Consider the following 127,819-nt stretch of genomic DNA (forward strand, 5'->3'; position numbering starts at 1 on the left):
AGAGCTCTGACTCTTAGGATGGCAGTATAAGCTTCTAAGAGCCTGGGATGTAAGGAAGGTAAAGGTTCATGAATCCCAGTACTTTGATACTTTTGGGAGATTGCAGCCAACCCATGAAAGACAAATCTTCCTCCTAAGACTTTGTGTAATGCCATGTTTCCCAAACTTTTTGGTCTGCCACCCCCTTGGCTCCCAGGACACATTCCTAGTTCCACACCCCCCAACAAACGTATATGAACACACACCTCTTTCTAGCTATTAGATCTACTGCAATTTCAAAACAACTGCTAACACTGTAAACATGCGCATGCATATCACAAATAAAACATGATCTAGGCTGATTCTGCACGGGCAAACAAACACGTTTGTAGGACACTATAAAACCTGTTTTTTGGGGGTAGACTTTGCTCAGGTCCCACCCCCCAAATGAGTCTGCCCCGTTTTATATCCTCCAACCCAGGTTTCTTTTAAACTGCTAAACTAGCAATTATTTTGAAAAATCATGGGTTGGAGCTACTTTTAAGTCACAGGTGTCAAACTCGCAGCCCTCCAGATGTTATGGACTACAGTTCCCATCATCCCCTGCCAGTTGGCAGGGGATGATGGGAACTGTAGTCCATAACATCTGGAGGACCACGAGTTTGACACCCTTGTTCTAAGTGAACAGCCAGGCAGGAGGCACTTTATTTCCCTTCCTTCCACTGTGCCCTCTATGGTGAAGGAGAGGCTGCCTGCCGTTGCCTGGCCATTCCACGGAGGACCCTTTTCCCTTTTCTATTTTGTGGGTTGCATCTGCCAGTCGGATCGTGGGACAATTCGCATGGCTTGGGGGTTCGTCACTGCATGCCTGCGTTTTTACGCATGCGCACCAGGACATTTTTTAAAAAGAGAGAGAAGTGTCTCCATGCGAAGCACAAAAGCAACCTGGATTGTTTCCGTGGGCTCCAATCGCTGCCTGCATGGAATGCATGTGAACAGCCAACAGGAAAACGGGTTCTTTTATTATGACTGCAACCCGTTCTACGTTTGCTGTGTGGAGCCAGCCCTAAAGGAAGTAAATCAATTTATTGAGCTGTTTTAGCAATATGTTTGCATCTCACCTGTTATGTCTTCACAATTTTAATGGGGCAGATGTGCCCGGTGCAGTGATATTAGCTTCTCAACCTCTAAGAAAAATTCTTATATTGCCACATTCAATAATTTTCACCCTGGCTCATTCCGCACATGCAGAATAACGCACTTTCAAACTGCTTTCAGTGCTCTTTGAAGCTGTGCGGAATAGCAAAATCCACTTGCAAACAGTTGTGAAAGTGGTTTGAAAACGCATTATTTTGTGTGTGCGGAAGGGGCCCCTGTTTCTCTGCCTGGAAAGACGCTGAGTGACTACACTGAAGCCCCTCTGCACTAAACATGGTGTTGGGAAGGCAATAAAGTACATCTTGACTTTGTCTCACAGTGCAGGGTCTTTTCAAGAGAACTATGTAAATGGGGCACAAAAATTAGGTAATAAAGATGCCTTTGCTGGCTCTTCGTGGGCTCTTAGCCTTGACCCCCCCCCTCCCATTCAGGGGTATAGCTTCTTAAAACAGAACCCAGGGCTCACCCTAGGTGCCACACTCCACCCCACCCCACCCCCCAAGCTGTGCCCCCATTCCAAAGTCCCGATAGAGTTTGGGGCTGGGGTCCAGTTGAAAGCCAGTGAATAAGCCTCACCCCACCCCCCAATCTCCATGTGGAGGTTGGAGCGGCAAGGGCCTAAATTTCCAAAGGCCAATACTTTTTTAAACGATTGACTGTCAGATGTTCCTTTCTTCAGTACAAGGCTAGCCTGTTTAGAGCTCTTTTCAGCTCTATCCCCCACCCCACCCGAGCATCTCCATCAAAACATGGGAGAAACGACCCTTATTAACAGAAACCTTAATCTTGAGTAATACCTATTAAAAAGCAGAAAAGGGAAAGTATGGCATTCATTTCCGCAAAACCCTACACCGGCGAAGTCTTTTCGGCAGGCTAATTAAAGAAAGCAGTGCGGCCAAACCTCAGGTATCAAACCTGTGTTTATCGTGCAATCTATGAGCATGGTGAGGTCAAGTGCTCAACAATTACTGGACCACATGATTCCCCTGCTAGAAACCAAGATGCTGGGTAGCAAAAGAGTATCTGGGAGAATCCTTGTTCTCATGTTTTGTTTGTATTTTGTTTTGTATTTGTAGGACTTTCTTCAAGGTGAAAGAGAACAGCTCTCAAGATACCCCCTAGACGCTGTGGGCCTCATTGATTATCTGCTGGCTCAGAAGTTTCCATCTGTGCGCAAGGAATCTTCCATTTATGCCATTCTATTCACTCCATTCAGATTCAGCCCATTATCTGTAAACCATAAAAACAGAGTGGCAATTACCACAAGTAGTAGTAATAAGTTTATTGTCTTGGCCATGGGCCTTCAGAATTTCCTCATACGCAGCATTATAAAATGAAAGCATGCACAAAAAACATCCAGTGTATACCGACATCGCTAAAATAGACTCAATTAGTACTAATATAGATATCCCTATCAAATAATACAACACATAATTATACCATACTAAGCCTGACTTTTCTTGCAGCATGAGCAAAAAGTGCTACTCGATTGGGAATGTATGGATCACCATCGGATGATAGACAAATCATTTTCCCAGTGTTATCAGTCTCCCCCGCAACTGGAAGACGACCTTTACTATATTTGGTCCTTATGTTACCATAAAGAGGACACTCCAGAACATAGTGCAGAATGTCCTCATCTGCATCACTCCCACAGATACATCTGTAGATAGGTACCAGCCCATTACTACATTGTGCACTATAAACTGCTGTTTGTATGGCCTGGAATCTCAGGTTAGTATAGAACCTTTGGTACTCCAGATGTTATGGACTACAATTCCCATCAGCCCCTGCCAACATGGCCAATTGGCTATGCTGGCAGGGGCTGATGGGAATTGTAGTCCACAATATCTGGAGTGCCAAAGGTTCGCCACCCCGGGAAGATATAAGTTGACAAATTCTCTAAATATGGCAATCTAATGTGATCCTTCTTAAAAAGTTTAAAGAAGGGGGCAATTTTGGATTGATTGGTTCAATCTCTATTTATTAATGCATCCATATGAAAGATCCAGCCCCTCAGGTCCGTTCCCTGACTACCACTATTGAGAACATCATCTGGTATGGAATAGTGTGTTTGAATAGAAATAAGATATTCTGAACGAGATTTCTCTTGGACCAGATTCAACCTCAAACTTTGATGACACAAAGAGACTTTTCATATTTAAAAACTATTACATCAAGGAGAATACTACATAAAAGTTTTTCCACTGACACACCCATTTTCGTTGTATAAAGAATTGTCGACGACTTTCACGGCCGGAATCACTGGGGTGTTGTGTGGTTTCCAGACTGTATGGCCGTGTTCTAGTAGCATTTTCTCCTGACGTTTCATCTGCATCTGTGGCTGGCAGGTCCTCTGAAGATGCCAGCCACAGACACAGGTGAAATGTCAGGAGAAAATGCTACTAGAACAGTGATGGCGAACCTATGGCACGCGTGCCAGAGGTGGCACTCAGAGCTCTCTCTGTGGGCATACACGCACAGAGTTTGTCATGTGGGGGGGGCAGAAAATCACCGTGCGTGCACCGCAGCAAGCAGGTAGGACTCGGCTGGGAGGGCTGGTGCCTGTGCTTACTCCTTTACCTGGAAGTAAGCTCGGTTGCTGGCAATGCGGCTTGCTTCTGAGTAAACCCTCCTAGGGTCGTGATTCACCCGTTCAAAGCATTGCACAGTTGCTTCAAAGCAAAGCGCCAACTACCACCAAGCTTACTCCTGGGTAATGCGCGTCTTGGAGCCAACCATTTTTTCTAAACTAAAACCTCAGTATTCAGGTTAAATTGCCATGTTGGCACTTTGCGATAAATAAGTGGGTTTTGGGTTGCAGTTTGGGCACTTGCTCTCGAAAAGGTTCGCCATCACTGTACTAGAAGATGGCTATACAGCCCAGAAACCATGCATCACCCCATTGTACAAAGAATTTGTTTACATGTAACACGGGGCGACAGTTGGTCTTGCAAACCCCATTTGAAGTATGAAGTGGTACAGTCTAAGACGATAGTACTGTGTGACCTCCTGTTTGCCTAGTTTAGCTCACAGACAAAATAACCACTGTGACAAATGGGAAGCAACAAATAGACCACAACATATGGAAAATTTAAATCAAGCATATGTTGGACACCAAGTTCAGGAAAAGACAAAAACAAGGGAGAGTTCAGAGGGTATGGACCAACCATATAGGATACCTAAAAGCTTTCCCATGAAAGGAAGTAAAATCCTTGTGGTTTTGTGTGCTATAATTACATCTCTAATTTATCTAAATATATGAGTTTTGCATGTAGTGGGTCAGGAAGTAATGCCGCACGCCACTTCAAAGCTTGGGAAAGCTGTGCATCTAAAGTCAACAACTTTCCCAAACGCCTTCGCTTGGGCTTGGTATGACGCAGTTAAGTTTGTGCTTCCATCTCGGCATTGAAATATTTTATTGCAGTAATTCTGTAAACATCAGAAAATTGTAGCTCAGGCATTTATAAAAATTACACATGTGCAGAAGTGCAGCATTTTGATGGCGTTTGGCCTGGAAAAGTGCACCACTGTGGTGATAAAGAGGGGAAAGATCACTGAGAATGACAGCATAGAAATGCCTGATGACCAACTAATCAAGTTCAACCAAAAGGAAGCCTATAAATATCTGGACATTTTGCAGCTGGGTAGCATCAAGCATTTCCAAGTGATGACTATGGTCAGCAGTATACAGGACGGTCTCATCACCTTGGGGGTCTTTGATATCCCTTTCTCTCCCTCTTACTCACCAAGTCATTACAGGCACTGCAGAACAGGATGGGGAAGTGATGGCAGAAACTGCAAATGTGTAACTTGAGGGCAAAAATGTTGATCCCTATTGCCACTCAAAATTACCTTCCAGAACACTGCTTTAAGCTAGAATCAAGTTCATACAAACAACAGGGTAAGGTGCCTTGAACAGATCACAGGACTGATATTCTTCCATATAAAAATTCCCTGCTTATAAAAAAAAATGGATGTAAGGCAGTGGTGGGATCCAAAAATTTTAGTAACAGGTTCCCATGGTGGTGGGATTCAAATTGTGAGAATTGTAAGCGCCAATGGGGCTGGGTGGGACACAACGGGGGCGTGGCTGGGCATTCCGGGGGCGGGGCATTCCTGGGTGGGGCTGTGGCAAGGACGCAGCTGCTGCACCAGTCCTTGGGCGGGATACAAGTGCACGCAGGCGCAGGCTGCCACGCACGCCAGTGCACCTCCTGCTAGACTGCTTCAAGTTCTGCACGCTACTACTGAGAGGAGGGGCGCAACTAAGGCAAAAATCACGTGGCAAAATCACCAATTAGTAACCCCCACTCGGCACACACAAATAATTAGTAACCTACTCTCGGGAACCTGTGACAACCTGCTGGATCCCACCTCTGATGTAAGGGTTACAATCCTAGCCTAATTTTCACCTTGATAAGCTAGTTTTCCATATCAGTGCACCTTTTTTTTTTGATGGCAGAACATTCTAACTATACAATCCTCCACTTGCAATCTGAAACTCCAAGTCTAGAGATTGTTTTGCCACCTCAGCTAGCCTTGATACAAACTAGGCCACGGTGGCTAAGCAAAGAAAGGGTGAAAAGCTGAAGACAATAAGTTGTTTTATAAAGTTACCTTTTTGGCATTCATCAGAGTCGAAGAAGGTGTGTAGTCTAAATAACTGTATTCGTTCCTAGTCATTATCTGTCTGGGAAAACAGTATTCTTGTGGGAAGAGCCTATATGCATGTCTGCCTTTAAATAGATAAACCACAGTATATTAAACACAAAAGGAGAAGTTTCTTCTAAAGATCCTATAGGAAATGACACACAACAGCCTTAACCACAGAGGAATTTTTGCGTTTTTTAAAAAGCAGTTTATTAGAAGACAATTCCAGAGAGATTGAACCCATTTCTAGATGCAAAACTGCGTCAGCAACACAGCAAGGAATAGCAAGATTGGCACTCAAAAATTTGATCTGTAGGTCTTATGACAGATTTCATTCCAACAAATTTGATCTGTACGATCTCAAAATATCAGTGCAGTGTTCCCAGCCCTCCGGTTCTGCCCTCTGGCCTCACAAGTTCTTGAGGGACCCAACTTGTATAATTTCATAGCAAAGTGTGGCCCCATCTGAGGATACTTAAATCCAGTGATTGTAGCAGTGAATGGACAAAATAGATCTATCTTGGAAAAATACTTCAAGTTTACAGAAAAATCTGAAATTAAAAAAAAACCCATCAGACTAGGACAGGGGTCTGCAACCTGTGGCTCTCCAGATATTCATGGACTACAAATCCCATCAGCCCCTGCCAGCCCCTGCCAATTGGCCATGCTGGCAGGGGCTGATGGGATTTGTCGTCCATGAACATCTGGAGAGCCGCAGGTTGCAGACCCCTAGACTAGGATAAGGGAGACCAAGGTCTAAATGCCTACGATGCTGTGGAAACTCATTAGATGACCTTTGTAATAAATGAGAAATGTGTTTTCTTCTAGGAAGGAGGAGATGAATCATAAGGGAGGATGCTTGTGGCAGGACAAGATAAGACTGCAGGATGACTAGGCTGAAGGGCAAGGTTTGTATCAGATTGTACGTATTGAGCATGCTTAATAGGCTAATACATATTAACTTCTCCTCCTGCTCTGACGACAAACTGTATTATAATGAACATACAGGAAGAATATGGGAGAAATATGTAAATAGGCGGACTGGAAAGTTGTGACTCTAAGTACCCTTAGCCAATGGGGGAGCAGAGAGGGTATGGTGAATTCAGGAGAAGGGAATAAACTTGCCATGGATATACTGTTTTGAAGGAGTCTGCCCATGTGAGGACAGCTCTCCTTTCTTTGCAAATAAAGCTACTTACAGCTCTCTTCTGTTGGCTTGATGGTAAAGAAATATTGGGCACCACACCTTGAGCCTTTCACACTCACTTAACATACCGTGTTTCCCCGAAAATAAGACAGTGTCTTATATTAATTTTTGCTCCCAAAGATGCGCTATGTCTTATTTTCAGGGGATGTCTTATTTTTCTGTGTTCTGTTCGTCGGGCATGCTTCCAAACAAAAACTTTGCTACATCTTACTTTTGGGGGATGCCTTATATTTCGCACTTCAGCAAAACCTCTACTACGTGTTATTTTCAGGGGATGTCTGATATTCAGGGAAACAGGGTAACTTGTGAGAATAAAATGGAGGCGAGGAGAATGATATAAGCTGCTCTGGATCCCCAGTGTAGAGAAACACAGGGTGTAAATGAAGTTAATAAATCGGAATTATAGGTGAAGATGTGTGGGGGAGGTAAAGGTGGGTGGGTGGGTGTGAAGAGAGATAGAAGCAGGGAAGGGTGAGGATATAGAATTGTTAGGAGGAGGGAAAGAACAAATAGTGTAGGAAGGGAATGCAGGAGAAAGTAAGGTCCTCCCCAGTGCAAATAGACCCATCTCAGCAGGCAACTGGGCCACAGTTTTCCTGGGGAGACGCTACCAGAGAGTAGAGAAGGAGGGGAAACTAAACACAGGAGGCCAGATGCTGGAGAACAAAACTGTGCCAAGACTATCTCTTGTCTGAGTCCTCATTTAAACAAAGTGCCTCAACTCTGTATTGTCGAAGGCTTTCACGGCCAGAATCATTGGGGTGCTGTGTGGTATGTATGGCCATGTCAGGAAAGAATGCTGCTAGAACACGGCCATGCAGCCCAGAAACCACACAGCACCCCAATGCCTCAACTCTGTTTTTCTGGAAAAAAACAACCTCCCTTCAGAATCAAACTTTCTCCTCTCTTATGGAAATAAGAAAAGTGCCGCACACCTTTCACTGTGCTTGCAAGTCTGTGAGCCACCTTTTGTAAGCTGCTCGAGCTGTCTGTACCAGGCTTGAAAGTAATTACACCCTACTGATTGTGGTTGTCTTTAAGGAAATTGAGTAAATACCACTGTCTTTGGAGACATGCCTGATGCAGTCATTAGCTCCATATAAGGGCTTCCTGTCTTAACCTGGGTTTCCTTGCTCCAGTAATAAAAACCAACATCACTCACAGGACTGAAAAGTAAGAAATGGGGTAAAAAAACCCACTCTCATGTGATGCATTCATACACATTTGTCTGTGATGTACGCCATGTGTATTCACTTCATGGGTCAAAATTGGCCCTGAGGTAGGATTGCCAGTTCTGGGTCGAGAAATATTTGGAGATTTGTGTGTGTGGAGGGGGGGGGTCCTGGGAAGGGTGGAGTTTGGGAAGGGGAGAGACTTCAACAGGGTATAAAGCTGTAAATTCCTCCCTCCAAAACAGCTATTTTCTCCAGGAGAACTGATCTTGTATTGTCGAAAGCTTTCACGGCCGGAATCACTTGGGTGCTGTGTGGTTTCCGGGCTGTATGGCCGTGTTCTAGCAGCATTCTCTCCTGACATTTCGCCTGCATCTGTGGCTGGCATCTTCAGAGGATCCTCTGAAGATGCCAGCCACAGATGCAGGCGAAATGTCAGGAGAGAATGCTGCTAGAACACGGCCATACAGCCCGGAAACCACACAGCACCCAAGAACTGATCTTGGTCACCTGACCAATTGTAATAGCAGGAGGTCTCCAAGTGTTACCTGGGGGGTTGGCAACCATATCCTAAAATAATGTCTGTGAAGCCATTTGCGATCATAGTTTTTCTGGAAACAACCTGTGTGAATATTACCAGGAGCATCAGAAAAAGACTTCCGATAGTTATTTGTTTATTTAAAACACTAATAGGCCACCTTTCTACCCAAACAGGGCTGCCCAAGGGGGGCAAATATCAAGGTATTAAAACATTTAAAACATCATTTAACATACATATATAAATGTTTAGCAATATGGTAAAAATATATTGACTTTCCAACTTACACAACCCAAGGAAGAAGACCTGAAAGAGTTTTCTGGGGGTTCCTCAAACAAAGCCAAAAAGTTCCTTGCCCTTCATGCAAGTTTTGGACTTTGAAGTTGGTCTGTGGCAAGCAGCCCTGAGAGAAGCATCCAAAGAAATCAAAGTCAAAAAAATAATAATGAAAACCTCTGTACAAGCACATCTTGCTTAGTATTGCGCTTTGGACTATTGCGCAATGGACTATTGCGAATTGGACTATTGCGAATTGGACTATATTGCGCTTCTCATTAGCACAATATCCAGCAGGATAAGCCATCCATTGTCAAGGATGGGAGCTGGTTTTTCTGTCATCACAGCCCTGCCCTACTTTTCCCCCATAGAATGAAAATAAACCATTCAATCATTTAGAGAGGAGAAAGTACAACAGTATCAATTAGAGTGGGTATCAATTAGGGGGCATCACTTAGAGTGGAGGCAAAATTTGCTTCCTAACAAAGGTAAACACAGCCATCAATGACATGATAAGCTGGGAGCTCCATCTATGGAGAATGTCATGGTTATTCAAAACACAGGACCAACTGCATGATCAGTCTAGCCAGTGGTGGGATCCAAAAATTTTAGTAACAGGTTCCCATGGGAGTGGGATTCAAACAGTGGCGTAGCGCCAATGGGGCTGGGCGGGGCACTATGGGGGCGTGGCTGGGCATTCCGGGGGCGGGGCATTCCGGGGCAGGGCTGTGGCAAGGACGCAGCTGCCGCGCCGGTCCTTGGGCGGGAAACAAATGCACGCAGGCGCAGGCTGCCACGCACGCCGGTGCACCTCCTGCTAGACTGCTTCAAGTTCTGCGCGCTACTGCTGAGAAGAGGGGCGTAACTGAGGCAAAAATCACGTGGCAAAATCACCAATTAGTAACCCCCTCTCGGCACACACAAATAATTAGTAACCTACTCTCGGGAACCTGTGAGAACCTGCTGGATCCCGCCTCTGAGTCTAGCCCATAATGGTTGGGATTTGCATTAGTGGGTGACCCACAGACAGATGGAGATTGGAACAATTTGCCTGGAAAAGTGTTGTTTGCTTGGAACTCTGAGAAAGTGCTGAAATGGGGGGGATTACTATTTCCCTCCCACCCTGTTTTCAAGAGTGGAAAGGGCAGTGGAGCCGTATTCTTGCCCCTTTTTTTTCTGGAAACAACCTGTTTTCAGAACGTAAGGGGAACAGAGAACTCATGCAGAACTACATGGAGGAAATGTTTTATTTCCTGCCTTAAAATATTTCATTTTGGTTCTGCGGAAAGGGGCCATGTTGCACAGCAAGACCGCCACTGGACTGGCCTATGCCCCAAGATGGCCGCCTGGCGTGCCTGGATTCGTAAGCGCAGTCTTGTCCATGCATTCAACACAATAATAATGGAAGTGCCATCTGGGAAGAGGTGTTTTGTTTTTCCTAACTCAACTATCCCCTCATTTTCCCTGCAAAAGAAGTTCAATGTCTGAGGAAGATATATGAACTGAACAGAGCAACAGAGCAATGAATTAATTGTTCCAGCAAGTTCTCTGACTGGGAGTGGAAGAAACTTCTGTGAGCTGTATTATTTTGATACAAGTCACAAGCACGCAGAATTCACAATGATAATAAACAGCCTCCAGATACAAAGGCAGAATATCTGGAGCAGAATATCACTGTTTGAACAGCAACACCAGAGAAGTTCTACTGCTTTCACTGCTTCCTGGAGGCATTTGATTGGCCACCATGAGAAAGCAGGATATTCGACTAGATAACCCTTGGCTGTCTTTTGATGGGGCTCTTGTGTTCCTAATTTCCATCTACATGTAGAGATATTTTTAGCAAAGCCTAGTTAACAGGTGGGTGAGTTTGGTGCGGCTTCAAACAGCGCGATGAGCTTTCAGCACAGACATCCTGTTGACACAGCCGAGAGATCCTTTCTTTAAGCGTGTCATATTTATATTAGGTCGGGATTTGCAGGCAGCAGACCCTAAACATCTAATTTTCTGTGCAAAAGGAAAATAATGCTCACGCCTTTCCCAGAGCTATGCTTATGCAGCAAGTTCTTTTTTGGGTACGTTCTTCCTTCAGGGCATATAGATATGAAAAGCATAAACCATGCAAGATGAAGGGGGGAGGGGGGAAGCATATCTTTCCATAAGCTGGTTCCTGTTCCCACCACCACATTCCATAGTAAAACTATAATTTGGTCCTTTTCCTCTCCCCGCAGCTATTTTTTAAGGCAGCAACCAGAAGTGTGGACATCAATTTGGGTCTTCTCAGGAACAGAACGTTCTGTCTAATATGGATGATTCACTCCCCGCCTCCCGCCACCCCTCATTTTTATTTGTTCGCAATACACTTTACATTATCCCAAGATAGCGAACTGAGACAACTCCTGTCCTGCTCTCAGTTTAATTACCCTGTCCCAAATTCTTAGGCTGGGCTTTTTTTTCCATGAAAAAGTGCTACTACTCAGATATAAAGATGTGTTAATGTCCACCAGTTAAGAACATAAGAACATAAGAACATAAGAACAAGCCAGCTGGATCAGACCAAAGTCCATCTAGTCCAGCTCTCTGCTACTCGCAGTGGCCCACCAGGTGCCTTTGGGAGCTCACATGTAGGATGTGAACACAATGGCCTTCTGCGGCTGTTGCTCCCGATCACCTGGTCTGTTAAGGCATTTGCAATTCAGATCAAAGAGGATCAAGATTGGTAGCCATAAATCGACTTCTCCTCCATAAATCTGTCCAAGCCCCTTTTAAAGCTATCCAGGTTAGTGGCCATCACCACCTCCTGTGGCAGCATATTCCAAACACCAATCACACGTTGCGTGAAGAAGTGTTTCCTTTTATTAGTCCTAATTCTTCCCCCCAGCATTTTCAATGAATGCCCCCAGTTCTCCCTTCCCTCTGCACATCTCTGCTGCTAGGTGGTTCCTGAGAGTCCCCTCTCTCTGGGAATTTGGGGCAGGCTACACACAAAGATCAGTACTCGGGAGAACCCTAAAATATGGTGCCATTTCGCAGTACCAGTGGGCAGTGGTGGGATCCAAAATTTTTAGTAACAGGTTCCTATGGTGGTGGGATTCAAACAGTGGCGTAGTGCCGATGGGGCTGGGCGGGGCACGACGGAGGCGTGGCCAGACTTTTGGGGGCGGGGCATTCCTGGGCGGGGCTGTGGCAAGGATGCAGCCACTGCGCCGGTCCTTGGGCGGGAAACGAATGCACGCAGGCGCAGGCTGCCACGCACGCCGGTGCACCTCCTGCTAGACTGCTAGGGGCCTAACTAAGGCAAAAATCACGTGGCAGAATCACCAATTAGTAACCCCCTCTCGGCACACACAAATAATGAGTAACCTACTCTCGGGAACCTGTGAGAACCTGCTGGATCCCACCTCTGCCAGTGGGCACTGACACTCTAAAAAAAAGTCCTCCTTGCAGATACATCAGTAGAGCTGGACCTTTTAAATTCTCAGGAAATTTGACTTTGCTGCCAACTTGCAGCCAAACAATATGTACATTTTTTCTGGGCATGCGCAGCTCCAAAATTTACCCAGGCACTGAATTTCACCAGAGAATCTCCAGAGCTCATCTGTTTGACAGGAACTGGGTTGGACAAGGTGGAAAATGTAATCTCCTTGGTCCTTGCTCTCCATGTGGAAGATCCCAGTTTCTTCCTCTAGCCCTCCCAGTGAACGAATCTCCAGAAATAACTAATGTAGAAGCAACATCGCCCTATGCCTTGTTGTTGGACCTTCAGAGGAACTGGTTGGTCACTGTGTGAGACGGGCTGCTGGGCTGGATGGGCTGCTGGTGTGATCTAACAGGGCTCTTCCTGTGTTCTTAAGCTTTTCTCTGCTTGAATGACTGCCACCATTACAGATAGAGAGCAGAGAGCAGGATGAACCAGGAGCTCAGCTGAAGACTCTTTCATCTCTTTCATCTCTTGAGCAGTTCATCTCTTTCATCTCTTTCATCTCTTGACTCCAAATCAGTTCAAGATACTGAACAGATTACTTCTAAGAACATAACAGGGAATGCCTTTTTGTCTTGTCTCCATTTCTGGAAGGTTTGTTGTGAATATTCGGAAGGACCTTCTGCAAATGGCGGCACAGAGAATCCCAAAGCAGCAGAAAATGGCTGGTGCAAGTTGCGGCGATAATGAAAACAAGAGCTCTGACGGAGGGTGGGAGGGGGGTATAAGATCCATTTTGGTGTGAAAAGCTTTATTTTCCCAACTCTGTGTGGGAGAAAAAAGCCCAAACGGTTCTTTTTAAAATGTCTGCATGACGTTTTATTTGTGTTGTGCGGAATGGGACGTTGTGTGTAATCCGCCTTGAGTCCAATTGAGAAAGGTGGACTGTAAATAACACAAATAAATACAATCCTAAGCCTCTCCAGTGGAAAGGGTTACATTGGGCGATTTCCCACTGGTGATTAATCCTGGGATAGTCACGCAAAATATCCAAGTTTCCTCACAATCTCCTCACTGCCAAACATAGATTAGTCCTGTTTCTGGCACCCCCCCACCCCTTATCACAGGATTTTCCTGGACCTGCTTGTATACGCAACTTTTTGAAAAAACACTCCAATGGGAGCTAATAAGAAATGGGGGCTACACATTTGAGGGTCCATAACTTTGGCCCCCATGAACCAAATTTCACCAAACCTGGGTGGTATCATCGGGAGGGTCTCCTAAAGATACTCTGAAATTTTGGTGCTGCTAGCTCAGGGGTAGGGAACCTGCGGCTCTCCAGATGTTCAGGAACTACAATTCCCATCAGCCTCTGTCAGCATGGCCAATTGGCCATGCTGGTAGGGGCTGATGGGAATTGTAGTTCCTGAACATCTGGAGAGCCGCAGGTTCCCTACCCCTGTGCTAGCTTAACAGTTGCACCCCTGATAGCAGGCACTCCCCGCCCCCAAGGGGCAGGCCTAGATGTCTTCACTAGAAATATGCTACAGTGAGGATGTTGGAACCTGGATAAAAAGGTGCTGATTCTTTTGAAATTTGGTTGTATCTAGATTAAATTTTCAGTGGGAATTCGGCCATTGACTCAAGTAGGAGGTGATAAGAAAGCCCTGTGTTTGAGACCTTGGAGAGCAGCTACCAGCCTGTGTAGACAGTTCCAAGCTTGATGCACCAATGATCTGAGTCAATATAAGGCAGCTTCATATGTTTTTGAAGTCACTTCAGCCTAGACTTGTATCATGAGAGCCAGCGTGGTGTAGTGGTTAAGAGCAGGTGGATTCTAATCTGGAGAACCAGATTTCATTCCCCACCCCTCCACCTAAGTGGCAGAGGCTTATCTGGTGAACCAGATGTATTTCTGCACTCCTACATTCCTGCTGGGTGACCTTGGGCTAGTCACAGTTCTTTGGAACTCTCTCTGCCCCACCTACCTCCTAAGGTGTCTGTTGTGGGGAGAGGAAGGGAAAGGAGCTTGTAAGCCACCTTGAGTCTCCTTACAGGAAAGAAGGGTGGGGTATAAAATCCAAACTCTTCTTCTTCTTCCCTCCACATATATCCACTGTCTGAGGACCAAGAAAGGATGCCAGCTGATCGAGAGCTTTGGTGAACCCAGCCCACTTGAAAATCAAAGGAAAACTCTATCTTCTATCCCTTTGTTAAGTCTGGATGTCTCCAAGTAAGATATAATATAATTTTCCAAATTATAACCCACAAGTACACTCTACGATTAACATTTTTTCAGAGATTCTTTGAAGACAAATACAGCATATTTTGAAGTGTGTGTGCAAAGATACACAAAAATGTACTCAGAAAAAACAGTGGTCCTTATTAAGAAACTCGGCAATTTACAGCATAAATGGGTAAGCCCGATGATATTCATATTTGGGAGAGATGACTTCTTTCTTTATAAGTACAAATCTTAACTTTATGTCCATAATCAAATTAAGTGCTATATTGTGTTTGTTCAAATTATATAAACGCAACAGGGAGCTATAAAGTCAGAAACTGAAGACATCGGTAAAGCTTAAAATGTTAAACTGTGTGTTGGTCTGGCTCTGTACTTCCCTCTAGTGGTTATATGTTGTGTGACATTATTCAATAGCATTAAGAGGTTTCATTAGTCAGGACTGTGTGGGTGAGTTTAATGTAGTAATATCAGCTTAGGACCAGAAAGACTCAGGCTCATTCCGCACACGCAGAATAATGCACTTTCAAGCTGCTTTCAGGGCTCTTTGAAGCTGTGCGGAATGGCAAAAACAGTTGTGAAAGCAGCTTGAAAGTGCATTATTTTGCGTGTGCGGAATGAGCCTCAGATGGATTCAAACCAGCATTCTGTTGAAAGAAACAAAATTCCCTGTAACAGAATATGAAGAATTGGATGTTCAGCTAATTTAGATTAGTCAGAGTTGTACAGACCAAGTGGAAGTGTATTTGTATACATTTTGTCAGCAAAGGACTAAATCAAACAATGCATTGTTCTCCTGCGCACAGAGGGAAACAGGGTAAAACCAAGATATGCCCACCTACCCAGTGTATCTGCCCAATGTCTACTAACACCAGATGTCCACGCAGGATACAGTATTCAAATAGGCGCAGTCTATGAGCAATCTGATGTGCATAGTCCCATAGCTAATTTCCTACGTCTGATCTAGGAATAGATCACATGCCATTTTGATAAATTGAAATGTTACACCCCACACAGATTTATAATGAAATCAGAGTTGGGGCAGCTGTTTCAAGTACATTGGTTGACAAAATACTCTCTCAGAATTGCTCCCATTTCCCCAGTGATATAAAGGGGAATTCATCCATGGATGCATTTATTGTCATGGCATATTGAGCTGCAGCAGGCAAGCTGAGGGCAAAGCAGTGAAGAGGCATTCTGAGGGCAAGGCAGTGAAGAGGCATTCTGAGGGCAAGGCAGTGAAGAGGCATTCTGAGGGCAAGGCAGTGAAGAGGCATTCTGAGGGCAAGGCAATGAAGAGGCATTCTGAGGGCAAGGCAGTGAAGAGGCATTCTGAGGGCAAGGCACTGAAGAGGCATTCTGAGGGCAAGGCAATGAAGAGGCATTCTGAGGGCAAGGCACTGAAGAGGCATTTTGAGGGCAAGGCAGTGAAGAGGCATTCTGAGGGCAAGGCAGTGAAGAGGCATTCTGAGGGCAAGGCACTGAAGAGGCATTCTGAGGGCAAGGCAATGAAGAGGCATTCTGAGGGCAAGGCAGTGAAGAGGCATTTTGAGGGCAAGGCAATGAAGAGGCATTCTGAGGGCAAGGCAGTGAAGAGGCATTCTGAGGGCAAGGCACTGAAGAGGCATTCTGAGGGCAAGGCAATGAAGAGGCATTCTGAGGGCAAGGCAGTGAAGAGGCATTCTGAGGGCAAGGCACTGAAGAGGCATTCTGAGGGCAAGGCAATGAAGAGGCATTCTGAGGGCAAGGCAGTGAAGAGGCATTCTGAGGGCAAGGCACTGAAGAGGCATTTTGAGGGCAAGGCAGTGAAGAGGCATTTTGAGGGCAAGGCAGTGAAGAGGCATTTTGAGGGCAAGGCACTGAAGAGGCATTCTGCTTCCCAGAGTGCTTCCTCGAGGGCTAAAGTCCCTGGCCACCTTCTAAATATGCTGCACCACTGCCTTAAGTGCCTGGCACCGCCCTTCCTCTTGGGCCCAATGCCCTCCACACAGTTGGTTCTAACTGGCCTCAGCCATGATGGGACTCCTTCCCCTTTGCAGAACTGTGGTATGTATCAGCCAGCCATGCCCGGCCCATGGCACCCCCAACCACATTGTCTACAGCAGAACTGGGCATTATACGGCCCGCGGGCCTTATCCGGCCCGCCGGATGACCCTGACTGGCCCCCCTGCCTTGCTGTGGAGCGAGGCGCCTTTGAAAGCCCCGCAGAAGCCGATTGCCTTGGCTGCCGGCTTCTGCGGGCTCGCCCTTCATGCTACAGGGGCTGGCGTTTTTTAACCCGCAAGAAGCCGATTGCCTTGGCTGCCTGCTTCTGCAGAGCTTTCAAAAGCGCCTCACCCCTGCTGGGGGTAGGCGTCTTTGAAAGACCCGCCAGAAGCCCGGTTGCCTTGGCTGCGGCTTCTCTTGAACTCGCGCCTCACCTGCCTTGCTGGGGGAGGCGAGTCTTTGAAAGCCCGCGAATTGGCGCTGCCTTGGCTGCGCCGCTTCGGGCTTTCAAAAGCGCCTCACCCCCCTGCCTTGCTGGGGAGCGAGGCGCCTTTGAAAGCCCTGCAGAAGCCGGTTGCCTTGGCTGCCGGCTTCTGCGGGGCTTTCAAAAGCGCCTCGCCCCCCTGCCTTTTGGCCCGGCCCTCCACAATATTTTCTGTTTCTTATGTGGCCCCATGGAAAAAATAATTGCCCACCCCTGGTCTACAGGAATCTTTCCTGCTGCAGCATCAAATTTTCTCCTCATGTCCACCTATTCCCATTGTCCAAGTCTGGCCCCTCAGCCTTCCAGTTGGATCCAGGTCTTCTTGGATTGCCACACATATCCAATTTGGCCTACAAATGGAAAATACTTCAATACCATGGAACAGGGGGTCCCAGGAGTCCCCAGTGTAGTTGCTCATGGGTGCCCACTGACACCTTTCCTGGTGGCCACCAGGTGTTTTTGGAAGGTGGGTTGGGCCAGGTGGGGCTTTTGCCCAGGAAGACTGACCATTGGAGATTTCATTGGCTGTGCAGATTTTTAAAAACACTATTTTGACAGCAGCTGCCACTGCAGCACAAAGATCTTTACTATGTGACTGAAGGTAAGCCACAGCAGCCATTTTGTGTATGGCTCTGCCTCCCGTGGCAGCTATTTTGGCCGCCATTTTGTGGCTGTGCCTACCATGTTGAGTCAGAATTCCACCAGTGCCCACAGTCTCCAAAAGTTTGGAAACCCCGGCAATGGAGTGTGTAGACCAATAGTGACATATGTTGTACCTTCAGTGATCTATGAAGAGGCCCCAAAGAAAACAATGGATGAAAATGTTGGGTATAACTTCCACACATGCTGAATAATGTATTTTTAATCCACTCTCTTTTGTAAATTATGTTTTATTGTTAAGACCTTTTAAAGGCAAACAAATAAAAATCATGCCGAATAATGCACTTTCAATCCATTTCAGATGCACTTTAGTGATTGTTAGCAAATGGCTTTTGCTGTTTCACACAGTAAAATCCAGCTGTAATGTTATTCAGCATGTGTGAAAGTGCCCAAAGGGCAAATCTCCCTGTACCCCATCCAAACAGTGGAAGTTTGCTGCAAAAATTAATTAGTTCAATTTTGCTGAAGTGGAAATAATCATGCAAAACTCTGAATGCTTGCTTCAGACCCTGGATGACAGGCTAGAGGAATTTCAGCTTCAATGGGCTTGAATCAGTTTCCAGCCAAAGAAGCAGAGATAAAGGAGAAAAGGGTTTAAAAAGCTGGGCTTGGGAGTCTGTCAAACTTTCCTTCTCTGGCAGTTCCTGCAAGAAAAAGATCAGCGATGAGTTTGGACTCGGACGTTCTGTAAGTCGCATTGCTCAGGCATATCTTCCAGACTCAGACAAATAAATCCAGGTAAATCTATGGCTATTTAACAATTACTCTTCCTTGTGACTGTGGTTTGTGATGATGTGTTAGATCTTCCAGCATGCAAATATATCCAGAAGAGCAGAGATCTTCCTTCCTTTTTTTTAAAAAAAAGTGTTCCTTTCTTATATCTTTCTTTGTTTTTTACATATGTACTTTCATTTTACATTTTTTCCCAAAACCGTGCTCAGTCGATGCCTGTAAAAATGTCCATAAAACGATAAACTAGTGAACAGTACACCTGCCAGGTTCACAATCTTTTCAAAGCTATAAACTAGGTGGTATTGGACAAGCTATTCTCCTTCTGACTCACAGATATTGATACACATGTGTTAGATAAATGGTTTGGGCTAGGAGACTTGAATTGCTCCATTATGCATGTGATAAAAGCCTATAAATAAAAAGATGTTGACAGCATCTGGTTCACACAAACTGCCAATTGTGAGATTTTCAAATGCTGTGGCAAATGGGTTGTTTTCAGGGTTTTATATATCTGGAGAAAGAAACCTTGACTCTTAAAAGCTCACACCCCAAAAAATCTTGTTTGTCTCTAAGGTACCACTGAGTTAAGTTCTAGTTCTACTACAGATTAGCATGGGTATGCTCTGAAACTATTTATTAATCTGCCATTATAGTTTAGCTATGAAATGAACTGGATCTCTTTAAACAAGCCTGTACACTGATTTATGCGCGACTTTTTAAATGCAATATGATGCTCCATTTTATCTTCTCGTTGGTATTTAGCATGTCTTTTTCAGGGAGGACAAAGGTTGCTTGTGCATATTCTACCAGCTGCTGTTTAGTAGCTTAGGATGCCATGCCTCCAAACTTCTTCGTATATAAATATATATATCATATCTTTGCTCATAAAACTTTCGAAATTCTGAAAATGTTAGTGGAATGGAAGTGGAATGTTTGAGGGCTGTTTGAGGGGATTTGGACTTTTTGGTGATAGTACGCGAAAATACTGAATTGAATTTCACATTTTAAAAATGATCTAGGGCAGCAATACCCTGAGATCACATGGAAGTTATATGTTATAAGTGATATGTTCATTTGGACTGCAAATTATAATTAATATATTGTTGAAGACTTTCATAGCCAGAATCACCTGAGTGTTGCGGGTTTTCTGGGTTGTGGCGTAGGAGGTTAAGAGCTCATGTATCTAATCTGGAGGAATCAGGTTTGATTCCCAGCTCTGCCGCCTGAGCTGTGGAGGTTTATCTGGGGGATTCAGATTAGCCCGTACACTCCCACACATGCCAGCTGGGTGACCTTGGGCTAGTCACAGCTTCTCGGAGCTCTCTCAGCCCCACCTACCTCACAGGGTGTTTGTTGTGAGGGGGGAAGGGCAAGGAGATTGTAAGCCCCTTTGAGTCTCCTGCAGGAGAGAAAGGGGGGATAGAAATCCAAACTCTTCTTCTTCTTCTTCTTGTGTGACTGTGCCATGGTGTTACCCACGATGGAGATGCAGTCTCTCAATAACGTAGGGAAAATTAGCTCAGAGCAGACTGCTTATTAATGTTGCAGGGAATCTTTAATACCAATGTATACTAAGATTAGCTCTTGGACGAAATTCCACAGGGAGAAATATAATGCAAATTTGTCAATCTTTATGATAAGGATAAGAAGTTTACAAGCACTTGATTCAATGCAATAAACACCCACACACAGAGTTCCTAAGATATAAATAGGTTGGAAAATAGGTTTGGATTCGAACGGGGTATGGGATATATGTAGCTTAGGATGCCATGTCTATATATAATGTGTGTGTGTGTGTGTGTGTGTATGTGTGTGTGTGTGTGTGTGTGTGTGTGTAATGTATGTATATGTGTGTGTGTGTGTGTGTGTATATAACGTGTGTGTGTGTGTGTGTGTGTGTGTGTGTGTGTGTGTGTGTGTTTGTAAACTTGGGTATATATGGGTAATACAACTTGATCGCGACATGAAGAAGATCCAGGGTTCAGGGGTAAGCTCCGCCTCCAAGCCCTGTGTGTGTGGCGATTGGCTGGAAGTGAGTCACCATCACTATGGCTAGCCTTTTATATAATAGAATATTGGTTCTCTTACTGGAGAAGCCCTCATTAAAATAAATACTCCCTGCCAGAAGAAAAGTAATGCTTTAGAGGAGGGGGGGGCGGGGGAGAGGAACCATCTAGTGTTCTATCCCCTCATCCTGCGGAATGTGTGAATTAGGTCTGCCAACTGCAAGATGGGAAATTCCTGGAGTTTTGAGAGTGGAATCTTGGGAGGAAGGTGTTTAGGAGGGAAGAGACGTTAACGGGGTATAATGCCATTGAGTCCATTCTACAAAGCAGTCATTTTCTCCTGGACAACTGATATCCGGAGTCTGGAGTTCTGCTGTAATTGCAGCAAATCTTGAGGTCCTACCTGGAGGCTGGCAACCCTATTGAATGTGAACCAATTGTCCATTCGTTGGTAAGATCATTCAAATATGTTAGGATTGTTGTGGATCCAGGCACTCCTCTGCCATGCGATGTTTGCTATGAAGTATATAATATTCGTGGCACATCTTTTGTCCATTTCCCGTTGCAGGAGACTGGCACGATCATTTCTTTTTTGTGAGAAAAGTCTCGATGGAAACTGAGGTGGAATTTTCTGTCCTCTTCAGAATTCAAACTAGGTCATGCCGGCCTGCTTCCCCCTTTCTTGACCAGCGGAGGTTGCCATTTTCTCTCTGTACCCTTTTGTCCCTAGTGCTTAGCATTTCAATGCGAGGCAAGGCAGTTCTCTCAGCCCGCTTTGGGATGGCAGATAGGACAAGGAATGGACAAAAAAAAGAGGCTTACCAAGCAACAGACTATGAGGAAGCAGGAGCAAAATCCATTTAGACAGATTCTGACCCATGTTCAAACGTTCCATAGCCTCATTAAAAATGTTCAGCTCTCTAATTACGAGTGGATGAAAACTGCAAAAGCAGATACAAGATGAATAGACTGAAACACCTCACAAGCCAGCTCAATGGACAGTTCCTTTCCTTGTTATAATGTGTTGTTTTGTGAGTGCTGTGTATTTAGGGGCTTCAGGGCTCTGGCAATTACATGAGTTGAATAGCACAAAATGCGGTGATTAATCCGCGACGGCTGACTTGTACGTGCGAGTTATCACATTATGCTGCAGTCGCCATGTGGCGAAAAATGCTTGTGTGAACAGGAGTGAGTGCATACGATCCCCCTCATGGGACCCACCGAGCACAGGACCATAGAATTCCAACAGCATGACAGGAAGTGACATAGCAGGAAGAGGAAGAGTCCCCCTTTCCTTAAAAAAAAGAATCCCTCCCATACAGACTTGCATGACTTTTCTGGTCTCCAGAATTTTCCCACATCTAATGCAATGAAATGTAAGATCCTTTTAGGAACCCTGTAAGGCTGGCCAGAATCATCACTACCACTATCACCCCACTCCCCATTGCAAGCGAGTGACTGCAGAATCACCATAACTAAGGCCCCACTGGAAGCTTATAGCCCAGATCAGGATTGTATCACAACATACTATATGATTTCAGTACCCCAAAAAGCCACTTGGATTGCATGGGATCCGTTCCCCCGGGGGGAAATCACCTTCTCCAGGTTCTGGTGTATGTTTCTAAAAAGCTATGAGGAGACCATCCCATAACAATAACAAGGTGAGGGGATGGGCTCTGGCTCACCAGTAGAGCGTCTGCTTGGCATGCAGAAGTTCCCAGGTTCAATACCTGGCATCTCCAGTTGAAACTATCAGGTGGTAGGTGGGGTGAAAGCAGAGGTGGGATCCAGCAGTTCTCACAGGTTCCCGAGAGTAGGTTACTAATTATTTGTGTGTGCCGAGAGGGGTTTACTAATGGGTGATTTTGCCATGTGATTTTTGCCTTAGTTACGCCCCTCCTCTCAGCAGTAGCACGTAGAACTTGAAGAAGTCTAGCAAGCGGTGCACCGGCGTGCGTGGCAGCCTGTGCCTGCATGCGTCCGTTCGTTTCCCGCCCAAGAACCGGCGCAGCGGCTGCGTCCTTGCCACAGCCCCACCCAGGAATGCCCCGCCCCAGGAATGCCCAGCCACAGCCCCGGCGTGCCCCGCCCAGCCCCATTGGTTCTACGCCACAGTTTGAATCCCACCACCATGGGAACCTGTTACTAAAATTTTTGGATCCCACCACTGGGTGAAAGACCTCCGCTTGGGAGCCTGGAGATCCACTGCCGGTCTGAGTAGACAGTGCTGACTATGATAGGCCAATGGTTTGATTCAGCCTTAGGCCACTGCATGTGCCCAGTTCCCACCCACTGAGATATTAATGTTCTTTAGCACTGACCTGTTATTCCTGTCTCCTTAGGCTAAAGCGATACGCCTATTTGTACTAATCAGACAGGTATTGCACAACAGCCTTGTTGATGGCAGGGCAGGTACTCAACCATGCTCAAAATTTGAGCATTAGTGTCTAATCCAGTGGGACCATGACGTCAGAGGGATGTTTCCCCGTGGTTTTCGCTGGCTTGACATAAGACATTTAATACACGCAGCTTAAAATCACTCCTCCTTTAGGCCAGTGTTGTGACTCTGCTGTCTGGAGTGCAAAAAAAAAGAGGTTGCATAACATCGCTGACCTGAACTGCCCTCTCTGGCCAACAGTGCGAATCAGTCATTCCCAGCAGAACCTTTGTTTGTCGCTGTTGAAGAGTGTCAGGCAAAAGACTCAACAAGCAATTTATTGCTGATAACTTCTATTTTAGAGGGAAATTCCCTGTTTAAAAATGGCCATGAAGGCTCGATCAGGATTTGGGGAGGCTCCAGGTGAGCTGCGGTGCCACAAATATATGCATATTGCAGCTTTTCTAAAATTCATACATTCTGTAGACACTCTGCTTCACAGACATGACCCTCAAAACAGAAAAAGGAAAAACAACATGCACATGGGATTATTAGTCAAAGCAAACTTTATTCATCTACTTTTTACAGCGAAATTGCGTGCAGACGAGATGCAAGCAGAGGAAACCTCCGTGGGGAACCTTCATGGAGAATCTCTGCTGCAGCACACAAAATGGCTGACACAAGCGGGGAGAGTGAAAGTAAAGGGTTTGGGAGGGAGAAATAAAGCATTTCCTGCCTTCTTTTGTTTGCTCAGCAGGCAGGAAACATCTTCATCCTGGGTTAAGGGAAAAGATCCCTGGCTTAGCGATTTTTGAAAAACCTGGGTTGAGAGAAACAAAATGGGCTGAAGTCATTTTGGGGGAGAGAGCTGTGCAAAGTTCTCCCCCAAAATGCTTTTTCTAACATCCTCAGAATGTCATAAGAACATAAGAACTAGCCTGCTGGATCAGACCAGAGTCCATCTAGTCCAGCACTCTGCTACTCGCAGTGGCCCACCAGGTGCCTTTGGGAGCTCACATGCAGGATGTGAAAGCAAGGGCCTTCTGCTGCTGTTGCTCCCGAGCACCTGGACTGTTAAGGCATTTGCAATCTCAGATCAAAGAGGATCAAGACTGGTAGCCATAAATCGACTACTCCTCCATAAATCTGTCCAAGCCCCTTTTAAAATTATCCAGTGGCAGCATATTAACCTCCTGTGGCAGCATATTCCAAACACCAATCACATGTTGTGTGAAGAAGTGTTTCCTTTTATTAGTCCCAATTCTTCCCCCCAGCATTTTCAATGTATGCCCCCTGGTTTTAGTATTGTGAGAGAGAGAAATTTCTCTGTGTCAACATTTCTACCTCAGGCATAATTTTATAGACTTCAACCATATCCCCTCTCAGACGTTCCTCTCCAAACTAAAGAGTCCCAAACGCTGCAGCCTCTCCTCATAAGGAATCATCCTCATTGCCCTTCTCTGCCATATTTATGCTGTGTCATATTTATGCTGTGTGGAATTCACCCCTTGGAGAGTTTTGGTATTCCAGGGATGGTGCCTGAGTCAGTCTGCTGTTTCCAAGGGCATGATGGCCTGGCAGGTCAGGATGTGTGTGCACCAAAAGAAAGAAATCACAGGCTATAGATATTTGTCACAGCCCACAGATGTGACAATGGCCAGCCCAAGAATCAAGCCACAAGAATCAAGCCATCCAGTATTTTCATTTGTTTATTTAGGGATATCCTGCTTTTTTTTCCCTCTGGGGACTAAAAATGGTTTACAAAAAACGCCCCAGAAAAATATAATGTAGACAAACAAATGAAGTACCACAGCAACTCCTAGGTGGTCCTGGTTCCAATGAGTTACGATTTGAGAGCCACAGACTAAGAGCCATGAGCCAGCAACCTCTGGCCATGGCTAGACCGAAAACATGCATCAGAGGAGGAACACCCTAAGTTGGGTCGAAGATATTTCCAACTTCCTCCCCTGGCAGACTGGGCGAATTCAAAAGTATGTATGTTTCAGATAGAGGCTTGAGATCTTTTGCGTGCGTTGGAAATTTTTTGAAGTGTAAATAGAAGCTTTATGTCATCTTTAGGATGGACCACGGGGAGGGGGATGTTAAAATTGGTGATTTTGGGGGTAAGGGAACTTTGTAACCTTTGTCATTAAAGAACGTGAGAATGACAGAAATCTTTCTTACAGGCCCAATCAGAATGAAGACTGTGATCTTCTTCCTTTATTTCATGGGGTCAACAGTTGCCATCCCGGTGAGCTCTCTTCAGTTTATCATTACTATACATTGTGACTGGGGTGGCTTCCATTACAGGGGTAGTTCCCCATTTTGCTCTGATTGCTATTCACAGCAACAAATGAAGTTTCCTCAGGGCATTTCCCTAGACCAGTGGTGGCGAACCTATGGCACGGGTGCCAGAGGTGGCACTCAGAGCCCTCTCTGTGGGCACTCACAGATTCCCCCCCCCCCCACACACACACATCTAGGCTGGCCTGGGCCGCTGGGCTCGATTATTAGCATTAAACCTAAGACCTAGTTTTGGGGAAGGAGTGTAGGTAACCCTGTTAAGTGCTGTTAAACCCCACAGATTTTCATGTGAAGAACTAAAGCGCAATCCTTTACCTTGGAGTAAGCTTGGTTGCTGGCAATGGGGCCTGCTTCTGAGTAAACCCTCCTAGGGTCATGATTCACCCATTGGAAGAGTTGCACAGTTGCTTCAAAGCAAAGCCACCCACTACCACCAAGCTTACACCTGAGTAACGCATGCCTTGGAGCCAACCTTTTTTCTAAACTGAAACCTCAGTATTCAGCTTAAATTGCTGTGTTGGCACTTTGCGATAAATAAATGGGTTTTGGGTTGCAATTTGGGCACTCAGTCTCGAAAAGATTTGCCATCACTGCCCTAGACATATAATTTGCCAGTTGGCAACTGGAAGTCCCCTGCCTCAATCTCCCACCCATGATAATTTGAGAAGAAAATGGGGGGATGGTGATATCCTAGGAATTTCCCCTGGTCTCTATGGTCTTTAAGAGAAAGATGAGTCTTTACGAGAAAGATGGTCTTTACGAGAAAGATCCCATAACGTCTTCTTGAAACTCCACTCTCTCGAAGCACTGCCCCGCCCCCCAATCTCCTATACTGGTAACTGGGTTATGGTGGTAATTGGTGGAAGGAGATTAAAGGGAAGAGATTTTCACATTAAAGAGTGATTTGGTAGCTTCATTCTGAGTAAAGGCTAAAATCAAATTCATGGCCTTTTTAGTAAGATGGTTGAAACCTCTGCTGTAGAATTTGTTGATGTGCAAATTAATCCCTTTTTTTTTCCCCTTGCAGTCCTATTCTTTAATGTACAAGCTTGGAATCCGAGGACTAAAAAATTCAGAAAAGGTATTTGTAGTAAACTTCTTCCAAGTAGAAATGTCATATAAAGCACCTTGTAGGAATATTAAATAGAATAATATTTTTTGCATATGTAATGGGTTTTTTCACATCATCCTAAATAGTAATGGGGTAGAAAAGGATAACAGGAAGTCTCTAAGAGAAACAGAGGTCCGTTCTGCATATCACAAATAAGGCATCCCAAGAACCTAAAAAAGGCGTCTTGGGAAGGAATTCCACACAGCTTTTTCCCCAAGACATCCTCAGGACACTTTATTTAAGATCAAGGCACCTTTTTAAAAAAAACAACCCTTTTTTGAAAACCGTATTTTTCCTTAAGGTGCCTGCAAGATGTCCCTGCCTGGCTGAGTGGAATGCAGAGCTCGGGAGGCATCATATATTTCCCATCATATATTTCCCACTTTTTTTTCAGTTTCAGCTGGTACTCGACATTTTGGTGGATTCCGCAGGGCCAAAAACAACAGTGTGAAAACAGTGTGGAAATGGTGTAAACCCTTTTACAACGTTTTAAACTATTTTACACCGTTTTCACACCACCATTTTTGGTCCATTCAGAATCCACCTTTGTGTGCTGGAGAAGGGATTCCCCCACAGTCATTTGCTGAAGTTTGCCCCAGGACGTTTGCTCTGCAGGCTCTGATCCTGGGTGCCTTTTCAGCCTGAAAAGTACAAAGTTGAGCTCAGCTGGTCCTGCCAATTCTGCAATATATAGTTTTTCTTTAAAAAAAAAATTGAGACCTATCTTTGTAGGCTACACAGACACACATAAGAGAATCTTAACCACTCGGATGACTGCTTTAGCTCCCATTGAGAAGCACGGGTAGACCTGCCCTCCACAGACAGTGTTTCCTTACAGCTCAGAAAACTTACGACTGTCTGTGTAGGGCAGGTCTACCCAGTGCTTCTCAATGGGAGGTGAAGCAGTCCTCTGAGTGGTTAAGATTCTCTTATGTGTGTCTGTGTAGCTATGAAGATAGGTCCTCAAAAATAAATAATAAAACTGTATACTGCTGGAAACGGCCGGATGAGCTGAATACAACTTTGTACTTTTCTGATCCAATCTAATCCAAAAACCTTTATTAGGCATAAACCAAAAGTACCATACATTCCAAATACAAAAAAGGATCATTGTTACATATCATGTAGAACATGGATTAAAAATGTAGCAACTGCTTCAGAAATTTCTACATTAGGGCTGTTCAATAGCTTAGACATTTTTTGTTTGTCTGAGAAAAACATAAATTCTAGAGGTAGTAAAGCTCCCAGATCGGTTCTAATATCATTATACCTCGAACAGTAAAGCAGGCTATGAGGGATTGAGTCTACAGCATTGGGACAGTACCGACAGCAACGCTCACTTTGTGGGATGTTAAGGAAACGACCTTGAAGATAGACAGAGGGGAATGACTTTTCTGGCTGAAAAGGCACCCAGGATCAGAGCCTGCAGAGCAAACATCCTGGGGCAATCTTCAGCAAATGGCGATGGGGAGAATCCCTTCAGCTGCACACAAAATGTCAGGCATAAGCTGAGGGTGAAACTGACCAGAGGGCAAAACAGTCAGGTGAGAAAGAGCCTCTTTCCCCCTTTGAGGCCTTTGCAGTCCAGAACCAAATCAGCTGCTGCCTCTTTTTAAGTCGTCCCCCAGAGATCTTATTTGTGGGGTGTGGACTGAAAAGAAGCAGGAGGCCGGTATCCTTAGTTCACAATCCTGATCAGTGGCTGAACTGATACACACACACACCTGTATCAATACATTCCCCTGGAGAAAATAGCTTCAGAAGGGGACTGTGGTATCACATCCTGCCTGAACTTCCCTCCCGAGGCACAATCTCCAAATCTCCAGAGATTCCCCAAGCTGGAGTTGGCAACGAAAAATTCTTTTCTGTTCCTTCCCCAACAATCAAAAGTCATGATATCTGTCCACATGGTTTTGTTACTGCTTCATTTCCCCTAGCAGTATCATCACATAACCAAATCATAGTGGCTTTGGCGCAGCATAAAGCTTTGCAAAAGGGAAGATTTGCAAAGGGAAAAAAACGGTGCCAACACAGAGGGTTTTGCACAGAGTGCCGCTGCCACCCAAGAGGATGGGATTGCTGCCACTGCCAGGGGAAAAAGAACTGGGAACAAAATAGGGTTTGCAGGGTGGGGAGGGAGGAAACTTGCATAGCTACCAAAAAAATATGTCAGGAGTGCTTTGATTGTGTATTCCTGCATGGCAGGGGGTTGGACTTGATGGCCCTTGATGTCTCTTCCAACTCTATGAGTCTATGAACTGGGGAATATGTAAACTTTTTTGGGCCCCTCACAAGCTTCCCTTCTGTACAAATGCTCACCAAAAAGTGTGTGCAATTCTCAGGGAGTTAGGCTTTTTGCACTGGAGGACACTAAGAAGAAGAAGAAGAGTTTGGATTTATATCCCCCCTTTCTCTCCTGCAGGAGACTCAAAGGGGCTGACAATCTCCTTGCCCTTCCCCCCTCACGACAAACACCCTGTGAGGTAGGTGGGGATGAGAGAGCTCCGAGAAGCTGGGACTAGCCCAAGGTCACCCAGCTGGTGTGTGTGGGAGTGCACAGGCTAATCTGAATTCCCCAGATAAGCCTCCACAGCTCAGGCGGCAGAGCTAGGAATCAAACCCGGTTCCTCCAGATTAGATACACGAGCTCTTAACCTCCTACGCCATTGCTGCTCCTAGCAACTAGCAAGTTGCCATGTTTCTGGATGGCTGCCATTCCGTCCCCTGGGAGATACTGCTGTGCTTTGAGTATTGCATATGCTGGGGATTCAATGTGGGGCTCTCTACATGCAAAGTGCACACTCTGCCCACTGAGCCACACTCCCCTCCCTCCTGATGCTCCACCCCAGCTGAATAATAGTCAGGCTCAGATCTGCTGAGCTTTAGAGGGGGAACCACATCAGGCGCTTTCAGACCATTATCTGGGATTTGTTGGCATGCCCAGCAGACCAGAAAAATACAGGGACAGTACAAATAATACAGGGTGAATTTTGCTGCAGCGACCACAATGGCTGCAATAACAGAAAAGCAACATTTGAGATGGGTGTTTTGTTTCTGGTGTTTTCAGTTGAGTGCTAGCATGCTTCTCCGGCAGTTATGAGGATGTACCTCACTTCTCTGGGAACACAGTGACAATAATCTTCCATAGGCACACTTCACTGGGAGTCTGGCTTTCATACACAAGAACTGTGAAATAGCTCAGATGCACACAGCTTTAAAAGGAGCTTGGACAGATTTATGGAGGAGAAGTCGATTTATGGCTACTAATCTTGATCCTCTTTGATCTGAGATTGCAAATGCCTTAACAGACCAGGTGCTCGGGAGCAACAGCCGCAGAAGGCCATTGCTTTCACATCCTGCATGTGAGCTCCCAAAGGCACCTGGTGGGCCACTGCGAGTAGCAGAGAGCTGGACTAGATGGATTCTGGTCTGATCCAGCTGGCTTGTTCTTATGTTCTTATGTTCACACACAGATGCCCACTTGCATACGTTTGGTTCATTTCTGAAATGCTACACTGGAGGTTCTCAATCGGTGGTGTTATATCAGTGCAAATGAAATGTATCTCTGTACCAATCTTTCTCTCTCAAGCAAGATACATTCCATTCTGTCCAGAGGCGTAGCAAGGGGGGAAAGCACCCAGTGCACTGTGGTGTCCTCTGCCCGTGCCACACCCCCGTCCGCCCCCACCCTGCCCCGGAACTCCCCCACCCCAGAACGCCCCTGCCATGCCCCCGGAATGCCCTCGCCACGCCCCCATAGGGGCGCGTGCTCACCATCCCCTTGGAGCTACACCTCTGATTCTGTCCAAAGATGAACGATTCTTCCTAACTCTGATAGCAGTAAAAGTATTCTTCTTTGTAATACACAAGAGATAGCAAAGAGTGTTTATCTTCATCAGTCAAATTTCAGGTTCCTGCAAGACCATTCCCAGCCGACAGCTATTCCCAGCCGGATTCAACATACTGAGAAGACGTGGACGGAGAAGCTAAACAAGACTTCCAAACTGAGGGATGGAACACAGCTTCCAAAAACGACAGGCAGCTCTTCAGAAGGCCGGTTGGAGCCCATCCATAGCCAACTGCAGGTAAATCATTGGCGTAGGAGGTTAAGAGCTCATGTATCTAATCTGGAGGAACTGAGTTTGATTCCCTGCTCTGCCACCTGAGCTGTGGAGGCTTATCTGGGGAATTCAGATTAGCCTGTACGCTCCCACACACGCCAGCTGGGTGACCTTGGGCAAGTCACAGCTTCTCGGAACTCTCTCAGCCCCACTCACCTCACAGGGTGTTTGTTGTGAGGGGGGAAGGGCAAGGAGATTGTCAGCCCCTTTGAGTCTCCTGCAGGAGAGAAAGGGGGGATATAAATCCAAACTCTTCTTCTTCTATCCCAGAGCCATCAAACTGAAACAGAATTCTGGTCCATGTACTTCTCATTCCCTCCATATCTCTCTAAAAATGCTGCATAATTAAGTTTTCAGTTTGCCTGTTGGTGGCAGGTCAGCCCCAGTCTTTGGCCACTATCCTCTGCCCTTCAGAAATGGGAGAAAAATGCCCCGAAAATAGTCTCCGTGGTGATGATCGAGGTCTTTGCCACAGAGATTAGGGGAAATACCAAGAGCATCACTCAGAAGGGCCATCACACACACCCAAACTCAACCCTCCTCAGGCATAGGCCTCAAAATTTTCTGGATAACTCTGATAGAGGTTGAGTAGGGCCTTCCACTCTTTTGCAAGTAGTCTTTTGGATTATAGAAACTGTTTGCAGCCACGGGCTGGTAGCCACAAAATTAGAAGACTTTTTTGAAAAGGATTCAACTGCTTCATGGGGAGGAGGGTATTTCTTATCAATAACCATGATAGCTAAGATTGAGAAATGTTCAGTATGTCTCTGTATACCAGGTACTTAAGAATGTTCAAGGTGCTGGTCTTAGCCTTTAAGGCTTTAAGGCTATAAATGGCCTTGGGCCTGTAGGCTTGAGGGACCGCATCTCCCTATATCGCCCCATTAGGACCCTCCTTTCTTCGGAGGAGTACCTATTAGTGGTCCCTGGCCCAAAATATGTCTGGCTGGCCAGTCCTGCCCCCCCCCCTCTGGTGGACAGGCTCCCTAGAGAGACCAGGGCCCTGTGGGACTTATCGAGCTTCCACGGGGCCTGCAGAACGGACCTGTTCCACCAGGCATTTGGCCAGCTGGGCTGAGTGTGGTTAAATCGTCCCGGCCTCTGGTGGGCTTGGGGTGGGGGTGGGGGCGGGATTTTATCGCCATCTCAATTGCTTTGGATTTTACTCTGGTTTTTAGACAGTATACTGTGTTGATTTTAAATAATGTTTATTTTATGTAATATATGGATTGTTGTGTTTTATCGTGTTGTAAGCTGCCCTGAGCCCTTTGGGGGCGACCGGGCAATGAATGAATGAATGAATGAATGAATGAATGAATGAATGAATGAATGAATGAATGAATGAATGAATGAATGAATGAATGAATGAATGAATGAATGAATGAATGAATGAATGAATGAATGGCCATCATCTTTATCAAGCTCTACTTGTAAATTTCCCAGAAATCTATGTGACTGTCCACTACTGGGGAAGTAAGGTTGATGAAATCCCTAGTAATATTCTGTTGGTGTCCCTGCCATCACTATGTCTTAAAAGTATGCCTTGTTCTTTACAAAGGGGCACAATACTTCCTTGGGACATCTCAGGGTAGAAAATGCTGGCATTGAGGACCTAAACCATCAAGAGGAGCCTGTTAAGGCGTTGAGGGGTGATGAGCTCCAAGAAGTACTTCAAGAAGTCAATTCTGTTACCAGTTCAAAAGTAAACATCAGGGATCGCTTGAGAAACAGAAGTTGGGAAAGCGGCAATGTTTTGATTCAGCACAAGGGTCCAGCTATGGCATCGAGCAGCATGGAAACCAGTGCTGGAGGTGACACGAGCCCCCGTCGCACTAATCGTGGGCACTATCAGGTTAAGAGAAGAGACATAGTTGGCTATTACCAAGACAATCAGGAAGCTCCAGATATGGAATTGCATAAGGGATGGGAAGAAGATGGGTGGAAATACAACAAAAATGCTGTGGAGATGTTTGCGAGAAGTAAAATGATGGAACAGATTGTGATGGAGGAGGAGGAGGAAGAGGAGGAGGAGGAGGAAGAAGAAGATGGGGATGAGACAAAAATATGGGGTGGGATTAACTACCGTGACAGGAGACAAACGGCCCAGTTTAACATGCCAGAAGATCTCCGCACCGGTGACCACAAGGAGAGCAGATATGGTGACGCTCCAAGGCACACCAATCAGCCCCTCCACCTAAGCACAAGACAGGACAAGGATGATGAACCACCAGAAGAGAATAGTAAAAGCACTCCAGCAGAACTCCTTAAAGGAGAGCAGCTGAATAATTCGAGAAGGCTGAATGAAAATGACCCAGATGCTGAATGGCTGAGAGAGGGTGATGAAGGCGGTTTCCAAAACAGTTACCAGAATTCTAGCTACCACGAGGAAGCCGTGACAAGCGAAAGCCCACAAGAAGCTACTTATTTGGCGGCCACTGAAACTGGGGGCCAAATTCACATGCCGGATGAGTCGAAAAACGATTTTCAGGCGGGCAGCGAGGAACATGACGACTCCTATAGACCTCAGCAGGAAGAGATGTACCAAGAGGGTGAAAGGATCCAAAGTAATGGACAAGGAAGTATAAACCAGGAGGAACAACAAGACGAGAGTCAAAGAGGTGGAAATGTTGCTCCGAGTGGGACTATGGACCCAAAAATAGATATTCCCCTGGAGCCTGATTATAATAATGATGGTGAGCTGGATAGTTCTGATGCCAAAGAGCAGAACGGGTCAGCAAGCCTTAAGCACGACATTGTGAAGATGGCTGAATTAGAAAACAGTGTAAGTGCTTCCAAAATCACGGGAATGGTGAATGAGCCCTATTGATTTGCATTGTAGTCGCTATACCAGTGATGGCGAACTATGGCACGGGTGCCAGAGGTGGCACTCAGAGCCCTCTCTGTGGGCACGTGCACACAGAGTGCATCATGTGGGGGGGGGGGGGAAGCACTGTTAAACCCCACTGATTTTCATGGGAAGAACTAAAGCATGATCTTTTACCTGAGAGTAAGCTCAGTTGCTGGCAACGGGGCTTGTTTCTGAGTAAACCCTTATAGGGTCGTGATTCACCCATTGGAAGAGTTGCAAAGCAAAGCCACTGACTACCACCAAGCTTACTTCTGAGGAATGCACGCCTCGGAGCCAACCGTTTTTTCTAAACTAAAACCTCAGTATTCAGGTTAAATTGCCGTGTTGGCACTTTGCGATAAATAAGTGGGTTTGGGGTTGCAATTTGGGCACTCGGTCTCGAAAAGGTTCGCCATCACTGCGCTATACCGTCTGTGGTGTTTTGTGTGCTCTGTGTTTTACAAACAAGAAAACATAGAACTGTTTTACGGAGCCATCCCAAAATCCAAGACTGTGCAAATTTGGGACACTTGCATGAGATTTTTGTTTTTGCATGATTTATTCCGCCTCTGCTAGTGATGCAGAGAAGGGGCTAGAGTGCCACTTCCTGGCCAGTGGAAACCCTACTAAGGTTTCCCAGCCCACCTTTATTTATATCACTTTTAGTTTTATCCTTGTATTCATAAGGACTTGAAATCTGCTTTAACCCCCCCCCCCCCTTGAGATTCTTGGAATACTGGAATCTGCAATGAATACTGAATTCTGTGCTTTCACTGTGTTTACATCGCCCCACACAACCCACCTCCTTCCCCCTGGTCCATACACAGACTTTAAGACCTGGTGCAAAAAACCATTGCTTGGTCATGGTGGGGGAGGGCCCATACTGTGGGGGGTGGGGTCAGATTTTGCACCGGGCTACATTTTCCCTAGATCAGTGATGGCGAACCTATGGCACGGGTGCCAGAGGTAGCACTCAGAGCCCTCTCTGTGGGCACGCACAAACAGAGTTCATCATGTAGGGGGGAAATTGCCCCCTCCCCCCGTCCAGGCTGGCCTGGACCACTGGGCTCAATTATTAGCATTAAACCTAAGACCTAGTTTTGGGGAAGCAGTATAGGTAACCCTATTAAGCGCTGTTAAACCCCACTGATTTTCATGCAAAGAACTAACGTGCGATCCTTTACCTGGGAGTAAGCTCGGTTGCTGGCAATGGGGCTTGCTTCTGAGCAAACCCTCCTAGGGTCGTGATTCACCCATTGGAAAAGTTGCATGGTTGCTTCAAAGCAAAGCCAACGACTACCACCAAGCTTACTCCCAAGCAACGCATGTCTCAGAGCCAACCATTTTTCCTAAACTAAAACCTCAGTATTTGGGTTAAATTGCCGTGTTGGCACTTTGAATAAATAAGTGGGTGGCAGTTTAGGCACTCGGTCTCAAAAAGGTTCACCATCACTGCCCTAGATACACCTCTGATTGTGAGATCCCTCTCTTCCCCAGACTCCACCTCGAAATCTCCAGGAGTCTCCCAAAACAGAGTTGTCAATCATACCCTGGAGATCGGTTTTAATTCTGGGAGAACTCCAGGCCCCATCTGAAGTTTGACAGCTCTAAATCGCACTCTTCTAGGTCTGTTGACTTCCATGGACTTAAAAGGGTGCAATTGATGGATGATGTCAGCTGTTCAGGGGCCAACTTCTGCCCTTCTAGTGAACTGTCAAAGTGACTCTGAGTGGGCTCAGCTATACAAGCTCCTTCTTTAATTGTCTTCTTACCTGCTTCTTTTTACTTATGCTTTGGAAGATAAAAACGACAGGCAAGCCCCACCGTGATGGGAAATCATATGAAGGAAGTACGAAAGCCCCTGTTCCAGGTGAGTCGAATAAAAAGCTTGGGAATTATGACAGAATGAGAATTGTACTCATACCTAATTTCCGTGGTTCTAACTTTGGCTCAGATGCTGTCCATTCTATTTGAAAAAAAAATTAATTGTATTTCCTCTCCTAGATCCTTGTAGAGATTTCTATTGTAAGACTGGGAAGGTCTGCCAGGCAGACGAAGAGGGGAAACTCAGTTGCGTTTGCCAAGATCCGGAGACTTGTCCTTCCACAAAAAGTTATGTAAGTAATGCAGGAATTTAAACTGCCAGTCTTTTTAAGCAGAGTGCTTAATTTAACAATAACATGTGCTATTTGCACAGTGGTTTACTATGTCCAAAGCACTTCACATTAATTAACAGAAGAAATGTAGACAGGATATTAGTATTCTGCTTCAGTGATGCATTTCCTTTCCAGGAGTTCATGGCAGCCTACATGAATCTCCCATCCCCTAATTCTCCCATCAGCCTTGGAAGCAGTACATGACCATTTTACACAAGCTGCCTGTGGGGACTGGCAGTCATATCACAACAGCGAGTCACTATTCGTCACTCCCACTGTATACACCACCCAGCACCATCAAGGAATACTGTGCATGTGGTGTGAGAGAAGTAGAAGATGGATGCATAGGAAGCTGTTGGGAGAGGGGCTGATTGGCAGAGACAGGGATGAAGGTAGGAATGCAGCAGCACAGATGAGATGGAACCTCAGGCATTCTGTGCCCGTGGTTCTCTCCAAACCTGAAACTGCCCCATCGCTCACACTTTAAGAGCCAGTGTGGTGTAGTGGTTAAGAGCAGGTGGATTCTAATCTGGAGAACCGGGTTTGATTCCCCACTCCTCCACCTGAGTGGTGGAGGTTTATCTGGTGAACCAGATGTGTTTCTGCACTCCTACATTCCTGCTGAGTGACCTTGGGCTAGTCACAGTTCTTCGGAACTCTCTCTGCCCCACCTACCTCCCGAGGTGTCTGTTGTGGGGAGAGGAAGGGAAAGGAGCTTGTAAGCCACCTTGGCTCATTCCGCACATGCAGAATAATGCACTTTCAAACTGCTTTCAGTGCTCTTTGAAGCTGTGCGGAATAGCAAAATCCACTTGCAAACAGTTGTGAAAGTGGTTTGAAAACACATTATTTTGTGTGTGCAGAAGGGGCCCTTGAGTCTCCTTACAAGAGGGAAAGATGGGGTATAAATCCAAACTCTTCTTCTTTAAAATGCTGTCACCGGGGCTGGTTGAAAAGTCAACATCTGGGCACATTGTTCAGAGTCATCCTCTCTATTACTGTGTTTCTTTCTTTATGTGACAATCCAACGGACCAGCAATCTTGGACAGAATTGACCTACCAAATGCCACCCTTCTCTTCTCATTCGCACATAGAAGTCACTGCTTCCAGAAATTTAGCCACAGTAAACAGCTCAGTATCAATGAGCAGGAATCACATAGAAACTAGGGGAACCTTGGAAATGTTAAGAACATAAGAACAAGCCAGCTGGATCAGACCAGAGTCCATCTAGTCCAGCACTCTGCTACTCACAGTGGCCCACCAGGTGCCTTTGGGAGCTCACATGCAGGAGGTGAAAGCAATGGCCTTCTGCTGCTGCTGCTCCTGAGCACCTGGTCTGCTAAGGCATTTGCAATCAGAGATCAAGGAGGATCAAGATTGGTAGCCAGAGATCGACTTCTCCTCCATAAATCTGTCCAAGTCCTTTTTAATGCTATCCAGGTTAGTGGCCATCACCACCTCCTGTGGCAGCATATTTCAAACACCAATCACACGTTGCGTGAAGAAGTGTTTCCTTTTATTAGTCCTAATTCTCCCCCCCAGCATTTTCAATGAATGCCCTCTGGTTCTAGTATTGTGAGAAAGAGAGAACAAATTCTTTCTGTCAACATTTTCTATCCCATGCATAATTTTATAGACTTCAATCATATCCCCCCTCAGATGTCTCCTCTCCAAACTAAAGAGTCCCAAACGCTGCAGCCTCTCCTCATAAGGAAGGTGCTCCAGTCCCTCAATCATCCTTGTTGCCCTTCTCTGCACTTTTTCTATCTCTTCAATATCCTTTTTGAGATGTGACGACCAGAACTGAACACAGTACTCCAAGTGCGGTCGCACCACTGCTTTATATAAGGGCATGACAATCTTTGCAGTTTTATTCTCAATTCCTTTCCTAATGATCCCCAGCATAGAGTTTGCCTTTTTCACAGCTGCCATGCATTGAGTTGACATTCCCATGGAACTATCAACTAAGACACCCAAATCCCTTTCCTGGTCTGTGACTGATAGCACTGACCCCTGTAGCGTGTATGTGAAGTTTGGATTTTTTGCCCCTATGTTCCTCAGCTGTATCTCAAATGGGCAGTCAACCCACAGTTAAAGAAAATATGGAATAAAGTTTCAGTTTCCCATGTGCACATAATCTATCAGAGCAAGGTTCACCTTGGAATCTACCCACCAAAACAGCCCAGGGAAAAGCATTTTGTCTCACCAAAAGAAAAAACCCTCTGATATTTGAGGACAATCGGTTGTTCCGTGACAGTACATTCTTTGCAACAGTACAGTATTTGAAAGTTCCTCACAAGTAACAAGTTGTGTTTTTGCTTTGCTAGAGAGTACTGTTCCACTCTGCCAGTGTGCTTTTTCATGCATTGTTTTTATAATTTTTTTGGTAAGGTTTGCGGGACGGATAATAAGACATATGAGGACACGTGTCAGCTGTTCGGCACAAAGTGTAATCTTGAAGGGACCAAAGTGGGACACCAGCTGCACCTGGATTATATGGGATCCTGCAAATGTAAGGGTATCATTTAAAGTAGTTCACCTTATGAATTCACCTTATGAAGCTGCATGTATGCAAAAATCAAATATGTAAGAATTTTTAGTGGTGGGTTTTCCAGCCTGTGTGGCCGGATATCGAAAACACGGTCTTCAGCGCGCAGGCATTCTGCTGTCCACTCACTGCTGTGCGGTTTGCCGCACTTAAAGGTTTTTTATATCCTTCGCATATTGCGGATTGGTATCTTTTTGACTATGGATTTCATCTAAAGCACTTTGCCTACATATATGGATGGTCTTTTGTTCCTATTAGGACTTTGATATAAATGGCATTATACTTATGAATGATGTTTTTTGTATTATGAATTGGCACACGTATACTTAGATAGATGTTTAGCACTGCAATATTTGTTCACTTTTATAATATATACGTGTTGACCAGACTTATATTTCCTTGTCCTTTGTTGGCGAATTGTCTTGGCCGGACTGCCGCATTTTTTGTCATTCTCTCTTCGCCACCTTTCTTTCTGGTAGATCTTATTCCTAACATTTCACCTGCATCTGTGGCTGGCATCTTCAGAGATGTAGTTTGTTACACACTGTGTCTAATGAGAAGAGAATGTTTAGTGGGGTATATATTGTCCATGTCCCAGGGTGGGGAACCAATCAGTAAGTGTTTGTGTGGAACTTGCTATGCAAAGGTGCGGTTGAGGGCATTGTATTGCAGGTGGGGGTATCAGTCCATTTACATTTGTAGCCACATTTGCATTCCCTGCAGCAGCAGCAGCAGTATCAGTGAATGCAAATGCTGTGTCTGGGTTGTGTCCACTGTCCATGAATTTAGCATGCCCTTGGCCTTTGATTCTGGTGTTTTTAAGTTCTGGTAGCCAAGCTTTGGTAATTCTCAGAGTCTCTTCTTTCTTGTTGAAGTTGTCTTGGCGTTTGTGAATTTCAATGGCCTCCTTATGCAGTCCGACATAGCAACCTTCCGAATTGTCCAGAACTAGCAGAATGTTAGTATGGGTTAGTATGTTAGTAATTTGTTATTATGTTTAACCATTGTAGCCAGAAATTCAATAATCAATGCAAGTCTGAATTTACACTCAATCTGTAGGTTGCTATCTGCTGCTTACCAACAAGAAATGGCCTTCTGGGCTGAGAATTTGACCCTAAATAAGTTTAATGCCTTTATTTTGGAATATCATTTTGTGCTTTGGAACAGACATTCCTCCTTGTACTGATTATGAAGTGGAACGGTTCCCTGTCCGGATGAGAGACTGGCTAAAGAATGTCCTCATGCAGTTCTACAAACAGGATCTAGACAAAGGTGGATTTCTCACAGACAAGCAGAGGAACAAAGTGAGCCATTGTTAACCAGAAAAAAAAATCCTTGTTATGAATAGAAGAAGGCCAGCGGTGTGTGTATGTGTGCATATAACTGATGGTTGTGAAAGGGCACATCTATGCTTTTATCAGTTTTGTACCCTAAGAATCCTGGTAATTGTACCTTGATGGAGAGTTCTCTCTTGGGGATCTTTAACCCATTCGAGAAATGATCGCAAAATTAGTTGGGTTCATGGGCAGACACCAACAACACTCAGCAGTGGCGTAGGAGGTTAAGAGCTCGTGTATCTAATCTGGAGGAACCGGGTTTGATTCCCCGCTCTGCCGCCTGAGCTGTGGAGGCTTATCTGGGGAATTCAGATTAGCCTGTACACTCCCACACACGCCAGCTGGGTGACCTTTATTTATTTATTTATTTATATTTCAAACTTATAGGCCGCCTCTTCCCCAAGGGGCTCGAGGCGGCTTCCAACATGGCTGTTCTACGACAGCAACTCCAACAACATGAATCAACACATTTAAAATCCAGCAGCAATCATATACAATTTAAACAATAACAGTAAACCAATAGAACGGTAAAAACGGGTGCCCGATCCCAAGGCTAAAAGGGAGAAATAAGTAATAGAAAAAGGAAAGGGGGGGGAACGGCGGGCCCCAGGTGGAATCAACAGTGGGCCCGACCGAAATAACAAGGGATGGAGAATGGCAGCCTCAGTTTTAATTCCGATGTTTCAGTGGGGGCTAGTCTGGGGAATTCAGATTAGCCTGTACACTCCCACACACGCCAGCTGGGTGACCTTGGGCTAGTCACAGCTTCTCAGAGCTCTCTCAGCCCCACCTACCTCACAGGGTGTTTGTTGTGAGAGGGGAAGGGCAAGGAGATTGTAAGCCCCTTTGAGTCTCCTGCAGGAGAGAAAGGGGGATATAAATCCAAACTCCTCCTCCTCCTCCTCCTCCTCCTCCTCTTCTTCTTCTTCTTCTTCTTCTTCTTCTTCTTCTTCAATTCAAAAATCTCAAACCAATTTTTAAAAATCTGCACACCTTTTAACATTGGAGGCAAGGAAAACAAGTCATGGAGAGGGTGTGATACAAAGATACACTGTGATCATGCAAGAAAGCAATATAATAATCATGTGAACAACACATCCAAAATTATTTGGATTCACCCCAACAGCTCAATGAACAATTGACTCCCTGCTCGCCACTGGCAAGCAGAATGTTAGCCAAACCAGCAGCTGCTTGAGCATGCCTACATTTTATTGGTCATCTTACCATTAGAAAAGCCTTGTTGCAATATGGGTCGCATTATCCCTACGGCTATTTAATATCAACCCTTATTAATTGCCCAGTGATATGACTTTCTGTATTGAGTTGGTGCTTCATGGAATCAAAATTAAGGTTATGTTTAGATGTCGGACAGAATTGCTATTGGCTGTTATGGGTTTTCCAGGCTGTGTGGCCATGGTCTGGTAGCTTTTACTCCCAACATTTCACCCGCATCTATGGCTGGATCTTCAGAGGTAAGTCATGGTAAGATGGGCTTCTCTCTGTGGCACAGGAATGACAAGCTTCTGAAGATGCCAGCCACAGATGCAGGCGAAACGCTGGGAGCAAAAACTACCAGACCAGGCTGTCGGCTGCCTCCTTGCGTGTAAACAGAGAAATGCAAGGAGACCCCCCCCCGCCCATTGCACAGTGAAGAGCCCCGAGGTAAGTGTCCCATGTATAATGGGGCCTTATGACAGCCCCTATTATACACACACATAAAGCTTCATTATTCTGAACCAGACCACCAATGCACTCAGAATGGCTGCAGCTCTCCAGGGTCCTGGGCAAAAGTCTTTCACATTACTTACGGCCTGGTTCTTTAAACTGCAGATGCCAGTGATTGAACCTGTGACCTTCTACATGGCAAGCAGACGGTGTTCTACTGACCCACAGCCCCTCTGCAAGCTCTTGGATGCAGCTTTTGTCCATGCAATCCTATGATACGCAACACAGACTTTTGTGTTCAAAGGGGACCCCCCCTCTTCACCTTTTAACCAGAAGATGATTGGATTCAATCCACAACAGGGTTGAATGGTATCGCTACTACAGAGCAGGAATGTTTCCCATGCAACTGCAATGAAGGAAATTCTTTTTTTTTACAATAGATTTTTATTAAATTTTTAATCACAGTATACAATAAGCAGAAAAAAATACAAAAAAATACAATTTCAGGTTGTGTTTACATAATAGAAAACATTTTTTAAAAAAGACATAAAGAAAAAAAATTTTCCTCACAGAAAAAGAAAAAATATAGTGCATTGAAATGGACTTCCAGCTAGTAAAACATAGGATACACAATCTAATATCGAAATACATTGGTACATCTCAAGTTTTTAATTATATATCATTTAAGGTTATAATTACATTAATTCTGACCTACTAACTATATCAACAATTAATTAATCAGTTATATTTAATACTTAATCCAGTGTTGTATCAAAGAGAATGTCCTCGATTATCTACTTATAAGCTAGCCATTATGATCTAAAAAGAAGGGGGAAAAGGGAAGAAGAGAAAGAGTACAGTAAAACATCGGTATATAATCAAAATATAGTACTGTACAATTTTTACTTATTCACTTATCAGAAATCATAGATCATATTTCATACATTTGTATTCTAACTGGAAATAATCAATTAAAGGCTTCCAATTCCTCCCAAATATCTCTAAATTCTGCTGTCTCATAATTGTCGATAATTTATCAATATTCAAAAAACTTAATATTTTAGAGAGCCAATCTTTCCCATTTGGTATATCTGGTGCTTTCCATAATTTAGCATATACCATTCTGGCTACAGTTATAATATACAGCAGGATTTTTTCATGTTCTTTATGTACACTTTTTGGTAAGATATCTTACTAAATATCTTATCTTGTAATGAAGGAAATTGCTTGAAATGCCACCTGCGATTATTTTCTGTCCACTAATTCTCATTTCGCTCATGCATGTGTCTAGGTGAAAAAAATTTACTTAGATGAAAAGCGGCTGCCGGCCGGCGATCATACCACTGAAATTCTGCTGCGAGATTTTAAGAAAAACTACCGCACATACACATACCCTGTTCACTGGCACTTCAACCGGCTGGATCAGCATCCCACTGACAGGTAAGAGCAAGTTTTGTTTTCAAAGGGTGTTATTTCTGAATTGTTTTTTGTGTTTATTTTCTCCTGCTCAGGAGATAAGTGATGAACCTGATGCCCAAATAAATAGATCTTGGATGAGGTCTTCTAGGCACCAACCAAAAACCTTTCTAACTCAGGGGCTGATCTTTTTAACATTACTAGCCTGAGAATTTTTAAGACCCATTTTAAACTGCTTCTGGTGTTATGATGTTTTGTGCTCTACTGAATAGGTGTCCAACTCGCAGCCCTCCAGATGTTATGGACTACAGTTCCCATCATCCCCTGCCAGCATCATGCAGGGGATGATGGGAACTGTAGTCCATAACATCTGGAGGGCTGCGAGTTTGACACCTGTGCTCTACTGTGTTTAGAATGATGGGTTTTTATAACTTTTATGATGCTTTCTGTTTTTATTACATTTTATTTTGTAAACTGGGCATCAGATTTAGGCTGTCTTCTAAACAGACTTAAGTGATTGCTGAGGGCACTGGGGCAGAAGAGTATTGCAAAGGCATGGGGCAGGAAGGTCCCAGTTGGGGCCAGAGTTAAGACTGGTGGACTCTTAATTTGAAGAACCCACTTAGTGGACTCAGGTTAAGACTGGTGGACTCTCATCTGAAGAACCCAGTTGGTGGACTCAGGTTAAGACTGGTGGACTCTCATCTGAAGAACCCAGTTGGTGGACTCAGGTTAAGACTGGTGGACTCTCATCTGAAGAACCGTGTTCAATTCCCCACCCCTGTACTTCTTTTTAACTTTTATGGCTGCCATGGATTGCATGATGAATTACAAACCGTTTGTGAATGACACTCCAGCTAATTTCAGCAATAACACCTAACTCCAGAGACTGTGTAATGACCATGGTGGTTATGTGGATTAAGCTGCTAGTACAGGAGTAAGTTTCTGAATCTTTCCCTCCTAGGAGTTTGTCATAGTTGTGGCTTCGGCCAAACCTCTTATCATCTCCTTGCCCTTCTGGGTGAAACACAGGTCAACCGTACAGGAACTGTATCAGCATTTTATTGTTTTTGTGTTAAGTGTCGTCAAGTCGCCTTTTGAATCAATGTCCTCCAGAACGTCTTATCATTCACTGCCCTGCTCAGGTCTTGCAAATTGAGGCCCCTTCCACACATGCAGAATAATGCACTTTCAATCCACTTTCACAATCGGGGTGCTGTGTGGTTTCCGGGCTGTATGGCCGTGTTCTAGCCCGGAAACCACACAGCACCCCAGTGATTCCGTCCGTGAAAGCCTTCGACAATCCACTTTCACAATTGTTTGCAAGCGGATTTTGCTATTCCACACAGCTTCAAAGCGCATAGAAAGTGGATTGAAAGTGCGTTATTCTGCATGTGCGGAAGGGGCCTGAGGCTCGTGGCTTCCTTGATTGAGCCAATCAGAGGTGGGATCCAGCAGGTTCTCACAGGTTCCCAAGAGTAGGTTACTAATTATTTGTATGTGCCGAGAGGGGGTTACTAATTGGTGATTTTGCCACGTGATTTTTGCCTTAGTTACACCCCTCCTCTCAGCAGTAGCGCGCAGAACTTGAAGCAGTCTAGCAGGAGGTACACCGGCATGCATGGCAGCCTGCGCCTGCGTGCATTTGTTTCCCGCCCAAGGACCGGCGCAGTGGCTGTGTCCTTGCCACAGCCCCGCCCAGGAATGCCTCGCCCCCGGAATGCCCGACCACGCCCCCGTCGTGCCCCGCCCAGCCCCATTGGCGCTACGCCATAGTTTGAATCCCACCACCATGGGAACCTGTTACTAAAATTTTTGGATGCCACCACTGGAGTCAATCCATGTCATGTTGGACCTTCCTCTTCTCCTGCTGCCTTCAACTTTTCCTGACATTATTGTCCTTTCCAGTGACTCTTGCCTTGTCACGATGAGGCCGAAATACAACAGCCTGTAATCATTTTAGCTTCTAGGGACCGTTCTATACAATTTTTTTAAGGAGAGGAGAGGAGATTAAAAAGACAGCCTGTGTTGCGTTCTTTGTAGACAGCAGGCATTTGAACTCCTTTCTGTTTTGTGCATATGAAGACCAAACCAGATGCACACGGGAAGTTCTGCATCTGGAGAGGACAGCAGCTATTTTAACTGAGTTTTCAGGTACACGAAGATCCCATGTGCATGAGAACTGAGTGTGTAAACATCACTGGGGCTCTAGATGTGGGATTTTCAGCACATGTCTGGTTTGGCACTAAAACAGTGGTGGCAAACCTTTGGCACTCCAGATGTTATGGACTACAATTCCCATCAGCCCCTGCCAGCATGGCCAATTGGCAGGGGCTGATGGGAATTGTAGTCCATGACATCTGGAGTGCCAAAGGTTCGCCACCACAGCACTAAAAGGTCAGTGCTACAAGAAGTAACTTTAATAACTACCATTGTATAATTATCCAGTTGGTATCAATGGGCCAGAATAAGTAGCAGACTGTTTTGAGTATGTCTGGTGTAACTGGGATGGTATAAGGAAAGGAACTGGATAGCTAGATTGTGTATGTGTTGAGTGTTGTCAAGTCGCTCCTGACCTAAAGCGACCCTATGAATTGTATGTGAGAGTAAAGTGGTGTTGTATGACGTGGTGGGGCATGACGTGGGGTACAATGAAAGGGTTTGGGCTTTTAACCTTTAGTTCTGGCAACAGAACTCATCACAGATGAAGAAGGGAAAAATCAACAGGAGATGCCATTTGAGGTAGGAACCCCTTATTTTCCATAACATGTAAATCTGTCCTTTACAATTGCAGAAAGCTAACACACTCCGAGCTTGCTCCTTTGCGCGCTTCTCTTGTTCCCATGGAGCACTGCGTAACTCGCTTCTTCCAAGGGTGTGACAACGACAAAGACAAGCATATCTCTTTGCAGGAATGGTGCCGTTGCTTTGGAATTAAAGAAGGTAAATCTCTACACCCTGATGGAGAATTTCTCACAAACTATCTCAGCAGAGGATTGGAGAGGAAAATATATATTTAGGAAAGAGCTCATGGTTACAAAAAAAAATCTTCATAGTGGCCAGGATTTAAAGAGGTGCACAACTGGTCCCATGTGCTCAGTAGGATCGGGAACTGTAGTTTTCACTGATTTATTGTTGCAATTCCTAAATATGCTATTGCTCAAAAAGTAATGTTTCCCTGTTTATAACAGAAAGTTATAACAGCAGCATTCTCATTTGTTGTTGTAACTGAGAGCCAGCGTGGTGTAGTGGTTAAGAGCAGGTGTATTCTAATCTAGAGAACCGGGTTTGATTCCCCACTCCTCCACCTGAGTGGCGGAGGCATAACAGGTGAACCAGATGTGTTTCCGCACTCCCACACTCCTGCTGGGTGACCTTGAGCTAGTCACAGTTCTTTGGAACTCTTTCAGCCCCACCTGCCTCACAAGGTGTTTGTTGTGGGGATAGGAAGGGAAAGGAGCTTGTAGGCCACCTTGAGTCTCCTTACAGGAGCAAAAGGTGGGATATAAATCCAAAATTAGTATTATTATTCATGAAAACTCCAATGTTACCTGCTATCCTTATAACAGCAGCATTCTTATGAAAACCTCAAAGCTGCCTGCTTTTTGCATGGTGTTTCATAGCTTCCCTAGGATCTTTGTACTTGTTACCAGCTTTGGTAATAAATGCTTCCTGTGTATTGCTTGTACTCCTGGCTAGCAAAATAAAATGCAATAATGATACCAGGCCTTTCAAAACAGCAGAGTGTGCTAACTATGGAGACTATTTAGAAAGCCCTACATTGCAAAATGCTCTCAGACAAATGTGGTCATGACCATCTGTGGGTTTCCCGTGCAAACAGCCTGAATTTTCACGTCTGTTTAATTTTAACTATTTATTTATTTTATCTATACCCTGCCTTTTTCATAAGGGGCAGCAAGGTGGTTAACAAATTAAAAAGTGAAAGAAAAATTGGGCTAACTTAGCAGTGTGCCAGCAAATCAATAAAGGAAAGAAGATGCCAGGTGACAGGTGGCATCTTTATTGTTTTATAAAGCTCCTGTAAATTTTACTGTTCAAGTTTCATCAGGGGGATTAGAGTTCCTTTGTGTCGACTCACTCCACTCCACAGCACTATAACTCAATTGCTGTGGAGAGTGTCAGCACAAAAGGATGAAGCTTGTACGGAAATGGTCAGGGGCTTCATAAAACAGTAAAGCTGTCGGCCCTCACCAGTTCTCTCTTTTTTCTTTTTCTGGTTGGCTGACAAAGCATACATTCTAAAATCGCATTTTGAAAACACCAAAAAATAGCATCACTAAAACAATAAAAACTAGAGCTGGAATACATACAAAAACACAAACAACACTAACCCAACACAAACACAAACAACAATGAAAATGCTAGGTAAGAAGGAGAGATCACTGAGGGAATGCCAAATAGAGCAATAAAGAATTTAGAAGAAGAAGAAGAGTTCGGATTTATATCCCGCCTTTCTCTCCTGTAGGAGACTCCAATAGGCATACAATCTCCTTTCCCTCCCCCCCCTCACAACAAACACCCTGGGAGGTAGGCGGGGCTGAGAGAGCTCCGAGAAGCTGTGACTAGCCCAAGGTCCCCCAGCTGGCGTGTGTGGGAGTGTACAGGCTAATCTGAATTCCCCAGATAAGCCTCCACAGCTCAGGCGGCAGAGCGGGGAATCAAACCCGGTTCCTCCAGATTAGATACACAAGCTCTTAACCTCCTACGCCACTGCTGCTCCTTTTACTTGATGTATACAATGCCCTATAGTCAACTTTTCCTTCTGTTCTCACTGAACGCTATTGTAATCTCTGTAGTGTACTGGCATACCAATGCTGTAGAGCCCCCCCCCCCCCTTGGGATCTTTTCCTGTTTGTTCTACTCTGGCACACAGATGTATTGGGTGCTGGTGCCATGTGTGACTGATGAGAAAGATCCCAGATTGGGGCAAAGCTAGCACACTCTGTCCCAATTCTCCTCTATTGTTGCCCCAAGTCCACCACATCCTGTGCAGCAGATCTGGACTCTAGCTTTGAGATAAATTTAACCATTCTGCCAACTGTTGGCCTCTGATTTGGAGCTGTCCAGCAGTTGATACCAAAATAAAGGTATTTGGCAGCCAAGACAATATATTTAGACAACATTTTACTCCTCCCTCCCTCCCCACTCCAGCAAGAAAATTCTCCTCAGTGTGCTACCCAGCCTTACAATTTGTTCTTTGAGCTTTCTTCTCTCTCTCCCTCCCTCACAGCTGCTGAACATATTGAAAGCTTTTGACAACTATTTGGATGACACAGCAACTAAACAGCCACAATTCCTCTCAGAGAGATAAGGAAGACTGAACGGGAAATATAATTAGCAGTAGTCTATGGTACTACTGACAATTTACTGCAGGTTTTTGTGTTCAAGCACAAAGATTGAGGAATGCTAGAGAATAAAATATTTAAAAATTTTAAAAAGTGATGTAACGTTGGCTGAGTGATTCATAACCACTAGTTGGTTAGGTGTGGAGGAATCCAGAATGAAATCAGAACTGGCTGTGGATTGCTTCCAGAAGATGGAAGTCTGAACTTTGTACCACAGCTAACAGATCCTGGGGATGAGTGAGCCCTTCACAGGACTGTTGAAAATATGGTACTTCTCCTTGAAGGTGAAAGAAGAAGAAGAAGAAGAAGAAGAAGAAGAAGAAGAAGAAGAAGAAGAAGAAGAAGAAGAAGAAGAAGAAGAAGAAGAAGAAGAAGAAGAAGACGAAGAAGACGAAGAAGAAGAAGAAGGAGGAGGAGAAGGAGAAGAAGGAGAAGAAGAAGAAGAAGAAGAAGAAGAAGAAGAAGAAGAAGAAGAAGAAGAAGAAGAAGAAGAAGAAGAAGAAGAAGAAGAAGAAGAAGAAGAAGAAGAAGAAGAAGAAGAAAAAGAAGAAGAGGAGTTTGGATTTATATCCCCCCTTTCTCTCCTGCAGGAGACTCAAAAGGGCTTACAATCTCCTTGCCCTTCCCCCCTCACAACAAACACCCTGTGAGGTAGGTGGGGCTGAGTGAGCTCCAAGAAGCTGTGACTAGCCCAAGGTCCCCCAGCTGGCGTGTGTGGGAGTGTACAGGCTAATCTGAATTCCCCAGATAAGCCTCCACAGCTCAGGCGGCAGAGCTGGGAATCAAACCCGGTTCCTCCAGATTAGATACATGAGCTCATAACCTCCTACGCCACTGCTGCCCCTTCTCTCCCTTCCAGATTTGCATTTAGCCTTGCTGCCACTGATTTTCATGATAAAAGAAAGTTAAAAGGCAAAACAACCATGTGACATGTAGTCCAACCCCAAGTCACAACTAACTCTGGGACGGGGCCTAAAACTTGATTCATTGGGACTGAGACCTAACATTATTTGGCAATTTGTCAGCAATATGACTTCATCCATTGGGAAAATAATTAGACTGCGAGGGCTTCGCCATTCCAACACTGGGTTACACCACAAACCTTGTTATTTTCTTTTAGTTCTTGGATTATAACACCTTTTCTCCTCTCTCTTGCAGAAGACATCGATGAAAATCTTCTGTTCTGAACGAGCTGAAGCACAGAGCAACACCCTGCCGCAGCATTCATGAAGGCACCGTCTGATCAGGATAGCAGTAGTTCAAACGTTATTTTAGTTCATGGAGGAACAGCACCATCTTAAACAGAGTTTAATGGATTTAGAAGGGAGTAACTCTGTTTAGGATAGTACTGCAAATATATTAAATGCAGGGGATGGGGAATAACAGTAGTAAAATCAGAACATTTCTGAAGTGTTATCTATAAAAAGAAAGTTGCTATTCTGTTTTTTTTTCTTTATGTTTGTCCAGGAATCTATTTGACAGAATCTTGGCATCTTCCAAATCTAAAGCTTTCTTCACAATGCATGCACATTGTATGTGTTACTTGCTAACTGTGCGCTTAGTATCTCACTGTTAAGTGTACCGGCTGCTTCCCTTGAATGAGTATAGTGGTGTTAAGAAATGGCATGGAATGTTGCTTTGTGGTATTTGATCTCCAATGAATCATTTGTGCAGACAAGTTATTGAGCAGCAACCGTCCCTGGATGAATTTGTCCCAAGAAGAACCATTTTCATCAAACCATTCTGGGGCTCATTCCGCACATGCAGAATAATGCACTTTCAAACTGCTTTCAGTGCTCTTTGAAGCTGTGCGATAATGCACTTTCAAACTGCTTTCAGTGCTCTTTGAAGCTGTGTGGAATAGCAAAATCCACTTGCAAGCAGTTGTGAAAGTGGTTTGAAAATGCATTATTTTGCGTGTGCGGAAGGGGCCTGAGATAATTTTAAATCACTGGAAAATGGTGCTTAATGGTTCCACATTTTATGGCAAACGGTTCCAAATGTTAGGTTTTGGAAACAATTTCAATGTTCCTTAACCACTGTGCTTAAGGAACATTGAAGCTGACATTTGAAACTGTTTGGTTTGTTAGCTGCAGAAATTCAAGAAATTCAGAAGAGGCTCTGGTGAATTTTCTTGCAGACAGACAAATATGCCCGGTGTGTGAAATTACCTGGAGCTTAAATTCTATAGTCCAGGCATGTATTGTTCTTCACACAAAATACATGCAGTAACATTCTTCAGAATACAGTTCATCATGTAGATGCATATTATCATAATACATATTGCAGAAAATGTTAGATGTTTCTGAGTCAGGGCTGCTCCCTTTGCTGATTTGCTCTACTCCCGTTTCTCAAGACATATAAAAGGTTTTTAAAATATATTTTGTTTAGGCTAACGACTTCTTGGAAATAATTTCTCCCAACTTGCGAAAAGACAAATGTATATTTTAAAGTAATCATAAAGGCAGATGGTGTGTGTTTGTTTTGATGTAAAACAAGTGTTCCTTCTGTGGGATTTCTTAATAAAAACTACATGTTCAGTGAAAGATCAACTAAGCCCAATGAGCTGAATATCCAGTTTGCACATTATTATATAAAAAAGTTAACAAATAGTTCTTTACATACACCTCTTGACAGGGGCAACATTTACCTCAGACTCAAGTAAGAAGGCCTATGCTAGCCCAACCTCATCCGATCACAGAAGCTAAGCAGAGTTGGCCTGGTTGGTATTTGAATGGGAGACTGCTAAGGAAGTCCAGGGATGCTACGCAAAGGCAGACAATGATTACCCACCTTTGAATGTCTCTTGTCTTGAAAACCCTAGGAGGTCGCTGTAAGTCAGCTGTGATTTGATGGCCCTTTACACAGTATCAGTCTCCACTGCCTCAGCTCTGGTTTCCTGCGCTTCCACGTGGCTTCCCTCTCTGAGGCCCTTTCTGCACAGGCTGGGGATGCAGGTGCAAACCAGGATATATGATCCCAGTGCAGCCCCAGCGCCATTCACACGCTTCCGTGCTGACATATTTAGGGCTGGCGGTTCTGGGTTGGGAAATTATTGGAGATTTTGCTGGTGGAGCCTGGGGAGAGTAGGGTTTGGTGAGGGGAAGGACTTCAGCAGGGTATAATTCCATGCAGTCCTCACAACAACAACCTGTGAGGTAGCTTACACCGAGAGACAATTTGGTCCATGGTCAACCAGTGAGTTTCCCTGGCAGAGTAGGGATTCAAACCAGATCTAGATCCAATGCTCCAGCCACTATACAACACTGCCTCCCATCAGTCATGCTTCTAACCAACATGCATTGCAAATGCCTCAGAACAATAACAAAATATGCAAGTACAAGAAGTATGTAAGACAATACGAAATCGAAAGATCAAGGCTGTATAGCGATCACAAGTTTAGAACCAGAGGAGAAGTCCTGTATGGGGTATTATTTGTCTCAGAGAAATCCGTTACCATGTGATGGTTTGCAAAACACTGGGAAACTGCAAATGATCATGACTTTAGGCATGACAGTATTAGCCCATGAGGATTTCGCTACTTAGAAAGCAGTCTCTATGATTAGCACACTCCGCTGTTTTGAAAGGACCTGTAATTCGTTATTGCATTTTATTGCAGCACAGGAAGTATTTATTACCAAAGTTTGGAGCAAGTACAAAAGATTCCGAAGAAGCCATTTAGTAGTCTCTGCACATAGAATAAGAAAGACATCTGCACTTAACCAATCTAGCATTTTTCTCCATGTGAGGACTAGCCTCTTTGTATCTTCAGCACCTTCCCTGCAATTCTGAATCTGCTACTCTTGACCGGTAAAACCGTGGGCTGAATAACATCTCAATCAGTTCCCTGGGAGGCTATCATATGTGTTATTCCTGCATATTCAATACATGCATTGGCTTGCTATTTGGGACTTCACACATCTCTCAAACTCATCTACCCATATCCCAGTGCCATTGCACTGAAAACAAATAAAAGCATGTTTCTACATCACTTTCAAATACACCCTCTTGTCAGGTGAATTCATTGTCAGTGGGTAAATTGGCTCTGGTTTCCAAAGGTCAAAAGGACTGGAATAAAAGGTATTCCTGCCTCCCTAGTTGGGGGAATTAGGGTACAACCCCACTGCTTGAATTATCATATATCCCCTTCAAATCCTATTTAATCTTTTGACTCATTTTAACCATATAATTCTGGTCATACAGGCAAAAATTGGATGACACAGTTCACACTTAAATCTGGGACAAATAATGGGGCCTAATGGGGAGATAAAATGGTCCTCCCACTCAAACTTTTCCGCATATTCAATTTATGACACTTTCAGGCTGGAAATAAAATGTTTCCTCCGTGAAGTTCCACATTGTCATCACCCCCCTTTGGTTTTGGAAACATTTCCAAAACACTTTTTTATTTTTTGTATCTGAAAACACTTTCATTGTTTTTCTTTTTGCTGAAACATTTCCAAGCAACTTCCCTCACAAGTGCGATCAAACTGAAATGTTTTATTTTTCCCGCCAAAACCACAGGCCATTTTCCATATTTGTTTGTTTGTTTGTTTATTATTGCATTCAATATACCTCCTACTCCTGAAGGGCTCTGGCCGGTGCACAAAGATAAAAACCATTTAAAAGTTATTACATAACATTAACATAACATCATAACAATAAAAACCAAACCACAGATGGCAACTCAGAGAAAGGACCTCCCACCCTCCTGAGAGGGACCTAGGTATACCAATAATGGCAACCAGTGAAGATGGTATGCAGGGGACAGCAGGGGACGGCAAATCAGCAGCTAGCCGCTCCAGAAGTCCAGTGGAACAACTCTGTTTTACAGGCCCTGTGGAACTGTCCAAGGTTCTGCAGGACCCTGATGGCCAGAGGAAGAGTGTTCCACCAGGCAGGGGCCAAGGCCGTAAAAGCCTTGGCTGGCGTACAGGCCAGCCACATCATTGAGGGGCCAGGAACCACCAGTAAATTGGCCTCCACCAAACGCAAAGGTCAGTTAGGGACATAGGGGACATATTCCCTGTGTGGTCTTCAAACCTCAATTCCTGCAATTGTTCTGCCATATATATTTTTTTGGTCTCTTACCTGACGTCCTCGCCCCTCTCCTCTTGAAATGTATTATTTTTGGCATTTTTCTCCCGCCACCCCATTTTTTATATCAGCAATGCTATGAAGCATTGCTACAGTACATATGCGGGGGAAGAAACCTGGCGGCCACGAAACAACATTTTGAGAAGGGGCACGTGGACAAACTTCATTGAAGTCATTAGAATCGAAAATATCTTTGAAACAGCATAAGTGGTATGTGCAGAAAAGGCCACAAAGTTGCTATGTGCAAATTATAAGCCATTTTTCTGAAACCACACAATGTGTAGCCATAGCCCCTGTGGTCCTCTGATAGCTACTGAGCAAGCATTGCTCTCTTTCTCTCTCTCTGTTGACCCCGTTTAGGGGATTAGAGACAATGGAGCAAAAAATCAGGTCTGTACCCTGTAATTAAAATTCATGCATCATGTCTCCTGCCCCCAAAAACTGTTTTAGCAGATGCCCTTGTAAGACAACACATTCTGACTATAACTTGACCCTTGCGGAGAAGTTCATGCAACATCATCACAACCTACATTCAATTTCTTTGCAAGTTAATTCCTTGCTCTACTCAAGATTGGTCTGGGAGATTTCTGCAAAGCCACAAACACAAAAATGAATCTTAACCTGATGGGTATTAACCAAGCATGACTCAAGGAAGGGTCTGTGGTGGGTTTTTTTTCATGATTACTAGCCATATTATCGGGACACTATTTAAAGGCCAGCTGTTTCCACACATCTTACTGAGTTCAGCTGACTTCTTGGTTCGTTTTCAGCTCATCACCATGCAAAGCAGAGGTAAGTGAAGGATCCTGGTACAATTTAAAGTATGTGTCCAAAATAACTGCATTTCTAGTGGGGATAGGTGTTGTAAATGATGTATGATGGATAGTTAAGGCAAATGTTATGCTTTTCTTGATATGTGAAGTGACATGTGTAGAATAGGAATGATTCTGAAATTACCATCTCAACCCCAAATTTGCTGACTTGTATCTAACTAGGGCTCCCAACCTCTAGGTGGGGTCTGGAGATATCCCATAACAACTATAGAGATCAGGTCTCCCGGAGGAAATGACAGCTTTGGATGGTGGATTCTATAGAATTTCATCCCTGTTGAACTCTCTTCCCCTAAATTCTACCTGCCCTAGGTTCTACCCCCAAATATCCAGGAATTTCCTAAACCAACGTTGGCAATTCCCATCCAACCCCAAATTCCAGAGATATACAGACATTCTTGGAAATAAGGTGATGAATTAGATGGCCCAAGCTAGAAAGGCTTTCCTTGTGAATTTTTGTCAATGAAGAAATATGAATTAGTCACAGAAGTAAGGTAATTAAGGAAGCGCATCAGCTATTACTATAATATATATGAACAGAAAAGAGAGACAGGCTTTGAAGGCAAACTGGTTTCTAGATTTAAAATGAATCTACAGATTCCTCCCCAAAATTGTGATTTTTCAAAATGTGCAAGAACCTGTACTTTAATGTTTAAAGTTCTGATCTCCCCATCCTGTATTTGAGACAGCATATCATTACTATTATTATTGGTCCACTATGCACAGCACAAATAAGACATCCTTGGGATGTCTTTGAAAAAGCTGCCTCCTAATTTTTTGTTCAGATAGCATGGGGAAAAAAGGCATCAGAGGAGAAAGAGGCTCTTTTCCCCTGCCCGCCTCAGGGATAGAACTAGGTAGGCACTAGGACCCAAGCAGAGTATTCTAGAACAAAGGTCGTTTCCCCACTTACCTCGACCACCCTTTGCTGCATGATACTCTCAGCGCACATAATTTCTGGTGCGCTCCCGGGATTCCCCACGACCCCGCGGGATCATAAAAAGGCGCCATTTTGAGGAGCGCCAGGAATGTCACGCGCTGAGGGGGCGCGAGAGTGGCAGCATCAGGGCGGCTGCGTTGTCGCCACCCCTGTAGAGGGGAGTGCCGCGGGACCCCACGCTACTTGGGGAGAGTAGCGCGCAGCAGATGGTAAGTGGAGAAATGACCAAAGACGGTTCAGGAAATGGTGGGTGAATTCACCTATGCAGTACACTGGTTTCCAGTGGCCATCTGAGAGCAATTCATGTTACTGATCAGTCTTTGCTTTTATTTTGAATCTCAGTGAGAAGCATGGACTATCAATGAAGTAAGAAAAATAAAATAAATGATAGCCTCTTACAATATACTCCCATGCAACAACTTTGCTTTTCTTTGTTATTTGTTCCTCCTGGTTATTCCCACCTGTACAGTTATTAGGCTGGACATAACTAGCCTGAAAACATTACCAGTGATCGTCCCTACTCCGGGTAATGGCCTAACTAAATGTGTCAAGAAAGCACTCTCTTTGCTGAGATTCTGGAAACTCTGAAAAGCAGAATTGTTCAAGAACATAGTTGCTACAGAAGCTTAGTATAGTTGGCAGCTAGTTAGTATTTCTGATATATTTTCAGTGGTGGTGAAAGTAGTGGGGTTTTGTAATCACTGCATCCTTCCTTTGGTTTAAAATGTTATAAATGATTAAGTAATAGATCCCACATAGTAGGTCTGTATTATTTTACTCTGACTGTATGGTGGGAGGGGGGGAGGATAAAAGATACTAAATTATCCAACTCAACAAATTCAGCCTCATAAACTGTGTTTAGAAGTATTTTAAAATTGTTAGAATTGCACTAGGTTTCTGCTTCTGTGTCAGTGTACCCTCTCTGGCATAGGACACGTGGAAAGAATTAGGTCTACATGGTGAAGAACATTATGTTCTGTACCAGACAGAATTTCTACTGAAACCCTGGAAGATTACTTCACTGTGCCTTTAAGGTAACACAGGCCTCCTTAAGGCAAGCTAGGGAGGAAAGCAGGGTATGTGAATCCAGGAGAGGGTAGCAGGGTTGCTAAAAGAGGAACTGGTGGTAACTGACCATGACTGATGGGTGGAGAAGGGAACATAATATAACCTACAGGGACAGCAAAAAAGTGAGCAGGTCAGAGAGTTCTAGAGGAACTGGTGCACATGAAGTAACTCTCGGGTCTCCTGGAAAAGGTGAGGTTGTAACTGGAGATGTCCCCATATATTATGTCAGATGTCAACAAACTGTTACATTTTGTTGATAAAATATCGAAATGGCAATCATTTAAACCTATAATATTCGGACAAGCTTTTTTTCCTACTGAGGAGATGCGCCCAGCCTCCCAAGATTTTTGGGATCGAGGTTTGTTTTGAATTATAAACCTTCCCCTCAGTTTTCAAGTATTCTTGGAAGCAGCGAGCATATAGACTTGGGGTTTGCTGGGTTTTGTGGTGCACAAGGGGATTACTGAGATTTCTGAGGCTGAGTTAATGTATAACTAAGATTTACTTAAGCTGGTTTTAAAGGAACAAACCGGTAGCATAGGTGTCCAGGTAGAAAGTAGAAACCAGTAGAAACCAGACTGAGGCACAAAAATTTAAACTGGTTATGACTTCAGAGGGTAGAGAGAATTCTGCCTGCTCTTTCTCCTGAGCCAAACTTGAGCTGTCCCTGTTTGCTCCCTGAGACAGATCCCAACTCTCGCATCTCCTGTGTTCCCTCCAACATCTCATCCCCATTCTCAAAGATCATGGGTTCATCTGAGTGTCTGATTTTTCCTCCAGGGACGGGACAGCCTCCGGTCTGTCACAAATATTGATTCCCTAAATTTAAAAAATATATCATGTTTTATATCATGATTATTTATATATCACATAAGTAATCAGTATCTGCAGTCTATAAATCCAGTACTGGAAAGGATGCTGTAAAATAATCTTGTTAAGGATATAAGGTTGGATCCAACCACTATTTCCACTTCTGAAAAAGGGAAGAAGTAATCCCATTTGACTATTGAATATGCTATGCTGGAGATCATAGCACTTGCATGGACAAAAGCCATGTAGGATTGGAGGTGTAGTAACGAAGGGAATTGAGTGAGATTGATTGGGAAAGCTGGCCAGATCTAACCCCAGCATTTGGATATGTTGCTATCAAATCCAAATTACCCTGTTTACTGGCTGTGCACCTGACCATCTGCCAGCCCCCTCCCAGAATTTGTCCACTCCCAGGTTTTGATCACTGGGGTGTGATGCCAGATGCCCCTTATTATTAATTATTAACTATTTATTGTAAGATGCTGCTGCTATAGTTTTAAGATTTTGTATTTTAACTGGGGTTATTCGATTTGTTTTATTATGGCTGTTGTTGTTTTGTTGTACACCGCCCTGAGCCCTTCGGGGGTAGGGCAGTTTATCAAATCGAATTATTATTATTATTATTATTATTATTATTAGTAGTAGTAGTAGTAGTAGTAGTAGTAGTATTAGTAGTAGTAGTAGTATTAATAATAATAATAATAATAATAATAATAATAATAATAATAATAATAATAATAATAATAATAATAATAATAATAAACAACGAGGTTCTTACTCTTTGGTCTTGTGTACCATAAGTACTGATATCAGCTTCCATGAGAATGCCCTACAGTACACTGATCCTGGGTAGAAATGAATCCGATGCATTTCCACAGAATTTGTATCCTGCTAAGTGTTCTCCTGATCACAACTCTAACAACCCTGGGTAAAACTACCTGAACTATTTCTCAACTCTGTTGTTATAGATTCCTCTGCCACCATGAAACTGTTGATTCTTTGCTGTGTTCTGAGCACCGCTCTTGCTGTCCCCGTTCGCGTAAGTAAACTTGAGAAAAAGTACTCCCAATCAACTGTGAAATGTTTTACAACTTGGATGACCTTATAGTATAATAATTCCTTTCTAACTCCTTTTGCTGCCTTCCACCAGATTCATTTGGGTTTATGATCTTCAGGACAGGGACCTGTGATTTGATCATACACCTCTGTGAAATATAGTGCATAGATTACAGTGAAGAATTAATACTGTCCCCTGAGGAGCAGCAGTGGTGTAGTGGTTAAGAGCAGGTGCATTCTAATCTGGAAGAACTGGGTTTGATTCCCTGCTCTGCAGCTTGAGCTGTGGAGGCTTATCTGGGGAATTCAGATAAGCCTGTGCACTCCAACACATGCCAGTTGGGTGACCTTGGGCTAGTCACAGTTCTTCTCAGCTCTCTCAGCCCCCACCTACCACACAGGGTGTTTGTTGTGAGGGGGGAAGGGAAAGAAGATTGTAAACCCCTTTGAGTCTCCTTACAGGAAAGGGGGATATAAATCCAAACTCTTCTTCTTCTTAAAGAAGACGAGTTTGGATTTATATCCCCCCTTTCTCTCCTGCAGAAGACTCAAAGGGGCTGACAATCTCCTTGCCCTTCCCCCCTCACAACAAACACCCTGTGAGGTAGGTGGGGCTGAGAGAGCTCCAAGAAGCTGTGACTAGCCCAAGGTCACCCAGCTGGCGTGTGTGGGAGTGTACAGGCTAATCTGAATTCCCCAGATAAGCTTCCACAGTTCAGGCGGCAGAGCTGGGAATCAAACCCGGTTCCTCCAGATTAGATACATGAGCTCTTAACCTCCTACGCCACTGCGTCAATTAATCATGTGTTTTTAATTGAAGTGATTCCATCTGTATTTGAAATCAGAATATTCTTGCTAAGCTCACTTGAGACCCAACTAGTTCCCTTGGGAAATGACAGAAACTCCAAGAAATAGGGGAAAGTCAGAATGTAGAACACTCAACTGAGTGCCAGGGGTAATACTTTGCAAAATCCTTTTAAATGTTTTCTTACTTTAAAGATAAAATGTGTTCCACTTGGACTTTAACTCCATTCTATCTGTTTTAACAGCGGTCACTTGCCAGCAAAGAGGTAAATCACCATATTATTGTTCACCTTTTGTGTGTGTGTGTGTGTGTGCGTGTGTGTGTGTGTGAGAGAGAGAGTAGGATCTGAATACATATTCCAGGTTTTCAGGGCAGCAAATTTGTTATCAATCTGCTGCTTTTGTTATGTTTGCTTCTGCCCATTATCTCTGGTTTTGATCAAATCCTCAAAGCACTTTACCATCCCATTTCATTCAGCAGTATGTGAATAACATTATTTTGCATTTCCACAGCGTCTCCCCATCTTGATTTCTCAGGGGACTCCGCTACTTCCACGGTTAACAGGATTTATGCAATGGCCTCAGATGCAAGGATTTGTACCATTTACTCAACAAGCGGTACCAGCAGCAGTACCTCAGCAAGCAGCACAGGTAATACCAGCATTTACAATAAGGGAGGGGAACACCTTTGAGATCATTGTGTGTGTCACGTATTGCTTTCAGTCCCTCTGTGTCTGTCTGGCTTCCAACACTATTTCCATCTCCCACCACCACCACTACCAAGTATAATTACTCTTTAGATAAATAACAGTAGCAATATAAAATGCAAAAGAGGCTTGGGATCAGATTAAATCAAACAATTAAAATGATGCCACAATGTTTTTTGTTTGGAATTGCTTAGGACACAAAGACTGTGTCAACGAGGATAATGACTGTACAGTCTTTCCTTGTGCTTGCGAAAACTCAGCAGGCGCTGCCTTGGTAAGTTTGAAAATCTAATTGGAAAAATATTTACCATGGCTCCTTAAATCTATTGAGTAGGGCTTATGAAACTCCTTTGGATTGCTTTCAGTCCTTCACTTCACTTACACAACTGGAACAAAAGGCCACGGATTGTATCCAGTTGTTCTCTTCCAGCAACAGAAATCTACCCTTACCAGAGAAAGACTCCTCAGTTAGCACAAGGAAGTCATTGTTTCTACATAAGCATAAGCATTTTAGTGTCATTGTGCACGCACAACGAAATTTACAGCAGCATTCCTCGATGCACACAATTTCAGACTCATGCCCCATCCTCACTTTCCCCTTCCTCCACCCATCCCTACACAGCCCCAAACACATCAACACGTAGCCGCGGAGTTCAGCATAGCCACCGCTCTAGAGTAGAAGCTGTCTCTAAGCCTCTTTGTCCTAGTTTTGATAGACCTGTATCGTCTGCCGGATGGTAACAGTTCAAAAAGAGAGTGTGCTGGATGAGACGGGTCTCTCAGAATATTTTGGGCTTTCTTTAGGCTTCGGGAATTATAGAGTTCTTCCAAGGAGGGGAGAGGGCAGCCGATAATCCTCTGTGCAGTAGTGATCACCCTTTGGAGCGCCTTCCTATCTGCCACTGTGCAACTGGAGAACCATACACAGAGAACCATACATAGATCACAGTCGTCTCAGGACCAAAATAGATGGGATAGCGTCTTTGTGGTAGCCAAACTGCAGCCATTTTAAGATCATTTTAACATGCTATAAAGCCCTAATTCTGATCAGACCTGCAGCATGGTGGGCTGAGGCACTCTTGCCTCTACCCCCGCCACACCCTGTCAGGTGTTGAATGCCTCCTGGGGAGTCTTGAGGGTCTATCAAGATAATCCAGGGTATCTACAAGTCCTTTGCAAAGACAGAGCACAAGTTCCTCTTTACCCATATGGCTAATGCGCAAAAGAGCACAATCAGTTTTCTAGGAATGAGGGGCAAGGACTCTTCACCTCATGGCAAAGGAATGAAGGGGGAAAGTCTGGCATCCCTCCAAGAATAGAAGTTCATAATCATCATAGATGCTGGGAACCTGAAGTTCAGCTTTAGGAATTCTAGTGGCCCCAAGAGGATTCAGTCCAAATTCAATCAGAGTCAATGATTTTCACTCTGTTTTCCATTCAGTATATTGATAAAAAGATTTGCTTCTGCATCCACACCCAATCATAGCAATAACAGGTTTCAGCTGAATACTGGACTTCTGGGTTTATATGATTCTGATCTTCTATTCTTACAAGCAGCTCATAAAGTTTTTCCAGGCCCATGTTCCTCTAGCCACAATCTAGAAATTATTAACAAACAGGTATGTTTCATCCTGTCTCTGGCGCAAAGTCCCTTCCGATCAAGGGGTGAGATTGATTAGAAGTTGGCTCAGGGTCTTTTGTGCTGAGGCCCTATAAAAGCAGTGACCACTGAAAACCTGACATTTTAGTCCACATAAAGGCAATACTGTCATTTTCTTAACCTTGTTTTTGAAGTGTAACTGATGTAGGGCGATTCCGCACACAAGTAAAATAGGTTCAACCCAGTTCCCTGAGAAGGGTACTAACCTAGGTCAAAGCCATTGTTGTTCCCCACTGCAACCAGCTTGATCCCAGCTCGGAGGGCGGGATCATACTGTGCCTCTTCGCTGCTCTGTTCCTATTGGCTACTGTTCTACGGCCATGTTCTGTCTATCCCCACACACGTTATAAAAAAAACTGCCACAGGAATGGAGGGACGAAGGTGGCGTTTTTTGATTGGCCAGCTGTACGCATGCCCGAAACACTCAGCTGTGATTGGCTGAATGGGGGACTCCTGGCACCAGAGATTCCGCACTTTACTTGAATCAAGATGAGTTCGAGCGTGGTTCTCTGAAAAAGTAGTAGTTCCCAACTGGAGTCGGAAATTTGACCGTTACATGGGGCGAAGCTGGTACAAAACCATGTTGATACCAGTGGTTGTACGGAGCACTTAGGTCAAACGCAGCTCGAACTTAGGTCAATAACGCAAGTGCGGAATCGACCGTAGTTCTTGCAGTATAGTTTGGAAGACACAATAGAATAAAAGCATGCCACTCCTCCCTACCCCTCCCTCCTCTAGGGTTGCCACAAACACTTTAAAAAGGAGATGTCCAGTGTATAGCATGTCAATGCCTAAGAAAGAAGAAATGGCTTGGGAGGTACATGATTTTTAAAAAAATCAGAGTGAGAGTTCTTGAGCAGTTTAAGTGTGAGACATAACCACTGACACAGAAATGGGAAGGTCTAATGAATGTGCTTCAAGGATCCCTCTGTAAATTCAATGACCTCTGCTATGTCAATTAATTTCGCTGAATTTATTTTCTCTTTCTATCTCTTCTCAGTATGCTCCATGGTGGAACGGTAATTTTCCTGAACTTTACCAAGTAAGATTCTTCATTCGCCATATGGCAAATACAAACCTTATAATTATCTGATTGCATATGTATTATGTATTTCTTTCCATAGCAGAGTAGGGATTCAAACTTGGGTCTTCCTGATCCTACTCTAATCCAGGGGTCCCCAAACCTTTAGAGACTTCACTTACCTTTGGAATTCTGCCATAGGGTGGTGGACACTCCCACAAAATGGCTGCTAGAGGAGGTGGAGTCAACCATAAAATGGCTACCACAAAAAACAGAGCCCACCACAAAATCTCAGAGAGTGAGTTTATGTATAGCTGTAATAACAACACGTCAACATTTCTAGCAGAAGCTTTAGTCTAGCTAGGGTAGGATTATACTAATTTCAGGAGGGAAAGATGTCTGATTAATACAAGATCCTGTGAAGATGCCAGCCACATATGCAGGTGAAACGTCAGGAGAAAATGCTGCTGGAACATGGCCATACAACCCAGAAAACTCACAACACACAAAGTAAGAATGCTTCTTTTAAGATGATGATTGCTATATGAAACCTTCATAATTATTTTTGTAAAACAAATCTGTTACCCAGTTAATAAGGAACACAATTTAACAGACTTAGACTTTTTTGTCAAAAGTACAGTATACCTTCATAGAAGCTGCATTATTTGCTTTAAACTTAAAACTAGTTCTTTCAAATGTCTAATATTTTGTTTGTTTTTCAGAACTTCTATGGATTTCCTGTGGGGGTAAGAATTTTTATATTTTATAAAACATTCAATTAATGCAATTCTACCATGCAGTTAACACGATTATAATACAACTCTGCCATTCAGTGAACACAATTGTATTCATACTGTGTATTTTAACTGCTTCATTGATAAGCATTCAAATATTGCAATGGTGTGAGAAAAGGCACACTTTTATTTTCTATCTAACATTTTGAGAAATTGTTCAATAAGGAGCTTATTGTTAGTTTTCCAACAGATGTTTAATCAAGCCTTGTTTTTTGCAATCTACATATACTGTTTTGTACATTTTAGGGTAGGCCACCACTTGTCGGGGTGAGTATTTTTATACATATATCCATGTAAATATTAATAGTGTGCACTGACAAAATTCACTTCATTGCATGGGTTTCAAATGACACAGCCTGCAGCAGTGGTGGGATTCAATCATTTTGCACCAGTTCGGCAGAACCAGTACCCAGTGGTGGGATCCAAAAGTTTTAGTAACAGGTTCCCATGGTGGTGGGATTCAAACTGTGGTGTAGCGCCAATGGGGATGGGCGGGGCACGCTGGGGGCATGACCAGACATTCCGGGGCGGGGCTGGGCATTCCGAGGGCGGGGCATTCCTGGGCGGGGCTGTGGCAAGGACGCAGCTGCTGCGCCGGTCCTTGGGCGGGAAACGAACACATGCACGCAGGGGCAGGCTGCCATGAACGTCAGTGCACCTCTTGCTAGACTGCTTCAAGTTCTGTGCCCTACCGCTGAGAGGAGGGGCGTAACTAAGGCAAAAATCACGTGGCAAAATCACCAATTAGTAACCCCCTTTTGGCACACACAAATAATTAGTAACCTACTCTCGGGAACCTGTGAGAACCTGCTGGATCCCACTTCTGCCAGTACCTAATTTTTTGTTGAGTTCAGCGAACCAGTTGTTAAAAATGGTTTTCAGAGCCCCGAAGCAGCCGCTAAAAGGGGCTAAAAGCCCGTCGCCCCCTCTCCTTGCCGCCCGACTGTTCCAAGACTCTAAAACCCCATCGCCCTCTCTCCCGGGGGAGTGGGAGCGAGGGGGCATTCAAAGCAACAACGGCAAGGTATTGTTGCCCTCCCTCCCCCCCCCCCACAAGAAGTTCCTCCACAGCAGGTAAGTGGGTGGCAGGGAGAGGAGAGGAGAGGAGAGAGGGGAGCAGCAGAGGGGAGCACACAGTGTGGTGGGGCGAACCGGTTGTTAAATTATTAGAATCCCACCACTGGCCTGCAGTCCGAAGGAAATTTTCCTAGGAGCAAGCCCCTTTGAATAGCATGAGGCTTGTGAGAAACCCACCCGTGGACTGTGTGTTCTCAGATGCACGCTGCATGATTGTATGCATTTTTAAAAAGTATATGTAGATTGTTACAAAACCCAGCCTACCACACAACCAGCACCTTGGGGAATCCTGGTATGGCAACCTGTGAACAAGGAGAAAGGGCAGGGCTTTCCCATTTATTTAACACCCGCCCACCTGCACCCCCGGTCTTAGCATGTATGAGTAGTCTAGGCATGTGGGTAGGATTTGAATCACAGATTGCTTTCATAAACAGGAAAATATCTTTATGACTAAATATTAATCTAGAGCACAAACAGGAAAAAATAGCTGCCGTGCCTCGTGAGTACAAATCGAAGAAAAAGAGTGTCATTTGGGAAGCACATTTGGCCGCCCCTTCCCCCCCCCCATGAGAGCTGCTTTGTTCTGCCTGCTGCCACTGCCTCCTCCTCCTCCTGTGCCCCCACCCACCCAACTCTGGCCACCTTGCACTACTGCCTTGGAGGAGGTGGCAAAGAGCAGAGATGGGGAAGGCCAGTAGGCCTCTGAGGGGAGACCTGCCAGATTCAAAGCTGGCCCACTTTCTTGGGCTGGGACAGCTGGAGGGGCTGTCTTCCTGCCCTCTCCCTGCCGAGGGCTCAATTTTGAGGGGAGGGTACAATTTTTTTTGGGGGGGGCAATTTCAGTACTCGCCCCAGGCGACATCTTCTGGAAGTATGCCACTGCGTGTTTTCAGATAAGTCTTTTTCCTTTTCCTTTCAAATATCTGCATACGCTGTTTTGTACATTTTAGGGCATGCCACCTCCTGTTGGGGTAAGTATTGTTCTACATACGTCTCTGTAACCTCTATTAGGTTAATTAGGTGCATTAGGTTAATGGCATGGGTGCTGAGTGATACAATCTACACACATTTCCACTGGAGTAGCAGAATCGCTTGAGGGGAAAAAGACTGACTCTTTCCCCCCTCACAAAGGCACAGTCTTAGAAGTGTCATTCCTTCGTGTATGAAAGAAAAGAAGGAATGCCTCCTCAAAGACAGCCTTCATCATCAATTTTAATAGATTCCTACATTAAAACAAAAGGGAAACTCCCTAAGAACTCATGAGGAAATTTCAATTCTTAAACTTATAGGTATTGCTTCTATTTGGAGGTTGAGTTGGCTTTTTAAAACAGCTCTCCTCCATTTATTTTTAATTTCAAATGGTTCTCAAACATGGAACTTGTCTTGGATAGGTAGAAAAATCCCCAGTCTGTCCCTGGCAATATTGTGTGTACTTTTTGATCTATGCTGTATGGTCTTGTTCAGAATCAGGTATAAGCCCTTATCAGTCTCAGCCCTTATCAGTCTCAGTTTTTAGGAATTACTCATTGTTTAGTTTACCAAAATATTTCTAATTAATTAGCTCACTAAACATCACATAGCAGCTTACAATATGTTTCTGCCTTTTGCTACGTTTCCAAATGGTTTCTCTAAATGTTTTGTTTTGTCCATTTTTAGGGAATGCCACCACCTGTTGGGGTAGGTGTTTTTATGCTTATATCTGCATTGATGCAAGTAGACCTGCAATAAACACGGTTAACTTTAAAAGTTTTCTACTACAATCCTATGAGAAGTCTAAGCCTGTTGCTTTCAGTGGGCTGACGTTGGAGGAACTTTTCATAGGACTCTACTATTTATCAGTGAAGTGATACAATCTACTTTAGTTTGCATATGATTAGTTCTTGGCACCGAGGGGGCATTCTGTCTTGCATGAAATACTGGAGAGACTTCCTCTTCAAAATATAGGAACTGCCACATTTGTATGAATAATTAACATAAATAATAAACAAAATAACTCCCTGCTCAATTATTAAAGGGTTTCATGACATCAGTTTGTTCACTTTTTAATCAGTGTAACTCATAGGTGTCAAACTCGCGGCCCTCCAGATGTTATGGACTACAGTTCCCATCATCCCCTGCCAGCATGATGCTGGCAGGGGATGATGGGAACTGTAGTCCATAACATCTTGAGGGCCGCGAGTTTGACACCTGTGGTAAATTTACCTGGGAATAACAAGGAGCAATGGGATCTAGTGCAATTTCACAGGGTCTGTAAGACAGCGCTGTTCCACGAGGCGTATGGTTAAGGCAGCTACGGTGGTATCATCCCTATGCCCCCACCTTCCTTTCACTTCTCTCCCCTTCCCTTGTCCATTTTTTTCATTACCTTCCTCCTTCCTTTCTTCCTTCCTCCTTTTCCTCTGCCCTCTTTCCCATCCCAGCGTGGTGTAGTTGTTAAGAGCAGGTGGATTCTAATCTGGAGAACCAGGTTTGATTCCCCACTCCTCCACCTGAGTGGCTTGGAAGCTTGTCTCTGAGTGAACCAGATGTGTATTTCTGCAATCCCAGTTCCTGTCTCAAATGACCTCTGCTGGCTGACCTTGGGCTAGTCACAGTTCTTTGGAACTCTCTCATCCCCACTTACCTCACAAGGTGTTTGTTGTGAGGAGAGGAAGGGAAAGGAGCTTGTAAGCCACCTTGAGTCTCCTTACAGGAGAGAAATGTGGGATATAAATCCAAACTCTTCTTCCTTACTTCGTTCTGCTAGTTCTTCTGTTATTGCCACCATCTGAAACATGCACGTTATCAGGAAGATGGGATGTTCAGTTTGGTTCAAATCAGAGCTAGCTGCTCACCTTAAATTTAAACATTTTAATTCTACTAAAACTTTGATTTTCCAAGTTTAAATCTGCATTTATATTTGTGCTCACTTTTATTATTGTGTTATGAAGACTGGAAACCACCTTGACCCCGGAAGGGGAAGGGTGGTATAGAAATTGCATAAATAAATAATATCTACGTATATTGTTTTTGTGAATTTTAGGGCATGCCACCTCCTGTCGGCGTAAGTATTTCTTTAACATGTCACTGTAATTACTAATAACGTGCATGAATACAATTCAGTTAATTGCATGAGCTTAAAATGACTAACCCTGCATTCATTTTTACAGGAGTGCCACAACAGCTTGAACAAATAATAGTATATCAATTTTTTTCAATTTGATAAGGCATCAGCTTTCCTTCCTGTGTCTCGTCTTCTAATATGGTGGCCAATGGCAGCAATTTTAACAGATTCCTGTATTAAAAATAACAAGTGGGGGACTCCTGAGAATTCATTTTCCCTTGTATCCTTCTCCCCACACTATTCCTGTTTCCCTTCCCTTGGCAGCCCCTTAGTCTGCTCCTGTTTCCTTCTCTCTCACACACACTGTCCAGTCAACATACCTTTATCTGGACCCCTCCTCACCCAGAGGTGTAACTCCAGCGGGGATGGGGCTGACTGGGGCGCTGGGCTTCTCCTGTGGGGCTTAGGCATCTGGGATGTGAAGGGAAAAAATCTCTCAAGGAGGGGCGGGGTGTTCCAGGGTGGGAGGGGGCTGAGGGACACACCGGTGCACCAGGTACATTTCCCCCTTGCTACACCTCTGTCCCCACCTTTCAGCTTCCTTCCTCTCCTCTGTAACCTCTCCACTTTTCTTCTCTGTTACCCAACCACTTTTTTTCTGGTCTCCCCCATCTTCAATTTCTTTTGCTCCTCTTTTTACCCTGACCTCTTGTTTGTCTCTAACCCTTTTCAGCCTCCTCACTTCTATTATTTGGGGGAGTTTATCTGAACTTCCCCGCCTATCCATTTTATTCTTTTTGCTTTCCTGCAAATCTGGAGCTTCCCCCAGGTTAACCTCTGCCCTGCCCTTCCTGCCCCTGGCTTTATTGTGTTGGTTTTTATATCCACACTCTAGATTCTAGGTCAAAACTAGGCATAAGGATTAGCCCTTGTCAGTCTCAGTTTGTAGGAATTTCCTTGATTTACCAAAGTATTTTTAATTAATGAATGAACTAAAGATCACATCAAAGCTTACCATATGTTTCTGTGTTTTGCTTCAGTTTTAAATATTTTCTAAATGTTTTGTTTTGTTCATTTTTAGGGAAGGCCACCAGCTGTCGGGGTAGGTGTTTTTATGCTTATACCCATATAAATGCAACTGGTCCTGAAATAAATGGTTAACTTTACAAAGTGTCTACTGCAATCCTATGAGGAATGATTCCTCTGTAAGCCTATTGATCTCAGTGGGTTGAAACGGAGGTAGTTTTTCATAAGAACATAAGAAAGAGCCTGCTGGATCAGACCAGAGTCCATCTAGTCCAGCACTCTGCTACTCGCAGTGGCCCACCAGGTGCCTTTGGGAGCTCACATGCAGGATGTGAAAGCAATGGCCTGCTGCTGCTGCTCCCCCGAAGCGCTAAGGCACGGTAATCTCAGTGATCAAAAAGAGGATCGTAAGCATTGGTAGCCATAGATCGACTTCTCCTCCATAAATCTGTCCAAGCCCTTTTTAAAGGACAACAGTGCATCAGTTAACTGATTCAGTCTATCTAACCTTAAATATGATTAGTACTTGCCTTTGCCTCTTACCTGTATTAAAAATTAACGTTTCTACATGGGCAAATACTGAATTCAATCATACTGTGGTTTTCTTTCAACCTTTTACCACTCTTGTTTCTCTTTCTTTTACCCTTTTCAGCTTCCTAACTTATATTACTCTTGGGGAGTCTCCTCTAGCTTTTAACCCCCCCCCCCTCTTCCCCATCCAAAGTTATTCTGTGGGATTTCCCTGCAAAAAAATCTGGAGCTTCCCTTTGGGTTTGTGGGAGAAACCCTCCCTACCCCCCATCCCTCCTCCTTGTCCCTGGCCCTACTTTATGGGTTTTTTGATCTATACTCTAGGTTTTATATCAAAACTAGGTATAAGGATTAGACCTTGCCAGTCTCAGTTTTTAGGAATTTATTTGGTTTACCAAAATATTTTTAATTAATTAGTTGACTGAACATCACGTCACAGCTTGTAGTATGTTTCTGCATTTTGCTTTAGTTTTAAATATTTTCTCTAAATGTTTTGTTTTGTCCATTTGTGGGGCATGCCACCGCCTTTCAGGGTAGGTGTTTTTGTGCTTATACCTGTATAAATGCAACTGGTCCTGTAATACACAGTTAACTTTACAAGTTTTCTACTGCAATCCTACAAGGAGTGATTCCAGTCTTATTGATCTCAGTGGGCTACAACAGAAATAATTTTGCATAGGACAACACAGTTCATCGGTTAATTGATTCAATCCATCTAATCTTAAATATTAGTATTTGTCTTTGCCTTTTTTTGTGAGACAAAGAGAGAATGCTTCTTCTATAGTGAACGGCCTACCTGTATTAAAAACTATTAACAATCTTCTAAACTTGTCGAATTAATAATGGGCTTCTTTAATAACAGATTACTCAATTTTTACTTGGTTAAACCAATTGAAATTTCCTGCTGTGTTTACAACGATGCTTTCACAGAAGCCTGGCTGTAAACTTCAAGTTGACTTTTCCCCAGTAATCTAACCATAGCGTTTTGTGCATTTTTTAGGAAATTCCACTTCCCTATATTTCACAAATGTGTCTTCGGCAATACAATTTAACCTAACACATTTTGAGTCCATGCCTATGTCTTTGCATGCATGCACAGTAGAGTCAAAATGAATGAACTTCTGAGAATTTTAAGCAGTTGCACCCTATGGAAGTTCTATGACTTCCATAGACTTCCAAGTTCTATGGAAGTTCTATGACTTCCATAGACTTATAAGTATGTAATTGTGTTTAGGATTGCAGTGCTAATTTCTGGAGCAGGGGTCAGCAACCTTTACCACCCAAAGAGCCATTTGGACCTTGCCTCATGGCTCCTAAAGATCTATCACGGAGCCGTCTCGTTCGGCCTCCTCCTCCCCTTTCCTTCCAGCACTGCTCTGGAGGGACACGCCCCACGCTTACCCTCTAACCTCCAGGCCAAGTGTGGGAGCCGCTGTGAGCATGGCTGAGAGATACAGCTTGGCCATGCTCCAGAGCCACAGGTTGCAGACCCCTAGAGATTCTGGGCAAGGGGGTTGAAAGCAGCAGCCCTTGTGTGGATAAGTGCGTGACTGTTCAAAGGCTTCCGATAAAGACCAGCTACAGAGCATGTTTTGCAAGCCGCAAGAGCCAGATATGTATGGCGTTGCCTTGCTCTGAAACAGGCCATTGGTCCATCACAGTCGGTATTGTCTGCTCAGGCTGGCAGCCGCTCTCCAGGGTTTCAGGCAGAAAGAAGTCTTTTTGTGTCCCACTTTACCTTGATCCTCTTTCTTTCAACTGGGAATGCCGGGAATAAAACCTTGGGAGCATCTGTTTCTATTACTGAGGCTCCCTTCCGTGAGACAGGCAATAATAACAAGTGCTTTTCAAACCGCTACAATTGCTCTGCAAGTGGATTTTGCTATTCCACACAGCTTCAAAGAGCACTGAAAGCAGTTTGAAAGTGCATTATTCTGCATGTGCGGAATGAGCCTGAGTCACAGTCCTAATAGGAACTGTATTGGGTAAATAATGCTCTTTAGAATGTGGACTGTTTTGCTCAGTAGCAAAGCTTTTTAACAAAAGAAATATTACTTTCCTTGACAGAAATAGCATCCCAGCTGAAGAACCTTGTCAGTATGTATTTAGTGCTTTTTTTTGTTTTTACAAATTCCATTTTTTTCTCTTCTGGAAAAAAAATGCTGTTTACTGCATGAGTTACAAAATGTCTTCTGACCACAAGCCTTGGCATGTAGTTTATATCTAATTTGGGTAACTTTAAACAAGCTAGGCTAAGTAATTTATCCACTTTTCCATTTTTAAAATCTTTTCCAATTTTAAAATCTTTCTTCTCTGATGTAAACAAGTGTGATTTTAAAGTTCATAACCTTCCTCAATCATGACTTGACTTCATGAGTAGCTGATTTGCTACTAACATAATCCTGGGAAGCAGATACTTGGGATGTTCCTATAACTCCAGCAGGAGTGCTCATAGAACTGGCTACAACTTAAGGTCAAAACAGCCATGACAAAGATTCCAGGTCTCTGTTCATCTGTAAAAGGCAAAATTGCACATGTATGCAACTCTGATTTGAATTGAGGCCACATGGGAAGAGGAAGGGGTTAATTTTTCAACCTCTCTTTTCACTGGGACAAAGGCAGCATGGTATGGCCCAATCTCAACTCACTTGATGTCTAGAAGCTTAGCAGGGTCAGTACTTGCACAGGAGGCCACCAGGGCAGGTTCTGCAAAAGAAGGCCATGGCAAATGACCTCAGCTTAATCGCTTGCCTAGAAAGCTCCTCTCTGTTAGCTGGGCTTTCATTAGGGAAGCGGAGACTTGACAGCATTTTACACACGCACACATTATTTCACTAATCCCCACAATGATGTTGACATTTCAAAGGAAAAGCCAACTCCTTAAAAAACCAAGACATGCAGTATGTTTGTGTGGGGTAAGGGAAGAGCTGCTTATTTGATTTTCACCCAGCCTTTCCATTCACAAGGCTCCCCAAGTATTTACACTAAGCAATAATTGGATGGGGATGTTGCCGTCAAACTCAGGGCCCTGGGATGGCACCCCACCCAAATTGCTGTTCTTGTGACAGTCAGTGCTGGACATAATGTTGGACAAAGACTGAGGAGAACCAGGCTCAAGATTCCTTTCAACCGTAAAGCTTATGTCTCCGCCTGACCTATCTCACAGGGTTGTGATGGGAAAAACAAGGTGTGTCGTTCTGAGCTCCTTGGAGGAAGGGCAGGACAAAAATCAGATACCTTCTGTGTTTGTTCCCAGCAACTTTTACCTCAGTGGATAGTCAGTGACTAGGCTGTGTGTGTTCCTTAGCAACCCTTCCTCAGGTATTGCAGGTATTCTTTTTAACTGTCCCAGGGAATAAAAGGAGGGGTCCAGGAGAACAGGTATTTTAATAGTTGGTTGCCTGGCTGCATGCATCTCTCCCCCCAAGACTCCACAAATCTCTCTTATTGACAGATAATAAAGTGTGTTTCTCCAGTATGGACTACAGTTCCCATCATCCCCTGCCAGCTGGCAGGGGGTGATGGGAACTGTAGTCCATAACATCTGGAGGGCCGCGAGTTTGACACCTATGTTCTATACAGAACTTTTCCCAGCAGTCTGGATACCAAATAGCTGAGAAATCATGGGGAAACAATACCATAGAAAGACAACAAATAGAAAATGTCATGAGGAAACTTGGAGGGAAAATTGCAGTTCAGCATCTAAGCCAATGGCAGGAAAAAACTTCTATGGAAAGATGCTCCTTCTTTTACTGCCTCTGGCTGGAGTCAATAGATAGTACGTGATCTTCATCCAGCATGCTGTATTGTACTTGGAATGTATTTGAACTGATCTTTGTCCTCCAGAAAATAGACAGAAATTTTCCATGTCCTGTGTGTGTAATCTGCTGTTGTGTTCCAGAGGTGACACCAAGAACATAGAAGATCTCCTTGAGCTGGTCCATCACCCTTCAACATCCCTGCTTTCAATACTTTTTGTGTTTCCAGAAACGTAGTTACTTAGTTTAAGGAGCTTTACGCAATGTTGAAAAGAAGCATGGAATGACACGGGCTGCAAAATATTTAGTTGGAACCACCAGGATAAACAGTTGAATATCTGTCCATGTAGTCAGATAATAAGATATGACTAATGTCTGCATTTGATTGTCTTAATTAAAAAGCTGGTCAAAATAAGGTCAATTAATCAACTCCAACATTATTCAAATTTCAATCAAGTGTTTTGAAAGTGCCAATCTTATTAGAACATCAACACAACACAAACCACTGATGGATTTGATAGCTGTGCTAATCAGAAAAACAACTGTTAGCTGTTCTTGTGAAACAACGAAATCAATTTGTTTATTAAAAGTATAATTAAGTTTTAAATTATACTGTGAAACTTACTCAGTGGCATTGGTGCCTGTATAGAAGATTTGACAGTGACCAAATTGGAGGCTCTGCTGATAATGTCTGACCTGTGAATTAACCAGCAAGCCAGCCCTAGCTGTAGTAATAAGAGTTGAGTGCAAACGTCTTGTATGTTTCTGGATGGAAATCCGTGCTGCATAATAAAAGAATAGTTTGAAAATCAGCACCACAGTTATTTTTATGTCTTTGTTGCGGAAAAATAAATTAATGCAATCTGTTTTGAAACATACTACCATTCCCTTTTCACCACCTTAATGCTTTGGTGCCTTGCTATTTGTAACATCAGTGGTCTGAGTGGTATAACAGTTACAGGGTACTAAGACCTTTATTATTGCATAAGGGAAGTAGAAAACTGAACAACCCTAATCAAAGTAAGGCAGGATACGCAGAAGGACGAGGCATAGCAGGAAACAGTGAAAACGGAGTGATTTATTCAGACTGAACAAGCTGAGACTAAAGTCACACCGTAAAAAACAGCTACAAATTGACAACACAAACAGAAAGCAAAACACTGATATTGTCACAACCCCAGACTTGTCCAATAAACGAATCAGTACTGTGAAAGCAGAATTCTTATTTATTGATTACAAGGATAGAAAAGACTCCTTATTGCCCGAACTGAATACAATAAAACAGGCAAAGCATTACATCCCCCACAGTGGCAACATCATTATCATACACCTCCTACTCCACTCTTTCTTGATAAAGAGAGAAGGCAGCCAAAATTAAGCACTCATTCTGAATTCCCACAGGAGCGATAAGGAAACACTTAAATGAATCCCACTGAAATCAAAGGAATGTAAATAAAAACCAAGGCAGCTTATGCTTTCTCCAGTCAACTAGCATCTCTCAGAGCAGCAACAACTCCTCATTCCTTTGCTAAACTGGCACCCGATATTTGCTCTCAGCCTTTGCTCTCAGGATCTGGGTGTTCACTCCAGTGAGCTCCCCTTTTCTCAGCTACTCTCCTGACAAAGTCAGCGTGGCTGGCGTACAGCTTCAGCCTTTCCCCAATGTCGACCCATTTCACTTTCCCAGCATCGTCCCCGGCTTCCAGGTTCAAATTATCCATGATTTCTCCTGTTGAACAAAGGGACATTATCAGTTGGGAATCCTTGACCTTTTTATATTCCGTCACCATTTTAACCCACACCTACTCCCATTGCAGAGGGCAAAGGGGAAAAGGTTATTTCGACTGAAGATTCTATTGTGAAAGACATTCCCATCCGTCTAATTTATCTGTTGGCTGACAACTTCTCTTATCCCACAAGTAGCCAGGAATGAGCGCTTACAGCGCATGCAAATAAACGAAGCCGGTTTTTCGGCACAGCATCTGCATAAATATGACAAGATATTGAATAATTTTCTGCCAGGTGCCAGCAGCTGGGAAAAACCACTTAAGAATGGCTTCACTGTCAGTTGGGTTTAAGCTTCTAATGCCTGATAGAAGGAAGGAAGGTGGAATGGTACACCCCCAGAGGAGCAGCAGTGGCGTAGGAGGTTAAGAGCTCGTGTATCTAATCTGGAGGAACCGGGTTTGATTCCCAGCTCTGCCGCCTGAGCTGTGGAGGCTTATCTGGGGAATTCAGATTAGCCTGTGCACTCCCACACATGCCAGCTGGGTGACCTTGGGCTAGTCACAGCTCTTTGCAGAGTTCTCTCAAGCCCCACTCACCCTATTCTACAGGGTGTGTTTGTTGTGAGGGGGGGAAGGGCAAGGAGATTGTCAGCCCCTTTGAGTCTCCTGCAGGAGAGAAAGGGGGGATATAAATCCAAACTCTTCTTCTTCTTCTTCATCAAATCTCAGATGCTAAGCAGGGCCAGTACTTGGATGATAAACCACCAAGGAAGATTCTGCAGAGGAAGGAAACGGCAAGCCGCTTCTGCTCACTTGCCTTGAAAGCCCTTTGCGGCAGTCACCATAAGTCAGTCACAACTTAGCAGCACTTCAGCGGGTATGCAACTGCCTGATGACAGAAGTCCACATCTATTACTCACCAGATTCATCGTGGTAGTTCACTGCTTCTGTTTCCATCCAAGCATTGTCTGTATTTCGGGGATCGTCCACGTATCCTTTATATACCTGGAAAGGCAAGGCTGGGGATCAGAACTCGCTCTTTCAGTAGCCTCCAAGGCACAATTAAGAACATGAGAGCCACTTTTAAGAGCCAGTGTGGTGTAGTGGTTAAGAGCAGGTGGATTCTAATCTAGAGAACCAGGTTTGATTCCCCACTCCTCCACCACTCAGGTGGAGTGAACCAGATGTGTTTCTGCACTCCTACATTCCTACTGAGTGACCTTGGGCTAGTCACAGTTCTTCGGAACTCTCTCTGCCCCACCTAGCTCCCAAGGTGTCTGTTGTGGGGAGAGGAAGGGAAAGGAGCTTGCAAGCCACCTTGAGTCTCCTTACAAGAGGGAAAGGTGGGTATAAATCCAAACTCTTCTTTATTAAAATGCTGTTAACGGGGCTGGTTGAAAAGTCAACATCTGGGCACATTGTTCAGAGTCATCCTCTCTATTACTGTGTTTCTTTATGTGACAATCCAACAAACCAACAATCTTGGACAGAATTGACCTAGCAAATGCCACCCTTCTCTTCCCATTCTCACATAGAAGTCACTGCTTCCAGAAATTTAGCCACAGTAAACAGCTCAGTATCAATGAGCAGGAATCGCATAGAAACCAGGGGAACCTTGGAAATGTTAAGAACATAAGAAAGAGCCTTCTGGATCAGACCAGAGTCCATCTAGTCCAGCACTCTGCTACTCGCAGTGGCCCACCAGGTGCCTTTGGGAGCTCGCGAGCAGGATGTGAAAGCAATGGCCTTCTGCTGCTGCTGCTCCCAAGCACCTGGTCTGTTAAGGCATTTGCAATCTCAGATCAAGAAGGATCAAGATTGGTAGCCATAGATCAACTTCTCCTCCATAAATCTGTCCAAGCCCCTTTTAAAGCTATCCAGATTTTAAAAAATTTAAGCTTAGTTGCCCTTCGTGTGTCCGATTTAACAGGCTCAGAGAAGTCACTCACCTCAAAGTGGTCTTGACTGAAAAGGCTATTCAGCTGCTTCTCCAGTGTTTCTTTCTCAGCGCCAGACTTCTGCAGAGAATTCAAAGCCTCTTCAGCGAATTCTCGTTTCAGCGTGGCAGATAATTTCTCGCCTGGGTCTACCATTCCCTAAAAAAGAGAAGATCCATCAAACATGATGTGTATTTGCAAAGCACTCCTCTGCCAAGCGGCTGTTATGTGTCAAGGTGATGATCTCAAAGACATTCCAAATATTTCACTTATTTTTTAGGGGGGGGGATAAGGTTTCTTCCAGGCGCGGGGTGGTCATTTGGGAAGAGTCTTACCAATGATCAGAAGGGAAGCCATTTTGTGGATATACCCACCACACTGTAACAAAGTTCCAAAAGTGCCCACAGGCTCAAAAAGGCTGGGGACCCCTCTTATGGCCTATTCCCTTCCCCCCCCCTTTTCCCCAAAAGCCAATTTTTGCTCACCCCTGGAACGGCCCATTCTCCACAATCTTTCCTTTTGATGGCGATGAACTGCAAGATGTTTTTGCCGGAATCTGGGTGAGCCATCTTATTGCCGCTGCTGTCTCTCTTCCACCTGGAAGAAGTACCAAGAAAAGGAAAGAGAGAGGGAAGATTCCCACCCCCCTCAATCAGTTAGCTCAAACTATTCAAAAAAATGTGACCTACAGAAAACAAACGAGTGTTCTGAGATCATACTGCACTGAATGACAGTGTATTTTATGTATTTTAATTAATTTATATATATGATGTTTTAACTTTTTATTTTGTTGGAAACCGCCCTGAGCCTTCGGGGAGGGCGGTATACAAATACAATAAATAAATAAAATAAAATAAATGGTGCAATATTGAGTTTTGAACACAGGAAACCTTGGTTCTAGTTCTCGCTTAGCAAAGAGAAACTCCGTTGGGGTTGGGGGCTGAAGCAGCAAAAATAGAAACAAATTAAGGTGGGAAAAGGATCTTTAAAGAAACACCCCCACATATTTTGCTACTTAGATGACTTCATCACCAGGGATATTACTACTGCTGCTTATGCAGCACCCTCAGTGAACACAGTAACTGACACAGGCTCAGACCCCCAAAAACTACATTTACTAGAATTCCCTCTTCTGTAAGGACCAGGAAGTGGTGGCAGAGGAATTCAAAAATCTCCTGCAATCTTTTGGTGAAACAGAGTATAGTTACAGTGAACACATGTACAATCCATGTACAATGTACACTTGATCGTTTTTCATATGTGCACTGAGTAATTCTCATTACCGTCAATGAGTGTACATCTTAATATATGATACAAACCCCACATTCATCAAAATACTGGTCCCCAGCTTCATTCATAAAGGGAAGATGCATTGGCTCTTTCTTACGAACACATGTATGTACATACAGACGTGATATATGTTCATTCACTGTAACATGTGACCAGGGCTACTGCAAAAAGCCTCAGGTCTTGAAAGTTCAATTGCCATTGGAAACAAGGCTTCAGAGAAGGATGTCACTTACCTGGTTATCAGAGGGTCTGCAGCGTGGTTTGGCCCCCAGCGCCCCAAAAGACCTCGACCTGAGAGTCCTGTTCTGCCCACTGGATTCCTGGGAAAACGCTGATGTTAGTGCTAGTAAATTGGTTGTTTGGATTAAAAAGCTTGCAGAACTTCTAAGGTTCCACATATCCAAATAAGGATTTGCTTGTGAGGGCCCTAAGTTCCCTTTGCAAATGGCAAACTGCTTTCAAAACCGACGGGCACTTCGAAAGCAATCTGTGGCAGGGGAAAAGGGCAAGGCTCTGGAATTGAGAACAAAAATCTTTTGGATGGGCACAGTTCTTTTGTATTGTCAAAGGCTTTCACAGCCAGATTCAACTGGTTGTAGTGGGTTTTCCGGGCTGTGTGGCCGTGGTCTGATAGATCTTGTTCCTAATGTTTCACCTGCATCTGTGGCTGGCATTTTCAGAGACACCTCTGAAGATGCCAGCCACAGATGCAGGCGAAACGTTAGGAAGATCTACCAGATCACGGCCACACAGCCCAGAAAACCCACCACAAACAGTTCTTTTGGTTCGCATAACGTAGTTCTTTGAATCCTGGCGTCCACGCTTTAAAATATTTAGCATGCCACTACTGTTATCATCCATTGGCCTGAGAGAGAAACATTTGTCCATGATGGACAGGCCTAATACAGCCAGATTTTTCACTTAATCTCACCTAATTCCCCTCCTTATTACAATTCCCCACCCATATGGATTTTGCCCATGCAGGTCCAAGGGTGATCAGAGGGAATGCTTCCCTCTCTTTTTTAACCAATGGAAAAGTTGGGTTAGATCCAACCCAATAACTAGACTCATACTCATTCCTGAAATGAATGCTGAAGATGTACATTTGGTCCATATCAGGGCATGCCTTCAAGGGATCCACATGTGGTCTCAAGTTCAGCACCAGACATATCTGACATCCCAAACACAACAAGCTCACATGCGTGGTATGAGAGACAGCTTTGCCTTGAAAAATGGTTAATATGACCTCCAATATCCATCTGACTATTCGGACAGCCTAGGCCAGGGGTCTGCAACCTGTGGCTCTCGAGATGTTCATGGACTACAGTTCCCATCAGCCCCTGCCAGCATGGCCAAGTGGCAGGGTTGATGGGAACTGTAGTCCATGGACATCTGGAGAGCCACAGGTTGCAGACCCCTGGCCTAGGGGCTCTTCACACCAAATTCCATTCCAAAATCTTGTACCTTATAGCTTCATGTGCGCAGTGAAAAGTACCTGGGCCTCCCATTTTCAACCTCATATACACCGCACTGGCTCTTCCTGTCCACTGGCCCGTCCTTGTCATTGAACTTGGGAGAAAATGTTCTGTCCCTATTCAAGAGAAAAGAATAAGTTTTTTTTTAAATCCACGTTTATTATCAGTATCCGTATCTTAAAAACATTTCCATTGCATTGGAACATAAACCTCCACTTGTGTGTTCAGGATCACACACGTCAAGAGCTCAGTGCTTTAAGATCTAGTGATCACAGATATACTTTTGCTTCTAACAGCGCTATATCCGTCAGTTAGCAGCTTTACTCTGCTCTGGAAACTTGTGCGTTGATTTGGCTGTGCTCTCTGTGCTACCCTAACTGAATCCTCTGACTATTATGCCCTGTGCTTGTGAGACTTGCCCTATGTCTTGGCATGAGCCCTACAGGGGAGGGCAGGGTATACATCAAATAAATGAATGAGCTCCTCAGCCAGTTCTTGGGAACAGGTTGTGTGGTGAGGGACCAGAGGAGCTACATGCCAGGAGCGTGATGTTCTCCACAGGTGTCTGCAAAAGAAAAAGTACACTAGGTGTCAAAAGATAGTATGTATTGTGCATTTGGTTTTTTTCCTATTTCTGGAATGTGCGTGTGTGCCCATGTGCTGCTTCTCCCCCTCTCAATGCACCCTGCTGCCTAAAGAATCATGCTCACCCAATCTCCGGATCCGCCCACTGAGGTCCTGCCAAAACAGAGGGTGCGGTGTATTCAACAGGGCTGTACGCCTTCCATTCGGTCAACCAGTCCACCTTATTATTGGGCACTTCACTGCGTTCAACCTTTGACCCTGGATAAGGGGAAGTCCTGGCTTTGTTGTGCAAATTCGCTCTGGGGTTTTTGTAACAAGACATTCTAGCAGCCTTACTGTGGTACCAGTGTCCTGAAGGTGAGCTGTAAGAAAGAAACACCAGTTATACAGAAGGGGAGAGGGGGAATTTTGTTCTTTTTAGCATGAAATGTATGGTTTGGAAACTGGTCAGTTAACCATTTACGGATTACATGCAATACTGCCAACAACCTTAACAAATGCCAATATTCCGTAAGTGCTTTAAACAATGCAACAAACTTCTAAAACAGTGGCTGGGGGAGGGACCATTGTTGCAGTAGTGAGAACTGCCTTCTTGTATTACTGGCTAAACAGTAGCTCATCACAGTGTGAAAACCAATGATACTTTGTATGGGACGAGAGGGATTTCTACATGATTAAACCCTCATAATACTTCTTGTGTTAGAGAGAAAAGAAAAGCACAGGGGACACTTTAGAAAATGACTCAAAGTCAATTGCAAGCACTGGCAATTTTGTTTTTATGATCTGTGTTGTGAAATGCCTTAATCAGGTCTCTGAAAGAGGGCAATCATACTCATCCATTTCCAAAACAAATACAAACAGCAGTATTTAGCCAAAATATATATACCAGCAGGCTTTATTCCCGGCTGACTGGAATAACGGGTAGAGATAGCGGCAGTGAGAAGACCGAGCAGTAACAGCAGAAAATGTTACAGTAAGAGAAACCACTGTAATTGTCCGGGCCAAAAAACCCCTTGCCATCCCATGCAGGGGGGTTACAATGAACTGGGTCTCCTCAGAGAGAAGGGTCCACCAGCTGTGAAGCAACGCTGATCAGCAGAAAGTATCCTCATGGGTCTTTTCTTCATTCTCTACAACAGAAAGCAATAATCATTACACAATATATATCAGATTGGTAATGGCTATCCAGGGGTGGGATCCAAAAATTTTAGTAACAGGTTCCCATGGTGGTGGGATTCAAACTGTATGTGAAGCCTAACAATGGGGCGGGGCGGGTGTGGCCAAGACATTCCGGGGGTGGGGCATTCCTGGGCGGGGCTGTGGCAAGGACGCAGCCGCTGCGCCAGTCCTTGGGCGGGAAACGAATGCATGCAGGCGCAGGCTGACACGCACGCCGGTGCACCTCCTGCTAGACTGCTTCAAGTTCTGCGCGCTACTGCTGAGAGGAGGGGCATAACTAAGGCAAAAATCACGTGGCAAAATCACCAATTAGTAACCCCCTCTCGGCACCCACAAATAATTAGTAACCTACTTGCGGGAACCTGTGAGAACCTGCTGGATCCCACCTCTGTGGTTATCCCTAGATTTATTTCTTAAAATCCAATTTTAAAAAATTATTCCAATGGAACTTAACTTTTTTTAAAAGAGTGGTCATATAAAGAAATACCCACGATCACTGCTAGAGGTATGGTGTGCTGAGCTGCTCCATATATTTGGGAAATTCTCCAAATCAGATCCTCTGAATATGCCAGCCACAGATGCAGGCAAAACGTCAGGAGAGAATGCTGCTAGAACATGGCCATACAGCCTGGAAACCACACAGAACCCCAATACATAATTCAGTTTATTAACAGGAATATTACCAAGAGGTAATAGAACCCTGGAATACTACCTAAGTTATCTATCAGAGTATGTATACAGAATTAGTTGGTTCTGAGCTTACATACTCAGTTAACTAAAATGGCAATAGCTGCAAACAGGAGAAAGCTAGAACCTCCATCTAGAACTAACTGTCTTCCTTGTATTTGGCCTATCACTTGTTATCCAAGAGTAATCATCTCCAGTGTTCAGATAATTTAAATGAACTATGCATAACATTTATTGTGTTTTGGTACACAACAGTCTTTCCATGTGTTTTCTGTGAGTTACTATAAGCTGCTTTTGTTTGTTTTCCTTTTTCTCATGTGCAATTAGTTTTTTTGTTTTATCTACAGAAAAATTATTTTAATAATCAAAATATCATATAAAGATATTTTAATAGATGCCGGATGTTCTAATCTGAACATCCAGCATCTATTAAAATATCTCTATATGATATTTTAATTATTAAAGTTACATCAAGTTAACCCAGAGATCCTTTTGTGTACCACAAAAGTTAAATCAAATTCATACAGCGATTCTTTTCTGTGTACCTGAGGATATAGTTATTTATTTCATACTTGAGCCATAGGCACCAGTTAAGCCTTCTTTTAAGAAATAATTACAACTCAAGCCAATCACATGTTATACTATTCATTTCTAAACCTGGACTGTGTCAAAGACTCCCAAGCAGGCAATAATACTTTAAAGGGGACCCTAAAATAGCCAAGCTCAGATCAATACAATTTGTTAACCCTTGACCAAGCAAAGTAGAGAAGCCTGTATTACTTATTAAAATCCAATTTAAATACAAACTATTCTGAATTTGTATCCACTTGTGTTAGATTAGTTAGAATCAACAAGCTACAGCTGTACAGTGTGGCATGGCAGTTAAAAGAATGAGCTGTGAACCAGAAGAGTCTGTTTTCGAATATCATTTCTGCCACAAACTCTCTCAGGCAAACCACTTTTTCATGCTTCCAGTTCCTTGTTCCAGTAGGATAGTAACTGAGACTAGCCCTGAGGTGGACAGTACTGTCAAGTCCCAGCGGACTTATGGCAACCCTGTAGGATTTTCAAGCCAAGAGATGTTCAGAGGTGGTTTGCCATTGGCTGCCTCTGTGTGGGTTGAGAGAGATCTGAGAGAACTGTGACTGGCATAAACTGACCCAGCATAAGCGGAGCAGTGAGGAATCAGACCCAGTTCTCCAGTTTAGAATCCACCATGCTTAGCCACTACAACACGTTGGCTCTCAGACCTACCTTACAAGGTCGTCATAAAGATTACAAAATACGCTTTGAACCAGTGCAGTGTAAATATGCAATCTTGGAAACTCAGGAAACTCTGCTAAAACAGAGTCCCAGTGAGGAAAAAGCCAGATACAAATATCTGAAAGTACAATTAACTGTTCACCTTTACTAGTGGCTAAATTAGTCTCGCTGCTATTTTATTTCACTCTCCGTTTTCACAGTTACATACAAACACGTTAATGCTTTTGCATTATGTCACATTGAAATCCATCTTTAAACCCGTACGGTATTACTACTAAGAAAGGCGGAAATAAGTCTAAACAAAAACTGAACCCACCCCTGAAAGACGGAAAGAGAAACAGGGAGGAGACTAACAAATCTCCTTTCTCCCCAATTCCTTTCTTCAGCCCCCAAAGGAAAAGTTACCTTGCACTCCTTACCCAACTACTTCCTCCGTTTCATCTCACCCATTTCGAAAAGATGCCATAGAGTATAGAGGCTAGAGCGGTACAACGACAGAACTTCCGGTAAATGAAACGGTGAAAACTGCCCTCGCTATATCTTAGCATGGGAGCGCTGGAAAACTGGACCGGAAATTCCCTTGTACGAACATTTCCGGCTTTTTTAACCCTTAAAGAGCCAGTCCCCATCCTAGTGGTGTCGGTAGTGACGTTCTCACGCGCTTGCCTTAATTAAAATCACTTTGCAAAATTCAATATCGCCGCTCTTTTGTGACGTCACATGCTTCCGCTAAAAGCCGAGTTGATTGACACTTTGTGTGTTCCTCCGCGTCGCCCGAAATATATCTTGTTTTTATCAGAATGGTGCAAACGCCATTGATGATCCTATTAGTAATCTCTAGATAGGCACAAGGGGTGCCCCATGGCTTGTATTGATGCTGAAGTTTTCTAAATAATCTTAGATGAGTAGCTTTGTTAGTCTGGTAGCAAAATAAGGAGCCACGCAGGGCTCCTGCTTCATTTTCCTCTGCTCCTAAAACTAATTGTCTTACATTAGGCAATCGCAATGATCCATTCTGCATGGGAAACCAGCGACTATTACAACTACCGGTATTACTATTTTCTCTGATGGTACTATGTACAGAAATGAGTCGCAGTGTAGTATACTGTCCATATCCCGTTGTTCCTTAACTGTGTCCCTGAGGGGTTTGTTTGTTTGTTTGTTTGTTGCATTGCATTATTGATATTTCCTTTTTGTACTGTTTGTCTAAAACTCTAATCTGACCCAACTAGGGATACCAACTCTGCTGGGAAACTCCTGAGGATTTAGAGGTTGGGTTTGGGAAAAGATCGCCAACTTCCAGGTTGTAACTGGAGATCTTCCAGTATTGCAACTGATCTCCAGGCAACAAAGATCAGTTCTCTTGGAGAACATGTCTGCTTTTGAAGGTGGACTGTATGGCATTGTGACATTTATATCAAGTGACATTTATGTCATATCCGGCCCTTGGAACAAATCAGTTCGACACCCCTGTAGGTTGTAACAAAGTACGCTTTTCCAGTGTGTATAAATGTAGTATGTAAACTCCAGTAGAAGTCTCTGAGCCTTTTGTTCTTGGACCCAGGCATGTTAAATAAATGTTTTCTGTTTAAAGAGTCTCTGGTTTGGGTGTGGTTATTTACAGATTCAACTTTTAGGGTGACCTGGCATGCCTAAAAGAATTGCAGGACAACATTAATGCGCACGTAAGGCACACTTCTGCCCCGCTACATACAGTTTTTCTACATCTCGTACAATAACAGTGTTTCTACATTTTGTGCAGTGACATTGGGTATTCACACAGAATTTAAGCCAAAACTACACATACAGATGCCATGTGTCCAAAGATTAAGGACTGTCTTCTCAATGTTGTAAGCAGTTATTTCTAAGAGGATGCGAGGGAGTATTTAACAGAACATCACATAACTTCTCGTGGTTATCCTGATTTTCTAGCAGCTTTTTTATACTTTATTGGACAATATGTCTTATCTCTAGTAAATGAATAGCATACTGTATTACAAAGTCCAGTTAACCGTCAGTCATAGTGGGTTGAAAGTGCACATGTAAAAGGAAGAAGAATGAATGTCTTACTTGATTTCCTCTGGCTTTTAGTCATCATAATCTATTCTTATGTGGAAGCTTTGGTGAAACTTTTCATTCCTGTGAAGAGAAAATCTGTCAGCGGTGAAATTGTGCTTATCACCGGAGCTGGACATGGCCTAGGAAGACTTACAGCTTACAAGTTCGCCAAGCATCAAAGCAAATTGGTTCTCTGGGATATAAACAAGGTAGAAATCATTCCACCATTTTACACCAGAGAATTAACAGGAAAGAGAAATACTGTTTGGGGGAAATGTAACGCAGTTGTGGGTGGATTATGATGATTTATCTGCGTTGTTCTTTAGAAGTAAGTCCCAATTAATTTCAGTGGAATTTACTTCCAAATAAATATGCCGAGGGATGCAGATTCAGACAGAATTTAGTTTTGTACTCTGTGTATAGAGAGAATGTATGTAAAAAATGTCCTGACTTCCAATATTATTTTGTAACATTGATCAAATATTTATTTACAGATCTTTCTCTGTTTAAAGATGGGCAGTATGGAAAATGGGTGACAAATCCAAAGCAACTTGAAGTACATTCAGCTTCAGTAAAGACCTTTAAATGGTTTGGATTGATCATAGAGAAGTGCTGCAGACATAGCTGTTACACACTACTGATAGGGTGCAAAGGCATTATAAAGATTCCCCCTTTTGCTTTTGCAGCATGGCGTTGAGGAAACAGCAGAAGCATGCAGAAGGCAGGGATCCACAGCTTATGCATTCACAGTGGACTGCAGCAACAGAGAGGAAATCTACAGCACTGCAGAGAAGGTGAGAACTGGTGTGTGAGACCTAGGCCCCTTCCACACATGCAGAATAATGCACTTTCAATCCACTTTCACAATTGTTTGCAAGTGGATTTTGCTGTTCGACACAGTAAAATCCAGCTGCAAAGTGGACTGAAAGTGCATTATTCTGCATGTGCGGAAGGCGTCCTGGAGGTTCCCCTGTCTATGGAAAAAGATATATCACAAGAGTCAACATATATTTGGCTACACCTAATTAGACTGGCGCTTGCAGTATAAAGCTCCAAAAGCTTGAAATGTGACTGTAAATCAATCTTACTGCATACCCATCAGTCAAATAAGAAATGTGTTTTAAATTCATTTCAAACTCTTCGTACATATCAAGAGTGGGATTGCATGAAAGACCATTCCAAAGGTAGGTGTACATTTTATTCAGGATATCAATGCCTATCCTAAGACTGGTTTACACAGTTTTTTCATTACTAATTTTTGCTTTACAGTCGTCATTAAATAATGGTCCGTAGATATATAATTTAGAACATTTTTCGTGATCACATTGCTATTTTCCAGTGCTAATGTAATGTGAACCCCAAAATTGTAATTTTAAAGGCCTTTCTGCTGAAGCTTAAACCTCCAGAGTTAACAGCTCTGAAAACATTTATTTTTCTGAAAAGCATTGTTCTTGCGAATGTGCCAAAAATGCATGAAGCCCTGACCGCAAACGGCTTGCCTTGTAAAAAACAAGTTAAGCTATATCCTGCACCCAAGAACTTGCTAAAACCACCAAGGTTTCTCTTAAAAATACTCTTTGATGTTGTGTTCTTGTGATTCTCAGAAAAGCCACCTGCTCTCTTCTCCTCCTGACCCCCTCCCCAGGGAGCTTTGCTTCATAGTTATCTGTGACATGTATCTATCTCAAACTATAGCTAGAGCCAACAAACTGGTCGCCAACCACGTATACCGGAATGCATCCAAATTTAGACAAGACATAGACAAGAAAAAAGAAGAGGTAAAATACTAATTAGCCAATCATTAATTCAATGCTGCTTGTTGACGTATCATTATAAAAATAAATGTATTGCTTTCAAAATTCGTCCTGGACCCAACTAGGCCTAGTTGTTAAAAGCTCTAGTAATAAACTGTCACTAATTTTTCAACCATTTGCCTTTTTGCAACTAAATCGCGTAGTCTTGTGACTGACACTCAAAAAGCAAAGTTGTCACTAATGCAACTGCAGAAATTGCTTCAAAAGTAAGCCAGGGTACGTTGAAGTTACACAAGTCATTTTATTTCTCCACAAGACCTTATACATGGAAATGATCACACAAAGAACACTCAAAATGTTTTTAAAATGTTTTTAAAAGTTCACTTTGTTTCACTTACTCAGTGTTTACCTTGGCCCTCTCCACACATGCAGAATAATGCACTTTCAAACTGCTTTCAGGTCTCTTTGCAGCTGTGCGGAACAGCAAAATCCATTTGCAAACTATTGTGAAAGTGGATTGAAAGTGCTTTATTCTGCATGTGCGGAAGGGGACCTTGTCTTTCTGTCTGGTGAGACATTCAAGGAGGCTTTCAAGGAAAAACTGCAGTTTAATGGTATTTCCCATTACAGTAAGTACTAGCCTAACACTAGTGATGGCTGAATTTCTGTAATTTCTATTTCTTACATTTTAAAGGTGAAAAGAGAGATTGGAGATGTGAGTATCCTGGTGAATAACGCTGGAGTGGTGGCCACAGCAGATCTGCTTTCCACCCAGGACAAGCAGATACAGAAAACGTTTGAGGTCAACATTCTTGCTCATCACTGGGTAATTGTCATTAGAATCTTAGCCCGTTAAAGTCTTGGAAACAACTAGTGCGTTAAGACACACCAAACACACTGAATTGTTGGTGCAACATGTGTTTATTACTGACCGTTTAAAAAATACATAATTTTAATTCTGTATCTTCCAAAAATTAGAATTGCAACTGGAAGATACATTATCCCCGAGCTAACGATCCAGCTGCCTTGAGTCTGAGGAGGCAAAATGGCACAGAAATGTTTTAAGTACATTAGTTATACAACAACAACAACCTTTATTTGGCATTTAAAAATAGGTTCTAGAGTGTTGCCAGACATTTATGAAGTACAAATCAAGAGTACATTCAAAACGCAGAGAGGAAGACTGTATATAGCAGTATACATTACTTAGAAAGTTCTGTCACTTGTAAAAGAAATTTTGCTACTTTTTCCAAGAGCATGATATCTGTGTTGTTTAACAGAAGCTCCACAACAGAACTGTCAGAATCGCTTTCAGATTTGTCTAGGGCCAGCCTGGGAGAGAAATTCCTAATGCCCACATATCTCGGACAGTAAAGTCATGTCAGCAAGAGTCTACACTTGGTGTTACAGTGTGGCCAAACCCGATGGTGGAGAGGGATGGATAAGTAACGACCCTTTGTAATGGCCGATGGGAAGGTATTGGATCTGGCCCTTGTGATAATCCATCTCTGTTGGGGTTCAGTTAATAATTCAAGATATTTGGCTATGTGCCCCTGTTCCGGTATTATTCCAACAGAGAGGGGTGAGCATGATTTATTTTTTTACATTAGTTAAATAAAAGATGTTCCTAAGAGAGCTGCAAGAAGGAACAGCTTGAATTTTTAGCATGGACACATGAAGCTGCCATATATCAGGTCAGGCCATTGGTCCATCAAAGTCAGCACTGTCTATTCAAATTAGCAGTGGCTCTCCTGGGTCTCTGGAAGAGGCCTTTCACATTACCTGCTGTCTGATTTTTAACTGATTTCATCTGATTTATTCAACTTTTAGGGAGCCCTTTCCCAACGGGCTGTAGGCAGCTTACAAGAAAACAATGTTAAAAACATTAGCACTATGCAATAAAGTCTCTGGCATCATATATTCCCCCGAGAGATAAAATATTCCTAGTAAAATATCATTTCCATACCCAAATTTATCACTCATGCATTCAGAAAGGGAAGGAATGAAAAGAGGAAAAAGACAAGGAGGAAGGGGAAGGGGTCTCCTTCTTGGGAGGTTGTTAAAGAGAGGCTGGATGGCCATCTGTCAGGAGTGCTTTGATTGTGTGTTCCTGCATGGCAGAGGGTTGGGCTTGATGGCCCTTGGGGCAGAGGTGGGATCCAGCATGTTCTTCCCACCAGGTTCCTCGAGGGAGTAGGAGTTACTAATTATTTTAGTAGTAGTACCGAGAGGGGGTTACTTAAGTGGTGATTCTTTTTGCTGCGTATTGCGATTTTTGCCTTAGTTATGCCCCTCCTCTCAGCAGTAGCGCACAGAACTTGAAGCAGTCTAGCAGGAGGTGCACCAGCGTGCGTGGCAGCCTGCGCCTGCGTGTATTCGCTTCCCCCTCAAGGACCAGCACAGCGGCTGAATCCTTGCCACATCCCCGCCCAGGAATGCCCCGCCCCCGGAATGCCCCGCCCAGCCCCATTGGTGCTACGCCACAGTTTGAATCCCACCACCATGGGAACCTGTTACTAAAAATTTTGGATCCCACCACTGCCTTGGGGTCTCTCCCAACTCTATGAGTCTATGAAAAGGAAAAAAGGGAAGGGGAGGCCAGAGATGCTGGGGACTGAACGTGGGATCTTTTGCATGTCAAGTAGATGTTATACCGCTTTATGTAAAGCAGTAAAATTCATTTGGGTTTAACAGGTCATTAAATATTGCATATATTTCATTTTTTCCCCGACATTTCTGGCATTTGTTTGTTTGTTTGTTTTTTACTGGGGGAAAAAAACAGGGGAAAATGTTTTTTTCCCCATGGCTTCATTTCTGGACATTTTACATCTCTGCCCTCCCCATGCTTTTTTTCTACCTGAAATGACCCCAAAGAACCACCGTTTACCCCACTGGGAAGCGTTGTTTGTAGACTACATACACATTGCCCCCAGAGGGTGAACAGCATCTCCACAGGATATTTCAGGTCAAGGAAAGCATATATATTAAATCTAAGAACGTACGTATTCTAAGTTGAGAAGCATCAGCATCTAAAGTTTCCTTCCCTTCTTTCAAAATGTGCTTGAAGACAACGAAAGCCTTCCTGCCAGCAATGATGAAAAACAACCACGGCCATATTGTCACTGTTGCATCAGCCGGAGGGCACGTAGCAGTTCCTTTTCTGGTTTCTTATTGGTATGTATATGAAAGGTGCTTTTGTTGTCAACAAAGATTAACTTTACAAGCAAGAGAGAAAAAGCACGATGAGTTTAACAATTACTTTGCTGTAATCGCTCCCTTTCAAGGGTAACCACTTTTTGTACAAGGTCGAGCACCTGAGCCCCAGCACGGCTCGGGGTGCCCCTTCGCCCAGAGGTGGGATCCAGCAGGTTCTCACAGGTTCCCGAGAGTAGGTTACTAATTATTTGTGTGTGCCGAGAGGGGGTTACTAATTGGTGATTTTGCCACATGATTTTTGCCTCAGTTATGCCCCTTCTCTCAGCAGTAGTGCGCAGATCTTGAAGCAGTCTATCAGGAGGTGCACTGGCGTGCGTGGCAGCCTGTGCCTGCGTGCATTCGTTTCCCCCCCCAAGGACCGGCGCAGCAGCTGCATCCTTGCCACATCCCCGCCCAGGAATGCCCCGCCCCCGGAATGCCCCACCCAGCCCCATTGGTGCTACGCCACAGTTTGAATCCCACCACCATGGGAACCTGTTACTAAAAATTTTGGATCCCACCACTGCCTTGGGGTCTCTCCCAACTCTATGAGTCTATGAAAAGGAAAAAAGGGAAGGGGAGGCCAGAGATGCTGGGGACTGAACGTGGGATCTTTTCTGAACGTGAGGATGATTTCCACCCCAAGTGACTTCATGAGCATGGCCGGTTGCATCCTTGCCACAGCCCCGCTTCAGGAATGCCCTGCCCCTGAATGCTCCAGCCATTACCCCTGTCGAATTGCCCCTCGGCCCAGCCCCCCCGGTAGGCTTAATAGCCATTAAAGTTTGAATCCCACTACCATGGGAACCTGTTACTAAAATTTTTGGATCCCACCACTGCCCACAAACCTCCCTGGCTCTTCCCTCAGAGCCTTTCAGGTCCCTCACTTGCTCCTCCCCTTCCTGGCTAGGCTGCACCCCGCTTTTTCCCTGTTACTGCTCCAGGAGGGCAGAGGCCTCTGTTGCACTTCTGGACCTGCTCCCGGCCCCTTGCTGAGGGCCTGGGCTTTTGGTGCAGCATTGGGCCATGGCTGCTGTGTGGTACCTGCCTGCCTCCCTATTTGTCCTCCCAGCTGGCATGCCACTTACACCAGCCAGGAGGGCAAACACATCAGTGTGAGCCCACACTGCCTCCTGTGGTGATTCCACCCCCCACCCCCCACAATCTGGATTGAGCCGCCCATCCTCAAGGAAAAAACATACATGCAAATTCTATAACTGGGTACTGCAACTGGGAAGATGAAACTTCTTTCCCAGGTGGGTTCTTAACATTTCAGTTCTCTAGACCCTACTTTTCTCTAGACCCTACTTTTCTCTTTCATAACAAAACTTCAAAGGGAGAATCCATTGAGAAAGTTCTGATTTAAAAAGCAATGCTGTCTTTCCCCAAGGGTTGAGAAAAGGGCTTGGCTTTCTAAGGTCTATTAAGGTTACCTATAAAAAGTTAACTATAAAAGTTAAACAACTCAGCATTTGCATTTGTTGATGAGTTCTGCTTATCTTGTTTCACAATGCCCCTCCCTGGATTCGATTTTATGTTAATTGTTTTCTGCCTGTCTGCTCAAGTGAGTGAACCTCACCCACTCTGTCTTTGCAATATTTCCTCACGCCTGCCCACCGGGTTCTTGTAATTTTCAGTATCGATGTTTCTCCTGGGGAGGTACACTCTATGCCTTTTGATTAGCTGAGCTGTGACTCACAAGACCTTATGCCAGAATACATGTTATAAATCTTTAAGATGCCACTATGCTTCTAGTTTTTATACATACATACATACATACATACATACATACATACATACATACATACATACATACATACACACACACATACACACACATACATATATGTGTATATATATATATGTATATATATGTGTATACACACACACACACACACACACACACACATATATATATACACATACATATACACATACATACATACATACATACATACATACATACATACATACATACATACTTACATACACACACACACACACACACACACACACACATATATACACATACATATATATATAATTGTTATCACTACTGAAAAGTATTCGTCCTTCATAGATTTATTTATTATTTATTCAGTTATTTGGAATAAAATTATTCTTCCTCTCAAACACATTTGCCCTAGGTAACTTACAAAATAAAGCAAGAAAAAACATTAAACGTTTTGACTTACAATTCAGCATTTTAAAACATCGCCGGGAGCATAAAGATATATATAGCTGGGCAGCTTAAGATGAATACTTTTCAAACTAAAAATGCATAATAAAAATGTTAAAAGAGTTAATGACAAGTCTGGCAAACAGAAACATTTTGTAATGATAAAAGGATTCATTGCCCCATTCGCAATGGCAAAGAAGACTGGGGAATATTAGTGGAGGACTGTGATTCAGAACTGCTGCCATTTTTAAGTCTTCGAGGGCGCATTATAGGAATGGTTTCCTGTCCATTTGTGGTCTGCTCCCAAAGTCACTATTTTCCCAGCAATAAATGGTTGGAATCAGTTGCCATGTATGCATTCGCCACAGCCTACAGCAGAGAAGCAGTAGTTCTCTAACTTTGCTTTGCAGTGGGGTTTTTCATTTCCCCCCAGGGTTTTTTGCTTCCCTGTTCCACCCGATTTGACATTTTGCCTGCCCAAAACCCCCACCGCCTCTTTGTTATTATTTTCTTGCAACCTCCATTTGGGAGGTTGTTTGCTGCCTTTGGCGATGGGGGTTGGAGGTGGTTGTCTTTGGCTGAGCAATAGATCACTGAAAAGAGTTGTCAATTTCACCGGGTCTACTGTTGCCTTCTGAGGGTGGGAACCACCAGGGTGAATCCTCTCCAATAACCACACTGGACACTTTGCTGGGATAAACATTTTGGCCATAGCCATTTTATTAGCCAACCAAAACAGAAGCGTGAGGCGTAGCACGGGTCTTGATCTGGCCTGTCTGCTTCATAGCGAAGCTCCAACGGGCGGAGGCCCTGTATTGTACTTCGCTCCGTTGAAAGGCTCTGCCGGGCGGACGCTCCTGGCAAGAGGTGATCCCCATTTGCCGGTTCGGCAGGGCGGTTGCCTCTTGCCGCCGTCGGCACTTCCAGATCATTACCCATGCGCCACCGCCGAACGGCTATGACAGAAAAATGCACAACAGCGGATAAACCTGTGGGAGAGGTGGAATTGCTGGAGCCTGCAAATGTCGCCCGGGCTGGCTGAAGCATGGCATGGCCAGAACAAAGGAGGGCTTCCCCTTTAAAGGGTCAATCCGCCCTCTCCCCTCCTGGGTGACGTCAGCCCTTGCCCAACATGGAACCCGGGCTTCGGCCTCCGCCCTCAGTTACTTGGCTGGAAGGCTGATCACGCCTTGCCAGCTCCACCCGTCCCACCCCCCAGAGGCAACCGCAGCCGGTGGGTGATTCACAGCTGTCTTTCACAACTCTCTCAGCCCCTACCTCGCAAGGGAGGGGAAGGGAAAGGAGTTTGCAACTTTCTTTAACCCCCTTTCCTCTCACTCCAAGGCCTCTGGGCTCCATTCCCACAGAGTCCAGGTTGTCAAGCAATGGGGAGTGGAAACTGCTCCCCTCCCCACAAAGAGTGTTTAACACCAAGATTATTCCTTTTTTAAAAAAATCAGCAGAGGGGTGGACTGTACATTATTTCAGTGTCAGAGAAGAGCCCTCAGTAACATAAAAGCAAAAGGCTCAGGCAGTATAAATAGGAGAGTTACAATCTCCTGCAAAATGTTGGTAGGGATATGCATGAGCAGTTCACGTGAACAAAAATATACAAATATATAGATAAGAGGGGAGTCAGCTACGTCGAAAGTCCCGATTGGGTGGGGCTTCGTTTAGGCTTCTGTCTCTGTTAAATGAATAAACAGTGTGCAAACAGCTGAGGGTTAGTTACCGTGCATTGGTAGACTTTAAATGCAAAACTGTTTTACAAAAAGAAGCCAGCAGCGGGGACTCTCTAAACCATTTTTATCACCCTGAAATGGGCTAAAGAAATAACGGCAAGTTTTAACCGAAGCGCCCTCCTTTTTCCCACAGTTCAAGCAAGTTTGCAGCTGTTGGGTTTCATAAGGGCCTGACTCAAGAATTGTCTGCCCTGGGGAAAAATGGGATCCAAACCTCATGCCTTTGTCCGGTTTTTATCAACACTGGCTTCATAAAACATCCAAGTTCAAGGTAAGCTGCAAAGAAGGTGAATGGGTTTTACATGCTAGTTTACAGTGCTTGGTATGGGCCACTCCCCACTCCCCATAAGCCGCGGGGTCACCTCTTTAAAAGACCCGAGGAGGATGGACGTTCCCCACGTCACCAGCGCCCACTGCGCAGCTGCCCTTAATTTGCCGCTCTCCCACCTCCTTGTCGCGCGGCAAATTAGGTCCTCTGAAAAGAGCAACGTTTTCAAAAACCCCGCAGGTGCCGCAGGGGGGGTGGGGAACCTCGGCTGTTTACGCGCGGCTGATTCGCTCTGACGCGCAGCTTCCGGCCAATCAGGAAACAGGAACCACCCTTTTGTTTAGGGAGGGTCAGAAAGTGCTCGGAAATTGAGACGTGTGCACAACAAGACGTGCCAACATTGCTCTTTTTTGCTCTTTTTTTGCTCGAGCTCCACTGTTTTGCAGCTTGGCAAAGTGCTGCTGAGCACAGGGTTGTCGGCGGTGTAAACCAAAACCGATATTTACTTTCATTTTTCTGCCCAAGCAATTTGCAACAGGTAGTGACGTCAGCATGTGCAGACGTCTTTAAAACAATAATGGTTCAGCTTTATCCATTACCGCGAACTTTTTGCGCTGCCCAGCCAATCAAAATGGAGCCCCACCTTCGGCTGGCTGCAACTCCCACGTGTAAATGATGTACACGCGTGCCAGCCAATCAGAACGCTCGATTGCCTCTTTGACTCTTGATGTGGAACCCTGCGCTATATCCTGAATGGAAAATGAGTGGGGAACAAATGTCTCCATTGTCAAAAGCCACGGAGGCTTTTCTACAAGGGGTCGCTGCGGGGTTGCACTCAGACGAGGTAAGTGGGGAGTGGCCCTATGTGTCTCATTGAAGCAAAAGCTCTTCAGTGTAAGGAGTGCAGATCCCCATGTCATACCACCAATAGCTTTTCAAAGTCTATATTGTGTCAAAAGTAGTTTGCTGTGTGCAGCATTGGAGATTTCAGTCACTTCTGTGCAGCTTCACCAATGCCGTGAAGTTATAATTATCACTGGGGGGAGGGGTGGTGGTAAAGGTGTTGGACTAGAACCAATTGGCCACGCTGGCAGGGCCTGATGGGGGTTGTAGTCCATAACATCTGGAGTGCCAAAGGTTCGCCACCACTGGACTAGAATCTTGGGGGGAAGGGTCAAATACCCACAATGCCCTGTAATTCTCTGGACAACCTCATAGAGTTTTGAGTATAAAATGCAAAGAATCACAAATACTCCCCTGAGCTCCCTGATGGACATTCAGTCTTTATTGGCCACTGCAGGGTCTTCCCTGCCCTCGCCCCATTCTGGTGTGAACCATTGTGCCAGAAGTGCTCTCCCTTTCCCTGCCTAAAGCGGGACGCATGCACGGGACAAGAGGAAGCGTGTCGGGTCAAGAAATCTTCAGTTATGTCACTTCAGTTATGTCACTTAATATGTCCTGATGCTCCACGTACCATCCGGACATATCATCTGCGGCGATTTGCCAGTCCCCTCCCAAGGGGGTATGGAGTAGGGAGTTGAGGTTCGGACGCCATTTTCTGAAATGTGAGTTTTTGTGAATTATGGTGTTGCTACTGTTTTAATGGATTTTAACGAATTTTTGATTTTTATTGTTACCTTATGTTGTATTGTTGTGTTGGTTTTATTGTACACCGCCCTGAGCCCTGTGGGGGTAGGGCGGTCTATTAAATTTAATAAACAATAACAACAACAACAAGGGTACCAACCTATATTCAGTAATACCTTTGGAGTTTAGACCATAACTTTTCACATGATACCTTATCAAATACAGCCTGGAAATCAATAAAGGCCACATGTAGAACACACCCCTATTTATGTGCAAGAAAGCTTGGAATATAACAAGTATTGATTGTTGCTTTACCTGCTCTGAGTACAGATTGCTCACCAATTGTTATCGATAGAGAAGTCTGAGTAAATCTGACACATAAAGCTTCCTCATAACTTTCAGTTGACTTTTGGGTCTATAATTGTTGGGATAATCCTTGGGACTTCTTTTATAGATAGGAAGGCCAGATTTTCTGCAAGCTACCAGTACTATTCCTGAAGAATTTATGAAGGCGAATAAATTGACAAGTAAAGGAATGCATTTTTCTTTAAAAGCCATTAACAACTCAGCAAGTATATAATCACCTCCCAGCCCTGAGGCCCATGTTGAATAAAATGTATTATGTTTTACTCAGTGTTATAAGCACTGAGTTCCAAGAGGATTTTTGTAGGGAGTGGCTAATGCTAGGAGTAGAATAATAGCCCCACAGAATATTGCGACTGTAATTCTCTAGGGCTTGTAACCAGAGGTGGGATCCAGCAGGTTCTCACAGGTTCCCGAGAGTAGGTTACTAATTATTTGTGTGTGCCGAGAGGGGGTTACTAATTGGTGATTTTGCCACATGATTTTTGCCTCAGTTATGCCCCTTCTCTCAGCAGTAGCGCGCAGAACTAGCAGGAGGTGCACCGGCGTGCGTGGCAGCCTGCACCTGCGTGCATTCGTTTCCCACCCAAGGACCGGCGCAGCGGCTACGTCCTTGCTACAGCCCCGCCCAGGAATGCCCCACCCCTGGAATGCCCCGTCATGCCCCGCCCAGCCCCATTGGCGCTACGCCACAGTTTGAATCCCACCACCATAAGAACCTGTTACTAAAATTTTTGGATCCCACCATTGCTTGTAACCTTAAACACTCCTTCCTGAATGAAATGGGCCTTATGTTTGAGTCCGCCTACTTAGGATCGCTGTCAAAATGCTATGAATTCTGTACGTATAGATAAAATGTTCAGGCGAGCAGTTAGAACTGTGTTTCAGATTGATCTGAAATACTCATACTGCTATGCTGTACCATTTGGTTAACAACTATTTTTTCATGCATCCTTTCCTTTCCTTTCAGATTACTTCCTGTTCTGGATCCTGACAAAGTTGCAAATAAACTTATGAATGGAATCCTTTGCGGGCAAAAAATGATATTTGTTCCACCATTTGTGAGCGGCACCCTGTTCCTTGAAAAGTAAGAAACGAGAGTGTGTTCTTTTTCACTGACTTAGATGTAAGGAAAATAAAATCAATTTAATGTTTCATTCTTTCTTACAGAATTCTGCCGGAGCGTGCCCTGGGGGCCGTAGACAAGTTCCTAAAAATAAAATTTGATGCAGTTGTTGGATGCGACAGGAAGGAAAATTAAGTTAATATCTCCAGGTGAAGAGATCTGATAACTGCATGCAATATGTAATGAAGTTTCTTAACATGGCTTTTTAAATACCTGGTCTAAAGCAAAATAACATGCTGAAGGAATCCTGTGCACTTTTCGTTTCAAAAATACATTAAAAATGCCATTGTAATGATGCAGTGAGTGTATGCGTGGACCGTGATGGTTTTCTGATCCATTTATGGACTTTACTACAGAGCTGTGTCCATCCTTATACCTGACCCCTGTGTGAATTGAAATATGTACAAAAAAGGGTCCAGCCCCCACTACAATTTGCCCTTCTGAAAGCCTGAGGGAGCCTCCAAGGTTTGCATAAAAATCCAATTTCTAAAAAGGAAAAAGTAGCCACATGCAAAGATGCCACAGAAGAAGAAGAGTTTAGATTTATATCCCCCCTTTCTCTCCTGCAGGAGACTCAAAGGGGCTTACAATCTCCTTGCCCTTCCCCCCTCACAACAAACACCCTGTGGGGTAGGTGGGGCTGAGAGAGCTCCGAGAAGCTGTGACTAGCCCAAGGTCACCCAGCTGGCGTGTGTGGGAGTGCACAGGCTAATCTGCTGCTCCTGCTCCTGAAGAAGTTTGATTGTTGTAGCAAATCTGATATCATGCAAAAACATGAGGGTGGTGTGGCAAGGAAACCTGTTACTGCCTGCCTGACTCCCCTCCCCCACTTTTCAATCATTTCAGTGGAAATGGAAATGGTTAGGTCAGAATAGAGAGGGAAGTGGGTGGTGGGGCCAGAGGCGTACTGGCCGAAAATGGTGCCCAGAGCCATTTTCCGCCCCCCAGCATCCGCCCAGCCTGGCCCAACTTACACTCCCCTCCCTACCCGGCCCCGTTTACGGGCAGCCCAGCTCCCTACACACAGCCGGGGGACCGGGAGTCCGGCCTGGGCGGGGAGTGGTGCATGAGCCCCCACTAGCCTCCTGCGAACTTTCCCTACTCCCAGGACCTGCCTCTTCCCACCGCTCGCAGGACCAATTTCTCTTGGAGCGTGTACAGTCCTTTGAAACTTACTAAGGCAGATATTCAGTAACATTTAGGTAATAAGACTAAGGATTCTCCTTCTCTCATTTGCTACAGTCTGGTTTCTAACGTTCATTCCTTCATGACTGCCATCATAGTACAATAAAACAACACAGTCTTACGCATTAGACTTCAATATTTCATTTAATATTGTATGACAAAAGTTGTAGAATTTCTTCTTTACAGAAAGTCTTCCCTCTACATGCATCATAATTTGCATTTTTCTAAGGAATCATGGTGAGAATATTGTTTATGTCAAAAAGGGAACATAATTTCTCACTGATGTGTTTGGAATAGAACAGTTCTTAAATAAGAGGGAGTTATTTTGATAGGAGGAATGCCTCCATTTCATTGATACAGACAAATGGTTTCATGAGGTTAATGCAGTCTTTTTGCAGCTATTTCAATCCAATCCCATTGAAATGGAAAGGGTTTAAATAGGAATAACTTTGAGAAGGATGGTATGGTTTAGCAGAATTAAAAACTTCAAGGAGTTAAAAGTGGGATATACCTACCTGCATATGTCATGGGGCTGCCCACTCGTGAGTGTTTTTTTGGAATGTAGTGATAAATATAATGGAAAAGATCTTCAAACGAAAAATAGAAAGGAAACCGGAATTTTTTTTATTAGGTATGACAAATATATACAAAAAAATGACGTGTTATTCTTATAGTTAATTGTAACAGCAAGACTCAAAATAGCGAAGTATTGGAAATCATCATCCTCACCAACGATAGAAGAATAGCACAGAAGAATTTATTTAATCATGGACACTGATGATCTATCATGTAGATTAAAAGCTGAACAGATTTTAAGAAACTTGGAAGTGTTACAATTAATTTCTCAATTTTAGTTTATTATAATCTTCTGTTGTTACATTTGATTGTTCTCAACTGGGAAGATAACCCGCAAGGTTGAAATGTTCCTTTTCCTACTTACCAATAGATATAATAGTATTTCATTAACTGCTAGACAGTGATTATATAGTATGAAACAGTTTCCTTAACGATGGTCGATTGCAATTTTTCCTCAAGGAATATCAGTAGGACAGAGTCACTTCTAAGGTAGAAGTGTCCAGTTATTAGAGTAAGAATATGAAGAAAATTGAGTTACACCCAACCAACCTTCTTTTTCCTTCTCATTTTCTCCCTTCTTTCTTTTCTTCCTTAATGACTATTGAGCTTTCCATGAATATTGGACGTAATGAACATTAATTCATATAATTTTTGATGCCTTCGTTATGTATTGTGTGATTCGTAGAAAAATGTGTGAGTGGGGGCTTCGCTGATTTTTTCCCCCCTTTAAAAGTAGGATGAAATTACTTGGAAATAATATGTTCCCTTATTTTTCTTTGTCCTTATATGCAACAACAACATCAAATTTAATGTCATTCAGCTTCCACAAAGCTGGAATTGCTCGAGCAGGAAGAAACCTACAAGGAAAACAAAGAGATCATGTTACTGTCCTCCTTTCTATCGGGAACAAGCATCCTCAATCAGCAGGGAACCAATTAAAAACAATGTAGGCCTAAATCATGACAAGTAGAAAAAAAATTAACAATTGGATTTGATTGTTCAGCACACTTACCTATCTAGCATTACACTGAATTTCAGAAATGGTGGAATAAAGATCATGCTCTGGTTGGTTAGTATTCCCTCCATCACTTGTTTCGCAACTTGTTCAGGCTCCAAAGGTGGCATCAGTCTGAAGAAACAAATGTACAATAGCTACACTCTAGCTGTTAGCAGGTTGGCATACCGTGCATAAAGAAGTGGTAGATATTAATGGCCCTTTTTGCAGGATGAAGCACTTGAGGGAGATATAACGGATCAGGACCACAAGTGATCATTCTTCACCAGTCCTTTCCTCAAGCAGTGAGCCACTGTGCCAAGACACCTGTCAGAAAATCGAGAAACCGTTGCAAGGAAAAATGTACCAGGGGATGGGGCACGGAAGTGACTACAGGGTCACAGATAAAACCGCCCTTCTCCCTCTCAAGGCTTGTGCCAGCAAGAGGAAGTCCCCTTCCGCACATGCAGAATAATGCGCTTTCAATCCACTTTCAATGTGCTCTGCAGCTGTGCGGAATAGCAAAACCCACTTTCAAACTATTGTGAAAGTGGATTGAAAGTGCATTATTCTGCATGTGCGGAAGGGGCTGAAGAAGGAGACGATTTTACCTCATTCCTTTTCCCGCTGCACTGCCCAGTCCTGTGAGGCATTTTGCATGATAAGCTCCTCCCAGAGGAATTTCAGGAGAATCATCAAAGAAAGAGCTGCTATGCACCACTTGCTCCGAACTCTTCCGCTGCAGCCGACACCTGTGCTCAAGAAAGCTTGTTGCTGAAACATAAATCTGAACCTAACCTGAAACCATTTGTAAGAAATATGTATAATCAGACACATGGATAGGCCAGGCTAGCCTGATCTCATCTGATTCAACAGCTACACAGGGTCAGCCCTAGAAACAAGAAGGGGAAAGGTAAAGGCCCTTTCCCCACTTTCCTTAAGCCCCACGCTACTCTCCTCAAGTAGCGCGGGGTCCAGCTGCACTCCCCACTTCAGGGGCGGTGAGAACGCAGCCGCCCCGACGCTGCCTTGGCTTAAATAAAGATCTTGATTTTTCCTGCCACCTTAACTGAATGTAAGCAGAGTACTTCACACCTGTGATTGATTAAGAAAGAACATATAATTACTGTCACTAGGCAGTTGCACACAGATAACACATGGATAGCTAAAGGCTGAGGTCTAAGACATCTTGTCTAATGTAAGTTCATAGAACAAAGCATATGTATATATATTGTTGATGTCATGTAATATGTAATTATGAAAAGTGTCATCATGACATTAAGAATAATGTTATATGATATGTTATTATTTTTAGATTACAGCTGGTTGGCTTAATTAATTTATAATAAATTGCATATTCCTGAAGAAGATGGATGATTGAAAACGCAAATACGCAATTGCGTTTGAATTGAACTGTTCATATCATCATTAATCGAGGCTTGCATTGCTACAGCGGAGCAGTTTATAAACAGTGACGCTTGAATTTCGCAACAGCTGAGCAGCACTTGAACTCTTTGGCAAGAATTTGCTGGCACCACATTCTGTTACGGACTTTTGTGGTTTGCATTCTGCTGTTTTGATACATAGCACTGAATAAGGAATCTAGCTTCTTATGAACTATACCTCTTTATATTTAAGAATTGTGATGCAATTGTATCAATAGTTTAAGAACTTATGTCAATAAAATACAATCATTATCTTACAATCCGGGTCTATTTTATCCCGGTTTCTCCCTTTGCATGGCTTCCCGTTTGTTAGAAGGAATCGAATGAAAGATTGGGAGGAAATACTCCAGTTTGTTTCACATGAGCCCCGGTCTTTTGTATTTACACCACAAGCGTATCCGCGCAAGTGCAAATGTAACCTCAGCTTGTGGGTTCTGTGGGGCAGTACTTGGAAGGAGTTGCAAAGAACCAAATTTAAACAAAACAGTTTACTTTACTTAACAAATAACACTTTTAAAACATTTAACATTTACACTTTGCAGTCCTGTTAAGTTTGCATTTTCAAGTCCTTATTTACAGTCTACTGATATTGCCAAGTCCAATTCTTCTTTGCTGGTGGTTGGTTTTGAAGACTTCTGAGGCTTGGTGAATGGGCTTCAAGATGATGAAGGTTCCCAGAAAACTCTCACCATTTACATACACAAAAACCCTGAAACAATAAATTCTAACATTTACAATATAGCAAAAAAATAAACTCCCTTCCCACTAGTTCCCCACAACATTGCAGTTACCTTAAACAAGGTGTTAAGGGCTTAATAAAATCAATCAAGGTCCCAGCCTGGTAGTCTCGCTTCCTCCAACCTCATGAGTTCTGCAGCATTCTACTTCATTTCAGACTCCACCCCTTTCTGGGTCATCCCATTCTGACACAGGGGTTACACAAACATTCCTGGTGTCCCGCGTTCTGATTGGTTCATGAAGATTCCAAATGCAGCCAGGGGGACATTTTTAAACATGGAAGGGTATAAGTGCTGATATCCTACCTTTCATATACATTACCTTGAAGATGGATTTTTGACAAAGTCACTATTTATAAACATAGGACAGACACAAGAAGTTTGGACCCCGTTCTTTTTCAACGCACTCAGTTCCATGGTCAGAGCTCTGTGCAAGCCAACAGCAGCAAATTTGCTTGAGCTGTGAGAAATTTTAGACATGATCAAGTGTTTGCATCAACTTTGCCATGATGGCTAGGAATTGATTTCTATACCACACAATACATACTAGGCTATTTCTGCACAGATTCCCAAAAAATGTTTCCAAAACGTTTGCAAAACATTTTCTACTCCCCCCTCCTCCCTGTTTGTCTGCACTAACACCTCAAAATGATTCCTGGCTGCCAATTTGTGATCATTCTGTTGGTTTTTTAAAATTATCTGTGGATTCAATACTGTGTTGCTTCAAAGCCTCATACTACAATTTCATAGGTCCATGGTGGCGAACCTTTGGCACTCCAGATGCTATGGACCAGAAATCCCATTGGCCAATTGGCCATGCTGGCAGGGGCTGATAGGAATTGTAGTCCATAACATCTGGAGTGCCAAAGGTTCGCCACCACTGTATGAGGTTTCAAAATCCACCCCCCAACAGAAAAATGATGAAAATAGGCTGGCAAGCTAACAACTCAGAAAATGGCGCCAAGGAGGAAGTCCAGGGACTGGAAGGCAGTGTGGGAAATGTTTCAAAGAGATCCATACAGCAAGTGAAAATGCTTCCACAAAATAATTGCTAAAGTGAAACTTTTTTTAAAAAAAATTGCTAAAGAAGAGGGTTCATTTAAAATGTTTCTAGGCTGAAAATAAAATGTTTTGGCAAAAAAAAGTATGCAGAAATCCACAGAGGAAATGTTTTATTTCCTGCCTCAAAATGTTTTATTTTGGTTGTGCAGAAAAGGCCATAAACAAATGTGTGTTTATAGAAGTAGCTGTTGAGTCATCTCTTTTGACCAGAGGCGGAATGTATGTGATTTGTTTATAGTTTGTCTTTCTCATTGGGACTCTTGGCAGATTACATGCCATGCACCAATAAATCAACTGGTGCCATTCAGTATGCAATGAAATAGATTTGGGGTTGTAGAGCCAACTGGAAATCTAAAAAAACAACTGAAGCTAAGCATAAGAGTTCACATGATGTGTTAATTAATGCAAGGTTTTGCCCATTTGAGTTGCTGATTTTGAGACTGAGGCAATGTAGGACCGCTTCACTGCCTATCCACATCTTTGGTTTGGTATATACTTGCTGCTAAACCTTTCAACAACATTGCAGTTGCACGGCAAAGCATGCAGACATTGGTGGGGAAATGTGGTTCTGGGTATTCAGCAGAGCCATCCTTGATTCTGTAATCACATTTGAACACATGCTCGGAATCATGTGACTTAACCCTAACACAGCAAAGCAATGCACATTGCTTGTTCTGGGTTGTATTTGTTTCCAATAGTCTTAATCAGAGGTGGGATCCAGCAGATTCTCACAGGTTCCCAAGAGTAGGTTACTAATTATTTGTGTGTGCCGAGAGGGGGTTACTAATTGGTGATTTTGCCACGTGATTTTTGCCTTAGTTACACCCCTCCTCTCAGCAGTAGTGCACAGAACTTGAAGCAGTCTAGCAGGAGGTGCACCGGCGTGCGTGGCAGCCTGCGCCTATGTGCATTCGTTTCCCGCCAAAGGACTGGCACAGCAGCTTCGTCCTTGCCACAGCCCCGCCCAGGAATGCCCCGCCCCCGGAATGCCCGCCCCCACCCCCGTTGTGCCCCGCCCATCCCCATTGGCGCTACGCCACAGTTTGAATCCCACCACCATGGGAACCTGTTACTAAAATTTTGGGATCCCACCACTGGTCTTAATTGTAGACTGAATATGTTTTACATTGGAATCAATAAACCAGTGAATTGAGGCTCATCAAGGATTTTGTGAGTTTCATGCACTTGGATGGACGAGAGTTGAAATTAATAGGTATTTCCTACCCTATTGGGGCTCATTCACAACTTTGAGAATGTTGGGAACTCTGGTGTTTGAATCATGAAAGATTAGCATTTTCAGATTCTGCCTTTCAAATGGCTTTAAGTGTAAGTTTTCCCCAACGTTGGAAAACCCAGATATTTCTTCTCCTAAAGAATGAATATCCTTTCTCCTCATAAGAAAAACTCTGCCATGCATACCAATAAGGCACAATAAAAGGAGCGACGATATGACCCACGGCAGATGCCACAGTGATAATATGGCCATGGCTGTTCTCCATCATGGCTGGCAGGAATGCTTTTGAAGTCTGAAAGTAAATAAAAAGGGGGAAATTGACTTTTAGATGAAGGGTAGTTGATTTTACACCACGTTTTTCTCTACTTTTATGGAGCATCAAAGTGGTTTACAATCACCTTCCCCTCCTCTCCCCACAACAGATACCTGGTGAGGCAGGTGAGCTGAGAGAGTTTGTGGAGAACTGTGACTAGCCCAAGGTTACCCATCAGGCTTCATTTGGAGAAGTGGAGAATCAAACCCAGTTTACCACATTAGAGTCTACCACTCCAAGTGTTTGGGGGTCAAATTCTGCACAGTTCCCCCCCTTCCCCCTCAAAAAGTTTGCTCAAAATGGACTTTTCAGAAAATGCTAAAGTAACAACTTTTTCCCTGAAGTGATTCTTGGGCTGCTATTTGCTACCCTTTACCAAAATCCTGGACCGCTTGTCCTTCACACTTATAAACTAACCCTAAAACACAATTCCTCAAAGGCATTATTGATTTAATGAAAAATTACCCAGTAATGAGCAAGAATGTTGACTTCAAATATCTTCTCAATATCATGGTCTTCAGTTGACAGAAGATCTGTAGTGGTGATCACCCCAGCATTGTTCATCAAGATAGACACATCCCCAATTTGTCTTTTCACCTTTGGAAAAGCAAGTGTCATAAGCATGTATGAACGAATTGACCAATAGGCCACTTGATCTAGCATCTCATTTCCCACAGTGGCCAACCAAATGCTCCCAAGGCACGGATCAGAAAGTCTCCCAACAATTGGTTCATTGCCTCAGGAAATGAATAGTGCATTTAGACATCATGGCTAACAGCCATTAATAGACTCATCCTCAATTCCACTTGTCTAATCCTCCTTTGAAGCTGTCTAACCTAATGGCCACAGCTGCATTTTAGGACAGTAAATCCCACAAGAAAATGATACGAAGTCCTACTTTTGAACGTAGGTTAGATAAATCTCCTCTAAATTAAATTCTGCTTTCATTTATGAACTTTTGGCTATGCCATTTTTTTGTTTTTGAGTAGCAGGGTTTCCAAGGAGCTTGGGAAGTCAGTTGCTGAAGGACCTGAAACATGGTGGAGGTCCACAATGCTTGGGTCATGTTCAAAACTTCCCGGATAATCCCTGGTGGACAAATTGGCTGGCAGGACTTCTGCCACGATGAGTCAAATGTAAGGGTTGTCACTGCTGATTTCTGTTGACCTGACCCAGTGGTGGGATCCAAAAATTTTAGTAACAGGTTCCCATGGTGGTGGGATTCAAACAGTGGCGTAGCGCCAATGGGGCTGGGCGGGGCATGACGGGGGCGTGGCCGGGCATTCCGGGAAGGGGGGGGGGACATTAATAATTTCTCTGTTACTGTAAAAAAAAAGTTCCTAATTTCCAGCTGGTATCTTTCTGTCCATAATTTAAACTCATTATAGCAAGTCCTATCGTCTACTGCCAACAGAAACAACTACTTCTCCTCTAATTGACTGCCTGTCAAATATTTAATACTTTCAAATACTTAATTTTGTTTCTAGAAATCAAAAGAAGGATACTTTCCTTAAACAAGGAACTTTACCATATTACTAAAACATGTTTTTAAAACAGTCCAACAGGGAGAATTATCCCGTTTTCTACGAACCAGCCACACAGGAAACAACAGGACTTTATGATTTTTGGACCTAATGGAATTTCTAATGGAAAAGCGGACCCAATTAGTAACCCCCCTCCCCCCTTGGCACATACAATAATTAGTAACCTACACTCGGGAACTGGTGACAACCTGCTGAATCCCACCCTGACCTGTTATGATCCTGATTGCAGGCACATGAACCAAGCCTGAGCCATGTTATGAACGTAGGTGCTTACAAAATGGTCCCATCTTCACACACATGGAACACCACTAGAGGGTATGACCAGCTATGTAGAAGAAAAAAGGAGAGCTTTTATACCTGACCTTTCTATCCTGTTAGGAGACTCAAGGCAGCTTTCAAACTCCGTTCCCTTCCCCTCCCTTGTGAGGTAGGTGGGGCTGAGAGAGTTCTGAGAGAATTGTGAGTAGTCCAAGTTCACCCAGCAGGAATGTAGGAGTGGGGGAACAAATTTGGTTCACCCAATAAGGGTCTCCCACTTGTGTGGAGGATTGAGGAATCAAACCAGTTTCTCCCAATTAGTGTCCACTGCTTTTAATCACTACACCACACTGTAGGAATAGTAAGCTAGTGGATAAAGTCCTCAGAACATGAGGAGTGGTCTGACACATTTCACCATTTCCTTATTGCACCCTAATAGGACTCTGGTGACTTTTGGGCAAGTTATGAATTTTTTTTGGAAGAGTTAACCTCTAATGTTTCCCCAACAACAGAACACAAAAAAGGGTGTTAAGATCAAAGGTTGAGGGAGAATCAAAAGTTAATGGGAGAGACTGGCTGTTGTGGGTTTTCTGGATTGTGTGGCCATGTTCTGGTAGTTTTTGCTCTTAACATTTCACCTGCATCTATGGCTGGCATCTTCAGAACCATGTCACAGTAAGGCCCCTTCCGCACATGCAGAATAATGCATTTTAAATCTTTTTTCACAATTGTTTGCAAGTGGATTTTGCAATTCTTCACAGTAAAATCCAGCCGCAAAGTGCATTGTAAGTGGTTTGAAAGCGCATTATTCTGCACGTGCAGAAGGGGCCTAAGATGTGTTTCTCTCTGTGGCATATATCTTACCACGGAATGCCTCTGGAGACGCCAGCCATAGATGGAAGCAAAACGTTAGGAGCAAAAACTACCAGACCATGGTCACCCAGCCTGGAAAACTTTTGAAGCCTCTGACAATACATTAATGGGAGAGAAATGCCTCATTTGTAAGAAAGAAAGAGATAGAATGAGAATTTTTTCTTTCCGTATAGGCAATGTCTTCGGAACCATTTCAATTATACTATCCTATTATTTTAATATACTAGAATGGTGGCTAGTTTTGAACACCTTCTCTGCAGCGCAGTAGATTTCCTCTTTCTTGCTGCAATCCACCACGAAGGGATAAGCTGTGGCTCCGAGTCTTCCGCATTCTGCAGCCGTTTCTTCAATGCCTGCCTGCAAATGGAAAGCAAATTTTTTAAAGTTACTCTTTTGCATTCCCGCCCCCCCCCCCCCCAGTGATATTCTAAAACAGGATTACATCTTGGTTTATGGAGATTAAACAAACTTCCTGTTACTAATCAGGGTAAGAAGGAAACGCAGGATCAATAAAATATTTTGACTTTACCGCAACCAGAAAGAGCATTCACCGTGCAGTCTCTACTTTGGGGCATGTTTGTTGTTATTACCCATTGCCCTTTCTCCCCACACTTTTTGCCCTGTCCGCAGTGGGACAGGCATTACCCTTTACCCTGGGGTTTGGCAGTTCTTGTTGTGGGGCTGAACGGCATCATGGCCCCTTCCACACATGCAGAATAATGCACTTTGAATCCACTTTCAGAACTGTTTGCAAGTGGATGTTGCTATTCCCCATAGTAAAATCCAGCTGCAAAGTGGATTGAAAGTGGATTTAAAGTGCATTATTCTGCATGTGCGGAAGGGGCCCGTGTTCATTGGATTGACAGCTCTGCCCTGTCCAGCCCAGCCCAGCCCAGCCCAGCCACATGTGCATTCCCATTGGATGTGATCAGACATCCCCGCCCTTCCTCCCCAGAAAAAAACCCATCATCTTACTAGTCCAATGGCTATAATAATTCAAATATCTTATGCAGCATATATCACCATTTATATTGCTTGGATATTTCAGGGGCAAGTGCTCTTTTCACCAAAGGGAGGGATGGGCTGCCATGCAAATGTTTATCTGACCTCAGCTGGAGAAATCCCTCTGCAATCATGTGGATGGAGTAGTGGTTAGAGTATTGGAGTAGGAATGGCTTCAGATTCCCAGTCTAACATGAAACTTGCTGGATAATATGAGCATGTGAGTTATTCAAAAGTCAAGCAGCCAAAGGCAGAGTTCGAGTGTGCTCAAACAGCTCTCATCTTGTCAACTGACTTCCTAATTTAGACAAATGGAAACCTCATGAAACTTTCTGGACACGAGTCGTCCCTTATGTTGAATACCACCAATAGTGTATTTTTGGTTCTTCAGCCAGGAATTTTCCTATGCTTGTTCCATAAGACTTCAACTGGAAATGCCCCAGATTGACCCTAAGATAGGCTGACCAGACGTCCCACTTTTGGCGGGACAGTCCCGCCTTCAAACAATTTGTCCTGCGTCCCGCGGGTTATTTCAATTGTCCCAATTTTTGGGAGGCTGCCGCACTGCCTTCTGGGGCGCAAGGCAGTGCGGCAGCCTCCCACGCGCGCGGCCGCAGGAGCACGGCCTTCTGGGGCACTGCCATTTCCCACCCTGTGACAGGGCGGGAAATGGCAGCACCCCAGAAGGCAGTGCGCTCCTGCTGCCGCTCGCGCATGTGCGCGCGCACGCGGCCGCCTACCCCCCATCCCGGGTCACAAAGGTGATCATCTGGTCACCTTACCCTAAGATATTCTTCATGCTCATCACTTGGTTCTCATTACACAATGGGCCCTTGTATCAGTACTGAGAACACATGCAAAAGTTATGCTCTGCCATCTGATTTTTAAGAGATGACCCACTGGAATTTTGATGATGGTTCCCAAGATCTTAAAACAGAGCTAACTTGAATTTGCACAAGGTGACTCCTATAGAATCTTCTGAAAATGGCTCAACTGCTCTAGTCCAGCGGTTCTCAACCTGTGGGTCGCGACCACTTTGGGGGTCAAACGACCCTTTCACAGGGGTCACCTAAGACTCTCTGCATCAGTGTTCTCCATCTGTAAAACAGATAAATGTTAGGGTTGGGGGTCACCACAACATGAGGAACTGTATTAAAGGGCCGCGGCATTAGGAAGGTTGAGAACCACTGCTCTAGTCGGACATATTAACACCTTCCTACCTTATTGATATCCCAGAGAACTACTATGGAGCGATGCTTCGCAAATTCGTAAGCTGTGGCTCTCCCAAGTCCATGGCCAGCTCCGGTGATCAGGACAATCTCTCCAGTGACAAGTTTTCTTTTTGCAGGAATGAAAAGCTTGACAAAAGCCTCCAAGTAGGAATAAAGGATAATCAATATAAACAAGGGGATCTCGAGCAAAAGATACATTTTGCTCTGCAAATGTCCTGCACGGTAACTAACCCTCAGCTGTTTGCACACTGTTTATTCATTTAACAGAGACAGAAGCCTAAACTAAGCCCCACCCAATCGGGGCTTTCAACGTAGCTGACTCCCCTCTTATCTATATATTTATATATTTTTGTTCACGTGAACTGCTCATGCATACCCCTGCCAACCTTTCACAGGAGATTGTAACTCTCCTATTTATACTGCCTGAGCCTTTTGCTTTTATGTTACTGAGGGCTCTTCTCTGACACTGAAATAATGTACAGTCCACCCCTCTGCTGATTTTTTAAAAAATAGGAATAATCTTGGTGTTAAACACTCTTTGTGGGGAGGGGAGCAGTTTCCACTCCCCATTGCTTGACAACCTGGACTCTGTGGGAATGGAGCCCAGAGGCCTTGGAGTGAGAGGAAAGGGGGTTAAAGAAAGTTGCAAACTCCTTTCCCTTCCCCTCCCTTGCGAGGTAGGGGCTGAGAGAGTTGTGAAAGACAGCTGTGAATCACCCACCGGCTGCGGTTGCCTCTGGGGGGTGGGACGGGTGGAGCCAAGGTGACCGCTTCCGCGTAACTGAGGGCGGAAGCGAAGCCCGGGCCATGTTGGGCAAGGGCTGACGTCACCAGGAGGGGAGGGCAGATTGACCCTTTAAAAGGGAAGCCCTCCTTTGTTCTGGCCATGTGCTTCGGCCAGCCAGTGATTTGCCCACCCACCTTTCCCTGGGTTTATTCGGTTGTTGCATTTTTCTGTCATATAGCCGTTCAGCGGTGGTGCATGGGTAATGATCTGGAAGTGCCGATGAGGTAAGAATGGCGGCAACCGCCTCTGTCAACCGGGTAAATGGGGATCACCTCTCTTGCCAGGAGCTGGCAAACCACCGGCAGAGCTCCTCAGCAGAGTTCAGGAGCTAGCTGGTCCAATACAGGGTATCCGCCCCAGGGCATCCGGGTCATTGCCGCCATTATATGAAGCAGACAGGCCAGATCAAGACCCATGCTACGCCTCACGCTTCTGTTTTTGGTTGGCTAATAAAATGGCTATGGCCAAAATGTTTATCCCAGCAAGTGTCCAGTGTGGTTATTGGAGAGGATTCACCCTGGTGGTTCCCACCCTCAGAAGGCAAATTGGAGCTTTGAGGGAAGAGCCGGGAGAGAGTGGGGTTTGGAAAAGAGAAGGACCCCAACAGGGAATAATGATGAGCCTGCTATTCAAAGCAGTTGATTTCTCTGGGGAAACTGATCTCTTGTCATCTGCTGACCAGTTGTCATTTGGGGACATCTCCAGGCCCCACCTAGAGGTTGGCAACCCTATGGTTGAGCAAAGCACCCTGGGTCCTTCTCCTCTCTCTAACTATCCTCTGGAAACTGTAAAAAGCAAGGAGCCAAAGTTTTTTTCTTCAGATGGCTGCCAGCCTTATAAAACATCAGCTCTGTAAGCCGCACATGCCCTGTTCCAGCTTCCTGGTCCAGAAGTCTCTCCCCACGGGGTGGACGCTGTTTCCTTGGCAGATATAGCTGAGTCCTCTAGGAGATTTGGCAGGGTAAAAATGTAAAGAAATAAAATAATAAATAAATTGTGCACCCCAAAGTGACAGAGCTGGAGCCTTGGAGTAGGGAGGACAGAAGCCAGTCACTTCTTTTCTACTGCTCCAAACTTTTCCCTGTGTCCTGGCTTGGCAGGGATGGAGGGAAGCGCTTGGGGAAATGAAAGAACAGAAGCAGAATCCCAACTGATATAGGGTCAGCTTCTGATCTTCCTGTCTTTACTTCCGACTGGCTCCTTCCAAGATGAGGACTCAGAGAAAGGTTGGAAATGCAACTTTTGTTCAACAGTTGTTCCAAGTTGTTTTGATGTAAACTGAACAGATCCAGAGATTGGCTTGCTTGTTTTGGGACAGCTGAATGCAGTATGTTTGGCTGTCAAACACATTCACTGGAAAAATCTGCTGCATCCCTAATAATCATGTAGGTTACCTGCAGAGATGTAGCAAGGGGGGAAAGTGCCCCTCCACCCTGTCACACCTCGGAATGCCCCTGCCCCAGAATGTCCCCACCATGTCCCCAAAACGCCCTCACTATCCCCCCACAGGGGCATGTGCCGGGTGCGTTGCGACCCCCACCTGTCCCCTTGGAGCTACGCCTCTGGTTAGTGCATAACATAAAGAGGTGGGCTCTATTCAAGTGTTTGTATATTTCTCTTCAGCCACAAGGCTGTCAGGGCAGATATTAAGAAGTATAGAAAACAATTCATCATGCACAAAAGAATATATAATACAAATCTATCATCAAAACTATAGATTTTATTTGACAGGAGTTCTTGTTTACCAAAGATTCCACCACTCCCTCCCAACACAACTTTCATTTTTTAAACTTTTCTCTTAATGGCTGCTTCTTTTTCTGTGCTGAATTAGTTGCTCCTTGTTCATTCACTTGTAGCCACAGCATTCCTGATGGGATTTGGCAAGTGCCAGTAACATAATCCAGTAATGAAGGAGTTAATTGTTGCATGCTAATTAGTTGGTGAGGTCAGAAGTCAGTGACCAGGTAATTGATACCTATTGGTTGGGTGGGCTACATGCAGGTCTGCACGTAGGCTTTAGATATATCTTCTTTGTGTTGCACTCTGCACGTGGTCAGTTCAGTCTATCCATAGCTTAGTACCCATGTAATAGTCTAAGCAGCAAGCTGGCTGTTGGTGCTAGCTAGTAAGAAATATGTTTATTGTTTTTCTTCCAAGTTTCCCTTCCTTGTAGTAAGTAAACTTTATTTCAGTAAAGCAACTGGTCTCTGCCTCATTATTGCATTAACTCTGCTAATTAAGTATTTGTCCACACGACAATTCCTGAATTGATCCTTAGTTATGCATTCTTGCTCTAGGCGGGGTTGGGTGTATGAAGATTGATATGTTTGTGTTTGGAAACAATTGTTCCTTTTTAAATGAAATTTTTACCTCACGAGAAAAATTGTAGAATTTTACCTCATCAGAAAGTTGAAATCTTCTCTACTCTTCCCTCACGCCTCACATTTTTCTACCAAGGAATCACAATGGGAACAGGTTGCCATTTCTCATTATCATGAGAAATGAAACTATAAATTTGTTAGGAATACAGCAGTTTTTAAATCACAGGGAATAATTTTCATAGCAAAAAAAAAGAGATTCCTGAGGACTAAGAGATGAACTCGTTACCCCTTTCGTGGGTTCTTGATTTGGCACACACACACACACTCAGAGTCCAAAATTCATGTAAAAAATCTTTCAGTTTATTGAGAAATAAAGTCCATTCAACAAACAAAACTGCATCTGCAGTAGGTACATAAGGTCAGCTGAAACAAAGCTAGCAATAGCAAGCTAATAGCTGAAAGTAAAAGAATTACACTAAAATAATCCACGCTGTAGTGTAGCCTTTGGTTCAAAGAAGCAAAGACAAAAGAAAAATCACCTATAGATGCAGTTCCCTTTTTTATTAGCATTCATGGGATTAATTTGCAGTTATTCCTGATATGGTCCAAGTGTCAAGCAATGCAGCCTTCTGAAGTTATTCAAATCTAGGTCCATAGAAAACAATTGGTTCACAATGGAGTAATGTCATACAGCCCAAATAAAATCATCCGCGAGATAAAGGCCCCTTCCGCACACCCAAAATAATGCGTTTTCAAACCACTTTCACAACTGTTTGCAAGTGGATTTTGCAATTCCGCACAGCTTCAAAGAGCACTGAAAGCAGTTTGAAAGTGCATTATTCTGGATGTGCGGAATGAGCCAAAAAGTGGAATGTAGTCAGATGGAATGATCAACTCCCTTATTTTTCTTTATCCTTGTACCCAACATCGGCATCAAATTTAAGATCATTTAGCCTCCACAAAGCGGCAACTGCACGAGCCGGAAGAAACCTTGAAGGAAAATGAAGAGATCTTATTAGAGCAGCCCTTTTGCGTCAACTCTATGGAACAAACATTCTCAAAACAACAGAGAATGACAATGCTGGCCAAAATCATTAGGAGAAGAATTTCTTCAACATACTTACTTATCCAGGATTACACAGACTTTCAGAAATGGTGGAACAAAAATCATTCTCTGATTGGCCAGTATCCCCTCCATTACTTGCTTTGCTACTTCTTTTGGCTCCAAAGGGGGCATCAGTCTGGAGAAATAAACATATAACAGCTGGAGAGGGCTAGATTTTTTTTTCTTCTATTCTGAGCAGCCCTCCATTTGAGCAAAAGTCAGGCATCTCGATCTAAGGGCACAGCATCAGGGTCAGCACCACTTCTGCACCACCATGCCAACTTCGGAAGGGTTTCAGGTGGCATAGGAAAGCACAAAAAGAAAAAAATCCCAGCTGTCTGGGAAAAAAAACTATTCAAAAAAGGACTTATGCCACACAGGGTGTTTCAAGGCCAGAAGCAGGGTGGGAGCCCTAGGCCACCCCCCAACTGCAGGGATGGAGCGAGGGGGAAGTGCACCCTGTGCCCACGCATGCCATGTGCCCCTCCAAGCGTCCGGAATGCCCCGTCCTGCCACGCCCCCAGAATGCCTCCGCAGCCCAGTGCATGGCCCCCTTGGTGCTACGCCTCTGCCCAGCTGTGCTAGTGTCCTTCATTATGCACATGACCTTACCGAAGGTTTTCAAATTAACACACTAGTCTGATGTAAGGAAATGCCTTAATTTATAAATTCTATCACAACCGTACTGAGTCCCCTTCTGCACATGCAGAATAATGTACTTTCAATCCACTTTCACAATTGTTTGCAAGTGGATTTTGCTATTCTGCACAGTAAAATCCAGCTGCAAAGTGGACTGAAAGTGCATTATTCTGTATATGCTTAAAGCAGTGATGGTGAACCTTTTTGAGACCGAGTGCCCAAACTGCAACCCAAAACCCGCTTATTTATTGCAAAGTGCCAACACAGCAATTTAGCCTGAATACTGAGGTGTTAGTTGGCTCCGAGGCATGCGTTACTCAGGAGTAAGCTTGGTGATAGTCGGTGGTTTTGCTTTGAAGCAACCGTGCATCTCTTCCAACGGGTGAATCACGACCCTAGGAGGGTTTACTCAGAAGCAAGCCCCATTGCCAGCAACCGAGCTTACTCCCAGGTAAAGGACTGCGCTTTTGTTCTTTGCATGAAAATTAGTGGGGTTTAACAGCGCTTAACAGGGTTACCTACACTGCCTCCCCAAAACTTGGTCTTAGTTTAATGCTAATAATCGAGCCCAGCGGCCCAGGCCAGCCTAGATGTGGGGGGGGGGCACTCTGTTTGCGCGTGCCCACAGAGAGGGCTCTGAGTGCCACCTCTGGCACCCGTGCCATAGGTTCGCCACCACTGGCTTAAAGGGTCTAAGCACAGTTAACAAACTGGTTCAAAAAAAGGTCACAGATCCCAGCTTAGCAATGATCAAAGTGCTATAGCTTGCTTACAGAGGCGTAGCTCCAAAGGAACCATGGGGGTGATGCACCGGGCGCACGCCCCTGTGGGGGTGTGGCGAGGACTTCCAGGGGCGTGGCAGGGACGTTCTGGGGCAGGGGCATTCCAGGGTGAGGCATGGGTGTTCCGGGGCGGGGCAGTGGCGGAGGACACATTAGTGCACCGGGCACTTTCACCCCTTGCTACGCCTCTGCTTGCTTTTAAAGCATGCATTCAGAGATCACATTGAGATGGGGGGGGCCGGGCTTTGACCCTCTTCCCTTCTGCATCACTCAGAAATTCCAAAAAATGGTTCAAGCATGATCTCTTATTGCTTGTAAGTTGAATAGCGAACGTAGCCTCATGACTAACTATATCCAAGCCTGTTGCCTGTTTCTCCTAGGACCTCCATGTGTGGGCCAACAATGGCTGGGAAAGTCTACAGATGTTGGGTGCACATCTAGGCTGGTTTTCACAAATGCTAAATTGTAGTTTAATAAAACTGGTTTACATACAGTCCAGAGGGACATTTTGAAGGAAGAGGTTTTAAAGTGCTGATATCTTACCTTCCATATATATTACCTTGCAGATGGATTTTTTACGAAGCCACTATTGATAAACATAGGACAGACGCATGACGTCTGGACTCCATTCTTTTTCAACGCAATCAATTCCTGCGTCAAAGCTCTGTGAAAGCCCACAGCAGCAAATTTGCTTGAGCTACAAGAAATTTCAGACATGACAAAGCTGGCATAATATTTGCCATGGTTACTGCAATTGATTCCTTCATTACCCTATACATTAACAAGGGCGTATAGAGCCAAATATTCTGTCTGTATTCCATTATTAAGAGACAAAACAGCTGATCTGTTCAAAATCCCACTATTACTGAATAACTCAGAAGCCATGTTCAATGAAACAATAGCAAAGTATTGTCGAAGGCTTTCACGGCCAGAATCACTTGGGTGCTGTGTGGTTTCCGGGCTGTATGGCCGTGTTCTAGCAGCATTCTCTCCTGACGTTTCGCCTGCATCTGTGGCTGGCATCTTCAGAGGATCTTCACACAGCACCCAAACAATAGCAAATTTTCCGCAAGAGATAATGCATTGGAAATGAGTACCCTAAGTGTTTGATTGTTGGTGGGGTTGTTATACTATTTGCTGGTTTTTGTTCATTTAATTATTGTGCCAATAAAGGCTTTGAAATTTGAACAAGTATATACAAGTAGTTGTTGACTCAGCCCTTTTGGCTAGAGGCCAATGTATAGAATATGTATATTTTGAGTTAAATTTAATAATTTAATAATATTGTATAACCACTGTCTCATACCTAATGCCAATAAAGGTTATTGTGATTGTGATTGTGATTATATTTTGAGATTCAATCAAGGTACAATTGGTTTACTGCCCACATATTTTGATTTGCTACACAACTGCATTCTGGCTTTTGAAAACCTTTGCAGTCGTGTAGCAAAATGGCAGGCACTGTGTTCCAAGTTCTAGATATTCAGTGAAGCCATCTCAATTGAGCAATCGATGTGTGGACCCATGCTCAGAGTCATGTGACTTAACCAGGAAACAGCAAAACAACCCACAGTGGCTTGCTCTGAACTGTACTGATTCCCAGTATGCACATTTAAGGTTCGGAATGCAGATTTATAATGGGATAGAAAGAACAGTACCCTGACTTGGATAGCCCATCTACATTATTGCTACCTATCTACTATCTCACATGTTGTCAATCTCATGTCTTCTCTCTGGTGTCCTGTCTGCTCAAAAAAACAGAGTTAACTTTATAACTTCGGATGTACGAGCTCACTAACATGTAAGCAATGGCTATCTGATTACCAATAGCTAATCAATAGATCAGGTCATAAAAAGTGACTTCAGCAACTTGTTTACATATGAACAGTTAACCCTTTTATAACTGAGCTGTGACAGACACTTGCATAATCCCAACTGGTTGTCATAAGTTATTCTTGGGATGCCAATTTAGCCTAATTGCAGGGGAAAATAAAAGTGCAAAAAGTCCAGACGTCTCTCCCACGATTGAAATAGCCATCTTGCTGACAGGGAATGTCACTGCCATACACACCAGTAAGTCACAGCAAAAGGAGCCACTATGTGACCACCAGCAGATGCAACGGTGACAATATGGCCGTGGTTGTTCCTCATCATGGTTGGCAGGAATGCTTTTGAAGTCTGAAAGTGAATGAAAAGAAAGAGGTCGGCTTTCAGTAGAGTCCCTGTACGGCCTCTTCGATCAGTTGAGGCCAATCTACTAGTGGTCCCTGGCCCCTCAGCGATGCGGCTGGCCTCGTTCCACGAATGGCCAGGGCGCTCTACTGCTCTGGGCCCCAGCCTAGGTGGAACAGCTCTCCCTCCAGCTACAATCCACTGGGACACCTGCGTGGACCTTGGCAAGTTCCAGGGCCTGCAAGACGGAGGCCTGTTCCACCAGGCCTTTGAGAGGAACCAGCCACTGATGGTGCCCCCCCTCCTTTGGCCCTTGACATCTGGGCCATTTGTCATCCGATGAGACTCACCATTCCTCCCTTTTGGGGGGAGGGAATTTTAAAACTAGAATGCTGGACGCCATATTTTCATTTTACTGAGGTCTATTGTATAATTATTAGAATTAATTTTTACAGTTTTATCACTGCTTTTAAATGTTTTAATTGTCTTATATTGTTATTTCCATATGCTGTACACCACCCAGAGCCCTTCGGGGATGGGGTGGTATAAAAGCCTAAGAAATGAAATAAAATAAATAAATAAATAAATAAATAAATAAATAAATAAATAAATAAATAGAGGTTAGCTGTTTCAGGCAGCCCAATCCAAAGGGGTGGGGGGTGGGATGGGAGTGGTAGTCGTGGACAGCGCCACGGCGCTGCCTCCAAAGAGGTGGGTGCCAAGGGAGAAGGAAATAATTGTTTTCCCATCTGGGAAAGCCCATTCTCAGAAATGACTTACACCACCCATTTTGGTGTTGTAAATCTGTGCCGCAAAATGGGGCACTCCCAGGCTCACCCTCCACTGGAAGTCGACTAAAGTTGAACGCCCCTTCCATGCTGGCACAGACCTCAATAGTGCAAAAGAAGCAGCTGGAATAAAACTTCCATATTCGGGTGCCATGGAGGACTGTAGCACCCTGCCGCTGAGTAAGTACCCTCTGCTCCAGCATTTGTGCCACTTTGTGCCGCGTTGGTGGCAATGGTGTCAGTGCAGGGGTTATGCAGCTTCCAGTGCAGCTCCCCCCCCCCTTATTGTTGCACAGATAGAGTCTTCAAAGCATTAGAAGGACTGGATAATCTTCTTTGTCTAAGCCAGTTTATGACATTCTGTCATATGAGTGATGGAGAAACATAACAAAGAGTTGCAGATGAAGGTGTGGGGAAATATGTAAAGTCCCACCCCTTTAGCTGTATGGTTCCTTTGTGAACTATGCAGAAGGTGTGACTGATAAATATTATTTGAAAAAAGGAAGGAAGGAAGGAAGGAAGGAAGGAAGGAAGGAAGGAAGGAAGGAAGGAAGGAAGGAAGGAAGGAAGGAAGGAAGGAAGGAAGGAAGGAAGGAAGGAAGGAAGGAAGGAAACATAAGAACATAAGAACAAGCCAGCTGGATCAGACCAGAGTCCATCTAGTCCAGCTCTCTGCTACTTGCAGTGGCCCACCAGGTGCCTTTGGCAGCTCACATGCAGGATGTGAAAGCAATGGCCTTCTGCGGCTGTTGCTCCCGAGCACCTGGTCTGTTAAGGCATTTGCAATCTCAGATCAAAGAGGATTAAGATTGGTAGCCATAGATCGACTTCTCCTCCATAAATCTGTCCAAGCCCCTTTTAAAGCTATCCAGGTTAGTGGCCATCACCACCTCCTGTGGCAGCATATTCCAAACATTAATCACACGTTGCATGAAGAAGTGTTTCCTTTTATTAGTCCTAATTCTTCCCCCCAGCATTTTCAATGTATGCCCCCTGGTTCTAGTATTGTGAGAAAGAGAGAAAAATTTCTCTCTGTCAACATTTTCTACCCCATGCATAATTTTATAGACTTCAATCATATCCCCCCTCAGCCGCCTCCTCTCCAAACTAAAGAGTCCCAAACACTGCAGCCTCTCCTCATAGGAAAGGCCAAATAAGCTCAGAAGACTGGTTATAATTTATGAAACACAAGCTGATTTTCTTCTGAAATTCTCTTGTATGCTCCAATAACCAAAATAAATTTTCAATATGATCTCTCTGGCATTTCTCATTCCATATATGGTAACGTTATTTGTCGTAAGATTTTGAGCATCACTTTATTGGTGTGAGAATTTCAATCAGTTTCAATCAGCAAGTGAATATCATATCATTATAACATGACAACATTTCATGGGTCAGATTCTCTGAATTTCCAGTTTTCCCTTTTTTTTCCAAAAAAGCAAGTCTCTAGCCTCTTTTGTTGGAGATATATAAAGGGAAAGGTATATCTCCTAAACAACTCGGGACTCGGGATTTATTCATATCTTAGCAAAAGCAGGGCATTTGAAAACTCTCATTCACAACTGTATTGTTCTCTGTAATTATATAGCAATAATAAATTGCTGATTTAAAAGATTAGAAGCCCTGGTGATGTTGGATGAATGGATAGGTGTGGCAGGGGGATTGGAGCTGTGAAACCGCATGGAAAACTGTCAAGTGGAAGCCCTGTATTGTATTGCTATCTGCAGTAGCAACAGAGAAATTACGCAAGCCTGTTCTTGTGTTGAAACCATCTGTGTTATAGCTTTGCATGTTGGTGTAACATGTCTAACGTATCTGTTGATAATATCTATTCAACTAAGCTATTGCAATATCTTGTCAAATATTGCACTCAATGTTTTTGTACTTGTTCAGTCATCTAAGGCTGCCAATAAGCAGCCTCTCCAGGAATTTCTCAAGCTGGAGTTGGCAACTCTACCTAACATTTTTATCCCACTCTTTGTATTCTGAATTCAAGGTAGTATAGATAGGATATCCCTCCCATTTGATCCCCACAAAAGCTCTCTGCAGTAGGTTAGGAGACAGCTAATAACCCATAGTCACCAAATGAGCTTCACAGCTGAGCACACATTTAAAACTGGGTTTCTTCAGTCAGTCTGTTACTTTAGCCACTACATGAGGGGTTAGAGTTGCCAGCCTCCAGGGAGGATCTAGAGATCTACCACAATTCCAATTGGTCTCCAAACCACAGGAATCTATTCCTTTGGAGAAACTGACCACTTTTGGAGGGTAGACCGCTCTGCTGAAGTCCTTCTCCTTCCTAAATTCCAATCTCCCCAGGCTTCACTTCCAAATCTCCAGTAATTTTCCATCCAAGAGTTGGCAACTCTATGATGAGCAGGCAATTTTTTCCTATCCCAGGGAACCACATCTGCATCTGTGCCAAGTTTCGAGAGCTGCCAGAGATCGTACTTGAAACCAGAAAGGCCAACACCCAACTTGGAACCCTTCAAAACAAGTGGAGACCCAGATGTGCCTCTTTCTATAGTGCAACATAAGTTGTCTTCCCAGTCCTTACAAATACAAAGGCATTGTACTAAGGCACTGTTAATTTAATGAAAGTTACCCAGTAGTGAGCAAGTACGTTGACTTCAAACATCTTCTGAATCTCATGGTCCTCAGTTGACAGCAGATCAGTAGGAATTATCACTCCTGCATTGTTCACCAAGATAGATACATCTCCAATGTCTTCTTTCACCTTCAAAAAAGTGTCATAAGTACATAAGTGTCATAAGTACATAAGAACCAATTGATCAACAGGCCTCTAGTTTAGTACCCTATTTTCCACACTGCAACTTACTCCTCCCAAAAAGTTAATGAGAAAGGCATGGAATCGAAAGCCCACCTCTATTGTTGTCTCCCCACAGGGTGGTAGGGGGGGGGGGTCACTGCCCCAGAACATGGGCAGTGTATTTAGACATCATTTCTAGCTGACATTAATAGACTTATCCTCCATTCAATTTGTCTAATCCTCTTTTAAACTTGTTTTTGGATAAGATACCCACCATGAAAATCCTGGATTATGATGCAGAGGCAGGCAATTGCAAACCACCTCTGATATAGGGACAGAGCGGGATATAAATTTAATAAATAAAAATAAATAAACATATCTTGCCTTGGAAACTGTAAGGGATCACCATAAGGCAGCTGTGACTTTGCAGCACTTGCCATCACCATGTGGTGTAGCTTCCATGGGGTGGGGTGGGGATAGATGCTCCGGGCGTCCACCATTGGGGCCATGCGGGGTGGAAAATCACCCCCAAACCTCTCCTCCTTCCCCCCTTGCCCTGCCCTGCCAGGCCCAGCAGAGGCCGCTGCCGGGCCAGCCCCACCCAGTCAGGCCAAGCGGAGGCCACAGCGTGTGCCCCTGCCCAACTCGCTCTGCCAGGCCTCTCCACCAGTTAAGGTAAGCGGGGGGCAGTGGGGGGGGCATGGTGGGGCAGAAAACTCTGAGTCTGCTCCAGGCTCCATTTTCCATAGCTATGCCCCTGGTCACCACTACGTTTTGTGGCAGTGAATCCCACTAGAATACGATACAAAGGTATTGTACAAAGGCACTGTTAATTTAATGAAATTTACCGCTCCTAAGCTTCTCTCCCTGTCAAGGCAGGAAAACAACTGAAGGACAGGGTGACTTCCACAAGGAGACTGGAAGGAAAAAAGAATAGTTCCTACCTCCCGGACTGGATGGTTGTAATCACCCATCAAGATGTCCTCTGCCTCAGAGGGAGAACAGAATCTCCCATATCATGTAGTGGTGGCAAGGAAGATATCATCAGAGCATGTGCAGAGTATTCCTTTCTTAACTACAGGAAGCACCAAAGTAGGGGATTTTGGTGGCAGGTCTGCTGTCTATTGGATTTTACAGTCTTGCATGCAGCAGCATGGAATTCTGGGAAATCTCAACAAACATTCTAAAAATGACAGTTGAAAAATGGTTGCTCCCTGACTCTTGCTGAGGAAAGATGTTGTTATGTGTTCTGTTAACCAAAAGCCTCTGACTGAAATATTGAATATTGCAGACTATGCTTGAAATTGTAACCAAACGAGGAACTGTGAATGTATTGATGTATATAAGTGATATTTTGTTTATGTATATAGTCTATTTCTCTCCCAGTTTCAGTAAAGCTTATGTTTATGATTTCTGAGGTAAAAAGGCTGGTCTTTAGCAAGATAACTGATCTCATCAACAAAGCTACATTCTGCTCATTACCCTGCAAACAGGATTATATACAAATGTACCTGCTGACCTTCACTGTCTGCATGTAAACACTGGTTATATACAATAATATAATGAAATGGAAAAAGGATAATATCATGGACAATTTTCCTTGGAAGCGTAGGTTTTTAAGAAGAATTGCAATTACATTATCTCATTATTTTAAGATATTATAATTGTGATGAATTTGGAAAACCTTATCTGCAGTGCAATAGATTTCCTCCTTCTTGCTGCAGTCTACCACGAAGGCGTGAGCCATTGCTCCCAATTTTCTGCATTCTTCAGCTGTTTTTTCAATGCCTTGCTGCAGACAGAAAAGGGATAGTCAACAAGAGATCTGGGTACAAATTCCCATAAAGTTCACATAGGATTGCAATCATCAACAGGCAACCAGTAGGAGTCTGGAGAAGGAAAACGGGGGCATCTTTGACTGAAAGCATTACATTACTTCCACGGAAAACCTAAAAGTGGCATTAGTCCACACTAGGATTCTCCAGAAACTCTATTCCTACCTTATTGATATCCCAGAGAACTAATTTGCAGTGATGCCTTGCAAATTCATAAGCTGTGGCTCTCCCAAGTCCGTGGCCAGCTCCAGTGACCAGGACAATTTCTCCAGTCACAGACTTTCTCTTCACAGGCACAAAAAGCTTAACAAAAGCCTCCACGTAGGAATAAAGGATAATCAATATAAACAAGGGGATCTCAAGCAAGAGAGACATTTTGCTCTGTAAACGTCCTATGCGGTGACTGATCTTCAGCTGTTTGCCCTCTCCTGAAACTGCACATTGTTTATTTAACAAAGACATGCACATCCCCACCTCCTTCTTATGTACACATTTTTGCTCATGTGAACTGCTCATACATACTCCCACTGATTTTCCATGAACAATTGCAACACTCGTCTTCCGACACCAAGAGCCATTGCCTGAGTCGTCTGCTATTGCATAGCTGAAGCCGCGATCTGCCGTTGGTATACTGCACAGGTTTATTCCTTAATAGCCTGTACACTGCTGATTTAGGAGCCAATAAGTGAGTGATTCTTTCAGATAATTGTAGACTGGGAAACTATAATTGTCCTACAGTCCATTAGCAAAATCTCAGAGCAGCTCAGCAGCTGCAGATCATGAATCAACAGGTGCAGAACGGGATGATATATCAAAGCTCATGGACCTGTATTTTCATGGTTACATATTGGAGTCATGTTGTTTTGACTTTACTTAGAGATTTACTAGTTAGAGGCTTGGAGCTGGCTCCTGAAAGATTACAATGTTGGCAATTAACACTAACAAAACATAAAGAAGACAGTCACTCCAAAGTTCACAGTAATGATTTACTAGGGACTGACCCCAGAAAGTTGGGACTGTCCCTGAGGGATATGGATCATACACTGGGAAGATGACAGAATGTGGAGAGCCAGTGTGGTACTGCGCTAAGTATTTGAAACCAGAAGTAGAGAGACTTGACACATTTCCCCAAAATACAATGTAAGAAATTCTCCTTCTACCAAGGCACAGTTGTTTAAACACTATGGTCATGTTGCATTTCTTGATGTTGACAGAAGTGCATACCCAAGGAGATGCACCAGTGGTGGGATCCAAAAATTTTAGTAACAGGTTCCCATGGTGGTGGGACTCAAACTGTAACATAGCGCCAATGGGGATGGGCAGGGCACAACGGGGGCGTGGCCGGGCATTCCAGGGGTGGGGCATTCCTGGGCAGGGCTGTGGCAAGGACGCAGCCATGCGCCGGTCCTTGGGCGGGAAACGAATGCACGCAGGCGCAGGCTGCCACGCATGCCGGTGCACATCCTGCTAGACTGCTTCAAGTTCTGCATGTGACTGCTGAGAGAAGGGGCGTAACTAAGGCAAAAATCACGTGGCAAAATCACCAATTAGTAACCCTCTCTCGGCACACACAAATAATTAGTGACCTACTCCCGGGAACCTGTGAGAACCTGCTGGATCCCACCTTTGAGATGCACTTCTGTCTATACATCAAGAAATGTGATGTTACCATTGTACTTAAACATTCTGCCCATTTACCTCCCTTCTCATTACTAGCAGTACGTTACTTGTAGCTCACGATTATTTTTGGCTAGGAGCTGTGGACTGGCTTGAGGGAAGAGTCACAGTATTTGCCAAAAAATTTCAAATCAGTCCTCCAGTTTCTCTAGGCAACCATGGAACTTATTGTTGTTCCCGGCTGGGTCACCAACAACTTGGTGTAGTGGTTAAGAGCAGGTGGACTCTACTCTGGAAATTTGATTCCCCACTCCTCCACATGAAGCCTCAAGGATGATCTTGAGCTAGTTCTCGCAGAACTCTCTCAGCCCCACCTACTTCACAAAATGCCTGCTGTGGGGGTAGGGGGAAGGAAATGAGTTGGTAAGCTGATTTGAGACTCCATATGATTTGAGAAAAGCAGGATACAAATCCAAACTCTCCTCTTCTTGTTGTAAAATAAAATACCTTGTCCCTTTAGTCAAGGCTTAATGGGATATTAGTTCCAGGGTGATGTTATTTACCTCTATGCCAAGAAAAGCTTTGGCTGCTCATTTCCATACATTAAGTTTCTTTTATGGAGGAGAAGTCAATCTATGGCTACCAATCTTGATCCTCCTTGATCTCAGATTGCAAATGCCTTAGCAGACCAGGTGCTCAGGAGCAGCAGCAGCAGAAGGCCATTGCTTTCACATCCTGCACCTGGTGGGCCATTGCGAGTAGCAGAATGCTGGACTAGATGGACTCTGGTCTGATCCAGCAGGCTATTTCTTATGTTCTTATGTTCTTATGTTCTTAAAGGGGCAAGACATCTTTCTCCAGGCCTGCTGGCAACCCATCTTCCAACTAACATGGCTGCACCAGTCATGAAATCCAGATTGTCTTAACTATCCACACTATATTACTTAGCCTTCGTCCCTTATCAGTTGGTAGTTTGGTTTACCTAGTATCAAATCTTATATAGCAAATGCCAATGAAATTGACTGCTTGTAGTGGTGTCAAGTTGCACCTAACTGTAAAAATCATGAGACATTCAGAGGTGGTTTGCCATTGTTTGCCTCTTAGACTTCCTTGGTGGTCTCCCATCCAAATATTAACCAGAGCCAATTCTGCTTAGCTTCCAAAATCTGCTGACATCTGTCTAGCCTGCCATCCAGGTCAGGCAAGGCTATTCTTGATGTACCTGAATAAATCTGTAACTTTCTAATGTTTATCCCAACTTTATTGCAATTAGATTGATTAGTCAGATTATGACCCCAGAGCTATCCAAGGCTAGAATAGTACTAATCTCTTGAGAAAACAGAGTGGATTTCATCTGTCTTCACAAACAAATCCAAAATAGTGATGGGAAAAATGTACCTATTTTAGAGAACATGTCTTTATATTCCAATCACTTGGGCAACCAGGAGCAATAAACTATGACATGCTATTTCTAAGAAAACTTTCAGCACAAATCCATTAGTTTCATTATGCGATGATGTATGAAAGAATACATGAACAAAATCTAACATCAGAACCACAAAATTACTTGGCAGTAATTCCCTGCAGGGAGGGAAGGAGGCATGGTATGTCCCGATCCCATCAGATCTCAGATGCTAATCCAGGGGCGTAACGAGGCAGCCCTGGGCAAAATGTAGCCCTGGGCAAAACCTGAGTTGGATGCCCCCCCCCCCCCATGAGCAGCCACTCCACCGTGACCAATTTTTTTTTTGCACCAGGACATTGGTGCCTGTAGGGGGTGCCTTTTTAGACATATCAGCACCAATATTTCAGCATATCATCAGGAGACTGTCCTTATGCTACTCCCCAAGTTTGGTGAGGTTTGGTTCAAGGAGTCCAAAGTTATGGACTCCCAAAGGAGGTGCCCCATCCCCCATTGTTTCCAATGGGAGCTAATAGGAGAGATGGGGGCTGGAGCAGTTTTGCAAGGTCCCATAACTTTGACCCCCCTGAACCAAACTGCACCAAACTTGGGGGGTGCAATCAGCTCCAGATGATACCCTGAAATTTTGGTACTGATACATCCAAAAATGCACCCCCTGCAGGAACATCCTAGAAATTTGCCCAAGAATCTTTGTTCTGCATTGAGTTTTCTGCATTGCTGTCAATGGGGGTTGCAGGCTGGGGGGTGGGGGGGCACATTTCTGAAGGCACAGTCTCAAAACTTTCAGGGTCTCATCAGGAGACTGCCCTAATGATACCCCCCAAGTTTGGTGCAGTTTGGTTCAGGGGGGGCCAAAGTTATGGACCCTCAAAACTGTAGCCCTCATCTTCTGTTAGCTCCCATTGGAAACAATGGGGGATGGTGCACCCCCTTTGGGAGTCCATAACTTTGGACTCCCTGAACCAAACCTCACCAGACTTGGGGGGTAGCATAAGGACAGTCTCCTGATGATACGCTGAAATTTTGGTACCGCTAGCCTAAAAACTGCGCCCCCTGCAGGCCAAAAATGGAAAACCACTAAAATACCCAGAAACGAACCCAGCATTTTGATGCCCCCCCACAAGGTGATGCCCTGGGCAGCAGCCCACCTTGCCCAGTGGGCATTACGCCAGTGTGCTAATCAGAGTTCGTACTTGGCTGGGAGATCATCAAGGAAGGCTCTGCAGAACAACAGAGCAACATCAAACCACCTCTGCTTCTCACTTGACTTGAAAACCTCTTGCTGGGGTCACCATAAGTCAGTTCTGACTTCACTGACTAATGTATGTAATTCCCTGTACCATTTTCCCAACCTGAAACAAGCACTGTCTGGGAACCCCATGTTTCCCCTTGGTTACTTAGGGGGTTTACCAATATTGATTTAAGTGTTTATACCCTGCCTCCTACTAGCATCTCTAGGCAGATTATTGGAGGGAAGAAGAAGAAGAAGAAGAAGAAGAAGAAGAAGAAGAAGAAGAAGAAGAAGAAGAAGAAGAAGAAGAAGAAGAAGAAGAAGAAGAAGAAGAAGAAGAAGAAGAAGAAGAAGAAGAAGAAGAGGAGGAGGAGGAGGAGGAGGAGGAGGAGGAGGAGGAGGAGGAGGAGGAGGAGGAGGAGGAGTTGGAGTTTGGATTTATATCCCCCCTTTCTCTCCTGTAAGAGACTCAAAGGGGCTTACAATCTCCTTTCCCTTCCCCCCCCTCACAGCAAACACCCTGTGAGATGGGTGGGGCTGAGAGAACTCCAAAGAACTGTGACTAGCCCAAGGTCCCCCAGCTGGCGTGTGTGGGAGTGTACAGGCTAATCTGAATTCTCCAGATAAGCCTCCACAGCTCAAGCGGCAGAGCGGGGAATCAAACCCAGTTCCTCCAGATTAGAATGCACCTTTCACATCCTGCATGTGATCTCCCAAAGGCACCTGGTGGGCCACTGCGAGTAGCAGGGAGCTGGACTAGATGGACTCTGGTCTGATCCAGCTGGCTTGTTCTTATGTTCTTATGCACCTGCTTTCAACTACTATGCCACTGCTGCGTAGAAACAAGCAGCAACATGACCGCTGCTGCAACGTGGCAAAGCCAGATTTGATGTCGTGATTCTGAGACTGTTTAGTGCTGCGAAATACTTTATTTCAGAAAGCAGGGGATTAATTTTTGATGCTGCACTCAACGTGGAATGCTGGAGTTAATGAAAGCAGGTAAGCTCAGCTATCCATATTCATGTTCCAAATTCCAGCCTCTGAGGTAAGTTTGTTTGATCTCATCACCCTGTATTTACTATTTTAAGCAAGCTCTTATCAGAAAAAAATAATAATCTCCTCCTCCTTTCAAACTCCCAAAGAATTACAAGGCAGCTGATGCCACGGTGTCAATAATAATTCACCAAGCTATAATTAAAGGCTAGTTGGCTGTGTGGAGCAAGGTGAGATGAAAAGAGGCACATAAATCATTATTTAATCTTATTTAATATCACAGTTACCTATTCTTAAGCTGGTTGTTGACCTCACCCAGAGACCTAGGATGTTGTAATGTATTGGCGCAGTATCCGTGCAGATCCCAGTAGGTATAAGAACATAAGAACATAAGAACAAGCCAGCTGGATCAGACCAAAGTCCATCTAGTCCAGCTCTCTGCTACTCGCAGTGGCCCACCAGCAGTGGCGTACCTGGGCAAACTGGAGCCCTGGGCAAAACCTG

At 44.0% G+C, this 127,819-nt stretch overlaps 6 protein-coding genes across 12 annotated transcripts; 3 read left to right on the plus strand and 3 right to left on the minus strand.

Moving 5' to 3' along the window:
- Window positions 1-18,354: 18,354 nt before the first annotated feature.
- Window positions 18,355-49,508, plus strand: SPARCL1 (SPARC like 1). The gene is made up of 12 exons (XM_048509486.1): window positions 18,355-18,511; window positions 25,075-25,139; window positions 26,220-26,273; window positions 30,203-30,388; window positions 31,983-33,206; window positions 35,073-35,142; window positions 35,277-35,389; window positions 37,820-37,940; window positions 39,144-39,280; window positions 42,270-42,418; window positions 45,189-45,337; window positions 48,919-49,508. The coding sequence occupies exons 2-12, from the start codon at window positions 25,086-25,088 to the stop codon at window positions 48,945-48,947; spliced, it is 2,286 nt and encodes a 761-aa protein (XP_048365443.1). The 5' UTR covers window positions 18,355-18,511; window positions 25,075-25,085; the 3' UTR covers window positions 48,948-49,508.
- Window positions 49,509-53,599: 4,091 nt separating this feature from the next.
- LOC125439732 (BUB3-interacting and GLEBS motif-containing protein ZNF207-like) lies at window positions 53,600-72,238 on the plus strand. Of its 2 annotated transcripts, XM_048508867.1 has the most exons (13): window positions 53,600-53,649; window positions 57,474-57,544; window positions 58,611-58,631; window positions 58,879-59,016; window positions 61,733-61,774; window positions 62,476-62,499; window positions 62,794-62,814; window positions 64,575-64,595; window positions 65,281-65,301; window positions 66,647-66,667; window positions 67,749-67,769; window positions 70,292-70,321; window positions 72,126-72,238. In XM_048508867.1, exons 1-12 carry the CDS (start codon window positions 53,637-53,639, stop codon window positions 70,295-70,297), a joined length of 420 nt encoding a protein of 139 aa, XP_048364824.1. In that variant the 5' UTR covers window positions 53,600-53,636; the 3' UTR covers window positions 70,298-70,321; window positions 72,126-72,238. The 2 variants fall into 2 exon arrangements, with proteins under 2 accessions (XP_048364824.1, XP_048364825.1); XM_048508868.1 differs by lacking the exon at window positions 62,794-62,814.
- An 802-nt stretch (window positions 72,239-73,040) lies between these two features.
- On the minus strand, window positions 73,041-82,663 carry NUDT9 (nudix hydrolase 9). Of its 6 annotated transcripts, none has more exons than XM_048509495.1 (10): window positions 82,545-82,580; window positions 80,667-80,803; window positions 79,883-80,126; window positions 79,122-79,358; window positions 78,432-78,527; window positions 77,170-77,256; window positions 76,132-76,243; window positions 75,659-75,805; window positions 74,630-74,714; window positions 73,041-73,711 (listed from the first exon to the last, which is right to left on the minus strand). In XM_048509495.1, the coding sequence occupies exons 3-10, from the start codon at window positions 80,014-80,016 to the stop codon at window positions 73,536-73,538; spliced, it is 1,074 nt and encodes a 357-aa protein (XP_048365452.1). In that variant the 5' UTR covers window positions 80,017-80,126; window positions 80,667-80,803; window positions 82,545-82,580; the 3' UTR covers window positions 73,041-73,535. The 6 variants fall into 6 exon arrangements, with proteins under 6 accessions (XP_048365452.1, XP_048365453.1, XP_048365451.1 ...); XM_048509496.1 differs by having other exon boundaries at window positions 82,531-82,545; XM_048509494.1 differs by lacking the exon at window positions 80,667-80,803 and having other exon boundaries at window positions 82,545-82,663.
- A 1,288-nt stretch (window positions 82,664-83,951) lies between these two features.
- On the plus strand, window positions 83,952-96,692 carry LOC125440003 (estradiol 17-beta-dehydrogenase 11-like). The gene is made up of 7 exons (XM_048509499.1): window positions 83,952-84,392; window positions 84,870-84,977; window positions 86,632-86,763; window positions 89,005-89,111; window positions 93,187-93,324; window positions 96,242-96,358; window positions 96,442-96,692. Exons 1-7 carry the CDS (start codon window positions 84,183-84,185, stop codon window positions 96,530-96,532), a joined length of 903 nt encoding a protein of 300 aa, XP_048365456.1. The 5' UTR covers window positions 83,952-84,182; the 3' UTR covers window positions 96,533-96,692.
- Window positions 96,693-98,924: 2,232 nt separating this feature from the next.
- On the minus strand, window positions 98,925-109,071 carry LOC125440004 (estradiol 17-beta-dehydrogenase 11-like). Its single transcript, XM_048509500.1, has 7 exons — window positions 108,841-109,071; window positions 106,868-106,975; window positions 104,409-104,540; window positions 103,816-103,922; window positions 101,657-101,794; window positions 99,171-99,287; window positions 98,925-99,015 (listed from the first exon to the last, which is right to left on the minus strand). Exons 1-7 carry the CDS (start codon window positions 109,048-109,050, stop codon window positions 98,925-98,927), a joined length of 903 nt encoding a protein of 300 aa, XP_048365457.1. The 5' UTR covers window positions 109,051-109,071.
- Window positions 109,072-112,341: 3,270 nt separating this feature from the next.
- Window positions 112,342-122,455, minus strand: LOC125439930 (estradiol 17-beta-dehydrogenase 11-like). The gene is made up of 8 exons (XM_048509300.1): window positions 122,217-122,455; window positions 121,901-122,008; window positions 120,052-120,183; window positions 116,558-116,664; window positions 115,046-115,183; window positions 113,085-113,201; window positions 112,825-112,950; window positions 112,342-112,680 (listed from the first exon to the last, which is right to left on the minus strand). The coding sequence occupies exons 1-7, from the start codon at window positions 122,424-122,426 to the stop codon at window positions 112,860-112,862; spliced, it is 903 nt and encodes a 300-aa protein (XP_048365257.1). The 5' UTR covers window positions 122,427-122,455; the 3' UTR covers window positions 112,342-112,680; window positions 112,825-112,859.
- Between the last annotated feature and the right edge of the window lie 5,364 nt (window positions 122,456-127,819).

This window comes from Sphaerodactylus townsendi, linkage group LG10 (genome assembly GCF_021028975.2).
Source record: "Sphaerodactylus townsendi isolate TG3544 linkage group LG10, MPM_Stown_v2.3, whole genome shotgun sequence".
NCBI lineage: Eukaryota > Metazoa > Chordata > Lepidosauria > Squamata > Sphaerodactylidae > Sphaerodactylus > Sphaerodactylus townsendi.

What these genes read in the sequence shown, in the direction of transcription:
- SPARCL1 (XM_048509486.1), top strand. Translation starts at nt 25,086, where the DNA reads ATGAAGACTGTGATCTTCTTCCTTTATTTCATGGGGTCAACAGTTGCC. An exon ending in GACTAAAAAATTCAGAAAAG is followed by an intron (nt 26,274 to 30,202) that starts GTATTTGTAGTA and finishes TATCTTCATCAG; the next exon opens with TCAAATTTCAGGTTCCTGCA. An exon ending in TTATATGGGATCCTGCAAAT is followed by an intron (nt 37,941 to 39,143) that starts GTAAGGGTATCA and finishes GCTTTGGAACAG; the next exon opens with ACATTCCTCCTTGTACTGAT.
- LOC125439732 (XM_048508867.1), top strand. An exon ending in GTAGGCCACCACTTGTCGGG is followed by an intron (nt 62,815 to 64,574) that starts GTGAGTATTTTT and finishes TGTACATTTTAG; the next exon opens with GGCATGCCACCTCCTGTTGG. An exon ending in GAATGCCACCACCTGTTGGG is followed by an intron (nt 65,302 to 66,646) that starts GTAGGTGTTTTT and finishes TGTGAATTTTAG; the next exon opens with GGCATGCCACCTCCTGTCGG.
- NUDT9 (XM_048509494.1), bottom strand. Translation starts at nt 80,016, where the DNA reads ATGGCAAGGGGTTTTTTGGCCCGGACAATTACAGTGGTTTCTCTTACT. An exon ending in GTTGAAAATGGGAGGCCCAG is followed by an intron (nt 77,257 to 78,431) that starts GTACTTTTCACT and finishes GCGTTTTCCCAG; the next exon opens with GAATCCAGTGGGCAGAACAG. An exon ending in GAACTACCACGATGAATCTG is followed by an intron (nt 73,712 to 74,629) that starts GTGAGTAATAGA and finishes TTTGTTCAACAG; the next exon opens with GAGAAATCATGGATAATTTG.
- LOC125440003 (XM_048509499.1), top strand. Translation starts at nt 84,183, where the DNA reads ATGAATGTCTTACTTGATTTCCTCTGGCTTTTAGTCATCATAATCTAT. An exon ending in CCTTTTCTGGTTTCTTATTG is followed by an intron (nt 89,112 to 93,186) that starts GTATGTATATGA and finishes TTTTTCCCACAG; the next exon opens with TTCAAGCAAGTTTGCAGCTG. An exon ending in GGCACCCTGTTCCTTGAAAA is followed by an intron (nt 96,359 to 96,441) that starts GTAAGAAACGAG and finishes TCTTTCTTACAG; the next exon opens with AATTCTGCCGGAGCGTGCCC.
- LOC125440004 (XM_048509500.1), bottom strand. Translation starts at nt 109,050, where the DNA reads ATGTATCTTTTGCTCGAGATCCCCTTGTTTATATTGATTATCCTTTAT. An exon ending in CCTTTTATTGTGCCTTATTG is followed by an intron (nt 101,795 to 103,815) that starts GTATGCATGGCA and finishes AATTTCTCACAG; the next exon opens with CTCAAGCAAATTTGCTGCTG. An exon ending in GTCAAAAATCCATCTTCAAG is followed by an intron (nt 99,288 to 101,656) that starts GTAATGTATATG and finishes TTGTTTCTTCAG; the next exon opens with ACTGATGCCACCTTTGGAGC.
- LOC125439930 (XM_048509300.1), bottom strand. Translation starts at nt 122,426, where the DNA reads ATGTCTCTCTTGCTTGAGATCCCCTTGTTTATATTGATTATCCTTTAT. An exon ending in CCTTTTGCTGTGACTTACTG is followed by an intron (nt 115,184 to 116,557) that starts GTGTGTATGGCA and finishes AATTTCTTGTAG; the next exon opens with CTCAAGCAAATTTGCTGCTG. An exon ending in GTCTGTGTAATCCTGGATAA is followed by an intron (nt 112,951 to 113,084) that starts GTAAGTATGTTG and finishes TTTTCCTTCAAG; the next exon opens with GTTTCTTCCGGCTCGTGCAG.